The sequence below is a fragment of the Taudactylus pleione genome, unplaced genomic scaffold, assembly GCF_031769625.1.
Source record: "Taudactylus pleione unplaced genomic scaffold, aTauple2 ptg000086l, whole genome shotgun sequence".
NCBI classification, from domain to species: Eukaryota; Metazoa; Chordata; class Amphibia; order Anura; family Myobatrachidae; genus Taudactylus; species Taudactylus pleione.
In genome coordinates this window covers 12,242,527-12,386,705 of record NW_028284488.1, presented here as the reverse complement: position 1 = coordinate 12,386,705, position 144,179 = coordinate 12,242,527, and the positions used below count along the sequence as shown (strand labels likewise).

The 144,179-nt window shown below is 44.5% G+C and overlaps 1 protein-coding gene across 2 annotated transcripts; it reads right to left on the bottom strand.

The window, feature by feature from the left end:
* Positions 1 to 61,398: 61,398 nt before the first annotated feature.
* Positions 61,399 to 122,376, bottom strand: LOC148529166 (uncharacterized). Of its 2 annotated transcripts, XM_088468897.1 has the most exons (4): positions 122,215 to 122,376; positions 105,110 to 105,253; positions 63,396 to 63,806; positions 61,399 to 63,070 (listed from the first exon to the last, which is right to left on the bottom strand). In XM_088468897.1, the coding sequence occupies exons 3-4, from the start codon at positions 63,642 to 63,644 to the stop codon at positions 62,900 to 62,902; spliced, it is 420 nt and encodes a 139-aa protein (XP_088325023.1). In that variant the 5' UTR covers positions 63,645 to 63,806; positions 105,110 to 105,253; positions 122,215 to 122,376; the 3' UTR covers positions 61,399 to 62,899. The 2 variants fall into 2 exon arrangements, with proteins under 2 accessions (XP_088325023.1, XP_088325024.1); XM_088468898.1 differs by lacking the exons at positions 105,110 to 105,253; positions 122,215 to 122,376 and adding an exon at positions 90,657 to 90,765.
* Positions 122,377 to 144,179: the final 21,803 nt, after the last annotated feature.

The following is a 144,179-nucleotide window of genomic DNA, read 5'->3' as shown; positions in this document are numbered from 1 at the left end:
ACCATACTAGCATTGTGACTCCAATAACGTTTGGTTATCCCAGTACATACAGTTTCCTCATCATTTATACATCTCAGTATATCATTCACATCTGTGTATCAAACTAAATTGAACATATTATCTGTGATAGTGATATATAACACACTATCACTCAAAACATATATTCTTTCACTTCATTGTGAGCACCACTAACACCTATAGCCTAATACCACATTACTGGCTTCCTGATCTGTGTGCTCTGCTGCTTTCATAAGTCTCATTAGATGTAAGAAGGGAGTCTTACAGTGATGTAGTGTAGGGCATAGAGGGGTCAGTGGTGTAGGATATGGAGGGATCAGTGATATAGTGTAGAGGGGTCAGTAATGTAGTGGCAGCTATGGAGGGGCCAGTGGTGTAGTGTAGAGTATTGAGAGGTCAGTAATGTAGTTGCAGGTATGGAGGGGTCAGTGGTGTAGAGTATAGCAGGATCACTGATATAGTGTATGGCATAGAGGGGTCAGTAATGTAGTGGTGGGTATGGAGGGGTCAGTAATGTAGTGGCGGGTATAGAGGGGTCAGTGATGTAGTGGCGGGTATGGAGGGGTCAGGGGTGTAGGATATGGAGGGATCAGTGATATAATGTATGGCATAGAGGGGTCAGTAATGTAGTGGCGGGTATAGAGGGGTCAGTGATGTAGTGGTGGGTATGGAGGGGTCAGTGATATAGTGTATAGTATAGAGGGGTCAGTAATGTAGTAGAGGGTATGGAGGGGCCAATCAGCTCCTAACTTATTTTTCAAACAGCCTGTGACATGGCAGTTAAGAGCTGATTGGCTGGTACTTTATCTCCGCTCACTTTATCTCTATCCAAGGCTTAGTAAATAGAACCCACAGTCACTGAGTGTGTATTGTGGCACCTGCTGCGGCTGCTGGCTATGCGCCTCCAGTGTTCCACAAGCTGTGTGTCCTGACTCTTGGTGCCAGTGTAGGCTGAGCACAGCTCCCTTATCTGCTGTGCTGTTTTCAGTAACTTTATAATTCTATTTAACCATTCTTATTAAAATAGGGTTTTTTTACACTTTCATTTTATTTAACATTTGTTTCTTTTTATAAGTACAAATAGCTTGTACTATTACAGAAATTTATATAATATAATACTATAAACACATTTTAGTACTCTATACTTATAATAATAGAATGTGTCTTGTCAGTCACATGTCTCTCTATTACTGTATATGTGTAAAACAGAATAAATTTCCTTTTTAAAGAGAAATTCTGATGGATCTACGTGGGGTATTTGGAGCTGTTGGGGCACCTATGAGCCATGATCTGCGGGCCTGGACTTCTTTAGCACTATGGACGAGAGGACATTGGGGACCATGTTTCATTGTCTATCCCTTGTGTGTCACCCCAAACCTCTGCTGAATTGTGTACAGTTACTGTATCTATTGTGTGTTGATTCATTTCATAAAATAAAACACACAACAATTTGCACATGTGAACTGGGGGCACTACAGTGTTGCATAATGTGAACGGGGGCACTACAGTGTGGTATAATATGAACTGGATGCACTACAATTTAGTATAGTATGAACTGGGTGCACTTCAGTGTGTTATAATGTGAACTAGGAACACTTCAATATATTATAATGTGAACTGGGTGCACTATAGTGTGGTATAATATGAACTGGGTGCTACAGAATGGCATAATATGAACTGGGTACGCTACAGTGTGGCATAATGTGAACTGGGTGCACTACAGTGTGATATAATGTGAACTTTGGGCACTACAGTGTGGCATAATGTAAACTGGGGGCATTACAGTGTGGTATAATGTGAACTGGGGGCACTACAGCGTGTTTATCACATTTGTGGTGCTGGAAGTAATTACACATTATACATTTTATTAACATCACCAGTAAAATATTTTGCCAATTTTATTGATAGGGGCCCCACAGGTTAGTTACCCTGGTGCCCCCTCAAACTTGAATCCACCCTTGCTACAATATAGTCAACAAATAACTAAATTACTTCTTTTTTTATGCAATACAAAGCTGATTTGAAGTTAGCTGACCAGCTTCTCGGATCTGCTATTGGACCACATATGAAGCTTTGTTACGTGATTGTGTATCTAGCATTATACAGTGCTCTTTGGACTTGATCAAGAGAAAGCCGTCTTTGAAATATGTATTAATATATAAAAGCAATTTAAGAATATATAGCACCACACAGTATAATGGTTTGATAAAACACTGCAATACCGAAAGGAAAATATAACACTGCTTTATTACAAATCATATTGTAGAACACACCATTAATTGCTAACATCTAGATATACACATAGCCATGGCCGAGGAGAGGGTTATAAGGAATGAAGACCCCAGCAGGATCGAAATTATGAATACAGCAAATCTCCTGTTAAAGCAAATCAATAAAATCCATTTGTACTTTGGCCCTTATTCACTACCGATCGCAACTGCGATTACGCACGCAATCGGCCGATTGTTTCAGTCTGCGCTTGCGTATGCACACCAGTGCGTGTGACGAACCGGCCAATGCAATTGGAACTGCAATCACAGTGAATACGCAGACCCATTGCAGAGTGATTGAGAGGAAATGCCGTTTGTGGGTGGTGGCGGGGAGGTGGTCGGCGAAAAGCAGGCGTGCCAGTGCGTTCAAATGCCGTTACAGGGGTGTGCATAAATTATCCACTGCAATGCCTTACGCAGCATGAGCACACACAGTTTGCGATGAAGTTAGCAATTCCTGAGTAAGGTCAGAGCTTGTGCAAGTGTGCCTGAGGCTGCGATGGTACTCAATGTTACCGATGGTTTTGCATTCTTGCTAAGGATTACGAATGTGTGTAAGGTAAAGTGGGCGTACTTATGTAGTGCTGCAGCGGCTTAACATACTATCGCAGTTGAACTTCGTGCATAATCGCTATTGCAATCCATAGTGAATCAGGCCCTTTGTACACACTCGAAAAGTCACCCTACCCTGTAATATGCTGGGCCGAGTGCATAACGGTGGGTTTCGTTCTGATCGAAATGAATAGTACACACACGTGACCATTTGAATGAGCACAAATGAACACACTTTATTTACAAGTAACAAATAAACAATTAACATATAACATACAAAGTATACAGAATACTCAACTTTTGTCTATGTAGTCAGATGACACCGGTAATTCATCATCTTCGACATAAGATGTACTTCATCTTCTCTGGGGAGCCCTCGTTTCAATAACGCCCAGGCAGTTCAATATACATTGCAGGCACCATATACTGCAGTCTCAGGTCCATGCACGTGGCTTTCCGGATATTAATCCCATATTAGTTACATACTAGGTATCCACTGATTGGTACAACGTAGCATTGACCAAACTTATCTCTCTTGCACATGCTCCGTAAGCACTAAGATATATTCAGACAAAGAAATACAGCAATGACATATCCTAGTATGTCTGGAGATAAACTCTCTCAAAGCTCCTTTGTGTCGAGTCTCCCATAATACTTAGCATCTATACACATCTTACAATGGAATGTGGCTAACTGTCTGCTGACAACACCATGTAAGCTAATAATGTCTCATTATACTTCTAGTAATAGTAATGACAGGTACAAGCTAGGCCTCAATTTATGTCTTGTTTGACCTCAAGGTGATCTAACCAGTCTATGTTATATTATATTTAACAGTATATTTACTGTTTTTTATTCAATGTGTCTCATAAACTCGCATCATTATATATTATATATACAATCTCTTTTCAAACCTCAATGGGGCCTAGCAAGGGTATATGTGTGTGTTACAACTTATATACCTATGTAGAAATTTATTATTTAACCCACTGGTTACACCGAGTTATAGATATCCTATTTATAATCACAGCACAAAAACGTTTACAACTGACAAAAGTTTCTCATACCATTAAACAAAGTTGGCCATGTGAAGATTATCCTCAGAAAGGCAACTGTGGCTTCCTCTCTGGGCTCTCAGCGGGTTTATTGAAAGAGACAATAATGGGCTGCATAAGACAATGGACCTCATTCAGAGTCAGTCGTAAGCAGCCGCTCGGTCGTACACATCCGATGTTTCCAAACCACGCATTGCCACGGTTAGTTATGCGCATATGAGTATGAGGTTTTGCGATCCAAAATGCTGTAGATCGTACGGCTTATGAGCAGGAAGTGGCTTCCGAGAGTTGAGTTGACATGAAAGGGCGTTTGTGGGTGTTGACGGGGGTGATGGTCTGAAAACGCTGGCGTGCCTCAGCGTTTTGAGGGCGTTTTAGGGGCGTATATAATTTACCTGCTAGGACCGACATAGAAGGCCGGAAGTAGTAAAACGTCACTCTGCAAGCAAGTTCAAGGCCTGGCTGATCGTACAGCTTGAGGTTGGGTACGTGCTCTCTCAAGCCCCACAGTACAATCGATACTATCGCATGTTATTGATGTTAGGATTGATGTTTCTATTTTGAGCCACACAATGCAAGCAGCTGATAATCGTTTGTTGAAGCTAATAACACTTCTAATTGGCTTGTAATTGATTCAGCTGCATTACCATTAGCGAATAATAAGAATAAATAAATTTCATGGGGATGGCGTATTCTATGTGTTTTTTTGTTAATTTTAACATGCATTTAACAACACAACATTATTATTCCAAAATCCGGGTTTAAAATCTTTTTTATTTACAAACGCACTACCAGTAAAACATCAGCATGAACTAAATGACATTTGAACAATGCAACACAAGCGGCCGCAACCATCAGAAGAAAATTAACATACAGCGACTGACAATGACTGACAACGATTGACTCGATCGCTAGCTGCTATCACTCACTAGGTATAGGAGGTGTATTGTTCACGTATGGGCGTCACTTTGGTTGCAACCGACCGGCCGTGCAATTGCTTCCTTTTTCAGTTTCTCGGTCGGTAGGCGTACGACCGAGGCGTACGACCGAGCGGCCGCTTACGACCGACTCTGAATGAGGTCCAATGTTTTTAAAAAAGCAAAGATGTAAAAGAGCTAATTATCTAATAATATGATATAAAGGGGAAGCAGATGAATCTTGGGCCTGATTGAGATCCGTACGCAAATGCCATCACAGTGCTTAGAGACGCCCACTGGCAGCATCTCACATCAGCAGCTCATGCACAAAACAGGAAGCATTGGAATGCAGATCAGGTGGTCATCAGCCTTGTGAGTAATTCTAGACATAGTGGCTCTCCAGATATGGAGGGGGCTTTGCTGCTGCGAGCCAGGACACAGTGGCTAATTAATGGGCGCCCAGAAAATACTGTTTAAGCGGTTCAACACGCCTGTGTTTCTCTAACAGCCACCCCCTTACCACCCCCACAAACTGACTACCTGTCACTCACTTTGCGAGTGTAATCGCAATTCAATTGCTGCACGTGCCCAGTACAATGGCTGACAATCGCTCAATCTGCGTAAATATTGGCATTGTGTGCGGATCTGAATCAGACCCGTTGTCTGAAACTGCTGCAGTAGCTTCAGAGGGGTAAGAATAAAGGAAGGAATAAAACATGTGGCAAACTAGTATAGGATGAGGGTAATATATGATTTATTTATTATTACCAATTATTTATATAGCGCATACTTACAGTATTCTGCAGCACTTTACAGAGAATATTTGACCATTTACTGTACATCAGTCCCTGCCCCAGTGGAGCTTACAATGCATATTCCCTACCATGGGGTGGCCAGACTTTTGGACTTGGTGATCTACTTTTAACCTAAAAACCTTTTGTGATCTACCGAGCCCGAAAAAGGGGACGTGATAATGCAAAAAACGGGACGTGGGGTCTGTCCTGCCGAAATCACACATAGTATGCTCAATTTAAAGTACTCCACACAGCAGCACAAGCTTATTCACATTACACCACATAGTGGTGTCCTTTATTCATGTTACTACACACAGTAGTACCCCTTATACACAATGCCCACAGTAGTGACCCTTATACAGTGACCACTGTAGTAGTGACCCTTATGCAATGCCCACTGTAGTAGTACCCCTTATTCAATGCCCCCATTAGTAGTGCCCCTTATGCGATGCCCCCAGTAGTAGTGCGCTTATGCGATGCCCCCAGTAGTAGTGCCCCTTTATGCAAAGCCCCCTGTAGTTGTGCCCATAATGCAGTTCTCTCTATAGTAGAGCCCCTTAAGCAATGCCCCATGTAGTAGTGTCCCCTGTAGTTGTGCCCATTATACAATGCTCCCTGTATTAGAGCCCCGTACGGCATTCCCCAGTAGATGTGCCCCTTATGCAGTGCCACCTGTATTAGAGCCCCTTATGCAATGCCCCCTGTATTAGAGCCCCTAATGCAATGCCCCTGTAGTTGTGCCCATTATGCAATGCCCCCTGTATTCGGGCCTCTTATGCAATGCCCCTGTAGTTGTGCCCCTTATGCAATGCCCCTGTATTATAGCCCCTTATGCAATGCTTCCTGTATTATAGCCCCTAATGCAATGCCCCCTGTATTAGAGCCTTTTATGCCATGCCCCCTGTATTATAGCCCCTTATGCAATGCCCTCTGTATTAGAGCCCTTTATGCAATGCCCCTGTAGTTGTGCCCATTATGCAATGCCACCTGTATTAGAGCCCCTTATGCAGTGCCCCCAGTAGTGCCTCTTATGGTGTGTCCCCAGTACTGGTGCCCTCTCCCAGAGTAGAACAGGCCCCACTCCCCTGTGCAGTACTTACCCGCTCCATGCCATCAGCGCTTCCATTTCACTCACGCTGCCGCTGACTGGATCTAACTAGATCCAGCAGGTGCGCAGGCTTCTCACATCGTGGGTGACATGGAAGATGCCATGACCCGCACACTGCATCACTGGGAATACTGGTCTCTGAAGCGATCACTCACATACCCTTTCAATAAATGAATTTCAATTTAGGTATTTGACAAAAGTTAAATAACTGCTGGGGACCCTCACTCATCTGAAAGATTACCAGTGACACTAAGGGTCTGTTTCAGAGGTGGACGTTGTGTGGATCGGTGCCGGAGCCAGGGAAACTCCAAGACACTGTCACAGGCTTCGGCACTGCTAGAAAGCAGGGTTGACCCGACACTGTTTTCTACAACGCTCCCCACTGCCGTCCTGCAATGCCTGCAGCCTTTCATTCAGGCTGCGGCTAATAGGGCACTGTGACCAATGATGCAGCTATATCAGTGCAAATGCACAGGACCATAAATAGGGGTGTGCGACCAGTGTCGTCGCACAGAGTGCAGGGCTCTCAAGGCAGCATCGTCGCCGCCCCACTTGTTTCTGGCTAGCAGGGTGCCTGGAATGACACCCTGCAGGCAGGATCACTGCAACAGTGCCGCCAGAACATCCTTTAGATACTCCAGGCAGGCATCCTGCAGCCTTTATAGCCTATCAGAGAATCTTTGGGACACTCCGGTAAACGCTTACCGGTGCGGGCTGGCACAAGGCGCATTTGAGCCCCGTTTCAGCACAGCACATGCACACTGCGATCCCAATGATGCGTACAGTAGTCCTCAAGACATCGTCCATCTGCTTTATAATCAGTGTCCCCCTCTAAATCAGCAGCTAAGTTCTCTAGGTTTGTAAACTGGAGCCAGGTGCTACATATTGCAGATACTGTAGCTTTCTGTAAGTATTTCATGTTCCTACGGTATAATGTATCACTAGAAGAGCTGACTCTCCTTGGGGTGGGCTGTTTTGACCACAAACTGACAAGACTACACTCGATTACAATTGGTAACCAGTAAATGGAACTGTAAGTCAAGATGGCCGGATAAACAGCTGGGAAGGGTCAAAGCCTCTAAAATCCACAAAGGTTATTTCAGGGATGGCTCTGTGTGTTTAGAAATGTTAGGGGTACTGTAGATGTACTAAGCTTTGGAGAGAGATATAGTGGAGAGAGATAAAGTACCAACCAATCAGCTACTAACTGTCAAACACAGCCTGTAAAGTGACAGTTAGGAGGTGATTGGTTGGCACTTTATCGCTTTCCACTTTATCTCCAAGGCTTAAGTACATCAAGACTCTTTGTTAAAGATCTTTGGGAACAATAGTCAGGTCACAGTATGTCCAGCCAGCAGGGAGGACAAGAAGAGCATAGGGACAGAGCCTTAATGCCAACTCTGCCTAACATAATAAGTGACTCCATTCAGGCAAAAGGGAAAGTGGGTTCCCTTCTACCACCAACTATCTGACAGGTTGGGAGTCAGGGAGGGGATAAAAGGTGACACCGAGTGCCAAGGGGTGATTCATAGGACAGAGCTGCCTGAGGATTATGGTAACTGCTGGATTGTTGGACATCAGATTGCCAAGAACTAACCATCAAAGGAAGACCTGGTCTGATCTGGGTGGAAAGTTGCCAATCTGCACAGTATTGCTGAATGTGGGTGTACATGAGGCTACATCTAAGCTGGCAGAGTAGAGGTTTAAAGTGATTCAGAGATCCTGCCCCAGGAAAAAACTAGCTACTACAGGTACAGTATTACTGTTGGTTCTTTTCCTATACATGGGGAGGTAACACAGGTGCCCTAAGAGCCAGCCAGGGCCTGGGTAAAGGTGGAGTGGCAATGCCCCATTCGGAAAAAAAACTAGCGCGCTCGGGGGATAGCTCTGTGAGCCCATCAGCCCAGCACACATCTAGGGGGGGTTGCGCGATTAGTGTGATCGCTTCCCCCCACAGACAAGGGAGACTGCTGCTTCCCACTGCAGCCCTTCACACAGCAGCATGTGCTGGGCTGCTGACAGGTAGGACGGAGGGGGCGGTGTCAGACCCGGGTCCCTCCAACAAGCCCGGGCCCAGGTAATTGGTACTCTCCACCCCCCCCTTGACACCCCGGGCCCTAAGGAGAGCTCCAGGGGGATGGATACAAACAGGATATGAGCAGAAAGAGTACATGTACTGTATGTTTTGTGATAGTAAATTGATCCTACAGTTTAAAGGACTATCACTAGTTTGTGAGTTAATTAACTCTTTTTATTGTCACCAGATATTTGCCTGGGTGTGAAAATATATTACCACACCCACTGTACTGGAGCCGGGTAGTAGGCAAATAGTGCCCTGTGACTTAGTGCAGGAATAACTCTCCACCAGTTGGTGTTACAAGGGGCTTCTCTGATTTAAGGCAATATGGCTCTCTTCTCACATACCCCTCATGTAGTAGACTGCATATAGGGTTGACCAACAACCGTCGATGGTCTGATACAGACGTGAGTGTTTTCACTACTGATAGCCAGCAGTGATGGTAAACTAGTGATGGCTGAGCCCGATGGTGAATCACAGCCACAGTTTGTCTATGAGCAGGCACCAACTGTGCTCATTGTTGGTTTCTACCCTATGCTTCAAAACCATTGACTATTGATGGTGGAGCTGACGATGGTCAACTATACCTGCATAGCGATGACAGTGGATTATTTTTTAAACAATCTATAAATTCAGAACCCAAAATAGATATTGCATCTCATGTAGCTTTATGCAATTCTAGGCATGGTTTAGTCCTAATTTTCCATTCAAGAATGCTGTCGGGCAAGAAATTACATGGGTTCCTCTCTGGAAATAATGACATAATTAAATTTATGGGGCAAAGCACATTACACTGCATATCGCCTGCTGATTTCAGAAAATGTCACTGGGCCTGATTCCCTCGGATGGTGTCAGTTTTTTTGCTTATTGCTGAGCAGTGCACGTGATGTCATGACGTTACACGCACCGCACCACTCATAGACCAAGGAGTGGAAACATGGCACACAGCCAGAAGACATAGAATAAGGTAAGTAAGTATGGGTGCTGGAGGGACAGAAGGGGTTTAGAGATGGAGAAACAGAAGGGGGGCTAAGGCTGGAGAGACATAGCGCGACTGGACAGACACAAGGAGGATGAGGCTTGTGGACCTGTACTTGCCAGGGACCCGGGGATGGGGGGTCCCTAAAAAAAAGGGTGTACAGGGCCCGATGATTTCTGTTGCAGGGCCTTTGATAAGGTACACAGTGATTTGCTAATTCTTACTATGTTCCCAGCACTGAATCAGGCCCTGAGTACGTTGCATTGAGGAACTGGATAATCAAACTCTGAGGCTTTTTTCCATTTGACACTACACAAGGTCATCGGCGAAGTATTTAACGAGTGCTATAATAATAAACATATATAGCAAGGACTATTGTCACCCTTCTCCCCGGTTGCACTTTAATATCTGACAAAAACAAATTTGCCCCCTTAGCTCTGTTAGATATAAAAAAGAGAGTAATTAAATTCTACAATAAATAGAATTTCTTTCTGGGTTTACCTGATTAGTTATGTAGTACATGGTTGCTGCATGTTTTAGAAAATACTGAATGGATTTTGCTTAGAAAAATTAAAAACACTGATTAATTTAATAGAATTATTTTTTTTAAATTTGTCTTATTATTATGTCTGTAATTCTACAAAACAACAAAAGAAAGTCCCAAAACATGACATGGGATGTAGCAAACTGTACTTGGCCTGCGCTAACACCCCCTCCATACCCCTTCCGCCTTTCCAAGTATAAAGTGCAAGATGCACCTGAATCTGAATAATATGGAAGCATAATATTTTACTTTGTATATTGCAATAATGCATATATTCACACAAAGAAAAAATAATTACATTTAACTCAGTGTCGTAGCCAGGAGGAGCGATATAGGGATGAGATTTAAGTGGATTTTATTATGAGGGTTATAGGGTTCATGGATTAATGTTTTAATAGAGTTAATTAAGATGAATGGAGTAATGTATTTAATGGGGTAAATTAAGGCGAAGATTTTTTTATGAGGTATGAGATAATGAGGGTGTTAATGAATATTGCTGAAATTAATTGATGATATGGGGAGTAATTAATGATTAGGATAAGGTAGTTAATGATGTAGAGCAGTGGTGACAGGGTGCTCTGGCCCAACCCCCCCTTGCACGCACGTGGGACCAGCAACTCATGTGCGGGGCAACAGGACAGTATCCGAAATGTGTACTGTCCCCCGCCAAAATCTGGTCTGTTGGGGCACATGGTGCTGTAGGTTGCATGGTCTTTTACAATCCTCAAAAAGGATTTGTATTTTGCAAAGTACACATTTTGTGCCTTCCAGTTGCACCTCAGCAGAGATCTTTTCTACATTCATTTTGTCCACTGTAACACAATTCTTCAAACACACAAAATTCCAGCTGCAATAAAGGTCCAGGGGGGGAAAGCATTAAGCCTTGGAGAGTGATCAAAGTACCAACCAATCAGCTTCTAACTGTCAGCTTACAGGCTACGATTGAAAAATTACAGTTAGGAGCTAATTGGTTGGTACTTTATCGCTCTCTACTTTATCACTTTCCAAAGCTTAGTGTCCCCCCCTGATATGTCCCTTTACTCTCATTATTCATTTAAGCCATGAATGATGCTAAACTGAGCAGTATTTCAGAATTTTTTTTTTAAAGATTGACAAAAAGATGGTGCTAAAGTGGTAACAATTTGGGTTGTTAATGTGGCATTGACACTGGTGCACAGTGCCCCTTGAGGTGTGCTTGGCCAAAGCATAGTTTTTGCACTGTGCATCCAGCATTTTATACATAAGGTTTTGCGGATACAATCTGCACTGTTTCCAGGCACCAACTATGAGTCACCAGTGAAGATATCAGACGCCATGTGTAAGATAACGTAAAGTAAAAACCCTCTTATGACCTTTTGAAGTGATCTATTTCTATACACCAATGATGTCATGATTGGCATGTATACATAGATACACTTTTTTTTCTTAGCATGGCTTGTAGTACGTTGACCCTGTACTATGTTGTAGTGTGCATATAGTATTACCTACACAGTTAAGTCAGAGAGCTGGGAGATGATTTGGGTGATGTAATGGAGTTATTCTTAGCTTGGAATTGTTGTGATGACTGGTACATAAGTCCTTCAGCTCTTTTCCTGCTAATACAGTAAATATGTTAAGCTCTAATGAAAATAAATCTATAGCTAAGACAAGTTTATGAGGTGGCTTCTGCAGCCGCCTCTGGGAACCAATTCTTACATCAGTTACCACAAGAACTAAACTTTATGTCTGGCCAATGCATAATATAGTAGAAAGTGAAACCCAGCTGGAAAGTATATTTAGCAAGACAATATTTTAGTCATTCTTTTAAAAGTCCTGGAGAAATAATCTACAAGAGTCTGGGAATAGTGCTGATGTGTTTGTTGGAACAGCTTGGGTAGAATGCTGGAACATGGTGACATTTAAACAGAATATCATGGACTTTCATTGAACAAAACAATTACTGGATCATTTGAATAACTCACAAATGGATTTTTAGCTAAAGTGGTCATTTAAGGACACTTGAAGTACTTTTCCTCAATAAGTTTTGTGACTAGATATACAGTATATTTGTGTAACCAATACACAATGCAAATGTATCTTTAAGTGTAGACCTCCAAATGACTTGTAGCTATGCAAACCCCCATGTCTCTGGTGGTGAGAGTAGACCCCCAAATCTGACAGCAAGGGGTTCATGCCAAGCTGAGTGTATTCCCATTTGCTTAGTTCAAAAAACAAATATGTACTGCTCATGTAAACCAAGAGAGATGTATGACTAGTATTTACATATGCAGATTTAGCACTGCCCCTGGAGAAGCGGAGTGGTGGAAATAAGTGGTGTGCAAATGCAGATCAAGTATAGTAAGGGAATGCTTGCACGATTGTGAACTGAGCCATACCTGCATCGATATGCAGATATGCCTGTCAGTAGCTTGATCACTACTGGGTGTCTGAAGGCTGGTGCAAATACATGAAGATGAGGTTGACAGTACCATCACCAACTAGTATCTGCTGCATGGCTTGTTGCAGATTCACATCTCTTCTCATTGCTCATATATATATATATATATATATATATATATATATATATATATATATATATATATTATATATATATACAGTCAGGTGCATAACTATTGGGACATTGACATAATTTTCATATTTTGGCCTCTATTCACTACCACAATGGCTTTGAAATGAAACAAACAAGATGTGCTTTAACTGCAGACTTTCAGATTTAATTTGAGGGTAATTACATCCAAATCAGGTGAACGGTGTAGGAATTACAATTGTTTCTATATGTGCTTCCCACTTTTTAATACCAAAAGTAATGGGACAAACTAAACAATCCTAAATCAAACTTTCACTTTTTAATACTTTGTTGCAAATCCTTTGCAGGCAATTACAGCCTGAAGTTTGGAACGCATAGACATCACCAGACGCTGGGTTTCATCCCTGGTGATGCTCTGCCAGGCCTCTACTGCAAATGTCTTCAGTTCCTGCTTGTTCTTGGGACATTTTCCCTTCAGTTTTGTCTTCATCAAGTGAAATGCATGCTCAATCGGATTCAGGTCAGGGGATTGACTTGGCCATTGCATACCATTCCACTTTTTAGCCTTAAAAAACTCTTTGGTTGCTTTTGCAGTATGCTTTGGGTCATTGTCCATCTGCACTGTGAAGCGCCGTCCAATGAGTTCTGAAGCATTTGACTGAATATGACCATATAACATTGCTCGAAACACTTCAGAATTAATTCTGCTGCTTTTGTAAATACAAGGGAACCAGTTCCATTGGCAGCCATACATGCCCACGGCATGACACTACCACCACCATGCTTCACTGATGAGGTAGTATATTTTGGATCATGAGCAGTTCCTTTCCTTCTCCATACTCTTCTCTTCCCATCACTCTGGTACAAGTTGATCTTTGTCTCAACTGTCCATAGGATGTTGTTCCAGAATTGTAATGGCTTTCTTAGATGTTGTTTGGCAAACTCTAATCTGGTCTTCCTGTTTTTGAGGCTCACCAATGGTTTACATCTTGTGGTGAGCCCTCTATATTCACTCTTGTGAAGTCTTCTCTTGATTGTTGACTTAGACACATATACACCTACCTCCTGGAGAGTGTTCTTGATTTGGCCAACTGTTGTGAAGGGTTTTTCTTCACCAGGGAAATAATTCTTTTGTCATCCACCACAGTTGTTTTCCGTGGTCTTCTGGGTCTTTTGGTGTTGCTGAGCTCTCCGGTGCGTTCTTTCTTTTTAGGAATGTTCCAAACAGTTGATTTGGCCACACCAAAGTTATGTTATTGGTATCTCTCTGATGGGTTTGTTTTGATTTTTCAGCCTAATGATGGCTTGCTTCACTGCTAGTGATAGTTCTTTGGACCTCATATTGAGAGTCGACAGCAACTGATTCCAAATGCAAATGTCACACCTAGAATCAACTCCAGACCTTTTACCTGCTTAATTGATAATGAAATAATGAGAGAATAGCCCACACCTGTCCATGATATAACTTTTGAGTTGATAGTCCCATTACTTTTGGCCCCTTAAAAAGTGGGAGGCACATATAGAAACCATTGTAATTCCTACACCGTTCACCTGATTTGGATGTAATTACCCTCAAATTAAATCTGAAAGTCTGCAGTTAAAGCACATCTTGTTTGTTTCATTTCAAAGCCATTGTGGTGGTGAATAGAGGCCAAAATATGAAAATTCTGTCAATGTCCCAATATTTATGCACCTAACTGTATATATACTATACTTGACAAATGCACCTACCAAAACTAGATGTAATATATGAGCAGGAATATTATATCTGCTGTATCATAAAGGTTTTATTTAATTATTACTATTTGAACCAAAACTAATAGTAAATTAGTTTAATGTAAGGGTCACTACTCCATGTGTATCCTTCTGGACCTCTAATCCACTTTAAACACAATTGATCCCCTCTATTCCTACACAATCTCCACTCCATTGGCTTTGTAGTACTGCTCTCCTGGTTCACTTCCTAACTCTCCATCGTTGGTCTCCTCCCATTCTCTCTGTACATTTTCTATATGAAAGAATGATGAACTAATCAACTGTTCAGTCTCCAGTACTATCTCTAAGATGATGACACCCAAATCTCTTCCTCTTACCCCATCCTCACCAATTCTTTCCTTTCTTGTGTGTCCAGATGCTGTAATGCTATCTCTTTATGGATGTCCAACCACTACCTAAAGCTCAAGATATCTAAAACTGAGATTTTCATCTTTCCTCTTTCAAGAGCATATGAACTCCTCCTCTGTCACTGGGGGTAACACTCCACTCTCATTTATTCCTCATGCCTGCTGCCTGAGTGTCACACCTAACTTCATCCCCTCAATCACTTCATCCCGTCAATCACAGTCTACTTCAAAAGCACTTATCTTCCACATTTGACACATTGCCAATGATAAGAATATTTCTTACCCTTGGTGCTACAAAAAGCTCTCATCCACGAACTCATCATCTGCCTTCTTCATTAATCCATCCTCAACACAGCAGTGAGATTGATTTTCCTCTCCAACCACTCCACTTCTGTCTATGAGGGCTAAAATAAATATCGGGCCCCGGTACATAGGATTGTGTAGCCATGTGTGTAAATTTTGTGTAGCTACTGGAGGGAATATTGTCACAACATGGGAGTGACTGCACCTACAGTACTGTACAAAGGTTCTAGGCAGGTGTGGAAAAATGCTGCAAAGTAAGAATGCATTCAAAAATAGTGTTAATAGTTTATTTTTTATCAATTAACAAAATGCAAAGTGAATGAACAGAAGAGAAATCTAAATAAAATCAATATTTGGTGTGATCACCCTTTGCCTTCAAAACAGCATCAATTCTTCTAGGTACACTTGCACACAGTTTTGAAGGAACTCGGCAGGGAGGTTGTTCCAAACATCTTGGAGAACTAACCACAGATCTTCTGTGGATGTAGGCTTGCTCAAATCCTTCTGTCTCTTCATGTAATCCCAGACAGACTTGATGATGTTGAGATCAGGGCTCTGTGGGGGCCATATCATCATTTCCAGGACTCCTTGTTCTTCTTTACACTGAAGATAATTCTTAAAGACATTGGCTGTATGTTTGGGGTCGTTGACCTGGTGCAAAATAAATTTGGAGCCAATCAGATGCCTCCCTGATGGTATTGCATGATGGATAAGTACCTGTCTGTATTTTTTAGCATCGAGGACACCATTAATCCTGACCAAATCCCCAACTCCATTGGCTGAAATGCAGCACCAAACTTGCAAGGAGCCTCCACCATGCTTCACTGTTGTCTGCAGAAACTCATTATTCTACCACTCTCCAGCCCTTCCGCTCAGAACTGGCAGAAACCTATAGGACCCAGATAGACCCAGCTACTGTTTGGACAAGTCTGGCCAGAAGTGGTCTTCATGGAATAATTGCTGCCAAAGCCCATGCTTTCAACGTGGAAATGAGGCCAAGCAACTAAACTATGCACAAAAACATAGGAACTGGTTTGCAGAAAACTGGCAGCAGGTGCTCTGGACTGATGAGTCAAAATGTAAAATATTTGGCTGTAACAGAAGTCAGTTTGTTTGCCGAAGGGCTGGAGATCGGTACAATAATGAGTGTCTGCAGGCAACAGTGAAGCATAGTGGAGGTTCCTTGCAAGTTTGGGACTGCATTTCAGCAAATGGAGTTGAGGATTTGGTCTGGGTTACTGGTGTCCTCAATGCTGAGAAATACAGGACAATGACCCCAAACATACAGCCAATGTCAATAAGAACTATCTTCAGCGTAAAGAAGAACAAAGAGTCCTGATTATATGGTCAAAGAGTGATTATATGGTCTCCACAGAGTCCTAATCTCAACATCATCAAATCTGTCTGGGATTACATAAAGAAAAAGAAAGATGTGAGCAAGCCTACATCCACAGAAGATCTTTGGCTAGTTTTACAAGATGTTTGGAACAACCACCCTGCTGAGTTTCTTCAAAAACTGTGTTCAAGTGCACCTAGAAGAATTGAAGAATTTAGCGCTGTTTTGAAGGCAGAGTGGTCACACCAAATATTGATTTGATTTAGATTTCTCTAACTATTAACAATTCTATTTTTGAACGCATTCTTACTTTGCAGCATTTTTTCCACACCTGTCTAAAACATTTGCACAGTACTTTACATGACCTCTTGACACCACTGTTTCTGCCTCCCTGCTCTTTTATCTATACACTGGTTCCGCTTCCTGTCTCCTACAACCACTTCCCCTCATCTCCATCTTCATTTTGCTCCATATTCCCTCCTGTTCTCTCCACTCCACCACTGACTGGTGCCTTAACATCCCACTCTAACCTCCAATAGCCCTCCATTACCACTTATTGCATACACTTCTATGCTCAAGCAGAATGGTCCACAAGCCTCCAAAGTTTGAAATGCTACTTAAAATCATAGTCTACCAGTCACTCGCATATTTGCACTGTTGCGGACCCAGGCCGGTCCTGCCCACTTTCCCCACGACCCCACCCCTTCCTCTTTTCTCAGCGTCACCATTAATCATTACACTGTAAGCTCTCAGTAGCAGGGCCCTCTCCCAATCTTCTTGTAACCTCCCACCTCATTCCCTGTATGTTCTTGTATCATGCTTTTGCATGTTCAATATGGCAGTTGTTTGTTATATACCATAAATATAATATCTAATGAATAGTATTACGCTTAATGTTTACATTTTATTGTACTTATGCTTCTTGAATTTCTGTTATTATGCCTGTCGGCCCTCTATGTCTATGTCCACTATTTCTCCACCAGTAGTTCTGCAGCTTTATGGTGATAGCACTCTTGATGTATTTCTGTCTTTTGTGGGTTTATCTCGCTTTATGCATGTACTGAATATTGTAAATATTGTAAATATTCATATATATATTCTCTCTCTCTCTCTCTCTCTCTCTTTCTCTCTCTCTCTCTCTCTCTCTCTCTCTCTCTCTCTCTCTCTCTCTCTCTCTCTCTCTCTCTCTCCCCCCCCCTCCCCCTCCCCCTTTGGAAAGAATGATGCAGTAAGTACTAATAATATAGATACAAAAACAAAATGTTCCATTTTAATAAGTTTGCTAGTGTTCTTGAAGTTTGAACACGTAAATAGAGGTACCAATGTTCAGTGCTCCTTATTTATAACTCTACCCTATGTATCACACTTACAAGTAACACCAGGTGTGTTCTGTACACAAAAATGCATGAATATTTAAAAATTACATTATATGTCATCTTTTCTATAAGACCACTCTTGGTATTATGGAAGTGTGTTCCTGAAAGCAGTGAGTAGGGGTTCTGAGTAGCGTGAAAACTGGGTGTAGATACGGATAGCCGGAGTAGCCTAATTTACTCCTATTTGCTAATAAGAGTATTGGATCAACTAATGTGGGGGTTTGTGCGTGTGCAATAGGCAACCAGTGCCACCCATTGATTTTACACTGGCCGCCACATGGTCAGACACGCCTGCGTTCTTCTAACCAACCCCCCTCGTTACCACCCCCAAACGCTGACTACCTGTCACCCACTTTGTGAGCAGTTCCTCTATACGACCATAATCACAGTGTGGTAACTGCCAGTGCTCAGCGCTGCGTCTGTGCATGCACAACAGCAAACAATCGCTCTTTCTGCAAAAATATCGGCATTGTATCCATCTCTGAATCAAGCCCACAGTGCGCAAAACCAAGTTGTTTTGTAGTGCACATCAAGTGTGCTTTAGAAATATCCTCTAATGTCTAACTTGTACTAGATGGAAAAAGAAGATCATTTCTGATTGATTGTTGTGGTTTAAGTGCAGAACTTCAGCTTTCCACAATGTTAATTACCCTCAATGTCAGATTAATTCATACTCTCCAAGACCACTGGGGAAACTTCTAAATTCTAGGGAGACCCATGGACTCCCAGGAGAGCAGGTCACCCTCCTGTATCCCACCCACTTCCTAGTGAAATAGGCGTGATTACACGATTCGTGACCAAGCCCCCTCTGCATGATGCTGCTATTTGTTACTGCGCCGCAGGGAATGGGGCCATAATGTCGCAATTGGTCTGTGAATAGAGCTGCATTAGCAGAGTTTCAATCATTCTGCTTTGTGGTGTTTTTGAGGCTGCACTGGGAACACTAAAGGCAAAATTCTCAGTCAAATGCAGAATATGATAAGACAAATATTTTGTAGAACAGTTTTGAAAATGTAACTAATCTATTCATGTAACCATGGGCTAATTTTGGCTGAATTAATTGCATGGGATGCAGTAGAGGCTGGAACTAGAGCTACAGATTCTACTTAACATTTAACTAGAAGATAATAGCTAGAATCTGATTGGTTGCTATGGGCAACATCACTTTTAAAACTCTCTTCTAAAAACTCTCACTTTAGTAAATTATCCCCAGGTCTCAGTGGTGCTAGCAGCAAATCGGGAGCATATGGAGTAGCACAGGAAAATATGTAATTCCTCCACTTACCTGACCTCATCAGTTGTCCAAGGTACATGTTGTGTAATGTTCTTTTTAAATGTCGTGCATTTTTTTCTCTTTAGGTATATTGCTTTTGAACAGCTGCATTGTAAAATGTCCACAAATAAATTGTTAAGTCACTTAAAGGGTTACATTCAGAGTGAGCAGCCATACCTAGAATTCCTATGCTATGATGAGATCCGGAACAGATAAACCTGTGTTCTTAGGCCGTGTATAAACCTGTGTTCTTAGGCCGTGTAATCTGATTATTTGATGTACCATTAAAGGAAAAAGGAAATGTTGGGATTTTTATTACTAATGAAGCGTGTAGATTTTTTCTACAATAAAAGTTAATGTTTTATAGAATTGCTTTAGTCACTTACGTTATTTTTTTACAAGTTTGCAAGACTGTTGCCACAAGGTGGTGCTTTAGAACATACATTTAGTAAAAATGATAGTGTTACAACAAAATATTACATGGGGCCACACTTGCTGCGAGGTCAGCTCACACAACTCATTCACAGATGGAGTGGCATATTCAGTGGTTAACCATTAGCAATTTTTGTTGCTACAGCAAAGATAAAGTCAGGCTGGTTATAAAAATGTAACAGTATAATCTGCTGTACTGTACGTGCTGTTAGACAACAACACCAATGGCAATAAACAACACCAATGGCAATAAACAATACCATAAACATTGATGTTCAGGAGTAAATTTGTAAAGCTGAACCTACTGTAGGATAAACAACAGCATTTTACTGGCCTGCTCAGTAAAACTTGGATCTAGTTAAAATGTTATGATTTAGCAACAAGGCTGGCTCATGGGGCGGTCGAGCATAGCGGGCACATAGGCATACATACCTACTCTCCGTAAAGTTGCGGGAGGCTCCTGATTATTCAGGTAACCCCCGGCACCCCTGGAAGATTAGGCATATCTCCCGCATCCCGCCCAATTTCTACTGAAGTGGGCAGGATGGGGATATTTTAAGGGGAATTTTTGGGTTTGCGAGTAGAGGGCGAGGCTACAATGACGCAAATCAAATGACGTATACAGTCTGGCCCCGCCCCCCGAAAATGTCAACAGAATCTCCTCCCCGGGCTTCTTCCGGGGAGGAGATTTATAAAGTCGGCAAGTATTCGAATACGGGTTCCACCCTAGAGGAGGTGCAGTGCGGCAGCCGCCATCACGACCACTGACTGGTGCTGACTGCACTGCACCTATTAAACATTGGTAGCTGATAGATCCTCTTTAGTAAATGTACCCCTGATGTCACTCATATTACACACTGGGCCTTAGTCAGCAAGGGACGCAGTTGCTAATACGCACGCACGCAATCGATCAATGTTTGTGATCTGTGCATGCATATGTATCGCAGTGTGCGTGTGCGAACTAGCAGTAACAATAGGAACTGCAATTGCAGAGGCTACGCAGGTCCCCAGAGCAGAGTGATTGACAGGAAGTGCCGTTTGTGGGTGGTGAGGGGGGTGGTTAGCCGAACACAGACGTGCCAGTCCATTTCAACGCTGTTACAGGGGCGTGCGTAAATTATCCACTGCGTGGCCATAAGCAGCCATAGCACTGATAGCATGCATGGCTGGTAGCAATTTCTGAGTAAGTTCAGGGCTTGTGCAAGTGTGCATATGGGTCCGATGTTACTCGCTAATATTAGCAACTGCAGTGCGTGCGTATAAGCATAATTGTGATCCGTAGTGAATCAGGCCCTGAATCCCCACAGCTGCAGCATAGTTTTTGCATGCTCAGGCTGCTGGCACCACAATGGTAGATACTAAGGTAAGAAGCTGGGGGGCCATGTCAGGGAGATGCTGGGGCATATGGGGCACACAGAGAGGCATGTGATGGTGACACCGGGGGGCATGTGGGGAACATGCTGCTTTCAAATGGGGGGAGAGGTGGAAGGTGGGTATCCCACAGGGTGAGAGCAGCATGTCCAGCAGGCAGGTATTAATAAGCTGCTTTGGTATTTAATATTCACTTTGATATACTCAATGATAGTTTTCTGTCGGTTGTATTAAACAATAATTTGGTAGGCTTTTGTGGACTGGGGCACTACTATAAAGGAGTATTAAGGACTATGGGCCTGATTCATCCTGGAATGCAACTGCTAATACGCACACAATCAGCCGATTGTTGCATACTGCGCATGCACCACAGTGCGCAAACTGGCCACTGTGATTGAGACTGAGTTTGCAGTGTACACGCAGACCCATCGCAGAGTGATTGACAGGAAGTGCCTTTTGTGGGTGGTGACGGGGGGCAAGTCGGCAAAATGCAGGCGTGCCAATGTGTTTGAATGCCGTTGCAGGGGCGTGCATAAATTATCCACTGCAATGCCATACGCATACGCTGAAGTTAGCAATTTCTGAGTAAGGTCTGACCTTGTGTAATTGTGTGTGAGGCTGCGATGGTACTCGATTGTACCGATGGTTTTGCAGTCCTGCTAAACATTACGGATGTGTGTAAGGTTAAGTGGGCATTCTTATGTTGTACTGAGGCGGCATAGCGATCGCAGAGGATTATCATACTATCGCAGTTGAACTGCGTGTGCAATTGCTATTGCAATCGCAGTTGCAATCAGTAGAGAATCAGGCCCTATGTCACTACCTTGGAGTCATATTGTGGTCTGGGGCACTACTGTGGGGGCATATTGTGAATTGTTTTCTTTGTTTTTCTTTGTTTCTGTGCTGCTCTGGGTTGAGCCAAGTGTCTCCAAATCTCAAGCCCTCTGCCAGCTACCATGCAGAGCCTGGTCCATTACGTGGTATCAGGAGGGCTCAGCCAACACCAATCAGGAGGTGTGGCCTCCAGCTAGTTGACGCATCAGCAGTGGTTCCAGGTACAGGAGGTAGGAGCCTGATTGTATGTAAGATGCGGTTTCCTAACGCCGATGGTAGAGTTTGGTGGTAGCAGCATCGTTACCCGCCCACTGCGCAGTGGGTGGAGTCAGTGACAGGCAGTCACTAACGGTAAGTGGGAAACCCTGATACCCCAAGACCCAGTGGAGATTGAAACCCAACCTGTGATTGGGAGTGGAGGCTGAGGCCGTTCGGTCACAGCTGGTATTTTTCTTCCTTGAAAAAAGGTGGCAAATGGCAATACTATGTGAACTGGAAATATGATGGGTATAGTCATATCTGTGGGAGAAGGCAGCTGCCCAGTGTGCAAATCTGAAGGGGAGTAAAAGAAATTAATATTTTAAGTTATATGGGGTGTCAAATTTCCATCTTGGTCCATGATCCAAAATTTCTAGTTACCGTTCTGTTTATTTCTAAGTATAGGCTATGATCACTCTTAGGGGGGGTATTCAATTGTTTCAGATCGTCAAACAAAATTTAACATAAGACAAAGACAACCTGAGTAAGCACAAAATAGGATTTTTAAATGAGCATCTCATTTATTGAAGGAAAACATCAACTGGCATTGTGTGACATAGTAATTGTCCCCTGAGTTACTCATTCAACCAATGAACCAAATTGAATTGATAAATGGGTTCAATTAGACATGATTGCTTCCAGGCCTGTTGAATCTAAATATCACTTAAACAGAACCTTTCCAGCAATGTAAAGTTGGCTTTAAGGTCATAGCAAGCAGCACAATATGTCACAATTTAAAGAAATTTCAGAAGAGATGAGAAAGAAAATTATTGAAATATATCAGTCTGGAAATGGTTACAAAGCCATTTCTAAGGCTCTGGGACTCCAGCAAAACACAATGAGGGGTATTCAATAAGGGAGCGAAAAGTCCGTGCTGGACTTTTGGCTCCACATTGGAGATTTCCCTGGGATAAAGTATCGGGCGCGCGCCCGATTCCCAGTATTCAATATAAAAGCTACGAAAACGGCAAACTGCGAAGTGGGATCTGCGTTTTCCTTGAATAAATTGTAGGACCCCCCTAAAGTTGTAAAAACATGGGGGATCACTATGGGTACCCCCGTTTTAGCCTGCAAATGAAAGTCGGGGATTTAAATAGCCGCAGCAGGTGTTTTTTCCCGACATTGAAGAAGTGTTGCAGAAAAGCACTTAGGTTATTTTTTTCATTTTTTTAAGTGGTCCCATCAAATTTGGGGTACATGAAAACGGGTACTAGCATATTTTTATGTCCGTAAAGTAAGTTTGAAAAATTCTGCAACTATGCACCTGCCGCTAATAGCCTATTCTAGAATACACCTGCCGCATATTTGCAGAATAGCCCTGAACCTATTTCTCTATTTTTAAACACTTTTTTCCCTTTTTTTTTTTACCCCAATTTTTAAATTAATTTTTTGGGGTGTCCCTATTTTTTTCTAAAACTTTTTTTGACACAGTTATTTTTAAAATGTCATTCCCAGGGGTGCAGGCTATTTTTTTAAGCCTGCACCCCTAAACCCCAATTCTGCACTTTTTTTCGCCACCTATTCAATGGTGAAAAGTTATCCCCTTTTTTTTCAAAGACTTTTCGAACCTGCGAAAAGTCTTTGAAATTGAATACAGTGTAAAACCAAAACCAGCGAAAAAATTGCGTAATTTTTTGCGAAATTATCGCAAAAAATGACTTTTCGCTCCATATTGAATACTCCTCAATGAGAGCTATTATCTCCAAATGGAGAAAACTTGTAAAAGTGGTGAATCTTCCCAGGTGTGGAAAGCCTAACAAAAATCCTCCAAGGGCACATCGACAACTCCAGGAAAGTGCTAAAGAATCCAGACAAACATCTAAAGCTGGGCATACACGGCCAGATAAAATGCCTGTCAGACCGGCAGACATTTTATCTGGCAGCCTGCCAGCCGCAGATTTCTCACAGTGTATTTGTCCCGACATCTGCGCTCCTCCCCGGGGGAGGAGACATTTCACTGTTCCATCCATGGGAAGGAACACAGGAAATGTCTTTCTGTTGGCCGCGGCTGGGCATACACTGCCCAATGCAACCGACAGTTTACTTCATAAATATCGCATTGGACATGCATGCTGTACAATCCGGCATGCCCGACCGAGCAATATTTAACACTCGGTCACCCGCACACACGCTGCAATTATCGGGCGATCCTGGATTGAACTGCAGTTCAATCCAGGTGCCAGCCAATCAGCTCCTGACTGCCATCTCACTGGCTGTGTTTGAAAAATGACAGGTGGGAGCTGATTGGCTGGCACTTTATCACTTTTCACTCTGTCTCCTAACACTGCTTAGTAAATAAACCCCTTGATGTTTTATATTTTGTACAGAGAATAACTAGTAGTGGACTCTCGGTAGATGACACAGTTGGGCCCAGGACAGGTTTCCTGCATTGTCCAAACTTGGCTGTATGGGCAATAGGCAATCATAAGGGCTAGTTGCTGGGTTTCACAATTGAAGCCCACATTTTACTTTCTTGCTGCCCTATTCTGCCAATCTCTTCTCTTCTCCTACCATCAACTTAATTTATCACCTTCCTTTACCCAACTTCCTTTATGTAAAATCTGTATCAAATCATAATTGCCTACTAACCAGGACAGTACTATTGACTCTCAAATTATTGGGAGCCCTCTTGGGTTCCTGGGCAACAATTCTTTCTAAAGGGCGCTAGCATGCTTACCTAACAATGTATAGGGATGTAGTTGAAATACCAACGACCGGGAAGCCGTCTGTCTAAACCCTGGCATCTAAATCCCGACTCAGGACTAAAGATAGGCATCAAAATCCTGACACCAATCTAGATCCCAATGCAGGAATCCTGACAGGTGGCTTCCCGAACTAAGGTAATTCGGCCCCTCTTAGCTCTTAGCCGCCAGGGTTAGGCACCCCCCCAGGGGGTTAGGCTGTGGGGAGGGGGGGTTAGGGTTAGGTGCCACCGAGGGAGGTTAGGGTTAGGCACCCCCCCCCCGGGGATGGTTAGGTTTAGGGTGCGGAGAGAATGGGTTAGGGTTAAGCAGAAGAAAACACAGGACAAAACATCTGCATTGGTCAGTTGGCTTCTCAGCCTATGCTCTACTGATAACTTAAAATTTTGCAATGCCAAGAACCATCTAGTTATTCGCTCATTTGTCTCCTTATTCTCAGCCATCCACTCTATGCAGCATGGCCGGTAAATTTTCACCGCAAAAATTGGTATGTTAGTGTTTCCAATTCCCACTTAATTGTCAATGCTTCTTTTTCAATAGTGGCATATTTTATCTCATGTGTATTCAATGTCCTACTTAAACAAATAATAGGTTTCTCTTCACCCTCTTTGTTTTGAGACACCATAGCACCTATCTGATGCATCTGTCTGTATGACAAATTAATTTCTAAAGTCAGGTGTCATCAAAACTGGTTGGGTGCACAACACAGCGTTCAATGCCTGAAAAGCCTTTTCTGCCTCAGGATTTCACTTAACTACCCTTGTAAGGTCAGTCAGAGGGACGACAATGGTGACAAAATTGAGTATAAATCTTCTGTAATACTTTGTGATTCCTAAGGAGGCTCTCACCTGCTTCTTATTAAGGGGTTGTGGCCAATTTTGCATCGCCTCATTTTTATGAAGCTGGGGCTTTATCAAACCTCTGCCTATGGTGTATCCAAGATACTTAACCACATCCATCCCTAAGCAACAATTTTTTGGGTTGGCTGTCAGTCTCTCTTCACTGATGGAGTCCAACACTGCTTGGACCCTGGGTAAATGAGACTGCCAATCAGGACTACAGATGACTACATCATTGAGATAAGCAGCAGTATACTGTCTATGAGGTCTTCGAATTTTATCCATCATACTCTGAAAGGTGGCCGGTGCCCCACGTAACCCAAATGGCAACATCTTATATTAGAACAGACTCTCTTATCTGTCTACGGCACTTGCCAGTACCCTTTAGTCTAGAGTGGTTAAGTACTGTGCTGTTTCCAGTCTCTCAATACGAGGCATTGGGTAGGCATCAAACATAGACACACTATTCAATTTACGGAAATCATTGCAGAAGTGTAAGCCCCACCGCATTTCGGATTGAGTACAATGGGACTTGATCACTTACTATATGACTATTAAATTATACCTAATTCCAATTTTTTTTTTAGATTTCTTTAGGCACCGATTCATGTTGGGCTTCTGGAATTCTTCTAGAGATTTAGACTAACCTTAACGCTTGGTTCAGTGATTATGTAATGTTTAATGACCATTGTATTTCTATTTCTTAGCGTCATGTTGTTGAATAGTTGAGAGGATTATGGCTATTGTTACTTCAGGAACCAAAAGGTACTGCGGTTACTAGAGGGACTGAGTGGCAGACAGAGCTATTCTATCTTTCCGAAGGTTTTATAAGAAATACATGGAAGGTAGGTTCTGGCTTTCTTTTTCCAGGCTAGTACACCTTATAATTAATCTCACCCACTTTTTCTATGATTTCAAATGGTTCTTACCACTTTGCCAAGAATTTACTTTCTACTGTGGAAACCAAAATAAGCATTCTGTCCTCAGGAACAATGGTGTGTAATTAGGCTTTTCGATTATACTCCCCTTGTTGTGCCTGTTGGGCCTATTTGCAAGGGCTCTCTCACTATAGGTACCAATGCAGCTATTTTTTCCTGCCTTTGGGAAACATGCTCAATAATCAACTTATAAGGACTGATTTTCCCCTGCCATGTTTCTTTTTGTTATGCACACCTAGATTACCACATGACTCCTGAAGACTAATAATGGTTTTCACCCATAACAGCCACCTTTTGGAGGTGAAGTTCACACGGTACCAGGATGCCACCAGGACTTTAGACAGGTACAAAGGAGTCTATTTATCAAGCAACCAATCAGCTCCTACCTATTATTTTATAGACTGTACTTGATAAATGCTACTTGAAAGCTGACTGGTTGCTATGGGCAACTTCTCCACTGGTTCACTTTTCCACACTTTTCACTGCTTGACCCCAATGACTCAATGTGCAAGCTAGGCAGCACAAGGAATGGGCTGAGGTGGGAACAGAAATAAAGCAGGAGAGAATCTAAGTCCAGAAATAGGTAGATTATCAGGCAGGTGTAGGACTGACAAAGACAGAGTGCAGACATGGATTCCTACAGCAGGTACAAGTAGAAATGCAACAAATGGATTGCAAACGCTAACAGGAAACTACTAGAATACTGCAGCAAGGCAGGAAACCTTAAGCATGACAGAAGCTATAACCGGCAATGCAGCAAAGCCCTGACTGCTTTAACTATTCAGGGAGCTAATCAGAACCCTAGCACTTCACAATAAGTTAATAAGTGTCAGAATTACCCTGCCTTGGTGCCCTCCTAGGGTCACAAAATTCAATATTCATTTACAGGAGGCAGAGTTTTGCACCAACAACTCTGTGGCCTTCCCACAGATCTGGATCTGTCACTGTTGTGGCCTGAAGCATAGTTTCCAATTGTCCTTAATTTCCAGATACAAGTTTTAAATATTTGGTAGTCTATCTCTAAATTTCAGCATTGACCAATTGTAAACTCTTTGGGTGCAATTCAATTCTTTTATCTTCAATTGTTGGTAGACACATTTCTGCTTGCAACCTCCTGAGGTGACGAGATGAAATGCATGAGAAGTCAGCACTTTGGGCGCCCAAAAGACGAGTTTAGCTGCTTTATGTGGCTAAACCTAGTGCTGTCGAACACGCATATGCGGCGCAGTTGGCCGAATGGAGCAATAATTGAATTGCATCCTAAGAAGCCAATTAGTTAAGGCACCTGATAAAAGTATCTTTATCTTTTTTAGCAATCTAGATGTAATTATTTTTTATATTTTGCACACACCTTTTCAATTAAGAAATGTTACCCACTCAGTCAAAACACAGACATTCTGAACCGTCTGTTATACAACTGTACAAATTATTATTCACTTGTTCTTTCTTGCCAATGTTTCAGACACTTTAAACTTGACAGTGGGTGCAACCATGTCATGATGGGAGAGTGGCTGCATCATCAGTTGCGTAGCCATTGGCCACTCATGAAGTCACTCATTGGCAACATTCCATCGTCTTCGAACACTCATGTATTGTGGGACACACATCACCTGTTCAGTGCTGATCTACGCGGCGGTGAACAAAACATACATTCCAACCTTCAACAGGGACACACTTATCCACAGGTAAGACTCCTGACCATACATCTCAAATTGGGACTGTCCCACCTAAATCAGGACAGATTGTAAGTTTGCATTTGGAAATTTTGTATATCATTATACTTATATTATGTAAGGACTACATGATTTACAGCTATAAGAAAAGGTGATGTGTCCAACTACTACTGTGGTGAAGTCGTTTTGTGAGTAAGTGCCGCACTTACGTTACAGCCGGACTTGCAGATTTTTGAACACAGCCCCGTAAGGAATCGCCAACTGCTCCACGCTGAGGACGGGGAGCATCGCACCTGGCGCCCCAGCTCCAAAGGGCGGCAAGGAGATGCTGCATCCGGGAAACTTATCCAGGACTGCAGGGCAGAATAGCCGCACACTGGGGGACGGCTAGCCCAATCACCCTGTGTGTGGCACTCAGCAAGGCTGTCTTTTAATGCTGGGTGATGGGAGCTAAGCTCCCAGGCCCCAGCGGTTGCCCCACACAGCCCTGTACTGATGGAGCTGGCCCGGGCTGTGCTGCACATGGCCCTTCTTCTTCACACTGGGGTATTGGGAGCTGGCGCTCCTGACCCCTAGCATGTGGCTACTCTGCACTGCACACCAGGGGTTAACATCCTTTGTTGCGGCAGCCGGATGGTCAGGCCTGCCTATCAAATCCTTTCTAACACCAGCCCCACATGCCTCAGGTGATCTTCCCAAGTTCGGCTAAAGATGGAGATGTCATTCAAGTAGGCCACTGTACCCCTTCAGCATGTCATCGACAACACTCTGGAAGGTGACTGGTGCATTCTTAATCCAAAATGGCATGATCTTGAACTCAAACAAGCTAAATGAGGCGATGAAGGCAGATCATTCTTCAGCCTTGGGGGTCATTGTTATCTGCCAATACCTCTTGCTCAAGTCAAAAGTGGAGATGTATTTTGCTCCTACAAACTTGTCTAACAACGCATCAATGCGGGGTAAGGGATAGGCATCAGATTCGGTTACCTCATTCAACTGGTGGTAAACTATGCAAAACCATGTTGTCCAGTCCTTCTTGGAAACCAATACAACAGTGGCGGTCCAGGGACTGCTGGAGCACATAATTACGCCTAGCGCTAACATCTCCTGCAATTCATTGTAGATACTCACCTGCACTTCTGGTAAGACCTGATACACAGGTTGCCGAATCGGCCCATGCTCACCAGTGTCTAGGTGATATACACGCAAGGAAGTTAGACTGTGCTTCCTACTGAACTGGGCCTCAAAGGACCACAGCACTGACTCTCTTGAGGTTACCAAGTTCCTTGCTCCAGCTTACTTCCTCTATACCACCCTCACCTCTGGCATCCACGAGGAGGTCAGCAATTGGATCATTTCCTGGTTTCTCCATTTGTAAGCAGCATACAGCAGCTACCAACTCCACACGCTCGTGGTATGCCTTCAGCATATTTAAATGGTAGATACGCTTCTTCTGTCCATCGCTGTAAAATGACACCACATAGGTGATGTCACTTAGGTGTTTTGAGACTGTGTACGGTCCCACCCAGGCAGCCTGGAGCTTGTTTTGGTTTGTGGTCACCAAAACCAGCACCTTCTGCCCTACTAAATAAGACCCTGGCTCATGTGCCTTGGTCATACCAAGCTTTCTGCTTGGTCTGCGCTTTCGCAAGATTCACTTGCGCAAGCTCCTTAGATTCTCTAACCAATATCTGAGCTTTAACATATACTCCACCATGGGCGCATCTTCTTTCCAAGACTCATGGAACAGGTCAAGGGGTCCATGGACTCTGTGGCCATTGTAACTCAAATAGCGAGAAACCGGTGGACTCATGCAGCACCCCCAATACGCAAACATGAAGTGCGGCAGGTATCGCTCCCAGTTTCCCCCCTCCAAAGTCACAAATGCCCGTAGCATCTGCTTCAGAGTTCTGTTAAACCTCTTTCCTCTTGCACAGGCCATTCGTTTGGGGTGATAGGTGGTGGTACGGCGTTGTCTCTGAACCTTGCCCATAGACTCTGGACCAGATCACTCATGAACTGCTTCCGTTGATCAGTTAGAATCTTCCTGGGGAAACCTACTCTGCTAAATACGCTTACCAGTGCATCCGCTACCTTTTCCACAGTGAAGGCGGTCAGAGCTACAGCTTCAGGATACTGGGTGACGTAATCCACAACTGTGAGGATGTATCTCTTCCCCTATCTACTGGGCACAGGTAGTGGACCTATTATGTCCACAGCCACTTGTTGGAAAGGGTCCCCGACAATTGGCAAGGACCTAAGGGAAGCCCGAGCACTAGAGCATCTAAGCTGCTGCCACACATCACAGGACTTACAGTAGACCCAGAAATCATCTGACATTCTATGCCAGACGCTTCAATGTTCGGTCCCTTTCCTGTTGTACAGCCAAAGGGATTTCATGTGCCCTGACACAGGAGCACTCAAAATCTTCTGGGAACCACCAGTTGACCTTGTTTCCTAACTAGCCTATATCCTTCTACCTTGTCTACTTGGTACAGTAACCCTTTCCACCAGGTCACACTCCCTGCCCCCATCCCAGAAAGGCCACTGCCTGCTTGGTGCCACATGCCTTCCAGGGATGGGTCAGAGAGTTGACCCTCCCTAAACTCCTGCCTGTGGCCCTCAACTTCTTCTAAATTGGAACATTCTCCAGGGGGGTCTAGTTTGGGATTACTAGGGTCAGTCTGGTCAGGGTCAAAGGGAGGTCAGTGTGTTCACTCATAATCACCGCTGGAGTTGGCAAACCACTATCGACAGGAGCATCACTGGGCACCACTATAGGTTCCAACAAGCCGGAACCAACATCCTCTGCATTGCTAGGGGATGTGGGTATACCAGAGGAAAAAGGCATGCTTGGTAAATTTGATGATCTAACCACTGTGGTCTTTTTTCTGGGCTGGTTGATGCTGTGGTTAGCAGTTTTCTAGCTTCTGTGGTCTTTTCCTCTGCACTGGGCTGTGTTGGGATATATGAGGACTGCAGTTGGGCAGCTTGACTCCGGGTGATGGTGTTAGCAAAGGCAGTAACGATTCCACCACAAAGATCATTCCAAAGGACTGCATCAGTTGGGAGGCCATGCATGATGGCAACATCTCGCAACTCTTGGCCAGTTCCCCAGTCCAGGTAGACTCTTGTCATAGGTACCTCTTGCGCCAGTCTATCTGCCATGGTCACCGTGGCAGTTAATAAGGTGGGAGCTCACTATAGTGATCGGGGTCCCAGAGTCTCTCAGGCCGTCTCCCTGCAGGGACCTCACTTGGACCAGCTGCAGGTGCTGCCACATATTTTGTGGTGTTCCTTGGCCATGCAGGTGAATCTCTCTGCAGAGTCTGCCTGCTCCTCGCCACATCTCATAGAACTGACTGGAGTGGGCACAGTCTCTTTGGGCTCACCTCCCAAGCAAGCCAGGCTCCAGCACTCTGATTATGGGCATGAGTCTGGGGTTCTTGAGGTGTGGAACAGTTCATCCTTAGATGGACGAATTTCCATCAACCTTAGCACTTCTTGTCCGGTCACAGTTCGGTGGTCTCTGATTGCTGGCAGGGACAGGAAAGAGCAGTTGCTGGCCAAAAGAACCCTGATTGGAATAATTTTGCTTTGGGGGGTGGTGAGCAGAAGAGGGGTGTCCCCCTACTTCTCGTGGTTGCTGGTAGGGTTCTTGAGCAGGTCCGGAACTTTTTCCTGTAGGAATAAGGAGTGATGAAATATTGCTGTAGGAGGGCTCTTATAACTTCGTCATAGTCACCACAGTCTTCGATGGCCACTCCATGATAGGCCTCCAGTGCCTCTCCATGCAGAGTGTGTACTAGGTGTTTGACCCACTCCTGCTTAGGTAAATCGTGGAGTTTGCAAGTCCTTTCAAAAACTTGCAAGTGTCCATCAATGTCCCCATCACTGTTTGTAAATTTGGCAAACTTTATGTGTTCTAATCAGGGTACAACAGTTGGCAACGGTTCTAGGGGTACCACGGCCAGTGCCACATCCAGATGATGAGCATGCGTTCCTTTTCTGTTGCCCTTTCTCCCAATTCTGCTAGCCGTAATCTGCCACCCGATCTGCTAGGGTATCCGTTCCTCCCCCCCCCCCGGGATGTTGGGATTCCTGCCATGCAGGGAAATGTTGGGAACCATTACTGCTATTAGAGGGGGCGGAGCATTCACTGTTAGGTCATCCTTGTGGATGCTGTCGCCGTTAGCGCTTACCACCTCCGTCTGGTTCATCCCCTTCTAATTCATGAGTGCCTCCTTCATGTCACTTCGGGTTGCATTGTAAGGGACTTCAATATCCTTTCCTTGCCACACCATTTCCAGATCACCCTTGGACGTTCCGCTGTAGTCAGCCATCTTTTGCATTCTTCTGAACTGAAGTTACTTCTCCAATTGGGTGACTGAAAAGCCACCTGGATTTATCCCACCGCTAGGCCACCAATATCTGTGACCAGATGACCTTGCTCCTGCCAAGCAGCACCACCAGTCCCTGGTGGTCACTGTGCCTTATGATTTCCAGTCCCTGGTGGCCACTGCAGAGCCCATTCCCTTGTGGATAGTGGTACTACTAACTACCATATAACCCGTTGTGTCTAGTCTGCAAGTTGCCTAGCACAGCAGAGCAGCAGTAAATGGGTGCCATGTACTGATTTCATTTAAAAAATGGAAAATATTTGCTAACAAGTTTTTATGCTTGGAAAAAATTGGAATTCTAATTGTAACCTCAAAATAAGTATTTTCTGTTGAGAACAATGCACACTATTGTGTTTAATTATGTTAATGAGATAAAGGATATGGCACATACAGTATATAATACTTTTTTTCTTTCAAATAAATAATTTAACATAAGTCTGATGGCTATGGCACCGATATAAAATCATAACCTTTTTAAATGGTTTTTCTTTTTTTAAATATAAATAGGCTCTTTATAAATGTAATTCCATAAGTTTCCTTAGAAAGAATCCAGTGATGACTGCAAATGTAGCATTTAGGGTTATGAGCTTTATGTGTCGCTAGCCCTTCCTGTCAATGAATGAGAGCATTGATTACAGAAATTAATTGAGAGACAAATAAATTAAGATACCGTTATAGAATGAGAAAGTTGACGGCTGACTGCTTTATATACAGTATGCAATAAATATATAACTAACCTTGATTAGAGCATAAATGTGATTACAGTGTTTTCTTCCCATAATTAAGAGGAATACGTTCAAAATGTCAACACTTTTGATTTTTGTCAAAATGCTTTTGATTTTTGTCAAAGGCAGAGCAGTAACTACTCTGCTGAATATGCTTCCGTGGACCTTTGTGGAAAAAGGTGCATCCGCTACCTTTTCCACAGTGATGGCGGTCAGAGCTACAGCCTCAGGATCCCGGGTGACTTAATACACAACTGTGAGGATGTATCTCTTCCCCGATCAACTGGGCACAGATAGTGGACCTATTATGGAGCAGAGCACGGTGGGTGGCACCACTGCTCACCCACAGCCCCTGCATCTGGCTAGCAGGGTGCCTGGAACGTTACCCTGCAGCAAGAATCTCTGCTGCACTGCCACCCAAAGCATGTTTTGGTCACTGCAGAGGTGTATACTGCAGCTCTTACAGACCCCAGAGTATCCTGAGTATGCCCCAGGCAGTGGTGTGATTCATGCCACTGCTGGCCATCGTCCCCTCCACATAAAATCCCTGTTATGGCGCTGGTCAAAAGATGTACTATCTTTAATTCATTATTGCTACAAATTTCTAATAAAATGTGTAACAAATCGGAAGCAAAATATAATCAAAAATAGTACAGGATATCTGCATGATATTACACATTGCATTCCTTCATGGTCCTTGCACAATGTAGCCATCAATCAAGATTCATAGACTATGCCTAGGAGCTCATTTACTGAGCACAAAATCTATTCTGAAGTGCAAAGCAGCATTGGACCTATCATCAACCTCAATTTGTGATTGGGTTTACTGAGAAAGATGCCGCAGCAGAAGTTTGTAGATGCAGAGGGGAACAGTTCGGTGGAGTGGGAGTATTTCTTTTAAACTACAAAGGTTTCATTTTGTGGAGCAAGTTTATTGCTACTGACTAACGGGTTGTAGAAGGCACATTCTACAGAACCCTCTGGGCAGTGCTCTGCTTCCCAGAGCCATCAGCCCCATCCCCTAGGCATGACATCACATGTTTATGGGGCGGGGGCCGTCACAGGGCACACTATCATCGTCCTGTTATGGAGCTGGATGTACATCTCGCAACTACTTCATCCGTCAGAATTCAATAAAAACCTTTGAGGCAATCTGGAACAGGGAACCTTCACCTTTACAATTTGCCTAGGAGACCCAATACCTCTTCATTGGTTTTTGAGTACTTCAAGCTAGTCTTTAATAGAAAATACATTTACTCAGGCAAATGAGCCCCTCAATACTCTTGGCGATATATCAATACAAAACTCTTTTTCCTATGGAAGCTGATTTTGTTCCTCCACTTTCCTTTCCATGGAAAGATCACTACTTTCAATACACACAGCAACATCTGGTTAAGTAGCTCCACAATGTATAGTTACACCTCCAAATGAAACACATTATCCAGGTTGTTTTGAAAGTATAGGTCAGTTCAGTATAGAAAAAAGGAGGAGTGGGGAGGTATTCTTCAGTGCAGGTTAGTTTGACAGTTTAAGTGACAGTTACAGTGTGTCTCCAGCATCTGAGCCTACTATGAAATGCTGTAGGAGCGATCAATTGAAAACTGAATTTCTGTGATTTTGAAAAAAAGAACTAATGACATAGAGGTCTTAAAGTTTCAGAAACTAAGAAGAGTCTAGAACAGGGGTAGGCAATCTGAGGCACTCCAGCAGCTGTGGAACTACATATCAAAGCATGCCTTGTCACAGTTTTAGCATGCCCTACCGTCAAAACTGTGGCAGGGAATGCTGGGATTTGCAGTTACACAGCAGTGACAACTGGTCTAGAACAAAGTTCCAAAAAAAGCTCAGACTCAGAGAAGTGCTCGACTCCTATGTGAGAGAAAGTAATAAAGAAGTTGTGTTGTAATAGCACATTAGTACTATCTGTTCTACAGTATGTTAATGATTTAAACATTTGATAGTGAAGTTGGCCAAGACCTGCATGATTGTGGTGCTCCAGCGTGTATGGAAATGTGTGTGAGAAGAGCTTACTGTATGCATCATTGCTGGGCAAATCAAGACAGCCATGTTAGTTTGTCTGTATTTACTTTCAGCAACAAGTTAAATGTTTTGTCCATAAAGCGAGTTGGCTAAAACTTGTAATAATCCCCTGTTCACTTCTTAGCCAATTCACTGTTTCTGCCTCATTGGGCAAGCACAGCTACAGTTGGCTGTTGTACTGTTGTACTGTTTTCTTACTACCAAACAAAATACTTGTCTATGGAGTCTATTTACTAAGCAGTGTTAGGAGACAGAGTGAAAAGTGATAAGGAACCAGCCAATCAGCTCCCAACTGTCATTTTTCAAACACAGCCTGTGAGATGGCAGTTAGGAGCTGATTGGCTGGCACCTTATCAGTTTTCATTCTGTCTCCTACCACTGCTTAGTAAATAGAGCCCTATGTCTTCTGTGTGCTCTCCAGTAAGCTGCACTACTCATTGACAATCTACATGTGCTCTAAATGATATAGCTGCACTGCAAGTCTCTCTGCACATGTAATTCAAAATATTTTTTATGAACACATTTCAAATAAGCATTACTACATAATGTGCATATAAAATTAAAATTAATAGGTTGGGTGTATCATTTTAGGAAGGAAATATTTTTTATTTACCATCCTACTGATTTTATGTTATTACTGTTTAAATAATAGTATTTACTGTAGGATCAGGGCCGGTGCAAGGTTTCTTGGCACCCTAGGCATGCCTTCAGCAGTGCCCCCAGTAGTAGTAGTCCCCCCAGCAGTGCCCCCAGTAGCAGTCCCCCCCAGCAGTGCCCCTAGTAGTAGCCCCCCAGCAGTGCCCCCAGCAGTAATCCCCTTATGTAGTATCCCCAGTAGTAGTCCCCCCAGAAGTGCCCCCAGTAGCAGTCCCCTCAGTAGTAATCCCCCTCTATGCAGTGTCCCCCAGTAGTGGTCCCACCAGTGTGCAGTGCCCCCAGTAGTACCCCCAGCAGTACCCCAAGCAGTGCCCCTAGTAGTAATCCCCCTCTATGCAGTGTCCCCCAGTAGTGGTCCCACCAGCAGTGCCCCCAATAGTACCCCCAGCAGTGCTGATCAAAGTAGTCCCCCCCAGCAGTGCCCTTAGTAGTAGTCCCCCCCAACAGCAGTGCCCTTAGTAGTAGTAGTAGTCCCCCCCCAGCAGTGCCCTTAGTAGTAGTAGTCCGACCCCCCCCAGCAGTGCCCTTAGTAGTGGTAGTAGTTCATCCCCCCCACAGCTGTGCCCTTAGTAGTAGAAGCCCATCCCCCCCAGCAGTGCCCTTAGTAGTAGTAATCCGTCCCCCCCCCCCCAGCCAGACACACACACACGAAGAAAAAAAACACTCCACTTACCCTAATCCACGCTCCGGCATCTACTCCTCCGTCCGGCGCCCTCCCGGGCCAGCCCGCTCTGCACGATGGGAGAGACGTCATGACGTCTCTCCCATCAGCCACTGCTCATGAGTGAGCACCAGCCCGGCTTCGGCAGTGGGCACAGCAGCCGATGGGAGTCTGTCTGACTCTCATCGGCTGCTAAAACAAACACACAGCTGCCGGCGCCGCCGGCTGTGTGTTTGTTATAATAGTAGTGTAGTTGCAGACTGCACTTATGTGCGATCCACACTACCGCCCTGCAGGGTCGGTGCTCTTAGGCAGTTGCCTACATTTGCCTAGTGGTAGCGCCGGCCCTGTGTAGAATGATGCATACTTGAGGGAAAGTACTCATATTTAATGCACCTCATTTACAGGTCTTTCTACTTGTGTGTTTCAGTTGACAGTTTGGAGCTGATTGGCTGGAGCACCATTTATCATACACAGTGACATTTATCACTCATTTTGGTGATCAAACTTGTTAGTAAGTGAGGCCCTATATCTGGGTTATTGGTCATATTGTTCTTCATTTTCAGGGACCTGACCTGTGACCCATGAGAAGCACAGTTCTTTATTACAGCTCATAGTGTTAATCTCTTGACTTCTTCAAAAATATCAATCTGACATACTGTACAGCTCAGTGGCATAACTTCATCCCAGGTGCCCGGAGGCAAGATAAATGTTGGTGCCCCCCCCAAACTAAAATGTACCACCCCCAGCACCTATGCCAGCCCCAGCTGCCGCCGCCCCCCTTATGCAGTTCCTTTTATATAATGCCCACAGTAATGGTGCCCCTATGCAGTGCCCGCCTATGTAGTGCTCCCCAGTAATGGTCCCCCTATGCAGTACCTCCAGTAGTGAGCCCCCTGTAGTTGCCCCCAGTAGTGAGCCCCCTGTAGTTGCCCCTGTAGTTGCCCCCAGTAGTGAGGCCCCTGTAGTTGCCCCCAGTAGTGAGCCCCTGTAGTTGCCCCCAGTAGTTGCCCCCAGTAGTGAGACCCCTGTAGTTGCCCCCAGTAGTGAGCCCATTGTAGTTGCCCCCACTAGTGAGGCCCCTGTAGTTGCCCCCATTAGTGAGACCCCTGTATTTACCCCCTGAAGTGAGCCCCCAGTAGTGAGCCCCCAGTAGTTGTCCCCAGTAGTGAGACCCCTGTAGTTGCCCGCTGTAGTGAGCCCCCAGTAGTGAGGCCCCTGTAGTTGCCCCAGTAGTGAGCACCCTGTAGTTGCCCCCTGTAGTGAGCCTCCAGTAGTGAGGCCCCTGTAGTTGCCCCAGTAGTGAGCACCCTGTAGTTGCTCCCAGTAGTGAGCCCCTGTAGTTGCCCCCAGTAGTTGCCCCCAGTAGTGAGACCCCTGTAGTTGCCCCCAGTAGTGAGCCCCTTGTAGTTGCCCCCAGTTTTGAGCCCCCAGTAGTTGTCCCCAGTAGTGAGACCCCTGTAGTTGCCCCCTGAAGTGAGCCCCCAGTAGTGAGCCCCCAGTAGTTGTCCCCAGTAGTGAGACCCCTGTAGCTGCCCCCTGTAGTGAGCCCCCAGTAGTGAGGCCCCAGTAGTTGCCTCAGTAGTGAGCACCCTGTAGTTGCCCCCTGTATTGAGCCCTCAGTAGTGAGGCCCCTGTAGTTGCCCCAGTAGTGAGCACCCTGTAGTTGCCCCCAGTAGTGAGCCCCTGTAGTTGCCCCCAGTAGTGAAGCCCCTGTAGTTGCCCCCAGTAGTGAGACCCCTGTAGTTGCCCCCTGAAGTGAGCCCCCAGTAGTGAGCCCCCAGTAGTTGTCCCCAGTAGTGAGACCCCTGTAGTTGCCCCCTGTAGTGAGCCCCCAGTAGTGAGGCCCCTGTAGTCGCCCCAGTAGTGAGCACCCTGTAGTTGCCCCCTGTAGTGAGCCCCCGGTAGTGAGGCCCCTGTAGTTGCCCCAGTAGTGAGCACCCTGTAGTTGCCCCCAGTAGTGAGCCCCTGTAGTTGCCCCCAGTAGTGAGCCCCTGTAGTTGCCCCCAGTAGTGAAGCCCCTGTAGTTGCCCCCAGTAGTGAGCAGCCTGTAGTTGCCCCCAGTAGTGATGGCCCCCACCACGCGCGCGCACACACACAAAACAAACAAACGCTTACCTTTATTCCCGCTCCAGTGCTGCTGCCGTCCATCCCCGGCGTCCGCTCCTCGGCACTATGGGAGTGACATCATTACATCACTCCCATAGTGCACTGTGGGACCCAGAAGACGGAGCTCACTCCTGAGCTCCGTCCCCGGCGTCCGCTCCTCGGCACTATGGGAGTGACGTTATGACGTCACTCCCATAGTACACTGCGGGACCCGGAAGACAGAGGCCGCACCCCTTGCACCCTCCGTAGTTACGCCAATGGAGGTGGAGCGCCAATCAGCGGCGCTCCTTCTCCATGCAGCTCCCGGGGACAATGCAGCCAGGTGCCCCCTTCAGGGCTGACGCCCGGCGGCAAATGACTCCATTGTCTCCGGGAGTTCCGCCACTGGTACAGCTGTTGCATAGATTACATCGGGACACTAACATTTAGGGGTAAAGTGAGAGTTTTTGGAAGTGGAGATGTTGCAGATAGCAACCAATCAGATTCTACTTATCATTTATTTATCTAGAAGATAATAGCTAGAATCTGATTGGTTGCTATGGGCAACATCTCCACTTCTAAAAACTCTCCCTTTAGTAAATATACCCCTTAGTAATAATAAATATTAATTGTTTTACAGAGAGAGGACAATCACAGTGACACAAAACATAGTTTGTTGGTTGAAAAGCATAAATACACAGAAATGAATACCCAATTTCCTATGTCATGGATAAACTGTGTGGGAGAGCAGAGTGCCAGTGTGTGCATACCACTTGTAAGGATCTAATTACATCAGGAGGAGACAGAGCAAAATCATATCTGGAACTGATCATAGTTTGAGAAGAAATATAATCTGCATCCTAGACTGGTTGGAAAAGATTGTTTGGCCACTGACACTGTAAAGCAGAGTCTTATGTGTTCATAACACATACCATGCAGTTAAAGGACTAGCCTGCTGAATAATTAATTCCGGTCTAATATCCTGGAGAGAGCTGGGCCAATTAGCTTCTCAGACTGGGAAATGGCAAGTAAAATAGAAACGTATTTGTTCGCTGCAGCCTTGAACTCCTTAGCAGACCGCCTGTCAGAAATCTCTTTAATTTATTCGCCATGGCCAGACTTCGAGATTGAATTTCACACCGCAAAGCAGGCTGGCTGGGGTGACAACTATTTTGGTAATTTTAACCTGAGAAACTTCCCGTCTCTTGATCCCATGCAGACAAAGTCCTCTGAAAGGCAGGTTTGTATAGCCAGAGGAAGTCAGTGGGAATGTGGCTGTTTGTAGCTACTATAACTTTTAATATGGGAGTTCTCATTCTCTCAAAATAACACACGTGCAATACTCATACAGAATTTTTGAAGCCCTCCACTACTTTTTTCTTCAAAGGGACATTATACTGTAGAGCAGGGGTGGCCAACCAGTCATAGGCAAAGAGCCCCAAAATTTCTGTAGGTATGTTAAAGGGGCAAGATCATGCACGTGCCGAAGTCGCACATACAAAAAGGGGTGTGGGCTTTTGCCAGCTAGGCCACGCCCCTGGTATGATGTTTGTAGGAGCATATAAAAGCGCATAGACACAATCACCATGGAGGTAAGGGAAAGAAAAAGCCAGACCAATATAAAAAACATTGAAAAAAACAGATCCACATAAAATACACTGAAAAAGCCGCATCAACAAGACAACAAATAATACATTGAAAAAGCCACATCCACATAAAATACACTGAAAAAGCCAAATCCACAAAAATGGATCCACCTTCCCCCACACTCCCTCCCACTCCAGCCCCCCCACGTGTCAAAAATAAAATGAAAAAAAACAAATGAATAAAAACGACAGCTCGTAACTTGCGGATTGTCTGTGTCACATAGGTAGGCTCTGGCGTCTGGGACTGTGTCCTCTTTGTGGCTGCAGGATCAGTCACAAGTTGAGCTCCGTCTCCTGATTGCGGCGTAACGTCACCACATCACCTCCGAAGCGCATTAGACTGCTGCAACAAAGGACGAGCCTCCTCTGAACAGCTGTGTACCTATCAGAGGAGGCAGTCAGTGTCAGTCTGGGAAGCCGGCAGGGGAGCCGCATCAGAACAACGGAAGAGCCACATGTGGTTCAAGAGCCACAGGTTGGCCACCGCTGCTGTAGAGGAAAAGCATCTTTTCTTTTGAAGTGGTAATGTAGCTAGAGAAGGTTTTAATTTTCTCAATCCATGGATATTTGTCATTACTTTTATAAAGGAAGCGATACATAAGCTATGACTTATATATTTATTTTAAACAGCACATTGTGTATGGAAACTATATGGTGACAATTTTGTGTGTGAAGTATGTTATTATATTTGTTGGACTATGCATGACATCTGCTTCACTGCCAAATTGCAATATGCAGCAGCCAAACGAGTCCCATTACAAGTAAGGAACAATAACTGATCTCTACCAGCTCAGAGCTGGTACAAAATTCAACCCTTCTGCAGAATATCTATGACTATGAATATTCAACTTCCCCATTCATTTATCTAATTTCAATAATCTTACTCTGCAAAATGAAATCTGATTTTTGTACTGCTCCTAGGGTCATCACCTTTTTATTTTCATACTCCCAGACAAGGGACATGGCCAGTATCATGTCCAAACTGCACAAGGGTTGCAACCATATACTGGTAGGTTAATTGGCTCCCAACAAAATTGACCATAGTGTGTATGTTTGTGAGCATGTGGTAGGGAATATAGAGTGTAAGCTCCACTGGGGCAGGGATGTGAATGGTAAGATATTCTCTGTAAAGCGCTGCGGAATATGTGTGCGCTATATAAATAACTGGTAATAATAATAATAACCATTTATATGCTATCAGACCCACCACATGCTCCTTTATATGCCATATGATACACATATGCCTTCAGACCGCTCTACATTCCCATTTATGTGCTGTCAGAATGTCAACATGCACCTTATATACCATCCGAGCCTCCACATGCCATCTGCTCCACATACCATGCCATCAAACTCCTTCTCCACATGCCACTGTATATGTTATCAGAGAGCCCTTACATGCTTCTTTATATGCCATCAGCCCCCCTCATGCTCTATATTTGAGAGCTACTTCATTCCTCTATATATGCCATTGCCAACAAAGCTCCCGCATGAGTCACCCTTTTTATGCCAGTCAGAGCCTCCTCATGCCATCTTATGTCATCAGAGCCCCCTCATGCCTCTGTATATTCCATCAGAGCCCCTTCATACCCTATATATGACAGAGCTACATCATGCCTCTCTATATATGCCATTATCAACAAAGCTCTCACATGAGTCACCCTTTTTATACCAGTCAGTGCCTTATCATGCCCTCCTATGCTATCAGAGCCCCCACATGCCTCTGTATATACCATCAGACCCCCCTCATGCCCAACATATGACAGAGCTACATCATGCCTCTCTATATATGCTATTGCCAAAAAAGCTCCCACATGAGTCACCATTTTTATGCCAGAGCCTCTGCATGCCTCCCTATGCCATCAGAGCCCTTCAGTCATGCCCCTATATATACAAGAGCCCTTTTTACCTATTTGTATGCCAGAGATCCATCTCATGACCCTTTATATGCCATCAGAGTGCCCTCATGTCCCTATATATGTAATAGTCCCCTCATACACTTTTGTATGGCATTGTCAACAAATATCCCTCAATAGTCATGCCCCTTTACGTGCCAGAATTACCCTTTATATGCCATCAGAGGCCGGAGTCATGTCCTTTAAATGGCAAAGTCTCATCATGCCCCTTTATATGACATTGTCATCAGAGTCCCCTCATGTGTCATGTCCCTTTATATGCCAGACAGAGCCCCCTTATAACATCATGGCCCCCTCCGTCATGCCCCTATATATATATATCAGAGCACCCTCCTGTCCCTTTATATGCTATTGCTGTCAGAGCTGCCTCATAAATCATGCCCCTTTATTTGACAGAGAGAGCCCCCTCGTGCCATTTTATGCAGTCAGAGCCCCAGACCTTAGATGCCTTTGGCTTACCATGTTGTCAACCGAAACTCATTCCAGAGCTACTGCAGAAGTGGATGGCACTAAGTACTGTCTGTGACTGCAACCTCTTCCAGTAAGTAGAAGTCAGGACTTTGGTGGGAGAAGAGAGGGCTGTGCACATGAGACTGTGACCATGGTGTGAGCATGAATCGTGTCATGGCTAGTACAGTGAGTATGAACTATGAAGAGATGAATAATGCACAAATATTATACAGTGTTTTATAGAGTATATTACATGCACGCACACCTACCATTTTGTTTATGAATGGTATATATACACTTGTTTTTTGCCATATATACAGTTTGGGTATAACTCTGCAGCTGGCATATTTTCACCACTAATGATCTGGCATGTACCAGGGAGACCCAGTGAACTGATTTCCATCATATAGATGATATACATTGCATAGTAACAGAAACTGCTTAGTAAATAATGTAATATCAAACATCTGTCCCACATATCTTGTGATATTAGATCCTTTCAAAAAATGTAGTGCTTTTTACATTTTGCTTATAAAACTTAAAAAGTTGTTTTTTGAAAAGAGGAGTGTGATTAAAAACTTTTTGCAGATTTTTGTCTTTAGTTGTTCATTTTGGGTGCTGTTGTTCTCAAATAGGACTTGGAGTTAATTTAGCAGCATTTTAAACATGTTTTTACTTTGACCTTTTGAACTGCAGTACATTTCACAGATTAAAACTATTATTTTCTGTGATAGAACTGAAAAGACGCCTTTATCATAATTTAATTTATCAAAGTAATGTGATGTCTCATGTGTGCAATCTATCCAGATTTGGAAGGTAATATGAGTGCAAAGAATGTAATTATCACATGAGCAGTGTGAATTCCTGGATCAGATACAGCTTAAAATACTGAAACTGGTATAAGAGGAGACCAGAAGGGAGAAAAGCTGCAGACTCCCTGTCGCACCTAACTTGTTCTGTGCAACACATTTTGCAGTACTGAGCCAGTGTCACATTTCATGACCAGTCTTGTGTACTGTAAATATGTAAGTTTAGCACCATTGGGTTAGGTGGTTTGTAGACAAAAAATAACCCTTTTGCTGCTTATTATAACAGTAGTTTTTTTTCAAAATGGGCGATCTAAGACTTTCAATAAATGAAACAAAATAAAAACTCAAAGAAACCCAAATAAACTAGCTGTAATCAGAGTCTGAACTCTACATCTCTTCATGTTAGACATTAGCATTAACTAGAGATGCTTGATGTATTATAATTTGTTCTAAATTAAGGGGGCTATTTATCAAGCACTTGGGCATTGGTACAGTGATTATAATTTTTTTGGTAAATAGCCCCCAAACCAGTTTGTAAATCACAGCAAATAGGAAAATTAGTTTTCGTTGCTTTAATCACTGTTTTGATGAATAGGCCCTTAAAAGAGTTTGTCCAGTTTGATTGTTTCTATGTTGTTCACAGTATTATTGGGATTTGTGGCTGGTTACAACATCAGACTGGCCCAGTAGTGAGCCATTGATTTCTTCAGCTCGCCCCACTGACTGAGGTTCCCGCCTCCTGTCTACTGGGCTGACCAGATCAGGGCTAAGGGGGAGGGGGTACCAGGGGAAGTCTTGTGATACCTCGCATTGCTGTGAGGTGTCACTTTAAGATTTGTCACTGCAGCCGCAGAGGATTGGGACACAGGAGTCAAGGCTTAAATGAACTACAGCCCCCACAATCTGTATGGCAGCTGGAATGTGGGTTTTTTAATGACACTCCCCATTACCACCCTTAAGTGCTCCCTGACTGACAATCACACTGCAAATAAATACTCGCTGCGAGCCACTACGGTAATGTACACTGACGCATGCACAGAGGGACGATAATTGCTTGGCTGTGGCATAGTGTACAACTCTGAATGAGACCCTCAGTTACATAGTTACAATAATATGAGTACATACATTGTACTAGTGTGATTTATGAAAATACATTGTTTATTCTCTTGCAGTTACGTAAGTACCTGTAAGCAATGTATTGAGTCACCTGCCTGCTCAGTGTACTTTGTATCTGTCCCTGTTAATGGACATATGATTGCAGCAATGTACTTATTTTCAGACATGCCCTCTAGTATCTGCGTGAGATACCTAAGAGTACTGTATGTATTTCCTGAATACTTTCACACTTTTCATAAACATTCTTCAGGGACATGTTGTCCAGACAAATTTCCTTGTTCAGTTTGTGTCGTCTGCATATATGTCCGACATTACTATGTGAACCAGACATTTAATAAATTCCATTTCAGAAAAGTAGTTTCACTGGCTGAAACTATTCAAGATGGGAATAGGCAAACTAGAAGCAGCTGAAATTTCATTTAGTGATTAATGATGTTTCTCATTTAGGGGTTTATTCATGAAGGGAAAGGCATAGTGATAATTAAGGATTGAACTCACTGAAAATTCAATACTTGTATAGGAGGCATTCATCATGCCTCACATTCTTAATTATCACTTCCGAAAAGCTGCTCCTTTTGGGAAGACAGCTTTTTGGAAAAAGGGCACATTTTCCCTGTTTCACTGTCTCTTTGCAGCTTGCCTTGAAACTGATCATGCGCAGCTTGAAGACAGGCTGCAAAGAGACAGTAAAGCAGTAGGGGAGAAGCCGGAGGACTCCAGCCCCCCTCCTCGGCCCACCCCCTCCCCCACTAACTGTGGGGCACCTCCCGGGCAACTCCGCTGATGGTGTCCCCTGACCCCCTGCATCACTGAGACAGTGCAGCCCTGCAGCATAACTCCCCCGCTGCCCCTGCTGTGTCCTCTCCCACCCCGACTCACTGGAGGAGAGCTCGGGGTACCGGAAGCAGCTCAAGAAAGGTAAGAGGACACAGCAAGGAGGGATCCTTTTAGATCGCTCTGCTGTATTGGATGCTGTACTCCATCTCAGGCATACTTTATGACTGTCAAGTTCTGAAAAAACTAATTATCGGGGGACAATTGTAACCAGGAGATATCAGTGATATTTCCTGTGTTATAAGAATGATGAATTACCTTGGCACTTAATTTCTACAAAAATAGGTGAAAATCTTAATTTTCCCTTAGGGGCCTATTTATCAAGCTTATTTTTCATAAAATTATGTACAGAAGAAACTGCAGTTTCTGCACAATTTTATGTATTGTACCTTTGTAGTAATTGCACAGTGCAGGGAATTTCACAGAAATCTTCGACAGAGTGCTAATTAGCAATGCAGATCACAGTCCCCATTATTATCAATGAGGACTACGCCCTATGTAGCAAACTCTGAGTTTGGCTCGGGTAGTTTACACTATCTTCTACAAAATGGCAGGAATATAACTTGCAGGGACAGCAGTTACTTCAATTAAAAATGAAAATATCACCCGCGATATGGAACCATAAAATTTGCGGCAGTTCCGCAATTATTAATACATAGGCCCCTTAGGGCCATATTTATCAATATTATTCTTATTAAAATAATGGGAAAAGTTTTTTTCACACCCTTTTCATATTATTTTAGTATCACCTAAATGTATGAAAGGGCTTTTGATGGAAAATTCACACAATTCTCCTCCAAGACCTTAAATTTGCATTTTGTTTAGTAAGCAGATCGCATTTCCCATACTTGTAAAGGGAAATGTGATCTGCCCAAATTGACTAAAATTAAATTGTAAAAAAGAAGTGGAGGGAGCCCTGTGATAATAACGCTATCAGATGATGTTATTATGGCTTCCCTCCCATTTCCACTCCTGCTCTCTTATCACAGCCAGAACAGAGTGTAGAGCTGGCAACTGTGATCAGCCATGTGTGTCGCGGGTTGAGTGGGGGGAGTGGGATGCCAGTGGTGCATGTGCTGTCACCTCTCAGGGTATTTTTTTGCCAAAAATACCTTTAGAAGTACAGAGATTGGATTCGCAGGGACAGAGCTTCCTCACAAGCTCTGTCCCTGCATGCGTCATTTCAAACACCCTTGCGATGTATTCAAATATTGCAATGCAAATTTTAATGAATTTATCACATCCCATCTGCATCTGAGATGAAAATTGTGATAAATATGCCTCTTACTGAATAAGGAATGAAAAAAACACTGTCCACTCGTACTGTGACTTTCCACTAGCTTTGGTATAAAGGAGGCTGAATAATGGAAATTAAATTGAGTATTTCCACCCCTCCTCCATCAGAGAACAGGCAGCATCCACCTCACAATTCTTGAAAGTGCCTAAAGGGACACTTTCATACCACAAAAAGTAAAACAAATTACAATGTACTGTTGCAGTTCTCGCACGGTTGTGTAAGACCTCTAGGGCCAATGAGAGGTTCTTCCACCAATAACAGCCACCCGTTGTTCCCTTAGTGATTGATATTAACATTGATAGTTAGGTGGCTGTCTGGATTTAAGCCTCCAGCAGTAGAGGCTTACAAAACCGACGAGAGACCGCAGGACTGCTGACTGGAAACAAGGCAAATCTGAGAAGTGGCAGTCCTTCCACTACTAGAACTAGTTGCAGTTAGGCTGCAGGCAGATGGATACTTGCATAGGAGTAATGGACAAGGTACACTATCAGCGGCAGATGATGTAGGTCTTAGGTACATCTTGGGATTATGGTGCAGCTGGGTCACCAGGCATGAAGCGGCTAGACAACAAGCTGTGGAGCAGGAGTGATGTGGACTGTGGTATTGAGGGTTTACAAGCTATGACAAGACAGAAAAGATATCCGGTGCGTCAGGGCCATGTTTTAGGCAAAGAGAGGGCAGACAAGAAATTCGATGTGGCAGAGCCGTGAGCTGTGGAGTGGCTGGATCGTGGCATGGAGTGACCAGGCTGCAGGATGACTGGACTGAAGACTGTGATGCAACTTTACCATGGCTGTGGTATCACAGGTAGATGGACGTTGATGTGTCTTTAACCGCAGGCTGCAGCGACAGGTCTGCGGATAGTGGTGCGGCCTAAGCCCCGGACTAAGGTTCAACTGAGCAAGCACCACTATAATGTGGCTGGCCACTGGCCGAAGCAGCAGACTTAGGTTCAAGGTGTGGCCTTGAGGGCCAAGGTGCGACAAGAACAACACGGTGCTGCCTTGAGCGCCGAGGTGCGACAAGATCAGCATGGTGCGGTCTTGAGAGCCGAGGTGCAGCCTTGAGGGCTGAGGTGCAACAAGGACAACACCATGTGGCCTAGAGAACACTGCTAGCTTGAAGTAGCTGAACACTGACTGACATGGCTTAGACTAGGTCACAGGTCTCAAACTCGGTGCTCAGGACCCCAAACAGTGCATGTTTTGCAGGTCTCCTGACAGAATCACAATTGAAATAATTAGCTTCACCTGTGGATCTTTTAAAATGTGTCAGTGAGTAATAAGTACACCTGTGCAGCTGCTGGGTGACCTGCAAAACATGAACTGTGTGGGGTCCTGAGGACCGAGTTTGAGAACCACTGGACTAGGTTGTGGTGTGGAAAGGCCGCGGCTGCAGAAGTCGCTGCTCTGGATGGTACCAGCAGCAAGGACATGAGTAGGTAGAACAACAGCAGAACCAGGACAACTTCTGATCAGACAGACAGGTGCAGGAAACTAGTGACAATAATTACTGAACACAGGAACTGCAGAACGTGGTAAGGCCAGCTAAAGGTTTCTGAGCACAGGGACCAGAGCCGTAACTAGACTTTTTGGTGCCTTGTGCCAGAAAGAGCATTGGCGCCCCCTCATTTTTCAAAGGGACATAATGCACCCAAAAAAGGGCCATGGCTTCATGGGGAAGGGCCAGGGAAGAGATAGGAGAGGCCAGGAGATGCTGGGGATGAAATAAGAGGAAGCTATAAGCAAGAATGATAATAAACAAATTTGACAGGCCCAAACAGCGCCCCCTGACCTGTGGTGCTCTGTGCGATGGCACCGGCTGCACTACCCTAGATACAGCCAAGACAGGGACAAACACATACTCTGGAAGTCAGGCAATATCACTGGTAGGAAGTGTAGGGCTGACTGTAACTTATCAGAAGCAGGGACCAATGAGAGCAATCCCTAATCAATGAATGGTTTGCATCTGAGCTGCACACAGAATGACAGGCAAGAATGCAGCTATGAGCTGCAAAGACACAGACAGAGTTTCAGCTGCCTGCAACAGCTGGAACTGGAATTAAAGCATGATGCAGCATCCCAGTTGCCTAATACGGCCGAGACCTGCCACCAAGATGATCCACGGTTATCTAGGAGACTGTAGGTCAATTGCTACTACCTTTACCTCTATATCTATGTCAGATTAATGCAAGAGGTCAAAGCTCTAGGCTTTTAAGCATTTATATCAGTTTTCTACTGTGGACATGCCAAGTCAAGAATTACAACTACATGCAATTACAAAGTGTGAGTCGTTGTCCACATATACCTTATTGCTGTGGATGACAGGTCCCACTAGTCAGCTGTAGAGAAACGCCCCAATTTAAAAAAAAAATCACATACCAACTAATCACTGGCGGGGAGTCACTAGCAGCCTGGGGGCAGTCTTCCAGCAGTAATGTTGGTGCAACAGTTTAAATGAAATAAAAAAGGAATGCCATGGAGTGGGAGCTTTCTCACTGTGACACCTAGAGGGATGGGGGCACCCTAGTTTGAATGGTATGATGTGACACTACACTAAGGATAACATACATTTTCCATAGATGTAGAATGGCATGAAATCTCCACCATACAGGCAAAAAATTAGTGATAGTTATATAGGGGTCTGTTTATCAAGCAGTGAAAAGTGTGGAGAAGTGAACCAGTGGAGAAGTTGCCCATAGCATCCAATCAGCTTTATTTGAATAATATATTTAGGTAATCAGCAATTATTATCGCAAATCTGCTGCAGAACATTACACCTGATGTGCTGCTTTATTTGAATAATATATTTAGGTAATCAGCAATTATTATCGCAAGTCTGCTGCAGTCTTATAATATTTTATTGTATATAAATTGCCATAAGTACTATCTCCAGTCATTAAATTGTGTGTAGGCATGATTGAACTTAAGTCCTAAATGTTTGGTATGTGCTACATGTTTGTTTAAGCCATTTTATTGCTGGGTCTGTATAGGCTGGCTACTGGGGGGTTGTCAGTAATTAGGATGCACACTTGGCTACATCTCTACTTAAATATAATTCACTAGGCTGTTTTAGCCTTGGCTGGAGTTAGCAGACTCCTAAGTGCAGAATCACAAGTGCAATATAGATTTTAGGGAAAATGTCAGCGTTACACCGGCGTTAAACAGAAGTAGAACATTTCACCAAACACAACTAAACTGCTATCAATACTGCATATGGACACCTATGGAGCATCAAGTATGAGTTCACTACCTCTTCACAACAAACACCTGCTGCCTGCATAACCAGGACATGCAACACTGAACTCCTTGTTTGATCATTGTAAAGACATTATCTCACTTGCTACTATTTGTGCTGCCTCTTTTTTTCACAAAAATCTAAATTCTTATTTGTACCAATGCAAAGTAATCTCTAAACCTTGCATATATGGTCTGAATTACCATTGCTTTTGCCTAACCTCACAACTTTGAACTTCTTTTTTATTACTCATTTTCAAAACACTTTAAATCACATATATTCCCCTCAATAAAAAAAAACCCTACTTTGCTCATCAAGCATACGCATTCACCAACAGTTGTCTTTCACCAGCATTTGAAAAACCTTCAACACTGTCGTTCTCATACATACACTATTCTTACCTCATCCACACCGTGACCATGTTTTCTTCAATTCTCACTTTACTCAGTGCCTACCTAATACTTTATTCTGCCCCCTGTTCCCACCTCTATCCTCGCCCCCTAGTCTCCTCCACTTCTTCCTCCCCTTCTCTCCCCTCCTCTGTATACCTCCCCTCTGCTTCCTTCCTACTCTCCCGTTACTCCTCTTTCATTCTTTTCTCCTCCACAATGGTCCTACTACCCAACCTCTAAAGTGAGCACCCACCCTCATTTCTCCCTCTCCCCTCTCTCTCTCCCTTCACCACACCTTCATCTACATCACGCTAATCTCCCTCCCTCTCCGACAAATGCATCCCACCTCTCTTGCCTATTGATCACTTCCTTCCACTCCTGCCTCCAAGATCTCACCCGTGCTGCTCCCTACCTCTGGTACTCTCTCCCTCTCCGACTCTCCACCTCTCTACAAATCTTCAAACGGGCTCTCAAGACTCACTACTTCAAAGCCTTCCAGCTCTCATCCTAACCTGCTGCTCACATGCTTCTTCCTGACTGTCTACCCTATCTGTGTCACCCCTGTCTGTCTCCCCACCTATAGAATGTAAGCTCTTTCAAGCAGGGCCCTCTTCCCTTATGTGCTTTTCCTTCCCTCACTCATACGATCATCTACTCAAAACTCTCCACAAGGGCACTTAACACTTGGTAGCTGACGCCCTACTGCTTTTTTGAGTGTTATGATCGCTGCAGCAAAGTTTATATACCATGTTCTTATTCTGTATTGTCTTGTACTGTAAGTCGCTGTTTTACGAGTATGCTCATTTGTTAATGTACTTTGGGAGGCGCTGCGGAACCCTTGGTGCACCATATAAATAAAGGATAATAATGATAATAATATAAGCTACGCAGTTGGCTCTTCACATGTGGATTCAGAACTCCCCTCCAACACTGGATTTATTTCAAGACAAACTTTTCTTTGTCATACTGATAACTGGCTTGAATCCTCCCTTCAAAAAGAGAATACCCAGATGCTTTTTGAAACTTGGGAAAGCTTTACAGATGTGTATTCACACTGCACAAGGCAGCAGATTTGGAGTTGCTTTTGTCCCACATTGTGGCATGAAACCCATGCTTTCCTACAGGTTCCATTTATAGCAGTCTGCTCTGTTCTCTCCCGGATCTCTCCCTGCCTCTTCAGCATTTATCTCAGTCTACCTCAAATTTGGGAGGTCTTCCTCCTATCATGAATGTTTTGATTACACTGTGCAAATTTATGCTTCGTTCCCGAGCCTATTTTTCGTAGAAGTGTCTCTATGCTGTCTTCATAAGATACGTGGCACCCATATTCACTAGGGAAATGTAACGTATAAATGCAGAGCATTTGCAGGTATTAGTTTATATATAATTATATAGCCATGCAAGAATTAGAGTTTAATGCTGTATACGTTAGTGCTAAGAATAATTATAAAGTAGAAACCCTTAGGCAGTACTCACAACCACTAGATCATAGGGCAGTGTGTGGTAGAGCCTATATTTTGCTGTCTCTGGAATACTAATTAATGACAGATGAAAGAAATGTGATTTCCTGTATGCCAGGAGCACAAAGTAAACTCTTCTTTTGTCCCTGAATAAGAATGGAAATATATATCTATTAAAGAAAATTATAGTAACCTTTTGTAAAAGCAGGTCTTTGACAGGCTCTTGATTTTCATCTCTAACCCTTTTATGCCTCATGTTTACTAGACTTTTGTTAACTCTAATTATATTAAAAAGATATATATATTTTTTTACATCAAGACACGTAAGCTGGTCATTCACTGAAAAGTGCTTCCTGTATGGGCCCAATATGACTCCCATTATCATTCAGTATCAGGACTATGGCTGCAAAATGCCAGTGATCTGAGAGTATGGACAATCATCACCCAACAGTGTTACCTGCACCGCACAGAGGCCCTGATTCAGAGCCGGACGCTCTGACAGAGTGCTCGCTCTGAATCAGGGCCATCCCTTCTCCGTTTTGGAGCGGCCTCCTGACCGCTCGCATGGCTGTGGGTGACCACCCACAGCTATAGCGAGCGGCCAAAATTATGGTCGCGATGGTCAAGACCATAGCGACCAACGGGCTTGCAACGAGACCCTGCGGTAGGGTCTCGCTGCCGCAAGCCCTGGAGTGCTTTTGGCTCTATCAGAGCCAAAAGCACTCCCACTGACATCACTAGTGATGTCAGTCGGGCCGGCCCCAGACGGTAGGCGTTCCCATGGGAACGCCTCCGTCTGGGCAGCCACGCCCCCGGCGCGCCCACCAAAGGGGGCGTGCTGTCAATCAACATCGACAGCACGCCCCCTTTGGTGTGAAACCCATAACGACGGCTTGGCCGTCGTTATTCGGGTCTCGTGCATGCATACGACGGAGCTGCCTTCGTCGTGGGCATGCGCATTTGGGCAAAATCGACCCGCTTGTGAGCGCTCACGAGTGGGTCTGAATCAGGCCCAGTATGTATTCATTTGGTGCAGGTGCTAAAAGACTGGATCACCCAAATTTGGCTGCACAAGCTTCTCCAGTCACATAGCACTTTGCCGAGTGACTGGATATTCCCATATATCAGTAAAGAAGGACTACTACAAGCTCAAAAAAAGAGAACGTTTTTTTATCCCTTGATGACAAAACCATTTCACATTTATGTTACACACATTTTATAGTGAAATTAATTTATTTTTACTAGGGATGTGCAGGTTTGGAATAGTTCAGATTTTCCTGCCAAGTTCTGATTTTTTCTGCCAAAAATCGGGTCTCAGAAAGAGGCAAAACGGCATCTTTCATGGACAAACATCATCTTTCATGGACTTTTGTCCAGAAATGACGATGTTTGTCCATGAAAGATACAGGCCCGGAAGAAGAGGCTGCACCAGTGGCTGTACCAGTGGAGAACCCAGAGGATGAGCCGGCGTCTACTATGAATGTGGTAAGTACATACAAGTTCATTATCTGATACTGTCCTCCTGCCATGGTACAGTGGGGGATTGATTCAGAGCCGGACGCTCTGAATGAGCGCTCGCTCTGAATCAGGGCTCTTTTTTTTTTGTGCGGCCTCCTGGCCGCTCGCTTAGCTGTGGGTGGTCACCCACAGCTGTTGCGAGCGGCCAGGTGATGGTCGCGATGGTCTCGACCATCGCGGTTTACGACGAGACCCTTGTGGTAGGGTCTCGTTCCTGCAAGCCCCAGTGAGCTTTCGGCTCTATGAGAGCCGGAAGCTCACCCACTGACACCACTCGTGATGTCAGCGTGGCCGCCCCAAATGGCAGGCATTCCTTCAGGAGCGCCTCCGATTGGCCAGCCAGCCCCCTGCCTGCCTCCAAAACGGGGCAAGCTGTCAATCAAAATCGACAGCTACCCCACTTTGGTGCAAGACCCGTAGCGACGGAGCGCCTATCTCTAGGCGCATGTCGGAGCCGGCTCTGGCATGCGCATGTGTAGTGGCCAAACATCGACCTGCTCGTGAGCGCATAGCGCTTGTGAGCGGGTCTGAATCAGGCCCAGTGCCCACTCCATTAAAGTAGGCCAGGTATTGCTCCCTGACCTCTTTTGCCTGCACACTTGCTACTGTCTCCCTCACTGTGGGTGTGGTGACAGAGGGCATTTGTGATGGAGGAAGAGCAACAGCTTCATGCTGAAAGAATAATTTACCAGGTCATTATGCAGGGTAAATTAAAAAAGCTGACAGGCACCTCTACACTTCACCTAGACCTGGTAACCCATTCCCATCCATTCCTACACCCCCTCCCACTTACAATAGGCCCGAGAGGACCTACCCCTCCACATCCACCTCTAAGGAGATTTTATATAGTGCCATGTTGGCTGAGGGAGCTGAGAACCCCGAATTTTATAATATTGGGTGATGTTGGAAAAAGTTTTTCTCTTTTTTTCTACTCTATGAGCCATTTTGTTCTCTCCCAATACCTGCTGCATGGTATGGGGTGTGGATGATGCGGATTGAGCAGGGTCACTAAAACGCATGGTGCAAGGGCAGATTGAGGTTTGCCGGGGCCTCAATCTGCACTCAGAGGGTAGTAAGGGGTATTTAAGGACTGACTAACCACCAACTAAACACACCTTGAAAAAGGCTCCAAATAGGAGTTGAAACGCATTGGTGAAAGGAACACAGCACCAGTGGATTTTTTAACATCAAGGCGAGGAGTGCACATCCAAGAGCTGCCATTCCAGGTTGAACCCGGGAGACTTTGGATCTTATGGCTTATTCCACACTCTTATTGTTTAATTTATCGTAATGGTTATGTGCACAACTGATCAATCGTTTACGATTTATTTGTAATCGTGAAACGAAGCATCGGATCGTATGATCGTACTAAAAATCGTATCTAAAATTTCAAGGGAAATCTTATAAGACAGGTTGTACGTCTTTTTATCACACCGTGTATGGGCCGCAAAACAGTGGTAATCTTAGATTACACCTGTTTCTTAAGTATTGAAAGGAGGACATAACCCCCTTAGCGAGTGCTAAAGGGGTTACAGTATGTCTCATTCAATAATGGGGCCCTAAGTCTCTTAACAAAATATAATTTTTGGCAAATAAGTTTTATTGCATTCAAGCTCCTGCCCTATTTCCTGATAATGCTCCCTAGGTAAGTATGATGATAACTGAGGTAACTACAATGGGTGCTCCATAATAGTCCCTTTCTCTACAAAGTAGGTCCACTGTTGGTTATTCGTAGTGTATCCCTAGTATCAGTCTGTTTAAAGTAGTCTGACCACATTACACATTACTGTTTTGTGATGGTAGCTCAGTAGCTAATTGCTCTGCAATAATTTCCACTATAGGCCTTTGGAAGTAGGCTGCTAACAAAACAGTTCTTACAGTGTCCTTCAGAACAAATACTGGTTGTACAAATACTCAAATAATCAAATAATATACTTTGCAAACTCTCTGCTACTCACAGCCTTGGTTCAGACACTTATCATGTTAGCTCTCTCTCTCTCTCTCTCTCTCTCTCTCTCTCTCTCTCTCTCTCGCACTCTCTTTCTCTGGGAACCCTATTCTGCTGGCTGCAGCTCTATAGGTCACTGATGTTTCCTGCCCTCAATCAACCTCACTTGCCCCTCTCTGTGTTGCTTCTATCTAGAGATGTGCGCTGGGCAATTTTTGCTGGTTTTGGTTTTGGATTTGTATCTCCTTCATGTTTTGGATCTGGATTTGGTTTTACAAAACCACCCTTGCGTGTTTGGTTTTGGGCCTGTTGTTGTTCATACAGTGTTATTAACCTCAATAACATTTATTTCCAGTCATTTTCAGACAATTTTAACCACCTCACAGCTCGCAATATTTATTTCATCCAGTTTAAGCCAAAAGGTTGCATCGAGCTAGCTGGCTGACTAAGCTAAGCGACAGCAGTGAACGTCACAAACATCTAGCAGTACAGCTTCCAACATGGCACATCTAGAAAACAGAGTGGCAATGCAGTGGCAGACAGGGTAGCAGTTTAATAAACTATAAATTTAAAAATGTCAGTCAGCAATGCCCCATACTGCACATAATGCAAAGAAAAGAGGTAGAAGATGGAATTGTTCTTGGGCCCTTCCACCCACCCTTAGGTTATATACTGTATATTAAAAAGGACATGCACAGTTTAACAAACCAAGCACTTTAGCGACAAGGATTGACACTTTTGTGGCTTAAGTCCTTGGTTTGTTTGAGCCCCCACAAATTTATTTTTTGGAAGGACTACCTCCAATCATTAAGGACGAGGTTTATGATGAGAGTGTTGGCGGTGGAGATTGCATGTGCTGGTCCAAACTGCTGGTAGCTGATACTGGACTGCTTTTTATTAGTTCACAAATTATTATAATTTTGTTAAATACATTGCATGAACTTGCTGCAAATGACGTAACAGGGAGGAGGTGCCTAGATGTATTTTGACTGAAACTCTGTCCTCAAAGCCACTACATCAGGTGGTTTTCCCCTCCATCAGGGATATCAGGAGGGCTCCCCTCCCCACATCAGGTGGCTTTCTCCTCCATCAGGAGACCTCATACTAATTGCACCATACAGGTCACTATCTTATCTGTGACTAATGCATACAGATGCAGGGGCAGAACTATGGGAGACAATGGAGGTGCCTGCTGCCGGGCTCCAGCACTGAAGTGGTACTGTACCTCCTCCATTGCTCACAATATATTCACAACACTTAGGGCTGTAGTGTACCATTACCGCCGCCCAATACATGGCACCTCTTCCTGGCAACTGAGAAGCCACTATACACTAGTGGAGAGCTCCGTGTCAGACCATCAGCTGTCGCCTCTATCTATAGCCTGTCCCTACTAATTGGTGTTTGTCAGTGTAACACGTCCGGCACCCCCTCGCCAACAATTCTCTGTCTCACTCAGGGGCGCCGAGAGGGGGGGAAAGTGGGTACTAATTACCCGGGTCCGGCACCGCCTCCCCTACCCCACATGCTACTGTGTGCTGGGCTGCACTGGGAGATTGCTGGCGGCTGCTATGTAGCAGCCACCGCAGTCTCCTATGCCTGTGGGGAGAGCAATCACACTGCGCTCACATCGCCCCCCTCCCCAGCGTGCAAAAATGTTTTTGTTCCCTAAGGGGACATGGCCACGTCTCCCGCACTTAGGCCATGCCCCTTCTCCCCCCGGGCACTGTGTGGCTGTCGGCCATAGGCAAGCCCATGGGTGGATTTCCGATTGCCTGGAAACCCCCTCCCCAGCCCACACCATGACCACAATATAAATAGTAATATAATAGAATTTTACTAGTGCTGCATGTTATTCTCAGTATCACAAATGAAATAATTAGCACCACTTTTAACATGTGTCAGTCAGTAATAAATAAACCTATGCACCAACTAGGAGATCTGGAAAACATGCACTGTTAGGGGTGCACTGCTATGGACCATCTATAGGCTTAATTATTAATACTGCATAATAATACACTATCCAGTGCATATGAGACTAATTGGTACATATATATCCAGGGCAGTGCAAGATTCTTCTGCTGCTCCCAGACTTGCGCCCATGCTCTGGAATGGTGCCCACATCTGAAATAAAAACATTCAGCTCAGGCAGGATGGCCCTACTGCTGCATTTTATGGCTAATTACTGTGGTCGCTGGTCCTGTATATGCTGGAATTATGACACACAATACACTTTGCAAAGCTGGATAAGTGCTAATTATACCCTCTTCATGGACTGGCCACACTCACTCTAAAATCCAGCATTTGGAAACCCCCCTCAAGAAATCCTGCGTTTGCCACTGACGGTCGTCCCTGGTCTCACTCCTCCATACAGTGTCAGCGGCTATGACGGAGGGGCACCAAATAAGAACTTGCCTCCGGGCATCTGGGATAAATTTACACTACTGTACAGATGTGTCCATACACATTTATCCTCTGTGCAACACATAACGCGTGAGCGCAGAGTGACTTGATAGCGCCAAGCATCTTTTTGTGCTAATTTTTCCAGAAAAATGCATCTTATTTGCACAACGATGTGAATAGGATGCACAAGCAGCTTCTGCTGATTAAAATGATATGCGGCATGCCTATATTCTGTGTGTGACTGCGGGTGTATCTGCATGCGAAATGCTACATTACAGCGGCTGTGATGAGGGGGAGGGGCCACCAAATTATAACTTGCCTCCAGGCATCTAGAATGAACCTATGCCACTGTGCCCAGGCATGACAATATCTATCTTTTTATCACAAGCAAGAACTGCCGCAACTGGTGGCTAATTTACACAAGCAACATACTCATCATCAACATCCTCGTTAGCGTCATATAGGACACAAATATCCCCCTAATCCTCCTTTTGCACTTCCTCCATAATATCATCCTCCATTTCTATTATTTCACCATGTAATACTAGCACAGCCATCATGGCGTCAGTAATCCGCTGTGCAACTGGGTGACAGCTGTTATACTTGTTTCCTCTATCAAAGGATTGTTTAACAGTCAATTGTTTTTTTTAAAACTACTACTAGTAGTCTTCTTTGTCCCTTCCTGGAATGAAGATCCACCCCCAGCAGCAGCAGCAGGCCTAGCAATCAAAGATTCTTCTGAGGAATACTGGATAAGGGAGGAGTCACCTAGCCTTATCCTTATCAATAGTGAGGATATTGATGATGAAGGTGTTGGTGGTGGAGATTGCAGGTGCTGGGATCTAGCTGAGGGAAGGGAGCTAACTGATGCTGGACTGTCTTGTTTTTTTAGCACCAGTTCTGATTTTCCAAAAAATGTTCCATGAACTCGTTGAAAATGATGTAACAGGGAGGAGGTTTCTAGATGGTTAAGGTCCCTACCTCTAAATATTCTGGCTTTACAATGGGTACAGATGGCTTGACAATTGTTGTCTGGATTTTGGTAGAAATAATTCCACACATAAGAAGTTAATTTTTTTGTCTTATGCTGAGGAATGACAATGGTCTTTTCTTTATCATGGGCAACAACTATTTCCACTGGTGCCTGATTTACACAAACAACATCCTCATCATCAACATCCTTATTGGCGTCAGCTACACAAATATCCTCCTCATCCTAGTGCTCTTCTACAGCAGCATTGTCTATTACTATGTCAGCATGTTGACTTGTGCTGCTAATCCCCACATTTGCAGAGGACGCACAAGTTATGGAAGGAGGCTCCTCTTCGAATACAGTTTTGGAAAGGTCAGGCTCACACATGGCACCCGCCAACACACTTAGACTCTCCTCAGGGATTTGTGACATTTCTGAGCACAGAGTTGGTTCCTGTACCTTAACGATTTTAATTTTTTTGAAATGTCTACAGGGAGAAGGGCTAACAGTACATCATCATAAGAGGCAGAACCACCAGTCATAAATAAAGGCCAAGGCCTTAGCCTTTTCTTGTCACTTCATATGGTGAAAGGCATATTGCCAATTTTATGTCCTTCTGCAGCTAACTTTCCCTTTGATGTTTCTTTCTTTACCACTGTAAAAGATTGCTTCTTTGACTTTAGATGCCCTGACTTAAGCCCTGTATGCCCTAGGGCATCTGCTTTAGTAGATCACGTAAACTGACTAGTATCATTATGACTGGTGGCACTGGCAGCAACTCCTGCATGTATGTGGTTCCTGCTCTCCTCTCAACTGATCATTCTCCATATCAACAAACATGAACGAAGTGGGGTACAGCACACACATCAATTTTTACCAATTTTAAATATTACACTGCAGAATTACTGACCAACAGTGTCACAATACTTGTATGAATAATATTACACTGCAGTATTACTGACCGACAGCGTCACTCACAATACTTGATGAATTTTACCATCCTCTATGTGTCTCTCCAGCACCACTCCCGTCTCTCCAGTGCCATCATCCTGTGTCTCGCCAGTGCGATCATCCTGCGTTCCCCAGCACCATCCTCGTGCCCTAGCACAGAATAGCCCCCTCTCATACATACAGTTCATATCCCCTTACCACAGAATAGCCCTCCTCCTTGCAGATCATCATCTCCCCTTAGCACAGAAAAGCCCACCTCCCCCACACACAGATCATATTCCCTTAGCACAGAATAGCCCCCATCCCCACAGATCATCTCCCCTTAGCACAGAATAGCCCCCCACATACAGATCATCTCCCTTAGCACAGAATAGCCCTCCTCCCCACAGATCATCTCCCCTTAGCACAGAATAGCCCCCACACACAGATCATCTCCCTTAGCACAGAATATCCCCTCTCCCCACAAACAGATCATCTCCCCCTGGTACAGGAGAACCCCGCTCACCCTCAGACAGATCACCATCCCCCTTAGTCCAAAATTGTCCCCTTCCTAACAGACAGCTTATCTTCACTTAGTACAAAATGACCCCCCCCAGACAGACAGATCATCATTCCTCCCTCACCCCACCTCAGACTAGTACAGAATAACCCCCCATCCCCCAGAGAGAGATCTTCATCTCCCTAACAGCCAGTCTGTCTTTTAAAAAAAAAAGACTCTTCCAGCAGGTGCCAATGGAAGTTTCAACCAGTCTTGTTTGTCTGTCTCCCAGGTAGCCAGCCCCGATTGTCTCCTCTCCACTCTGCCCCCTCTCCAGGCTGTTAAGTTAAAGTTTAACTTCACAGCCTGGGGAGGGGACAGAGTGGAGAGGAGACAATCGGGCTGGCTGCCTAAGCGACCCCGTTACTTAACCCACCTGCTGCCGCTGACCCGTGGCTCTCTTCATCCGGGTGCTGGCAGCCTATTAGACAACTCTCTTCCTGGTGCAGTTTTAAGCAGTAAGTAAAGCCTCTTCTCGTGAGAAGAGGCGGGCTGCGGGCAGCTGAGAGCTAGATTAACTGACAGGCAGCCGGGCTGCCCATCATGCTAAAAACAAGGGACAGCCAGATGACGCAATTCGGGGGACAGGGCCACAATTGACAAGTTGCCCCACGGACCATTCGGCCCATTGGGATTCTTCCCACTTAAGGTAAGGGCCAATCCGCCCTGGCCTGCCGTGCCCTGCATAATTTCCTGAGGAGTAAGAAGAAGACGCAACAAAGGCCTCACTGCCAGAACCTACAGACTGCATAGAGGACATTGATAGGCAGACTTCTGGGGCTAGAGCAGGGTTTCCAGAAGTGGCCTCTGCATGTGCTAAACAGGTCAGGGAGGAGTACCTGGCCTATTTCAATGTAGAGGGGGCAGTGTCATGGCAGTAAGAATGCATAAACTAAATGTTTTTTTTTAAACTGCACTACAAAAGAATAAACCTTCACATATCACACGCTATTTACCAATGTTTTGTGTGCAAACTGTTTTATTATTTTATTTAAAAAAAAATAAAAAATTAGTTGATTAATTTAAAATTATATAGTGTCAATACATTATAATGGAGCATGGAATACTATGTGCCATATACTGGGTGTCATGTGTTCACTTTATATGTGTTTACATATGATGAAAATTACATTACCCATACGCGCTCCCTATACCTTTCCTCTTTAAACCCCCCTATCCTCCCTATACCCCCCTATCTCACCTATAGGTGTCCCATAATATGTTGCTGCCCACAGTGCAAGTATCAACACAACATAGGTTTTTTTTTTAACCACTGTTATCTATAGAAAATGGCAAAGAACAAAGAATTCTGGACTGGATACATTGATTCATACCAGGCCACTGAGTGCCTCTAGAGCAGGGACATAACTAGGGTAGTGCGACCAGTGCCATGGCACAGGGCACCGCAGGGCAGGGGGCGCTGTTTGGGCCTGTCAATTTTCCTATTTATTATCATTCTCATTTCTAGCTTCCTCTTCTTTTATCCCCAGCAACTCCTGGCCTCCCCTACATCATCCTTGCCCTTCCCCATGAGGCCATGGCCCATTTTCAGGTGCACTACTTTATGTTCCTATTTAAAAAAATGGGGGAGGGGGGGGTGCCAGTGCTCTCTCTGGTACAGGGCACCAAAAAGTCTAGCTACAGCTCTGCTCCAGAGCAAAGATTACTCCAACAAAGTGAATTTAATCAGGCACTTCAAAAATTGGTAATGCACAGTAGAGACTAAAATAGTGATGCTGACATAGCTAGGGTAAAGAATAAGCTCAAGATTTTGTAACTGTATTCAGGAAAGAGCACAATCAACATAATGAGTCACATTCAGTAACATAAAAATATCACAAATTATAAAAATGAGGCTCGCCATGGAGAGTGGACTGTGCACTCAACCATGCTGAGTGCATGCCACTTGGAGGTGCCAGGAAAGGTGGGTGGTGGCGTAGTGCTTCGTGGTGAAGGATAGGTGTGTGGTTGTGGAGGAGGAATTGGCATTGTGGGATACAATGGTGGGTGAGATGGGAAGGAGAAAACGCTGGAGGCCGGTGGAGTGGGCTGCTGCCTAGTATTTGACGCTAGAATAGTGTGCTCATCCAATTGACAATGAAGCCCACTTATCATAGCGTCATATACCAGATGCTTGAAATGCAGTTGCTGGCTTGGCTGCATGCCCTGCTTTTCATTGGCGAGATTCAAGCCAAAAATCATATATTTGTCTGGGGGCTTTTGAACAACCTCCTCCGCATGTTTCAAAAATTGGTCATACTTAAGGTGCCCACACACATACTGATGTACTCATGATCCGACGATGTGTCCAATTTCCCTTGAAACTCTCCCTGGCAGCTCTGAACACGATATGCACACGATATGCATACAATATGCTGTCCAATCTTCATCCGATCTCCTGCGGCCAGACTTTTCAACAGTGCATTTGTGTCTAGATTGTCAGATGTGCCGTACTGCACGGCAGATCTGAAGATGCGATGTGCGAATTGCGGGGGCGCGCATCACATCGTGATCGTGAGTGGGGACTCACGATTTGGGCATTTTTTACCTGATCTGTTGTTCCAATGTGTTGGAATCGGCCAGATCGGGAAAAAAATCGCTATGTGTGTGGGCACCTTTAGACGGTCCAGAACTGGGAGCCTTGGAACCATCGGTCTCCTCAAGTGCTGTGGGTTCACTGGTGCAAGGGTCAAGATCGACGTCCAAAGTGACGAACTGAAAAAAAAATTGTTTAGTCCATATAATTAATTAATAAAAGGTCATTCTAGTTACCTTTATTAAGTGTGGAGGAAAGGAAAAGCAAAACCATTGGCAAGAGTGGAGAAGTGAACCAGTAGAGAATTTGTTAAAGTTAACCAAGCAGCTTAGAGGTAACATTTATCAAGTGCATTATAGAAAATTAGATGTAGCAGCTGAATGGTTAACACGTACAAATTATCCACTCGCACACTTCTCTACTCTTGTCAGTGCTTCCCAAATTTACTAGTGTGAACTTTAAAAAAAAAAAAGAAAAGTGTGTTTGCACTGTGGGTGTACTTACCAGATCCTGACTCTCCGTTTCCTCCTCTTCCAAGAAGTCAGGCATGTCTGGATCCAGTGATCTCCTTGACTGCCTCTTGGGCTCTTTCTCTAGGGTAAACAGGAGTAGGTCATAATACCATAAAGATGGTTTACGGAATTCATCGGCCCCAGCTCCTGAACATTGTGCATCAATATAGTTCTTGTGCTCTTTCATGAAGACAGTTATGGAAATCCTGGATATTAGCCTAGATCCAGGGTATGTCAGCATCACTCTTCTGGCCTCTACTGTACAAAACCAATTTCTCCAGAGCCTGATTTTTCTTCTCTCTGTTGGAGTAGTCTTTGCTCTTGACTCTCCAGAGGCACTTGTTGGCCTGGTACAAATCAATTAATCCTGTCCAGAATTCTCAGTTGTTGTTTCCAGGCATGTCTGTAATAAAATGTAGGAGAAAAAAACATTACTATAAAAATATAATCCAGGAAACATATCATCGTATAAACGTTACACAAAAATAGTTTTATCAAAAAATGAACAGTGGTCTTAATTACTGGACAGTGTTGTTGGTAGATACATGTGGCCTGTACACATTGGTAGTCACCGATGGTGGGTAGCATAACAAAAACACCCAGGGGTCCTTTGTTACCGGGGATTCCAAGAGGAAGTTCAAAAGACGATGAACCAAATGCAGAAGGGCATAATATTCGGGCATGTCCAGCAGATATGTAGCATAGTGCCCCCAGCCTTGCCAACAGTCAGGCGACGAGGAGGGGAATATTATGTGGAGTCTCACCGGGGTATAGTACCATCGATAATAAAATTTATATGAGGTCTCTATAATTTTAGTAGAGATGGAGCATTTAGCAATCCCCTATCTCACTTCTTGACATGTCTCCTCATCCGGATGGGAACCCAGGATCTTTTTCCCATTCAGCCTCATGAAGTCTCGGGGAGGGGAGGGCTACATCCAGGGGCAGGATGGTCCAGGGGGGGCAGGGTGCCAGATGCCCCCTCGGCCGGTCCCATTTTTAGTGCCTTGGGCCAGCCACTAGCACCTGGAGAGCAGAGACAGTGTTACATCATGTGCCGTCATTGTCAATCGCAAGAGACAGAGGCAGGGCTGGATGCACCAGCATGCACTCACAGTACAGTAGCTCTGCCCCTGTGTATGCCCCTTTCCTCCCTATAGATGAAACTGCAGACTAGGAGAGTCGATGTGAAGAGCCGGCCGCCATGAGAAGAGGAGCAGCTGCAGGACAGCCCACCCAGTGTATATGCAGGCACCAGCCTTATCCTGCCAGCTATGCATCATGATGAGCATGAGCACAGAGAGCAGCAGAGGCTCAGGTAAGTGCTGCCTCTGCCACAGAAAAAACGGGGAAGAGGAGGGGGCATGTTATAACAATGGGTGCAGGGTGCACCCAAGCTGGGGAGCATCCACTTTCAGTAGTTCCGGCAGGTAACAGGAGCCGCTGAGGTGGATGGTGGATGACAGCTGAGCAGCTGCCTGTCGGCTCTCTGCTGTGTAATCCGATCTCTCTCTGTCTATGAGAGATCATGCTGAGAACAAGGGAGAGTCTTCAAACGATTTGCCACTTTACAAGTGTATTCAAACACAGTTGAATACTTGTATAGTGGTAAGTAGTTTACAGACTCTCCCTATCTCCCAGCACGAGGGACACAGGTGGGAACAGTAGTGATATATGGGGGGGGCTATAGTGTTTTTGTGGAACTTAAGTGACACATAGGGGGAGCTGGAAAAGCATGGTGGAGCTGGAGTGACAATGGGGGGCTGTAGTCATACAGAGGGGAGCTGGAGTGGGATACGTTTAGCATCCCGGGAATCGGGATGCCGACGCTTACATTACCAACAACAGTCACAATCCCGGCACTGGCATCCTGACTGCTGGGATACTGGAGGTAAGTACCAGGGCTGGTGTTAGGCACTAGAGGGAGGGTTAGGTTTAGGGTGCGGGGAGGGGGGGGGCAGGTTAGGTTTATGCACTAGGGGGGAGGTTAGGGTCAGGCACCAGGGAGGGAGGGTTAGGGTAGGGAGTGGAGGAAGATTAGCATACCGACCAACAAGTGTCAGTATGCTAACCCTGTCTGGATGCCGGCATCGGGATTCTGACCACTGGGATTCCGAGCGCTGGCATCCCATACCCAACACGCTGGAGTAAGACATGGGGAGCTGGAGCCAGAGAGACATAGGGAGGGGGATGAGGCCTGCTCTAGAAATGAGTCTGCTGGAGAGTCACAATAGGGATGAGGCCACTGTTGTTACACAGGAAGAGTGAGGAGGCTGCTGGAGAGAGACGGTGATGAGGCAGATGGAGAGACATGGGGAAGGAGGTGGCTGGAGAGAAACATGGGGGATGAGGCTATTGAAGAGACACTGGGGGAGAATGCAGATGGAAATACACAAAGAGCAGGAGCCTGGTGACATAGGGGGCATGTGGCTAATAGGACACACGGGGCAGAAGGTGACACAAGAAGCACGAGGCTTAAAGTAACACAGGGCGCACAAGGCTGGAGAGGACATGGTGGGTACAAGTCTTGTTGAACCTCTGTTGTATGATGATGACATTGGTTATATTCTTACACAAACTTCCGGACTATGGAATTTCCTACATGAATAGTGAACACTGACTGAAGACATGATCTGCCCCAGGAGGATAATTTTTTCAGAGGTTGCCCATTGCAGAGAAACCACCATATAGGTAAGGTGTATTTTTATTTAGTACACACAAAAAACTGTATAGATATATTTTTTTAAGGGGGGCGGCAAAGGAACTTTTGCCCAGGACTCTACATGGTCTAGAACCGGCCCTGTATGGAGGGCACTGAAGGTAGCTGCATTATATGGTGGTCACTGCAATGCTTTTTGTATTATATGGTGATGACTGATGGTTTCTGCATTATATGGCAGGCACTGCAACACTAGAAAAAGATATCCAAGCGCTTAAAAAGACACTGTTATTAAATATATATGCAGCAGTACATAAGAAAAAGGGGAAAATTGCAACCCCACAAAAACCACAAAACAGGAAAAACCGCGCTAATATATAAAGATGGAAATCATTTAATATAAATAATCAATAGAGTCATAAATATAATAAAATAAATGACACAATATATAAAATGACAATGAAATGCAATAAAGAGACAATAGTATAAAAGAGAAAAATAATAAATAAATGGTTGGAATATAGCAATGAAAAAGAAACACTGCGCATTGAATGTGTTTCCAATAGAATGATTTTCACTGTCAATAAGAGCAGGTAATGGTACCAGCAACCTCCGCCATTCTTGTGTACCTGTCCGGCCATTGTTGCCGCTGCTGCCAGCTATCTCCGGTACCTTTGTGTACTTGCTGCTTTCCTCCACGTGTACCTGGTGGAGCACCTACAAGTCGCGGCCGCGCCTTGTACACTTTGGATACTATCTGCAGTGTTCCTCCAGGCATCCCATTACGAACGGCTCTCTCACATACCAGTGAGTATATTAGCGCTATTGAGCCGGTCAACCGGATTTATGTGGGCCTGTTATTACACGTCGACTTATGACTGTATCTATTACTGACTGGGGATTCAGGTAAACGGACTGTCCTGGTGTCAGACAGCTATAGCGGCTTCACCTATAACGGACAGAGGGGGTCATTCAGACCCGCTCGCGAGCAAATTTCGCTCGCTAGCGGGTCGATGTTGTGATACTGCACATGCGCACGATGGAGGGAGCTCCGTCGTGCGCATGCGCGAGACCCGGCGAGCGACGAGATATACGTCGCACGGGGTCTCGCACCAAAAGGGGGCGTGCTGTCGATGGTGACTGACAGCACGCCCCCTTTGGTGAGCGTGCCGGCCAGACGGAGGCATACCCTTGGGAAAGCCTACCGTCTGAGTCTGGCCCCACTGACATCAGTAATGATGTCAGTGGGAGTGACTTTGGCTCTGATAGAGCCAAAATCACTCCTGGGCTTGCGGCAGCGAGTTCCTACCGCAGGGTCTCGTCGCAAGCCCGATGGTCGCGATAGTCTTTGACCATCGCGACCATCATCATGGACGCTCGCTATAGCTGTGGGTGGTGACCCACAGCTATATGAACGTCCAGGAGGACGCTCCATTTTCATGGAGGAGGACCCTGATTCAGAGCGAGCGCTCTGGTCAGAGCGTCTGGCTCTGAATCAGGCCCAGAGTCCTATGCCACGTCACTTTCAGAAGTTAAACGGATACAAATGACTAAATATAGGTATCACTGTTATTAATGGACATTCCCATTACAATTGTGACATTTTAACATCTATTTTCTACAGAGCTCTGGTTCCAATTGTCCACTGCTACTATATAGTGTACACTATACACCTACCTAAGATTTGGGACATTACCTGCTCTTATTGACAGTGAAAATCATTCTATTGGAAACATATTCAATGCACAGTGTTTCTTTTTCATTGCTATATTCCAACCATTTATTTATTATTTTTCTCTTTTATACTAATGTCTCTTTATTGCATTTAATTGTAATTTTATATATTGTGTCATTTATTTTATTATATTTATGACTATTGATTATTTATATTAAATGATTTCCATCTTTATATATTAGCGCGGTTTTTCCTGTTTTGAGGCACTGCAACACTCCCTACATTATATGGCAGTCTCTACTACACTTTCTGCATGATATGGCGGTCACTGCAATGCTCTCTGCATTATATGTGGTCCCTGTTATGCACTCTACATTATGTGATGGTCACTGCAATGCTCTTTGCATTATATGGAGGTCATTGCTATACTCTCTGTATTATATGGTGGGCATTGATGGTTTCTTCATTATATGGCAGTGCGACGCTTTCTGTATTATCTGGTGGTCACTGCATTGCTCTCTGCATTATATGGCTGTCATAAAGACACTTTCTGCATTATATGGCTGGCAATGCGATGTTCTCTACATTATTTGTCGGTCATTGATGGTCTCTGTATTATATGGCGATCATTGCGATACTCTCTGTACAGTATGACGGTCACTGTAATGCTCTGTGATGTGTGAGATAGTGTAATACAGGTAGCAATAGTCCAGGGATGTATCTAGGGATCCGAGCGCCCCTGGCAGTGTAATGGACTGGTGCCCCCCTCCCCTCATAATTTCCGGCAGTGCCCCCAGTAGTAGTCCCGCGATGCAGTGCCCCCTGTAGTAGTCCCCCCTATGCAGTGCCCCCAGTAGTAGTCCCCCCTATGCTGCATTGCCCCCAGTAGTAATCCCCCCTATGCTGCATTGCCCCCAGTAGTAATCCCTCTATGCTGCATTGCCCCCAGTAGTAGTCCCCCCTATAGAGTGCCCCCAGTAGTAATCTACCATATGCTGCAGTGCCCCCAGTAGTAGTCCCCCCTATACAGTGCCCCCAGTAGTCAGTAGTAGTCCCCCTTATGCTGCAGTGCCCCCAGTAGTAGTCCCCCCTATACAGTGCCCCCAGTAGTAATCTCCCCTATGCTGCAGTGCCCCTAGTAGTAATCCCTCCTATACTGCATTGCCCCCAATAGTAGTCCCACCTATGCAGTGCCCCCAGTAGTAATCCCTCCATTACTGCATTGCCCCAAATAGTAGTCCCCCCAGCAGTAGTCCCCCCCTATACAGTGCCCCCAGTAGTAGTCTCCCATATACAGTGCCCCCAGTAGTGGCCACACCCCCCCATAAAGTGGCCACAGTAGCGGACCCTCTATATAGTGCCCCCAGTAGTAGTCCCCCCTCTACAGTTTCCCCAGTAGTGACCAACCCCCCCACAATAAAGTGCACCCAGTACCGGCCAGCCCCTATACAGTGCCCCCCCCGTGCCAGGCTTACACACACATAGAAAAAAACAACTTACCCGATCCCTGCTCCTGCCGATGACCACCGCTGTCCACTCCTCCAGGCCTGCTCTTGCTCTGCACTATGGGATGGGAGAGACGTCATGACATCTCTCCCATCACCCGCTGCGGGGGGAGCCGGAAGACGGAGCTCATGAGTGAGCTCCAGCCGGCTCCCTCCGTGGACGACGTAGCAGCCAATGAGAGTCTGTCTGACTCTCATTGGCTGGCTGCTATAACAAACACACAGCTGCCATTGGCGGCTGTGTGTTTGTAACTGTGAAGGGCAGACCGCTCTCACTACGGTCTGCCCTACAATTGTGGGGCCTGCGGCACTAGCAGTGGGTTTGGTGCAAGGCACTGGCTGCACCACCGCTACTCCCGGCCTGATTCTACCCCTTGGCTGCTGGTGGCACTGCCGGATGGCGCCCCCCTTTGGCTGGTGCCCCTGGCGAGTGCCATCCTGGCCAATTGGTAGATACGCCCCTGAGCAATACTTAGCCATTGAGTCTAAAGATAGTGGAATCTGCATGCTACATTGGAAAGTATAGAAACCCCAGAGCCGTAGAACAAAATGCAGCAGTCCCTGGCATCTTAATGTAACAGAGCTAAAATGGGTTTTTCCCTAATCCTACATACTTTTATTTATTTACAATGTTGACAGCTGCATCCAAGCTAGCCAAGGCTGACTATTATCTACAAGGAAGGGGCGCACCAAGCCGAGTTTTTGCCCTGGGTGACAGAAAGCCTAGCTTCACCCCTGCCTGGACCATGGTATCCGGTCCGCTCCCACGCTACCTGCTTTTTGAGAGGTCTCCTGTCATGGATTAGAAATTAATAACACTGCTTACTGGCTGTTGGAGTTGAGTGACTTCCACTAACTCCATGTATACTGATTACTAGAATAGTCCCTGTATTGTATAACAGTCACTAGAATAGTCCCTGTATTATATACCCATTACTAGAACAGTGCCTGTTTTATATATCAGTCATTAGAATGGTCCCTGTATTATATATTGGTCACAGGAATGGTCCCTGCATTCTACACTGGTCATTAGAATGTCTCCTATATTGCATATCAGTAACTAGAATGGGCCCGGATTTGTATATTGGCAATGGGAATAGTCCCTGTATTGAATATTAGTAATGAGAATGGTCCCTATATTGTATATTGGTCACTAGAATTGACCCTGCATTGTATGTTTGTCACTAGAAAGCTGTGCATTTTGTAGGGGTCACTAGAATGGTTTGGGCTTGTAGGTGTATTTGTTTATAGCCTACCTTAGACCATGAATACGCTCTCTTGGTGGAAGACCCAGGGGGAGACATGGGATTGAACCAAATGAAAGTCAAGGGGTAGATTGGGGAGGTAAGGTTCAATTTAAGTGAAAGATGATCCCAGAGAGAGATATTTAGAGATATTAAATGTGAGGGTAGGAAGCAGTTTAGAGGTGAAAGGGTGTTTTGTGGGAGGTAAGCTCCATATGGGGGTCAGGTCGGGAAGGGTAATATAGGCAGCTTCAAAGGATCAGCATCATCAGGCTTCTGATTTTGAGTAGTTATTCTAGTAATTAGAAACAGCGCTGTAGGACCACAGATCAGCAAAAAGGTTGGGGAGGGAAATCAGCGGCTAAGTTAGGGAGAGCAGGATATCATCTGCAAAGAGAAGAGACCTGCACCCCGCAAATATCCGGATGGGATCTGATCTGAGAGGCAAGTGGATTTATTACAAGGGCAAAAATCAGAGGGGACAGGGGGCAGCCCTACCGGGTACCATTGCTAATAAAAAATGGGTCAGAGGGGGCTACCATTGATAAGATCTTTAGCAGTGAGAGCAGAATAGAAAGCTAGGACCCCTGTTGTCACGGCTTGGCGTGCACCTGGACCCGGAGTGGAGTCGGATGGCAAGTGAGGGTTCGTTTGCTGGTACTTGAAAGCAGCCGGCCTTAGGGGGGTATGACTCATGAAGGAATGGTTTACATGAAGGGGTGAGACAGGCTGGGAGACACTGGTGGCACTTGGAGAACCGGGGTTGGCTGGGTAAACAACAGGTAGCCGGTATCAGGAGACAGGTAGTAACAGGAGCAGAACTGCACCAAGGCTGAGAGGTGAATCTGCAGGAACACACTGGAGCAATGTCACTTTTAAGGAGCAAGGGAGCACAGAGAACTAGCTCACAGCATACGCTGTGATAGACGTTGCACGGGCAACTAAAGAGCCTCTTGACAGCCCTTTAGTACCCTCAGGTAGTGCAGGATTGGCTGCTAGCCTCCCTAGCCCAGGCTGTTATCTGATTGGCCCAAATCATCATGTGACCCAAATCCAAGATGGCCACGCCCAGTGGTCAGTGTGCAGAAGCACTGTCAGACTCAACCTCTCTCACCTTCCTCCAGATGGAAGCCCTTAGTCTGCAGAAGCTCACAGTACCCAGCGCTGCTCTCCAGGTCCCTGCACCCCCGCCGGAGACGCCATGCCAGAGCGCCCGGAGCGGTAAGGACTGTGATCTCGGCAGCCTGTCAGCCCTGATCGTGACAGTACCCCCTCCTTTAGGGGTGACTTCTGGACACTTCTTGGGTTTACCAGGATTTTCAGAATGAAACTTAAGCACCAGGTGAGGAGCATGGATATCCTCAGCTTTCACCCAACAACGCTCTTCAGGACCATAACCTTTCCAATCCAGCAAATATTGAAGCTGACCATAACGAAAACGAAAGTGCAGGATTTGTTTGACCTCAAACTCTACACCCCTCTCAGTTAGGACTTTGGGAGAGTGTGGCAAGACTTTGCGACAGCAATTCAGGATGAGAGGTTTCAGCAGGGAGATGTGGAAGGAGTTTGGTATTTTGAGATAGGACGGGAGTTTCAATTTGTAGGCCACTGGATTGATCACTTGAGTGATGGGAAATGGACCAATGAAGCGGGGAGCAAACTTCATTGACGGGACTTTAAGGCGAAGATTACGAGTAGACAGCCACACTAAATCACCCGGTTTTAGGTTGGGCACCGCTCTCCTTTTTTTGTCAGCTGCTAATTTATGTCGAACAGAGGCTTTTGTAAGGCGGAATGAACCTGAGTCCAAATCTGAGAGAATTTCTGTATTGTGGAGGTTACCGCTGGTACTTCGAAGACTGGCAATTCTTGAAACTCTGGGACTCTGGGATGCAGACCAAAAACTACAAAAAATGGGGTTTGCCCCGTAGAAGAATGATAACAGCTGTTATGGGCAAATTCGGCCCAGGGCAGAGTGTCTGCCCAGTTGTCTTGTGATGAAGACATGTGGTTTCGCAGAAAGGTCTCGAGGTCCTGATTGACCCTCTCTGTAGATCCATTAGACTGAGGGTGATAAGCTGTTGAAAATTTTAGTTTAATTTGGAAGACAGAACACAGAGCTCTCCAAAATCTTGCTACAAACTGCACCCCTCTATCGGAGACAATTTCAATTGGGAGTCCATGGAGATGGAAGATATTGTCGACGTACAGCTGGGCCAACTCTGGAGCAGATGGCAATTTCTTGAGGGGAACGTAATGAACCATTTTGGAGAAACGATCCACCACAACCAGATGGTGGTAAACCCATTGGAAACGGGTAGGTCCGTTACAAAGTCCATGGATAGGTGTGTCCAAAGACAGGTTGGTATCGACAGGGGTAGCAATGTATCGGCAGGAGCTTGTCTGGATGTTTTATGCTGAGCGCACTGTGGACAGGAGGAAATAAAAGCTTCAATTTCAGATTTCATAGCAGGCCACCAATATGAACGTTGCAGGAATTCCAAGGTCTTGCGTATGCCCAGGTGTCCGGCAAAACGAGAAGTATGTGCCCACTTCAAAAGCTGTTTGCGCATATCTGAGGTCACAAAGGTTTTCCCAGGAGGGGGTTGAATGCGAGTGACACCACATACTCTGGAGTCCAGAACTGGAGTCTCCTTATGACCTTCGGAAGATGCATCGGAGGAGAGAGAACGAAAGAGAGCATCTGCTTTTTGATTCAGTGAGCCTGGGCGAAAAGTCAAAGTAAAATTGAAACGGGAGAAGAATATTGCCAACCGGGCCAGATGACAACTGAGGCACTGGATATTCTTTAGATATAGGAGGTTCCGATGATCCGTATAAACAGTGATGGGAAACGTAGCACCTTCGAGAAGATACCGCCACTCTTCAAAGGCTAACTTCACAGCCAACAATTCCTGCTCTCCAATGGGATAATTCCTTTCCACTAGGGAAAATTTCTTTGAGAAGAACCCGCAAGGTTGAAACTTGTTATCCTCAAGTTTCTGGGATAGTACTACCCTACTGCTTCGGAAGAGGCATCCACTTCTAGAAAAAATGGGTAATTAATGTTAGGTTGTCTCAGTACAGGAGCGGAAATGAAGGCTTGTTTTAAAAGTTGAAAGGTGGTTTCAGCCTCGGGAGGCCACTGAGATGGGTTTACCCCCTTGCGAGTCAGAGCCGAAATGGGTGCCATGAGGGTGGAGAATCCTTTGATGAATCTTCGATTATAGTTAGCGTAGCCTAGAAATCTTTGTACCGCCTTCAAAGAGTTCGGACGAGACCAGTCCAAGATTGCCTGTACTTTCTGGGGATCCATTTCAAGCCCAGAACCTGAGACGATGTAACCTAGAAAGGGAACCGAGTAAACTTCGAACACACATTTTTCAGCTTTACAGTACAGGTGGTTCTTTCGTAAACGAGTTAGCACTTCCTTGACTTGGGACCGATGTTTGTCAATATTGGAGGAGAATATCAGAATATCGTCTAGGTAAACCACTACAGAAATATATAGTAAGTCCCGGAAGATCTCATTCACAAAGTTCTGAAAAAACAGCAGGGGCGTTACAGAGGCCAAAGGGCATTACAAGATATTCAAAATGACCATCCCGGGTATTGAATGCTGTTTTCCACTCATATCCGGCTCGTATCCTAATGAGATTATAGGCCCCTCTTAAGTCCAGTTTGGTAAAAATAGTAGCACCTTTTACTCGATCGAAAAGCTCGGTAATGAGGGGTATCGGGTAGCGTTTTTTGACAGTTATGTCGTTTAAGCCCCTATAATTGATGCAAGGGCACAGACCTCTGTCCTTCTTTGATACAAAAAAGAATCCCGCCCCTGCCGGTGAGGAGGATGGTCGAATGAACCCTTTTTGCAGGTTCTCCTGGATGTACGCTGACATGGCCTTGGTCTCGGGCAAGGAGAGTGGGTAAGTACAACCACGTGGAGGAGTTTTGCAAGGGATCAACTCAATGGGACAATCCCACTCCCGATGAGGAGGCAGAATATCGGCCCCGGTTTTGCAGAAGACATCAGAGAAGGAGCGGTACTGGCAGGGAATTGGAGTAGTGGTTGCAATGTGAATTTCTATGATGGGCTTGATTTGAGGCAGACAGGACGCTCGGCAAGTTTCTCCCCAGGACAAGATTTGCATGGTACCCCAGTCAATGTTGGGAGAATGCTTGCGTAACCAGGGATGTCCAAGGATGACTTCATGGGAGGCTTTGGGAATTACCAAGAATTGGATAGTTTCTGTGTGAAGAGCCCCGACACGAACTGGCACAGGTAGAGTACATAGAGAGATGACTCCGTTGATAATCTGGGTGCCATCCACTGCAGATAGGGTGACGGTATGGTCGAAAGAGGAGATGGGAATCCGAAGTTCGGCGGTGATGAAATTTTCGGCAGCCCCTGAATCAAGGAGAGAAAGAACAACTTTAGAACCATGGGAAATCTCTAAAGTAATGGTCAAGGTAGATTCAGTTTTTGACGGAGATGAGGACATCACTCCCAACCTGGTGTCTCCAGCACCGGTTAGGATCGGGAGTTTCCCGGACGAAGTGGACAGGCAGCGACCAGATGACCGGTCTCCCCACAGTACTTGCACAGGTTCTCCCGTCGGCGCCTTTGCCGCTCCTCTACCGTGAGGCGAGCCCGATTAATCTGCATGGGTTCGTCTCCCACAGGTTCAGATAGAGGGGTGGTCAGAGTAATGGTCGGCCGGAAACCTAAAGTGATCTCCCCTATTTTTATCACTCTGCCGTTCTCGGCACCGCAGGTCCACTTTATTACAGTGAGAGCTAAGCTCGTTGAGGGTAGCCATCAGATCTCGAGTGGCGAGGTCATTCTTTAAACGATCTGACAACCCACTCCAGAAGGCGGAAATCAGAGCCTCTTCATTCCACTTTAGCTCCGAGGCCAGCGTTTGAAATTGGATGATGTACTGGCTGACCGGTCGATTCCCCTGGCGAAGTCGCAGGATCTTCGCTGCAGCTGAGGTTGTTCTCCTGGGCTCGTCGAAGATCCTTTGGAAGGACGTGAGAAATTTGAAGTAGTTTTCTATTAAGGGGTCTGACTTCTCCCAGAGGGGCGAAACCCAATCTAGGGTATAACAGCAGAGACACAATATATGCCACTTTGGATTTAGGAGATGGAATGTTCGCAGGCTGTAATGTGAAGTGGACGTCACACTGGTTAAGAAACCCTCGGCACAATTTGGGGTTGCTGTCAAATTTATTGGGAGTCGGAAGGTGCAGATGGGATGGAGCAGATGGAACAGGAATGACTGGAGCTGCTGGCTGGCTTGTGGCGGCAGGCATATTAACGGTAACCAGGGAGGCTTGTAACGTGTCCTGACGAAGAGACATTTCCTGCAGGAACTGAGCCATTTGTCGCTGTGATGCCTCTAAACCCTCTAGGCAACTGGCGATACCCTGGAGCAGGTCAGCCCTCAAATCCTGTCCACTAGCCGAATCCATTTGGCCAGTGCAAACTGTCATGGCTTGGCGTGCACCTGGACCCGGAGTGGAGTCGGATGGCGAGTGAGGGTTTGTTTGCTGGTACTTGAAAGCAGCCGGCCTTAGGGGGGTATGACTCATGAAGGAATGGTTTACACGAAGGGATGAGACAGGCTGGGAGACACTGGCGGCACTCGGAGAACATGGGTTGGCTGGTTAAACAATGGGTAGCCGGTGTCAGGAGACAGGTAGTAACAGGAGCAGAACTGCACCAAGGCTGAGAGGTGAATCTGCAGGAACACACTGGAGCAATGGCACTTTTAAGGAGCAAGGGAGCACAGAGAACTAGCTCACAGCATACGCTGTGATAGACGTTGCACTGGCAACTAAGGAGCCTCTTGACAGCCCTTTAGTACCCTCAGGTAGTGCAGGATTGGCTGCTAACCTCCCTAGCCCAGGCTGTTACCTGATTGGCCCAAATCAACATGTGACCCAAATCCAAGATGGCCGCGCCCAGTGGTCAGTGTGCAGAAGCACTGTCAGATTCAAAATCTCTCACCTTCCTCCAGATGGAAGCCCTTAGTCTGCGGAGGCTCACAGTACCCAGCGCTGCTCTCCAGGTCCTCCAGGTCCCTGCACCCCTGCCAGAGACGCCATGCCAGAGCGCCCGGAGCGGTAAGTACCGCGATCTCGGCAGCCTGTCAGCCCTGATCATGAAATCACCTGTGAAGCCAAATGCTTAGAGGATGGCCTTCATGAAACCTCAGGAGATCCTATCGAATGCTTTTTCAGCATCAAGGTAGAGCATGATAGGGGATCTCTTGGAGTTCAAGCATGGATAATGGGCTTGATTTGAGGAAGGCAGGACACTCGACAAGTTTCTCCCCAGGACAAGATTTGCATGGTACCCCAGTCAATATTGGGAGAATGCTTGCGTAACCAGGGATGTCCAAGGATGACTTCATGGGAGGCTTTGGGAATTACCAAGAATTGGATAGAGCCCCAACACGAACTGGCACAGGTAGAGTACATAGAGAGACGACTCCGCTTTACAACTTTACAACCAGGGACAAAACTGACCTGGTTGTAGTGGATCGGGAGGGAGGGGGGGAGGACATTCATTCGGTTCACAAGTATCTTAGCATAGATCTTTAGATCTTTAGATCTAGGCTAAGGAGGGAGATTGGTCTACAGCTGGAGCAATTAAGTAGGTCTTTACCCTCCTTAGGGATCACAACAATCCTGGCCTCCAACATTTCAGGGGGGAAACAGGTTCCTTGGAAAGCTTTATTAAATAGGGTGTGCAGGTGGGGGACAAGCAGATTCAAGAACTTCTTATAGTATGCAGCTGTAAACCCATCCTGGTTGGGGGACTTACAAGATTTCTGAGATCGTATAGCTTGTTCAATTTCATCAGTTGAAATTTCAGCATTGAGGTGTTCGAGAGCGCTAGTGGATAAGCATGGTAGTTGGGACTTAGCAAGAAAGTCATAAATTAGTTGGGAAGTAGGCATGGATGGTGGGGTAGCGGAGGGAGCTGTGAGGTTATAGAGGTTAGAGTAGTAGGATTAAAAGGCATTCAGGTCAAAGTAATCTTTAATGCAGAGCTTACCTCTGGGTTATGGAGAGAGTCATTAAGGTGTCAAGTCATAGGATAAGAGTGGGGTACTAGGCTAGAAATGTCAATAGAGATGGGAGCGTGGTCAGGCCAAATCAGAGGGTGAACCTGGGCTGAGTGGAGATGAAGAGTAAGGTCGTGGCTGAGCAGGATCATATTGATGCGAGAATACGAATTGTGTGGGGGGGGGGAGTAGAATGTATACTCATGAGGGGATGATTCTTAGCTCTCCAAGAATCATAAAGGAGCTGGGATGTAATGAAGCTGAGAAGGATCGCAAATGCTGGGAGTCCGGAGAAGGAGGAGATGCGGCCACAGGAGCAGAATAATCTAGGATATTATTTAGAACTGTGTTGAAAATGAAATCCCTAGCAACAATGAGTTCTCACTGGTGGAAATGACAGATAATGGGGTCTAACTTTGAAAAAAACATGTTTTGACATTGGTTAGAGGCATAAACATTAACTAGAGTACATAGTCTATTGTTAAGCTTACCCACTAAGATAAGAAAGCATGCTTCCTTCACTACAAATGAATAGGAGAGTTCAAAAGTGTGATGGTGACCAAATAAGAATGAGACCCCACATTTTTTAGCATTATGACTACAAGCATGGTAGGTGTTAGGGTTGGGGTAGGCTTTGGAATGTAATTCTGGGTGGGAGCTATGCAAAAAATTAGTTTCCTGTAGGAGGATCAAGTCACCCCGGTAGAACTTACAGAGACAAAAAGCTTTCCACATTTATGGGGGCTATTAAGCCCCTTCACATTAAAAGATAAGACACAGAAACCCATGGGCAGCGGACTGGAGGGTTGGGGCTAGTAAGAGTGCAGGAGAATGTACAAAAGGTTAAAGGGCATGATAAAAGGTCATCAGAAGAACAGGAGAAAATGCAGGAGATTGATGTAGGAGAGAATGTGACGTGGTCAATTAAGAAGTGGAGTGGGGGCTGGTGGGACCGGGAGGGGGAGGGTAAATGGTCACTCGGGAAGGTAGGCCAGGACCAACAGTGCTGACAATGGAAAGGTGTGTTATGTGACAACAAAGCACATAGGTCAGCTAGAGGGCTAAGAGCCCTAATGAGGCATGGCAGGGCAGCAGGAGGGTATGGGAGATAGTAGGGGGAAAAGAAGAAACATAATGAACACAATAACAGTACAGGGGACCAAATAATATGGTGGGTTGCTCATACATAGCAAACTCAAAATAAGACTAAGAGAGGTAAGTAAATGTAGGTAGGATGAAGGAGAGCCATAAAGACAACCCAAGGGGCCATTACAACAATAGAGCGTGATATATCGAGCCACCAAATATAATAATAATACAGTGTGATTAATTAAACAACTAAAAGTGATCCCTCAATAGAGGGAGGATGACTTCACTGAGTCAATTGCAAAAAGGTGAAGGAACACAAAATAAAACTGGTGCAGAAAGTTAAAGGAGGGTGGTGCCAGTGATGAGGATGAAACAGGGATGGTCAACCTATCAGACCATGGGGGTTGATGGGGGTATGCTCTTGAGGACCTCTGTGGTAGTGGAGGTAAAGCAGCAGTCACGGCTCCATCAGTGGCTAGACCCAATGTAGAAAGTATGTATTGAACTTCAGGAAGGGATCTGGCTGTGAGCATTTTTCCTTGATGCCAGACCATTACATGATATTTATATTTAATATCCTTCTGACAAAGCATAGTAGTGATAGGCTTGAAGTCCCTGCGTTAGCTAGGGTAATCGGTGAAAGGTCCTGGAAAACTTGTAGGGAGGAATTAGCATAGGTTATTGTATGGAGTTTACAGACTTCTTTCATGATGACTTCTTTGGTGATAAAATAATGCTGAGGTTGGTATTGGTCTTGTTGATGAGGATGTTCAAGGTGAGTAGGCTCAACCTCTTTAGGGATTCTCTGAATTCTCAGATTGTTCCTCCATGCTCTGTTGTCCTGATCCTCTTGAGCATCTTGTAATCGGATAATGTCCTGGCGTATATGACGAAAGTCAGATTCTATGGATTGTTCGAACTACACAACGTCTTCCATGCGACGTTCCAGCTGATCAGTCCTACCCCCAATTTACGCAACATCAGACTTCAGAGAATGGAGGGCTTGAACAGAGCCTTTCACGTCCTTTAGTTTTTTGAGAAGGGAAAGAAAGTCCCAGCGTGTAAGAGGCCGGAGGTCGTCGTCTTCTGAGTCAGAATCGGAGCGTTTGTGAGAAGATTTAGGTTTGTCGAGTTTGGATTTGAATGGGAGTTTTCTGCCGAGAGAGATAGGAGGAAGGTCACCTCCCCAAGATCTCTTCTCACCTTTGGCATGTTGGGGAGAGGACGTGGAGGGAATTCGGAAAACACAGAAGAGAGGGGCTAATATTCCACAGGCGTATCTCACGGTCAAGTGGGGAAGATAGGCTAAGTTAGAGGAGAGTCGTCGGAGCTACAATGTCCGCCATCAGAGAAACCTAAAGCACTGGAAGTATGATATCAGCAGCAGGGATAGCACCAAATGCACCAGTCCAGAGTTGTAGGAATGGGTCCAAGGGTGCACGCAGGGTTGGGGTGCATTCAGAGATAGATAGAATGAGGATCTGGTAGATAAATGCAGGAGGGTACATTGCAGCAGGAGAGGTCAGTTTCTATGCCAGACCAGCTGTCACAGCAACAGGACCTCCAGAGCAGGGCAGGTGCAGAAGGGGGGACAGCATGAAGGAACAGGCAGACAGGTTTGGTGTGCATGTAGTAAGGTCAGCTCTGGAGATCACAGCAGGGAGTCAGGGATAGGCCGAATGAGGGATCCCACTAGAGCATGGGCAGAGCGACTGCTTAGAAACCTGAAGAGACCCCGAGATGCTGGCCGGCTGAGATAGATGCGCTAGTGGGAGGCCCCACAGCAGGCAGTGTCAGTGGTGTCCAGAGTAGGCTCTTCAGGTAAGGAAGGGCTGGGGCTGGCTCACCGGAGGTCCCATGCAGCGGCTGGTGCAAGTCTGGTGGCGAGTAAAGAGGCGCCGGGCACTAATTGGTGTAGAGTTGGCCAAGAATCCAGTCTGCAGTTCAGGCTGGAACTAGGCCCCGAGGGATGCGAGCCACCAGCAGCGCCATGGACGATGCAGACTGGGGTAAGGGAGAAGCTGAGGGGGCAGTAGGAAGGCACAATGGCCGGGTAAAGCTGCCCCAAACATCTGGGAGTCACTCCAGCAGGGAGAGCCCACAAAGGTATTGTAGTGACTAGAGATGCTTGCCTAGGTCTTGTCTTTCAATGGCCTCTCATGTACCCCTTTAACACTATGGGATGTATATGTTGTGTTTGAGCTTAAACAGTAATTCTAAGGGCCATATTGAAACATCTTTACCAAGTCATTACACTGAAGGCATATTTTAACCAATGATTGGTTGGTTATAGCATACTAGTCACAAGCCATTCATTATTTAAGTCTGTTGTGTAGACAGTGTGTAATGCATACTTTAATGTAAAATAATATGTTATAGGATATATTATTACTAGAAAGCAGGAATAGGTGTACCCTACATTAGGGCCACATGATGTACTGTGTAACCTGTTACTACCACTGAACAGTGGCGTCACTAGATGGGCGTCTCTCTGAGTGGATGACACCAAAATGTCGGCTCCTCTTCAGTGACCAGGAGCCGGGTACTGTACTGTGATGTTATTGTGCAGTGTGTGGAGAGACTCAGGGGCAGCCCAGCATCTTCAGGTGTGCTGGGCATGAAGGGGGTCTATAGACGCACTGGGTGTCACCGACCCCAGTGATGCCACTGCCATTGAAGTAAACAATTTGTCCCAGTATCAGTCTGGGAATTTCAGAAGACTTGAATATTGACGGAATTTGCTCAACAAGATTTCCTGAATAAGCAAAACTGCTCAATTTTTTTTTTTTTATTTCTTAGAAGGTAAAGAATATGGGTTCACAGTATGAACTTTCCTTAACCTACAGATATTTTTCACACTCAAGGTGCATACACACATAAGGATTTTCTGTCCAACCATCCAACTAGTTGATTGGTTGGAATGAAAATCTGGTAAGGTATGAAAGCAAATGACAATCAGCAATTTGATCCCAAACACCGGAAAATGGACAAAAACTGTTGTTTGAAGAAATTGTTTTGATAAAAAATTTAACAATCTTGTCTGACGACCATTTTCATCTGTTTTCTGGCATTTAGGAGCAAATTGCGTTACCAGATTTTCATTCCAACCAATCAACTAGTTGGATGGTTGGACAGAAAATTTTTACATGTGTACCCAGCTTAAGACTATCCTGTTTATAAGGATTTATTTTTTTTTACATTTTCCAGTACCCTTGAAGAGCAGCCTTTTGGCATCTGTGCAATTGCTTTGTGCCATAGACAGTCATATAAAGGTGAATAGGGGGTAGTGTCTAGACTCAGCTGGGGGGAAAATGGAAGATCTTGGCTTGATTGTAAGCCTAATAATGAGACTGTGATGGAAATCAAGACAAGACGTATGACAGCTGCACACCATTCTTAAAAAGTAAACAACAACAAATTGTTCACATTTAGGGCCTGAATGAAATTGTCACGCCTGAGGTTTGGTTTTAGACTGCAGCAGACGTGGGAGACTGAAAAGGTGCACACAAATGTGGGTGGTTTTAACCAGGACTTCCTCATATAGGAATATGACAATGCTGTGATTACTGTGATGCCCGAAGGCGATGAATGGAAGGATAAAGTCTATTATATGAGAACTTGGTAATTGCAGGCAGAAGATCAATGATGGTTGAAATAACTTGATATAGATAAAAGTCCAATGTAATATTAGAACAAACTTGATAAGAGTTGATTAATGTCCATAAATGAAGAATGACATTTAATTTGTTGTTGATCCGATGTTTGAAGAATGATGATTGATGAGAATCCAATGTTTCAAGATTGATGATAATTGACTTAATGAGGATCCGATGTCTGAAGATTGATAATTGATTTGATGAAGATTCGATGTTTGAGGAATGATAATGGATTAGAGGAGGATTCGATGTTTGGGGAATGATAATGGATGCGATGTTAGTTAATAGTAGGAACCGATGATGAGGTTTTTTTTAGAGATGATCGGTGGGTACCGTTGATGACACTTGGTAGGAACCAATGGTGATACTTTATTAGAGGTGATCGGTAGGAACCGATGATGACAATTGGAAGGAACCGATGGTGATACTTTATTAGAGATGATAGGTAGGAACCGATGATGTCACTTGGTAGGAACTGATGGTGATACTGTATTAGAGATGATCGGTAGGAACTGATGAAGATTTGAGAGATAATTCCCAATGATAATTTCTAGACTTCAGCAGATGATAACTGAGAGATAATTCCCAATAGCAAATCCAGACTGCGGCAAATGATATGAGAGGAATTCCCAATGGCAAGTCCAGACTGTAGCAAATGATGAAGGAGTCTTGATAGAAGATGGAGACAATTGCATAGGATGGACAGCGCCGTACAGAAACAGCAATTGAGGGAGCTCAGCACTAGAGCTGTTACTTCAGTACGAAGAGACGTCGTACTGGCAACAGAGGCCAGTCAGTGAAAGCAATTTATAGGACTGGATCCTAGATGATTGGTCAGTGCAGTCATCAGTTCAGAAGGCCGTGCACTGAGTGGAAGCTGAGTCCAAGATTGTCGTGCCCATGTCTCCGCTCCGGAGGGAGACCCGGCGTGCAGCCTATATGTTAATAACCTGAAGAAGCCTGCCTGTAGTAGAAGGCCGCGGAGCACCAAGTGTATATCCTGACACCATCCGTGTGCGGCGCGCGACTCTGATGCAATGAAGTCCAAAGTTTTGACCCAGACCACCAATAGTTTGGTGAACTGAATCGTAGGAGATTCATTGAGCCCCAAACTTCCTTTCCATTGTAATGAAAATTGCATGTACATGTGATTTAAAATACATAATTAAATCATATATTTAACAGTGTTTGGAATTAAAGAGGGAGGGTTTTAATTACACACAAGAAATAAAAAAATAAAGGTGATGTAAAATAAGTACAGTGTATATAAACAGTATTTCCTTCAATTGATTTAGAAAATAAAAATCTAGATTTTCTTGTAGTCTACTTTGTGGCATGTATAATGAGGCCCTGTTTGTACACATAATAAACACATTTCCTAGATATTAACGAGTAACAGTATATAATCATAGTCACTGCTACATGATCAAACAGTCATCCAATATGTTAGCTGCTGAAACGTTTCTGCAGAACACTAGAGGAGCGTGCACGTTAAGATCTGACGTCCGATTCCATGGAACATATTGTACTGGAACTGCTTGTTTCTGCATTTTTAGACCTCCACACCAGCTAACTATTTTTATATGTCTTCTCATCAATCAGTCTGCAGTCCTTATTGCTGCAATCATTGGTTCCCACTGGACAGAATATTTACAGTAAGGCAACAAATGTAGGAGACTGACAGACCGCCTGACAGCACAGCTTGGACTCTTAACAGGTGCTGTCTGCCAAACCAAACAATGTTTACCAGCAAGCTGCCATGATCTGAAAATATTTTCTGCTTACTTGGCATAGTCTCTAGAATTAGGACAGTATGCACCATAAAACTAATCTGAATATCCTAGAGATGTTATAGTTGAATATAGGATCATCTAAAGACAGTTGAGTTTGTGGGTTCATATATGCAGCATGCTTCATTATTACACGCTGATGCAATGTATCTCATTTTAAAAAATATCCTTTTTTAAATCTTACAAATGTAAAATTAAACCTTTTTGCATTTAGTTTCTATTTTGAGGGGATTATTTAATGCAACATACATTAGTAAAAAGGTGTTACAATGCAGTGGGAAACAAGGAAACAGATGATACCATGTCAAAAGAAATATATTCATTTATAAATCATATAAGAGAGGATCTTGTCAACAAGGTGTGAAATACCTAGGATCATTAATTATTATTTATTACCAAAAGAGCTGCATTTTCCTAGCTAATACACAACTGGGGAATGCCTTATATAGAGTAATATAATTACGAGGGACCTATTTATTAAATCATTTTTGCAGCATATTCACCGAAAAACACCAATTTTAAGTATATTAAGTATCCGCCAAATATTTGAAGATATCTGCCACAGTCCCTTCAAATCCGACAGCAGCTGTCAGATTTACCAAGCCCGGAGTTTGGCCCCAGCATCTAACATCGTCTGAAGATGATGCTAGCCACTGTAGCCTATGGGATGCATTTCAGAAAAAATTACCCTCTCTGGCAATGGCCACTACACATGCATGGTCAGCAGATCACACATGCGCAGAACGACCCTTGCTGCTGAAGAAGTGAAATGATCATTTGCTATCACTTCTTACACTTTCGGAGCCCCTGTCCCTGGTTGTGATTAATAGTACATCCGAACGACCTATGAATTCTTATGGCCATGAATAGCTATAACAAAGTATAATTATCGGGTCTAAAACCTGATAATTAGCAAATATGCCCCAGTGTATGTTGACAAGTATTTTGCAATAGAAAAACTAGAAATGTATCCTCCCTTAGCAGACAGTGGGGGAGATGTATTATAGCAGCACGTGCAACCCTGGAGCCGGCAGCCCCCCCAACAGCAGGGACAGTGCTGTCCCTGCTGTGGGGATAGGGCATTGCAAGGCTGTAGCTGTCGATAGCGACAGCTGCAACAGGCGGAATGGTCAGACGAACTGACCATTCATACATTGCCCAGGCTATCAGCGCTGCTATCTTGTAGATAGCAATGCTGATAATGACAGGGGTGCATAAACCCGCCAAACCCCCCGATCATACATCGGGGAGAAGTGGTATCAGCGCTCATAATGTACGCTGATACCGCTTCAATGCTTCATACATCTCCCCAAGTGTCTTCAGCTGCTATTCAATATTCATGTCAAATGGTCCGGAAGATGGCTGTTTGTGTAGGAATATAACCAAATCATCTTACAACAGAGTTTCAACCAGACTTGTGCCCCCTGTGTCACCACCTGCACCGTGCCCCCACCAGCTTCTTACCACCTGTCTCTACAGCCTCCTGTCTCGTCACTTCAGCTTCCTGCCCACCATCAATTCAGCCTCCTGCCATATCACTCCACCCTCCATCACTCCAGCCTCCTGCGCCCCTTGTCACTCCAGCCTCCTGCCTCATGTTTTTCCAGCCTCCTGCCTATCACTCAGGAGCTTTTTCTCAGTCTAAGGCTGTTTCTGTTTTTCAACACTGGCCTGGGACATACAAGATAGGTCATTCTAGAGGTTGATGGTCACAAAAAACTGGCCAAATAAATAAAACCTATATATCCTTCCACCCCCCATCTCTATGTGCTGTGTTGTGCTACCTAACAGAAAACTACCTGTACCGTGCTCCCCCATCCCCAACAGTCTTGTACTGTGATACCCTAACAGTCCTGTTCTGTGCAACCCCAACAGTCCTGTTCTGTGCTCCTCAAGCTTCAACTGCCCTGTACTATGCTCCCTTAACTGTCCTTCTGTGCTCCCCCAACTGTACTGTACTGTGCCCCCCCACCCACAACTGTCCTGTTCTGTGCTCCTCCACCAGTCTTACACTATGCTCCCTAACTCCCAACTGTCCTGGACTGTGTTCCCCAACCCCCAATTGTCCTGTCCCATGTGTCCTGTACTGTGCTCCCCCACCCCCATTTGTCCTGTACTATGCTCCCCCACCACCAACTGTCCTGTACTGTGTTCACCCAATTTGCTCTCCCAAATGTCATGTATGTTGCACCCCCACCCCCAACTGTTCTGTATTATTCTGCCCAACTGTCCTGTACTGTGCTCCCCCACCCCAACTGTCATGTACTGTGCTTCCTCACCACCAACTGTCCTGTACTGTGCTTCCTCACCACCAACTGTCCTGTACTGTGCTCCTCCACCCCCAACTGTCCTGTACTATGATCCCTCAACACAGAGCCGTAACTAGACTTTTTGGTGCCTTGTGCCATAGAGAACATTGGCACCCCCTCCCCATTTTTTAAATAGGGACATAAGGTAATGCACCTGAAAAAGGGTCATGGCCTAATGGGGAAGAGCCAGGGAAGAGATAAGGGAAGCCAGGAGATACTGGAGATAAAAGAAGAGGATGCTACAAGTGAGAATGATAATAAACAAAAAAATTGACAGGCCCAAACAGTGCCGCCTGCTATGCGGTGCCCTGTGCCATTACACTGGTCGCACTACCCTAGTTACGGCCCTGCCCCAACAGTCCTATACTGTCCTCCCTCCACCCCAAATTGTCCTGTACTGGGTTTCCCAAACTGTCCTGTACTGTGCTCCCCAACCCCAACATTCTTGTTCTGTCCTCGAACACCAGACTCCAGTAGTTAACTACATGGCTGAGTCCTTGCTTTGACAGAAAGTATCCAATTAACTTCTTATTGTGTGTCCCTCAGTCTTGGGCATCGGCATTGTAGGCTCTTTCTCTTCAGCTGGTCTCTCTCCCACTCCGATAACTGATATGCATTGTTGCAAGTTTATTGCAACATTGCCGAGAATAAGTAATTATGTGGTGAGCACGGGTTCTGCAGTGGCATCTTTCCAGTCCAGGCAAGCATGGATGAGCTCCAAGGGGCAATGGCAGCACCCACATGGGCCTTTGCGCCCTGTGCACTGTCCAAGTTCCGACAGCAGCGCCGCCCACATGATCATTTGTGCTGGGAGGAGTACTGCAGGAATTTTTCTTGCAGTGTGCGGGCTGGTGAGGACTGCGGCTGCGCCCCCAATGCTTCAGTGGTCCGGGAGATGGCCCTATCAGTGGCAGGCTGGGCCGGGGGGCAGGGTGCCATGTGCCCCCCGGGCCACAGCGCCATGCGGGCCGCTGACTGCGGGCAGTCTGTGTCTCTGTGACACAGGCTGCAACGGGTGTGTAGCGCTGACCGGACGGAGTTCAGTCAGCGCTACACTGACTAACACACAGCCGCCAGCTCCGGCAGCTGTGTGTTTGTTTTGATCAACAGCCAATGAGAGTCTGACAGACTCTCATTAGTTGCTGCTGCGCCCACTGCAGGAGCCGCTCCATCTTCCGGCTCCTGCAGTGAGTAATGGGAGAGGCGTCATGACATCATGACGTCTCTCCCATAATGCACAGCGGCCCGGCCTGGGAGGACAGATGGAGGAGCGGATGGCGTGGCAGGAGCGGGGATTCAGGTAAGTGGGTTTTTCTTATTTTTTTTATTACGTGTGTCTTCTGGGGGGGCTGGCACTACAAGGGGGAGACCACTACTGGGGGCACTACAAGGGGGGGACTACTACTACTGGGGACTACTACTACTGGGGGCACTACAAGGGGGGCTACTACTACTGGGGGCACTACAAGGGGGGGACTACTACTACTGGGGGCACTACAAATGGGGGCTACTATTAGGGGCACTACAAGCAGTGGGGACTACTACTAGGGGCACTGCATAGGGGGGAGGGGACTACTATTAGGGGCACTACATAGGGGGGAGGGGACTACCACTGGGGGCACTGCATCGAGGGACCACTGCTGGGGGCTCTATATAAAAGGCAATACTGGGGGTACTGCATAGGGGGAGTCTACAACTGTGGCCACTATTTAAGGGGCACTGCATAAGGGTTACCACTATTTTGGGCACTGCATGGGGGTGGACTGCTACTGGGGGCACTACATAAGGGGCACTGCATAGGGGGTACCACTATTGGGGGCACTATATAAAGGGCTTACTACTGGGGGCACAAGGGGCACTGCACAGGGGGGACCACTACTGGGGGCACTATATAAGGGGCTTACTACTGGGGGCACAGGAGGGACCACTACTGGGGGCACTATATAAGGGGCTTACTACTGGGGGCACAGGGGGACCACTACTGGGGGCACTGTATAAGGGGCACTGCATAGGGGGGATCACTACTGGGGGCACTACTGGAGGCCTGCATAAGGGGGACCTCTCCTGGGGCACAGGGGGGCACTGCATATAGGCACTATGACGGGGCTGCCCCTAATCTTTATTATTACTTTACATTAATCCCATATGGACCCGCCTCCTCTCTGGAACACTTGAGGGGGGGGGCGCCGTAGCACGCACGCTCTTCGAGCACCATGGCTACACGCTACTCCTCTGCCAGGGCTGCCTGCATGCATTTGCCCCCCAGGCTAAAAGTTGCCAGCCAGCTCCTGGGCCCTATCAACTCTCTCCTCGAGCTACCCCCGCCTCTGTTCAGAGAATTGTTAAGAGAAGTGAGAGTTCAATGAAGTTGAGAAAGCTGTGTGGTGCAAAAGTTTTGTGGAATCACAAAGCCAAAAACCATTCTGAAATAGTGGGTGACCATCTTATGTCTTAAAAAATGACAGGGTGCAATATGTCATTAAAAGTAATTTTTTTGATCTCTCACATACTTTTTTTCTGGAAAACATGGGTGCAGTGTGGGACAAACATAGTGACCATTTTCATCATGTCATTTCTAACAAGAAAAAAGTGTTACCAAAGCAAGTAGAGCCCCTTGAGACATTCCTAGGCAAAGTACAGCAGGAAATTAAATAGAGCTACTTTTCAAAATGCAAATTTGTGATTATTTTTTATCAGATTTTGATTAGCATGATTGAAAAATTTCACAAACTTATTTGATTTAACTCATAAAAAAATACTGTAAGAATAAAGTATTTTCATTATTGGGAAAGGATCTTTTTTTGTTTCCCAATTTTAATTTGTGATATTTATGTTGCCAAATGACCTGCCCAAAAATTGCCAAAATATGCTCAGCAAAGAATGGGTTAAAAATGTCATAATAAATTAATAATTATGTATCTAGAACATTTCTTCTACTCTTTTCAGATGAAGAGTTGGCTCATAGTTCTTCCCTTTTAGTCCCAGAACAGTGGGTGCTAGACTAATGACGCACACTCCTATAAAGGTAGTTTTAAAGCAATTAACAATGGAGCTTAGAACTATAACTTGCTTAAATATCGTTGGTGCCCCATTTTCACCAATTTATCTATTTTTACTTACATACTAGCTCGTTTTCAAATATAGTTCCCTTATATTTATTGTAACACCCCTGTTTGTTGTCATAATTATACAGTATCTCTTGTTTCAGTTATTGAAAGGGGTGTTTTAGAAAAACTAGTTAACAGGAATAATATTCATTGCCTTATCATTTTTCCATTTAGTTCCAGTGCATAAATGTTAATATCCCATGGGAGCTTTCATGGGAAATGAGAACCAGCCATACCCATCATCACTGCGTCTAATTTGTAGCCATTTAAATATAGCTATGTTTACCATACAGATATAGAATTTTGTTACATTTGAACCACTTTTTTATTTTTATCTGGAAAAGGCAGATATAATCTCCTGGAAACAAATTATAAATATAACATGTTGCCATAAAATAATACAGAACTGGAGTTTCCCAGAAAACATTCTCTCACTTTTCCTAGCTATTCATATTGATGTTGCTTCTTTATGCAAACATTTGTGTTATAATATAGGAAATATACTCTGCCTATATAACATATATTTACTAAAATTGACCAGACTAGAACTATGTGTGAAATTATTTGCATAATCCTTTACAATACAGTTTAACCTTGAAGCAAAATAAATACTACAATCGAAGCAGAACTCTACTTTAAATATGAATGCTGATCATAGTCATGAAAAACAGAAAATTATTTATATACTGTGTATATAGAGGCATGTATATATATATATATATAGGTAATCCAGAAATCTAGAAAGTAAAGACCTTTTGCGCATAGGCGAAACTAGAGATCTGGTAATAGGTGGTCCCAGTTTCAGCATGTCAGATATTGTGTTACTGTTTCTTGGGAAAGAAAACAGTATCACACACCAGTGGTGTCTGTCCCCATGGTGTTACTCTGTGTGAGGAGGGTCTTTGTGTGCATGGCGTTGCCGCGCGCCGCTGGCAAAGGGGCGTGGCCTCATTGACAGGGGCATGGTCACTTGGGAAGGGGTGTGGCCTTGACACCCGAACCCCAGTGGTCCAGTGTGGTGGTGGGTGCCAGAAGTACGGGTGAGCACTGTGCAGTGCCAGCTCCCTCATGCTGTCAGAGCCAAGTGCTGCACTTAATGCTACAGTTTTTGGGGCCCCAGTCAGTTTGAAAGTCTTTTCTTACCTATATGGTAGAACCTCTGAGGAATTTGAGGGGAACGGGGAACCTCTGAGGAATTTGAGCCTCACTGGGCAGTGTCTTCAGCCGGTATTCACTATTCATGCAGGAGATCACATTGTCTGGAAGATGCCTGTTTATGTAGAAATATAACCCATGTCATCATCATAACCAGATAATATATACTGTAGTAACAGAAGTTTTTGTGCAGGAAAAATTTGAATTTCCCTGATCAAACTTCTTTGTCTCTCCAGGCTCCCCAGTGTTACTCCAGACCACCCAATGTCTCCATCCCTAGGCCCCCCTGTGGATCTCCAGGCTGTGTCTCTTTATCTCCAGGCACCCATGTCTCTCCTTCTCCAGGCCCCTTTGTCTCCCACCAGGACCCCCTGGGCCTCACCATCCCCATGACCCCCTGGGCCTCCCCATCTCCAGGACCTCCTGCATCTTTCCATCCTTAGGCCCACCTGTGGCTCTCAGCCTCATTCCTCCAGCCCCAGCGTGCATCTCTCAGCTCCATTCTCCCGGCCCCAGTGTACATCTCTCAGCCCCATTCCCCCCGACTCCAGTGTGCATCTCTCTGCCCCAGTGCATCTCTCATCCCCATTTCCCCAGCCCGTGTGCATCTCTCTGCCCCATTCCCCCAGCCCCAGTGTTCGTCAGAATCATTCCCCAGCCCATGTCACCCCAGCCCTGTGCAGTCAGCTCCAGCCTTCCCCCCCAGCCCCCTGTGCAGTCAGCTCTAACCCTCACCAGGCCCCTGTGCAGTCAGCTCCAACCCAGCCCCCTGTGCAGTCAGCTCCAACCTTCCCCCCCCAGCCCCCTGTGCAGTCAGCTCCAACCCCCCTCAGCCCCCTGTGCAGTCAGCTCCAATCCCCCCTAGCCCCCTGTGCAATCAGCTCCAACCTTCCCCCTATCAGCCCCCTGTGCAATCAGCTCCAACCTTCCCCCTATCAGCCCCCCTGTGCAGTCAGCTCCAATCTTCCTCCTCCCAGCCCCCTGTGCAGTCAGCTCAACCTTCCCCCTCCCAGCCCCCTGTGCAGTCAGCTCCCCCACTCCAGCCCCCTGTGCAGTCAGCTCCAATCCCCCCTTCCCCCTGCAGTCACTGCCGCTGCTAGCACTTACCTGCTCAGTGCTGCACCATCCTCTGCTCTATCTGCGCCGCTGCTTGTGGGAAGAGCTGCTGCTGGGCATGCACAGCATCTCCCCCGGCAGCCATTTTTTTCTTTTTAAGGTAAGCTTCTGCCCGTGCGCATTGCGCAGAAGCCGTAGACTGTAGAGCTGCCCGATCGGAGCTCAGCTCCGATTGTGGCAGCAGGTGTGGGAGGGTGCAGGGCGGCTACCAGCCACTGCCCTGGACGGTGGTGGGCGGGCAGTGGCGGTTCGGCGAACTGGGCTAATGGGTGATCCTGTCCACCCCCGGACCACCCCCCAGTTTCGCCTGTGCTTTTGCGAATTCCCACTATGCATTTCACTCACTGTAACCAATTCATGGTCGAACGGTCTCCCTAACCTGTTTTCTAAGTGCTCTGTGAGTGGAGTGCTGTTATGGTTGTTTTTGGCGATGTTGTGCATTGTTAAAAATAAACCCTATAAAGCTAAATCCCTCCAGCTGTGAAGTGAGGAATTTTATTTGGTTCTTGAATGCGCAGAAAGTGAGACCTGATGAAATTTATCTGTAAGCAGGTATATGGTGATGTGAAAAAATGGTATGAAATGTTCAATAATGGTTGAACAAATGTGCATTGCATGTTGACGATCAACTGGGGCGCCCGTCACAGTTTTGGTGGGAAGTTTGCGATCATCCACCCTATAGTCTGCACCTTGCTCTAAGCGATGTTTACCTTTTTTTGGACTAAGGGCCTGAGTCAGAGTTGGGAATAGAGAGAGATATCTCTCTCAACTGATCATCTTGGTGAAACCATGCTGCACTGCAGGTGGGGCAGATTTAAAATGTGCAGAGAGATTTAGATTTGGGAGGGAGGTGTCCAAACTGACATCTAAATTGTAGAGTAATAATAAAGCTGTGCAGTATTTGTGGGCTACATGTAAAAGCAGCTAGTATTTACCCTACATGCAAAAAAAAAATTATGTATTTACACCCCTTGCATTGCAAAATGGTTTTTCCAGGTACACAGTTAAGTGCTATCTCTCTCTCTATTCCCAACTCTGAATCAGGCCCTAAGCTCAAAGAGTTCCTGGACAGAAAATGTTTTGGAAGTGGTGATGAGTTGAAGTTTGCAGTCAACAACTGGTTCAATGGACTGGAAGCAGCTGAGTACAATAAGGGGACTCTAAAGCTCATGGACAGATATGATCAATGCTTACATACAGGAGGTGACTTTGTTTTGTTTTTTTACTGCCAACCGGGTTTTACTTTCTGGATTGCATATTATATATAACAATATATAACAACAGGCGACACTCCAGGTCTTTGCAAATAATTACAGCTTGAATTTATTTGCAAAGACCTGTAATGCCACCTGTTATATTTCTATATACATACAGTAACTGTTGAGGAGGGCACACATGCAGCTGACATTTATTGAAGATTGATTGCCAGTCCGATTGGATACACACACACATATATATATATATATATATATATATATATATATATATATATATATTTATATAGGCACTCCAGTGTTGTCCATGTTTTACCAAGGGTGCCAGGATATAGTTGCTGCAGTGTGAGCAATGGTAAATAGCACTAAAACTTCAAGCATTTAGAAAGGGCACTTGGCTGTAAGTAACACTTTGGTGTTTGAATCACTAACTTGCAGTGCCATTTTCCATCTAATGTTATATAAAGGCATAACTTGTCCTAAAATTACCAAAAATATGTCCTGTATGTTTGTGTCCAACAGCCAGTGGGAGACTCTGTACCTCATACATTTCCATCCATGAGTCAGGAGGGCTGATAGGCTTAAATGAAGAGATAAGCTCTGAAGACTTGGAGACTATTAGTTTCACAATCTATCGGACCCTGGACCTCACATACTGGGTCCAGACTGTGATTGGTTAAGCTCCCCAGTTCTTTCCTGCAGAGTTCGCCAAGCTATGGTTTCCTATGGCCAGGCTCAAGCCACAGGAGTGTTCCATGCAGCAGTGGCATCCATGAATGCCACCGCCTTGGATATCCCTCCATCTCCAGTCAGCCAATCTAGATTCAGGATTCCTGGTCTATGTAGCATTGCCTGATCTTCATCTCTTCCTCTGAGGACTGCTGGTGAAGGCTTCTGGTGATCAGCTTCTCTGTTAGCTACTGTAGTATCATCCAGTTCCTTCATTCATTGCTCCTTTAGTGAATCTCCTATTACTGCTCACTTGGGCTGCAGTATTCCTCCAGTCATTTCTCCTGCATTGAATCTCCTGTTAACGCTCACTTGGACTACAGCATTCCTCCAATCGTTGCTCCTGCAATGAATCTCCTGTTAAAGCTCACTTGGACTGCAGCATTCCTCCCGTCATTTCTCCTGCAGTGATTCTCCTGTTGCTGCTTATTCAGTCTGCAGCATTCCACCTGTTCCTGAATTAACTGCTTCAGCAAGTTCATTTCAAGTTTCTGCTTAATTAGACTCCAGCATTTCACCTAGTACCTGCATTTACTGCTTTAACAAATTCATCAGACTGTAACATTCCACTAATTCTTGCATTTAATGCTTCTTCAAGTTCATCTGAAATTGCTGCTTAATCAGACTGCGGCAATCTACCTACTCCTGCTATTACTGCTTCTACAGGCACAAATCCAATCACTACAAACTCAGGGCCTGATTCAGAGATGTATGCAGTGCCGATATTTATGCAGATCGAGTGATTGTTTGCCACACGTGCAGTGATTGGTCTGTGATTAAGCTCGCACAGAGGATCCGCTTGCAAAGTGAGTGGCAGGTAGTCAGCATTTGGAGGAGGTAATGGGGGTGGCTAGAGAAACTCAGGCGCGTCGGACTGTTTATGCACTTTTTTCTGAGCATCCATAAATTAGCTACTGCATTCTTACTCACAGCAGAACAGCCCTCTGCGTGTCTGGAGATCAGCTATGTCTTCTATCGCTTAGATTTACTAAGAAGGCTGAGGGCCGCCTGATCTGCATTCAATGTTTCTGGTTATGTGCGTGAGTGGCAGATGTGTAATGCTTTTAGTGGATGTCGCTAAGCACTGGACGGCGAGTGAGTCATTAACATATTTTCGCAGCTGCATTTTGTGCAAGATCGAAGCTGCGATTGCGTTAGCGTAAATCTCTGAATCAGGCCCACAGACTGCGGTACTACTTCAGTTACTGCCTAGTCTGTCCTGTAGTGTCTCTCCTCCTATGGTATATGCTGTTCCTGCACCTTCCATTTTCCTCATCTTTCTCACTCTGTGCTACCTTAGGGGTCTGCGACTTGCGAGTTCTCTGTAAGTTCTTGACAGCAAAGTTCTGTCATCTCACAGGCTGTGTTTGAAAAATGACAGTTGGGAGCTGATTGGCTGGCACCTTATCACTTTTCACTCTGTCTCCTAACACTACTTAGTAAATAGACCCCCAAATTTGAAAAGTGTGTACTGAATGTAGATGTGCTGATTATTGTCACCTACCTGCCATTTTAGAACTGATGCAATGCAATATTTATATATAGCTTTCTCCTGGCTCCCTGCAGACTAGCACCTAACATGTTGGCAGGTCCCCATTTCAAAATATCTTGGTGTTTATTTACTAAACACCGTGTTTGAAATCCACTGGTTTTTAACAGTTTTGGCAGTAAAGATCTCCCCTATCCTCTCTTTCTCCTGCCCTGAACAAGCTGCCTCCCTATACAATGCCTCCCTTACTTCTGCTCTTGACTTTGTTGCTCCAGCAATCACTACTCACCCTTGCAGATCCACACCTCAACCATGACATTCTAAATGTACCAGATACCTGCAAAAGTGTTCACGAACCACCGAGCGACAGGGGAGAAGATCACACTCTAAGGCAGATTTTCTCCATTTCAAATTTATGCTCTCATCCTACAGTGCTGCCCTTTCCCTCTCTAAACAGTCATATTTCAAGAACCTCATCTCCACTCAATCCTCAAATCCCCAGCGTCTCTTCACCACCTTCAACTCCCTCCTCTGCCCCCTTCTCGCTCTCTGCCCTTGACTTTGCTACCTACTTTACATCTATAATTGATTCCATACATCAGGACATCATATCCAACCAGTCCCCCAGCTCTCCACCTCCTCTCCCGTATCACCCCTCTCCATCCATTTTACCGGCTCTGACATCCTTCTCCTCTGTATCTGGAGAGGAAGTCATGGCCCTCATCAGGTCCTCCCGCCCTTCCACCTCCCCCCTTGACCTTATCCCCTCCCGCCTCCTCTGCTATCTCTCTCCTTCTGCCTGCTCCCATCTTGCCCACCTCCTTAATCTCTCCCCCTCGTCAGACACTTTTCCTTCTGCATTTAAGCAAGCCCTTGTCTCCCCCATTCTTAAAAAACGTACCTTTGATCCTAACATTCTCTCTAACTACCGACCCATCTCTCTCCTCCCTTTTGCCTCCAAACTCCTTGACCATATTGTTTACAACCGCCTTACCACCTTTCTTTCCTCTCACTCCCTCCTTGACCCTTTTCAGTCTGGCTTCCGTTCTCTCCACTCCACTGAAACTGCCCTCATGAAAGTCAGCAATGACCTCCTTGCTGCCAAATCCAAGGGCCACTACTCTCTGCTCATTCTCCTTGACCTCTCTGCTGCTTTTGATACTGTGGACCACCCTCTCCTGCTGCAAAACCTTCACTCCTTGGTCTACGTGACACTGCCCTCTCCTGGCTGTCCTACTACCTCTCTGGCCAATCCTTCTGTTTCCTCTCATGACTCCTCTTCCCCCCTGCAGCCTCTTACAGTAGGTGTTCCCCAAGGCTCTGTTCTTGGACCTCTCCTATTTTCCCTCGATACATCCTCTCTAGGTGAACTCATCAGCTCTTTCGACCTCCATTATCATCTCTATGCTGATGATACTCAGATCTACCTTTCCTCCCCTGATCTCTCCCCCTTGCTACTGACTCGTATCTCCAACTGTCTCACTGCTATCACTTCCTGGATGTCCCAGCGATTTCTTAAACCTAACATGTCCAAGACTGAGCTGATCGTCTTCCCACCCTCCCACATAACTTCACTTCCCACTATTTCTTTATCAATTGATGGCACAGCTATCTTATCTAGCCCCATAGTGCGCTGTCTTGGAGTTATCCTGGACTCATCCCTCTCCTTCAAACCACATATCCAGAACCTCTTGCAGTCCTGTCATTTCCATCTCAAAAATATATTCAAGATCAGACTCAATCTCACCCAGGATGCTACTAAAACTCTCACTCGCTGGTCATCTCCAGATTGGACTACTGTAACCTCCTCCTATCTGGCCTCCCCAAATCCTATCTCTCTCCTCTCCAGTCTGTCCTCAATGTTGCTGCTCGGCTCATCTTTCTCTCCAAATGCTCTACATCTGCCTTCCCTCTCCTACAAGCCCTCCACTGGCTCCCCTTCCCTTTCAGAACCCAATTCAACGTTCTCACACTCGCTTACAAAGACCTCACTTGTTCCTCTCCCATTTACATCTCTGATCTCATCTTCCTTCACTCTCCTGTCCGCCCTGTTTGTTCAACTAATGCATGCCACCTTTCATGCCAACTGATTACTCCTGCCTCCAAGATTTTGCCCGTGGTGCTCTCCTCCTTTGGAACTCTCTCCCTCTCCCCATCAGACTCTCCAGCTCTATACAATCATTCAAATGGGCTCTCAAGATCCACTACTTCATTAAAGCCTTCCAGCTCTCATCCTAACTTGCTACTACACGTTCCTTCCTCCCAGTCTACCCCATCTGTGTCACACCTGTTTGTCTGCCTCTCCCATTTAGAATGTAAGCTCTTACGAGCAGGGCCCTCTACCCTCTTCTTTCTACTTTATTTCATCTATGTTCTTACTCCCCACTAGGACACCTAATACTTGGTTGTTTATGCTCTGCTGCTTATGTGGGTGTTATGGTCTCTAATGTAGCAATGTATATTATCCATGTCCTTGTCCTGCATTGTATTGTATTGTACTGTAAGTCACTGGCAGTGGCGGTTCTAGGGGTGGGCTAACAGGGCAGTCGCCCGGGGCGCCGGCCCCTAGAGGGCGCCACTGAGTCCCCAGAAGGTAAAAAAATAAAATTCCCATAATAATAAAAAAAAAACAGCGCTGGTCCCCCCCGCGTTGCCAGGCACCAGCTGATATTTGTTATCAGTGGGCACCCGGCTCCCTCCCTGCAGAGGCAGCCGAAGCTCACTCCAGAGCTCCGGCTCCCGCATAGAGCACTATGGGAGGGACGTCATGATGTCTCTCCCATAGATCCGTGGTGGAGCCGTGGTCGGACCGGACGGAAGCGGATGCAGGAGCGGGGCCTAAGGTAAGTATTGTGTTTGTATTTTTTATTTTTCAGAAGGGAGGCATGGGGACATTACTACTGGGGGCATGTCTATAAGGGGGCATTACTACTGGGGGCATGTCTATAAGGGGGCATTACTACTGGGGGCATTACTACTGGGGACATGTCTATAGGGGGGCATTACTACTGGGAGCATGTTTATAAGGGGCATTACTACTGGGGGCATGTCTATAAGGGGCATTACTACAAGGGGCATGTCTATAAGGGGCATTACTACTGAGGGCATGTCTATAGGTGGCATTACTGCTGGGGGCATGTCTATAGGGGGGCATTTTCTACTGGGGGCATGTCTATAAGGGGGCATTACTACTGGGAGCATGTCTATAAGGGGGCATTAACACTGGGGACATGTCTAAGGGGGCATTCCTACTGGGGGCACTACTATAGGGGGCACTAATGGGGGCATTCCAACTTTGGGAACTACTATAGGGGGCATTATTACTGGGGCACTGCTAATGTGGGCACTACTATACGGGGCACTACTACTGTGGGCATTGTATTAGGGGCACTACTACTCAGTACTGTGGGCCTTGTGTATAAGGGGCACTAATTTGGGCATTGTGTAAAAGGGGCACCACTGTGTGTCATAACATGCATAAGGGACTAATGTGTGACGTAATTTGAATTGGGGATACTGTATTATAAAGGGAATTACTGCATGTGGCATAATGTGTTAATACAGGGCATTACTGCATGTGGCATAATGTGTTATAAAAGCCATTACTGAATGTGGCATAATGTGTTATAATTTATAAAAGCCATTACTGCATGTGGCATAATGTGTTATACAGGGCATTAATGCATGTGGCATAATGTGTTATACAGGGCATTACTGCATGTGGCATAATGTGTTATAAAGGCCATTACTGCGTGTGGCATAATGTGTTATCACGGGCATTACTGCGTGTGGCATAATGTGTTTATAAGGGGCATTACTGCATGTGGCATAATGTATTTATAAAGGGCATTACTGTGTAAGGTGCATTACTGCACATCGCAATTATTCGCCACGAGGGGAGAGCTTGGGGGAAGCCCAGCACCTTCATAAGTGCTGGGTACGCCCCACAGTGTGATGAATTGGGGATGTTCAGCAAGGACACGCCCCCTTTCCGGAAACGCGTGTGCTTTCAGCGCGTGCAGAGGTACGTCATCTACAAAAAGTTGTTTTTTGGGGGGAGGGGGGGGCGCAACTGTGAACTTTCGCCCTGAGCTCCACAATGTCTAGAACCGGCCCTGGTCACTGGTCACCTACAGTACCAGCCAAAAGTTTGGACACACCTTCTCATTCAATGGTTTTTGTTTCTTTTATTACTGAAGACATCAAAACTATAAAAGAACACACATGGAATTATGTTGTAAACAAAATAGTGTTAAACAAATCAAAATATGTTTTATATTTTAGATTCCTCAAAGTAGCCCCCTATTGCTTGGATGACAGCTTTGCACACTATTGGCATTCTCTCAATCAGCTTCATGAGGTAGTCTCCTGGAATGGTTTTCCAACAGTCTTGAAGGAGTTCCCAGAAGTGCTGAGCATTTGTTGGCTGCTTTTCCTTCACTCTGAGGTCCAACTCATCCCAAACCAGCTCAATTGGGTCGGGTGATTTGTGGAGGCCAGGTCATCTGATGCAGCACTCCATCACTTTCCTTCTTGACCAAGTAGTCCTTACATAGCCTGGAGGTGTGTTTGAGGTCATTGTCTTGTTGACAAACAAATGATGGTCCCAGTGAGCGCAAACCAGATGGGATGACATGGCGCTGCAGAATGCTGTGGTAGCCATGCTGGTTAAGTGTGCCTTGAATTTTGAATAAATCACCAACAGTGTCACCAGCAAAGCACCCCCACACCATCACACCTCCTCCTCCATGCTTCACAGTGGGAACCACACATGCAGAAACCATCCGCTCACCTTCTCTGCATCTCACAAAGACACGGTGCTTGGAACCAAAAATCTCAAATTTGGACTCATCAGACCAAAGTACAGATTTCCACTGGTCTAATGTCCATTCCTTGTGTTTCTTGGCCCAAACAATTCTCTTCTTCTTGTTGTTCACCCTCAGTAGTGGCTTCTTCGCAGCAATACGACCATGAAGGCATGATTTACGCAGTCTCCTCTGAACACTTGATGTTGAGATTTGTCCACTACTTGAACTCTGTGAAGACTTTATGTGGTCTCTAATCTGAGGTGCTGTTAAGTAGTGGTTTCTGAAGCTGGTAACTCTAATGAACTTATCCTCTGTAACAGAGGTAACTCTTGGTCTTCCTTTCCTGGGGCGGTCCTCATGAGAGCCAGTTTCATAATAGCGTTTGATGGTTTTTGCAAATGCACTTGAGGATACATTCAAAGTTCTTGAAATTTTCTGTATCGACTGACCTTCATGTCTTAAAGTAATGATGGACTGTCGGTTCTCATTACTGAGTTGAGTGGTTGGTGCCATAATATGGATTACAACAGTAGTCAAATAGTGGTGTCCACTGTGTACTAACCCTACCTCTGCACAATACAACTGATGGTCTCAAACACATTAAGAAGGTAAGTAATTCCACAGATTGACTCTTGACAAGGCACACCTGTTAATTCAAAACCATTCCAGGAGACTACCTCATGAAGCTGATTGAGAGAATGCCAAGAGTGTGCAAGGCTGTCATCAAAGCAAAAGGGGGCTACTTTGAGGAATCTAAAATATAAAACATTTTGATTTGTTTAACACTTTTTTGTTTACAACATAATTCCATGTGTTCTTTCATAGTTTTGATGTCTTCAGTATTAATCTACTATGTTGAAAATAATTTAAATAAACAAAAAACATTGAATGAGAAGGTGTGTCCAAACTTTTGACTGGTACTGTATTTGTTTATGTACTTTGTAAGGCGCTGTGGAAAACTTGTGGCGCCATATAAATAAATAATAATAATTATAAATAATAATAAAGTTTAAATTGGCAATAATATTAAATACAAACCACACATAGCTTTGTATGTAATATTATTGCTGATTTAAATCCCCCAAAATTGGCAGGTTTAAAATAATCATCCTAGCCTTTCTTGTCTGCTCCGCCATAATCGCATATAGCGGGGGCCTATAGGGAAGGCTGGACCATCATCTTACTCTACTATTAGTATCTGCATGAGGTATATACTGATTGGTCAGCTTATTATTAGTTATAATTTTCAGTTTTGTGTTTATTATACTTGCTCTGTAAATTTCTTAAAATGAATTTCATAGCAGCACTTTGAGCACTATATCTACAATCAAGGTAAAGATCAGATCATTGACCTTAATCTTAGGACAAATGCTAATCTTTATCTAAATTATTATATATTTCTTTTTTACATTTGCATATAATAAGGGTTATTCCATGTAAATACTAAAACTAAACATTTTTTAAAAGAAGCAGTGTAATAATTGTGTGTGTACTGGCAGTTTTGTCTGTGGATGTAGAGAAAGACATTTAATCCAGTGTTTTGTATCCTTCATGGTACCTAGCAGGCAAAGATAGCACTACACAATAGACATACCAGTAGCCCATGGTGTGTCTGTCTGCTGTCAGTACATGTGAGGATATGCTCAGGTGAACTTGGGCATTGAATTCTTTGAAGTTATCAATCACCTATCATCCTGTGAACATCCTTTCTCATGAAGGTAATGGTCTAGAGCGAAGTACACCCACAGATGTTTCCATTGGGTGCAGTACTCACTGTTGTTGGCATGCATCAGCGCAAGCTTCTCAGCACTGTGGTAATAAAGCTATTGTTTGCCCTTATAATCTGAATATACCTATATATAATAGGATGCACAAAGGAAGGTCATTTTATTATATATGCTTGTACTCTCATGAGGCCGTTCATGCATGGATGATTACAGTAGTTGGGGCATTGCTAATGAATGGCATTGTGTGCATTCAGGTGATCACATTGACTGCAATTCATCCATCCTTGTTTTCACAAAGGGCTATTATGTAAGAGCAGCACATTTCATATTGGAGATTATACACCACATTGCAAGCTCTCATGGGCAGGCGCCATCTTTCTTTCTTATGTGACTCTGTGCAGGTATATTATATGTTGATGAGTGGTAATAATATTCATAATTATATACAATTAATAATGAAGGACTCTCTTTAGGTAGTAGATTGAAATAAACATATTTTTATTTTATGGGCTTTATGTTGAGATAAATTCCCATAAGCTACTTTCAGGCAATTAGTGCAACCATGGAAATAAATGTCCCCAAACCAGCTAGATGGACTGAGCATATAAAACAATTGTTTACTTTATACAAGGTCTGTTATAGTTATGTTGCTCTAAAACAAAGATACTCATTTTCGTATGGTCACATACCTGAAAGTTTGGGCCCATCGGGTTCTTTGTGATACTTGTGGTGCAGAATGTGTCCATGTCATAGAGATTGGGCAACATTATTTTATTTATTTATATTATATTTTACGTTTTTACTTTACTATTTTGAGTGACCAGATCTGTGCTGAGTAGACCGGATCCATACCTTCCCTAAATCTCTTTAGTAATAGATAACTTGTACTATTTATCTAATTCTAGGTGACATGCTTTTTATCATCATATCTTTGTTATCTATGATCTCATAACATCAAGATATGTGGAAGACTTGAAAGTGCTTCCTCTGTCCTGGCATGGCCTGTGGCTGGAGGAAGTTCTTGCTGTGTTCTGCAGCAACCCCAGTGTGGAAGATCTGCTTCTGCAATAAGGGCCTGATTCAGAGATTGATGCAGTAGCACAGTACTGTGCTAAAATAAGCAAAAGCTGCAGGTTGTGTCTCAAGTAAAAAAAAGTCCAGTGTTGACTCCTCTGATCCTATGCTGTATCTGTAGACGCAGCCATTGGAACAACTGCATGACCATTGAACATCTGAGTAGTCCTCAGAGTTACTGAGGATGTCTTGAAAAATTATGCTGCCGGGGCACTGTAAGCGACATTGCAGCCCCAGATCTGCACATGCACAGTGCGGCAGACAGGTGCTGGAAAGTAAATTAAAAGCTGGAATCACAGGCTGCCAATGACAACTTAGTTCCATAATTAGCAGAATTGGGCCCTGAACTGCCTCAATTTTGCCTCTCCAATTACAGAATGACATTGCAGGCTTTAATGAATTGCTATCCATCATTTTATTATGGTGAGTGGTAGGAAATAGTTAAGAGGAGAACATTCTCTATTTATACTATGGGTTTGTTTATGTTTGTAATATATCCTGTCTATTCACATATGTTGCCGTTGTTGAATAAACCACACAAACACTATATTCAACATTGATTTGTTCGCTCATGTTCTTCCATTAATGTCTATGAATTTTATTTAGTTTTACCATGGGAGAACAAGCAGTGGAAGCTTTCAATTATATTATGGGCCAAAATTTAGAATGAACATGTGTAGATGTGGAGGATATCTATATACCCGTTTGACACTAAAATCTCTGGTTTAAAACGGGATTTGGAACACGGTTCCAACACGGGACAGACCTGGGAAATACCCCGTTCACATTGCGCCTCCAACCTGGGTTATTTTTGAGCCGGCCCATTTACACTGTACATGGTTGCGGTGTTACATTTTGTGCCGGTGCTTGGAGATGACATCATCTACAAGCGCCGATGAGCCAGTTGTTCCTATGTTGTAAACGGGACCCGGGTTATTGTTTTACACTGCCCCGTAACCCTGGTCCTTCCCGTATCCAACCTTGCTCGCTACTTGAGTTGGATTGCCAAGTCACTGGGCTGGGGATTTTTTTCAGGGACTCATTTACACTGAGCTGTGATCTGGGTTGACATGGCAATAACCCGGGTTATTTGACCAGTGTAAAAGGGGTATTAGATGCAAATGTGCAATTAAAAATGTTTTTTATGATTTTATGATTAGCGGTAAGTAATCTTTAGAATCTGTCATGTATGCAATTTAAAAAATCTTAGCGTTGTCACTTTAAGTGGGTGCGTTTCTTATAGGGGGTATCCACTTAGCAATTTAGCCAAGCGATTGCACGATAACGACATCGTTATCGTGCAATCGCTTGCAAATCACGCATGCATCGTGCATGCATCAGGCATGTTTTGGTCAGAAGCGACCAGCGATGTGCGTGCCCGCTGGTCACTTCTGACATCCGACATCGCCCGTACATGCAGGTCAACCTGACGATCTCGTCAGGTTCAGCATGTGTGGGGATGAGGGATGTGCTGGGACTGAACAAGTGAACGTTCAGTCTAGGCACATCACTAGCTATACAAACGATAGCACTATTGCAATGTCATAATCGTGCTGTTGTTTGTATATCTACAAGTGGATACCCCCCTTTAGACAGAAAATAAAGTACTTGGGAATAAATCAGTACATCTTACAACAATGTTTTTATCAGGAAATTACCAATGTGGTATAAAGATATTTTCTTTGAGCTACTGCTAGTTTAATTTCTCTTTACTCTACCATGTATTAATTACATGCACTTAATGATATATGTTCCCTGTTCCTCTCATGTCCTTTTCCCTGGTCTTCCGAGAACTAAATTCCTGCTCAGGAAAGACAGTGGCAATGATAACAAGCCAAGTTCGGGAAGCTGCAGTCTACACGTCCGCATTGTCATTTTGTCTGTCATATGTTCTAAAAGACAATAACATTTTTTTTCTTATCTCACATATATTTTGGCATCAAATTTCCGAATGGAGCCAGATTTCCCATTTCATTTAAAACTTGTTATCACTGTGAAAAGAAAACGAAACCTGAAAGTATATGTACAAGTACAGTTTCCAGTTAGGGTATGTACAAGTACAGTTTCCAGTTAGGGTATGTACAAGTACAGTTTCCAGTTAGGGGCTTTCTTGGATTATCTGCAACATGGCATTGTAGCAAACTTTGATAAATAAATCAGGATAACTATATTGTAATGGTAAGTGCCCTTGCTGACTCTTGTATGCATAAGGAGTTTTGTTGTAACCAAATGCCCTATCAGAGATATTCTCAGCAACACATCCTCCTATCTTCTCCTTACTTACCAATCACATAACCACTGTTCTCCCTAAGCTCACACAGCAGTAGAAGTGTAAATGATCCCCGAGAATCGGGCTGCTAGAGCAGAGTGTCACTCCAAATCTGGCTTCCACTATATGGCACAGTGCTTCTGCCATGAGACAGGCTGCCTGGGAAATAACAAAACAGGGATTGATATCAAAAGGGGGCCATGGACTATTGACACTGTAAGCATGTAACCATTGCATGTTTACCATTTGATCTACAGTACAATACAATGCAATACAATTGTGTAGTGCTATCTTTGCCTGCTAGGTACCATGAAGGATACAAAACACTGGATTAAATGTCTTTCTCTACATCCACAGACAAAACTGCCAGTACACACACAATTATTACACTGCTTCTTTTTTTAAATGTTTAGTATTTACATGGAACAACATAGAAAAATACCCTTTATTATATGCAAATGTAAAAAAGAAATATATAATAATTTAGATAAAGATTAGCATTTGTCCTAAGATTAAGGATAATGATCGGATCTTTACCTTGATTGTAGTGCTGAAAGTGCTGCTATGAAATTAATTTTAAGACATTTACAATGCAAGTATAATAAACACAAAACTCAAAATTATAACTAATAATAAGTTGACCAATCAGTATATACCTCATGCAGATACTAAAAGTAGAGTAAGATGATGGTCCAAGCTTCCCTAGGCTAGGATGATTATTTTAAAACTGTCAATTTTGGTGGATTTAAATCAGCAATAATATTACATACAAAGCCATGTGTGGTTTGTATTTAATATTATTGCCATTTTAAATTTTATTATTATTTATTATTATTATTATTATTATTATTATTATTATTATTATTTATTTATATGGCGCCACAAGTTTTCCACAGTGCCTTACAAAGTACATAAACAAATAGGTGACCAGTGACTTACAGTACAATACAATACAATGCAGGGCAAGCACATGGATAACATACATTGCTACATTAGCAACCATAACACCCACATAAGCAGCAGAGCATAAACAACCAAGTGTAAGGTGCCCTAGTAGGGAGTAAGAAGTAGATGAGTAAAGTAGGGAGAGGCACAAGAGGGTAGAGGGCCCTGCTCTTAAGAGCTTACATTCTAAAAGGGAAGGGCAGACAAACAGGTGTGACACAGATGGGGTAGACGGGGAGGAAGGAGCATACAGCAGCAAGTTAGGATGAGAGCTGGAAGGCTTTGATGAAGTAGTGGGTCTTGAGAGCCCGTTTGAATGATTGAAGAGAGGTGGAGTGTCTGATGGGGAGAGGGAGATAGTTCCAAAGGAGCAGAACTGCAAAATCTTGGAGGCGAGAGTGAGAGGAAGTAATCAGTTGGCATGAAAGGCGGTGTGCATTAGTTGAACGAAGAGGGCGGACAAGAGAGTGAAGGGAGATTAGACCAGAGATATAAATGGGAGAAGATTGGGAGAGGGCTTTGTAAGCGAGGGTGAGAACCTTGAATTGGGTTCTGAAAGGGAAGGGGAGCCAGCGGAGGGATTGTAGGAGAAAGGAGGCACATGTAGAGCATTTGGAGAGAAAGATGAGCCGAGCAGCAGCATTGAGGACAGACTGTAGAGCAGAGAGATGGGATTTGGGGAGGCCACATAGGAGGAGGTTACAGTAGTCCAATCTTGAGATGACCAGTGAGTTTATGAGGGTTTTAGTAGCATCCTGGGTGAGATAGGGTCTGATCTTGGAAATTTTTTTGAGATAAAAACAACAGGACTGTGAGAGGTTCTGGATATGTGGTTTGAAGGAGAGGGATGAGTCCAGGATAACTCCAAGACAGCGCACTTTGGGCTTAGATGAGATAGTTGTGCCATCAATAGATAAAGAAATAGTGGGAAGTGAGGTTATGGTGGAGGGTGGGAAGACGATCAGCTCTGTCTTAGACATACTAAGTTTAAGAAATCGCTGGGACATCCAGGAAGAGATAGCAGAGAGACAGTTAGAGATATGAGTCAGTAGAGAGAGGGAGAGATCAGGGGAGGAAAGGTAGGTCAGAGTATCATCAGCATAGAGATGATAATTGAGGTCAAAAGAGCTGATGAGTTCATCTAGAGAGGATGTATAGAAGGAGAATAGGAGAGGTCCAAGAACATGACCTTGGGGAACACCTACTGGAAAAGGCTGTGGGGGGGAAGAGGAGTCATGAGAGGAAACAGAGGACCTATACCGAGGACCTTTCCTTCCTGTATGTGTACATGTTAAGGCCCTATTGCTGAGATGGGCTCTGGTCTGATCTCTTTTCCTGACTGGTATAAAAGGTCGCAGACTCTCTGATGACAATTACTGAGATACCACCATTTGCTATTTAATCTGTCTATGTTAGTAGTCTCTGACAGGGATAAATGTAGTTGTGACTTGTATTTGGGCACAGCTGTACGAATAACTCTCCTGCACTACTCTGGACAGACTTTTGGGAGGGTACTTACGTTTTTTCCCCCCTCCCACTTAAAATACCCGTTCTCCCTGCTGTTCTGGTTATACTCTGTCAGCACACAGCAGTTCCTTGGTATTGCTAGTATTCCTTTTGGAAACAGCCGCCCTCACATCATTGCTCTGCTCTCCAAATCCGTTACCGCAGGTCTCACCAACTTTTCCTTCCCCTCTCACTACCCTTACCCCCTGACACCAGTCATGTGACAAGCACCTGACCTCTTCAGCAGCTGCATAGGCTGTTGGGAATTGCGGTCTGCACATTGTCACATGTAGTACATCACATAGCGAGGTATTAGACATTTTATAGGGAAAAACCTGTAGAAAACATATCTGTAAGTGATATTATCTGTCTTTAATATTTTGTAACAGTTTGTGCTTCAATATTAATAGCCCCTATATAATATATATGTAACACAATTACCACTCTAATGCTCACATGTTATTGTTGAAGTACTGTATGTACATTCATCCCATTATATGACTTTAAAGAACAACTGACTCATCTGTAGATAACATTTCTTCCTTATCAGTACTTCATGTTCAAGTGTATCATAAATGTAAGAGGATGTCCTGGAATATTTTACAAGTGTATTTACCACTCTCATTTATGGCCAATAATCACCCTGATTATATATGTTGTACAGTAGCTAATTTTGAGCCTCTCTTCATTGCTTTGTATCATTGCTTTAGAGATAAAAATGTAATGCTTAAAGGATTGTATTTCTATCACTGGTGTCACACAAGATAATTTTGTTGCATTAAAATGAATAGGTTTTGGATAGAGGGTGTCACACAGTACAATACCTGCATTGGCAAGCTGCAAACAGTGTTTAGGCAAGCCAGCAAAACAGCTCCTAACGCAAAGAAAGTGTACAATAAATGTCCACATTATTTCTCCTGCACCCATCACCTTAGTGATTAAATAGCTGCTGAAAATTCTTGGAGGAGGAGGGGGTTTATGGAAAGTGTAATCCTGGCTGGGTTAGGGGTAGTGTAGGGGTGCAGGGTTAGCGGCAATAGTGTAGGGCAGTGTAGTGTAATGTGTGCGGGTAGGGGGTGCAGAGTTTTGGACAATGCTGCAGAAGGTGAGTAATTAAGGACTAATTGAGCTAATTGAAAAATGCCATTTGCTTAATTAGTCATTAGGGGGTGTCCAAAGAGGTCCCGAGCAGGTGCAGAAATTTTTTCCTTAAAATATGGATTTTAGGAAAAATTGGATTTGCTCTGAAGGGGCTCAAAAAAAAAATTGAGCACTCAAATAAAAAACGTGTACCATATTGAATACCAAAAATCTTGCACCTGCGGGGAAAACCCTGCAGATGTGAGATTTTTGGTAAACTCGTACCTAATTGGATATTCCCCTAAGGCAGGTCTGGCCCTCTGAGCTTTTTTATGCAAGTCTCATCTGGCTAGCAGGATGCCTAGAATGGCACCCTGCAGCCAGAATCTATGCAGCAGTGCCGCCTGGAGCGTCCTTAGCTGCCCTTACAGATCCCCAGAGCATCCTCAGGATGCTCCAGGCATTGCTGTAATCACCGGCGATTGTGGCCTGGCCCCCCTTGTTACATCACGAATGCTATATATATATCAAAATGGCCCTCGGCAGAAAAAAGGTTCCCCACCCCTGCCCTAAGGGGTAGATGTACTAAGGCTTGGAGAGAGATAAACTGCCAACCAATCAGCTCCTACAGTAACTGTCATTTTGTAAACACAGCCTGTAAACTAATAATTAGGAGCTGATTGGTTGGTACTTTATCCACTTTATCTCTCTCCAAGGCTTAGTGAATATAACCCATTATCTCTCTCCAAGGTTTAATACATTTATAGGCCCCCATACATCTGCGACGGATCGCCACCATGTAGCGATCCTGCAACCCGGCATCGCAGGGTCGGTGAAATCCAACATGTTGGATTTCACAGACATGCCGATCACGATCAAAAAATGATCGTGATTGGCACATTTTTGAAATGTAACATGTAAAATTTCACCGATCCTGCGACGGATCGCTGGAACATCGAAGGCCGCTGGTCGGTGTTTCTGACTGGCGCATCAGCGTTTCCGATCCAATCGCAAACATCGGCCCTCATTCAGAGCCGTACGCTCTGAGCAGAGCGCACGCTCTGAATGAGGGCCGGCCTCCATGAAAATGGAGCGTCCTTCTGGACGCTCGTATAGCTGTGGGTCACCACCCACAGGCTATACGAGCGTGCATTTTGATGGCCGCGATGGTCGAGACCATCGCGACCATCGAAATTGCGAGCCGGAGCCTGCGGTTGAGGTTTTCAACCGCAAGCTCCGGAGTGATTTTGGCTCTATCAGAGCCAAAATCACTCCCACTGACATCACTAGTGATGTCAGTGGGCCGGCTTTTGACGGGAGGCGTTCCCGTGGGAACGCCCCCGTCAGGGAGGCACGCCCCCGGCACGCCTACCAAAGGGGGCGTGCTGTCAATCAACATTGACAGCACGCCCCCTTTGATCGGACACAACGAGCGAAGGACTTTCCTTCGCTCGTCGTGTCTGGCGCATGCGCACGACGGAGCTCCCTCCATGCTCAGTCCAGAACATCGACCCACTTGCGAGCGGGCAGCCGCTCGCGAGTGGGTCTGAATCAGGCCCATCGTGGCCATCCATCACAGATGTATGGGGACCTTAACCCTATGTACTAGGGTAGATATGAAGGAAGCAGTGGAATTTTATGTGTGGCAAAATGCAGAACGAGTCAAGTTTTAATTGGATGATGGTTGGACTTTGTCAATGAGGTAAGAGCTGTTCCTCACTGCTGCCAGATATGTGCAGTGATTAGTTGGACTATGTGCCAGATGGGGATAAAATAAGTTTTGGATTTAACGAATAATGCATTTAAATAAGAGTATAAGGTTATAGCATTGGTTTGATGATGTTTCAGTATTTCCTACTTCAAACCTAGAATATGTCATAAGTTTCAGAAATTAGAAGTTTTCCAATAGTCTTGAGTCATTTTCCCCATTTTAGTGCAAATATGATGCAATTTAAGCACAATGTGCATAAATAACCAATATTTTTAAATAATTTAGTAAATAGTAAAAAATATTTGACAATTGATATCGGGGCCTGATTCAGACCCGCTCGCAAGCGCTATGCACTCACGAGCGGGTCGATGTTTGGCCATTGTGCATGCGTATGCCAGAGCCGGCTCCGACGTACGCATGCGCGAGACCCGGCTAGCGACGGGCGCTCCGTTGCTGCGGGGCTCGCACCAAAGCGGGGCAGCTGACGATTTTGGTTGACAGCTTGCCCCGTTTTGGAGGCGGGCAGGGGGGGGGGGGTGGCTGGCCAAACGGAGAGGCGTTCTGGAACAAGTGCCTGCCGTTTGGGGGCGGCCCCACTGACATCACGAGTGATGTCAGTGGGTGAGCTTCCAGCTCTAATAGAGCCGAAAGCTCACTGGGGCTTGCGGAAATGAGACCCTGGGGCTTGCGGAAATGAGTCTTGTCGCAAGCCCCGATGGTCGCGATGGTCGAGACCATCGCGACCATCACCTGGCCGCTCGCAATAGCTGTGGGTGGTCACCAAAGCTAAGCGAGCGGCCAGGAGGCCACAAAAAAAAAAAACGCCCTGATGCAGAGCGTCCGGCTCTGAATCAGGCCCACAGTGCAGACCGAATGACCCCATCATTTCACGAGTTATATGAAAAATAACACTGGGTCTAACAAATATATTGATGGAAAAGTAAAAGAATGAGGGGGTGGTCATTCCAAATAGCCATAGGCTTACTCAGAACTGCAATAATTGAATGATCTGCAACTGATGCTGCATCTTTGTATTCAGATGCCTGGACTTACAAAGCTGCAGGCATACGCGCATGCATGGGGGGTTTCCGAGTACCTAGAAACCCCCCCTGCCCATTACTTAATCTACCCCACTGCAAGGAGGCTCCATTTGCCGGGTGCCCGCTGAGATTCTGTTACCAGCGTGTGCCCGGCTCCTTCCCCGGAGCAGCTGCCGGAGGCTGGAGCTCACTCATGAGCTCCGGCTCCCGCTGTGAGCACTATGCGAGGGACGTCATGATGTCTCTCCCTTAGATCCGAGAAGCGGTCGGACCGGACGGCAGCGGACGCAGGAGCGGGGCTTAAGGTAAGTATTTTGTTTGTATTTTATTTGTATTTTTTTTTAGAGGCATTACTACCGGAGGCATTACTAATGGGGGCACTACTAGAGGGGGCATTACCAATGGGGGCATTACTACTGGGGGCACTACTAATGGGGGCATTACCATTCAGGGCACTACTAATGGAGGCATTACTACGGGGGGCACAACTATTGGCGGCACTACTACAGAGTGCATTACTACAGAGTGCATTACTACTGCGGGCGTCACTACTGGGGGCACTACTATTAGGTTCATTACTAATTGGTGCATTACCACTGGGGGCATTACTACTGAGGGCACAACTACTGGGGGCACAACTGCAATGGGCACTATACTACAGGGGGCACTACTAATGGGGGCATTGCATATGGGTACTGCATAAGGAGCACCACTACTGGGGGCACCACTACCGGGGCATTGTGTAAGTGGCACTACTGCTGTGGGCGTTGTATAGGGGGCACTACTGCTGTGGGCATTGCATAAGAGGCACTACTACTGTGGGCATTGTGTAAGGGGCACTACTACCGTGGGCATTGTGTATAAGGGGCACTACTGTGTGTCATAACATGAATAAGGGACTACTGTGTGGTGTAAATTGCACTGGCATATAACTAGACAAGCATAGAGCTTAAGACCAACAAGCGCTCACAATCAATGTACTAAATGTCGTTGTATGAATTTAGTACATTGATTGTGAGCGCTTGTTGGTCTTAAGCTCTATGCTTGTCTAGTTATATGTTGATTTTGGGGTTGAGTGGTGACCCGACCATTTAGCTGCTCCTATCCATATTTCCCAGCTCTGATGATTAGAGCGCACATACCCTTATCTTTTTATAAATTGCACTGGCAGTTTAAATGTTCTTCATACATACTGTTACACATTGTGCATTAGCAAGTTTTATGCCCAGATGCCTTGTTATTTATATTATTTATTGTTATTTATATTAAAACATTTGAAGTACACAATAAAGTGTATGTTGCAGGCTTATTCTTGTTAGACTTTTTTGTCATAGGTTCTGTAAAGAATTATTTGGAAACCCCCCTTTCAAAATCCTGCGTTTGCCAATGGCAGGTTAGCATCTCAATACAAATCCCGGCGGCTGCGACGTTTGAATATTTTTGCACAACAGCAGCTGCATTCACAGATGCAGCAGCAGCAGCATTACAATTCTGACCCCAAAATGACCCCAATTGACACCTAATTTACATTATTCTAATGTTGCATATATAAAAAAAATGAAAATATATAAACCGGCACAGGGATATTTATACCTGGTGAAGAGTTCAAACATGAATATAGGAAAAGCATAAAGCTGACATCCATATAGTATTTCATACAAGCAAATGTTTTGCTAATAAGCAGCCATATGTTTTACACAAGGCAGCTGTCCTGTGCTGTATCAGTTATCAGAGAAGGATCCTGATAGGATTATATACTGTGATTCCAAACATGCTCTGCATTTACAATTTTAATATAAATTTTCCAGTTTATTCTTCTTCTTTTTTTTTATTTATTTCCTGTGAATTAATCATGAAGATTATTATGCAGCATTACAGTACATATTTATTCAGGAGCTTAATGAATATGCCCCTTAGATGAAAAAAAAATCATGATATAATTATTATTATTTTTTTTTTTATTATTGTCCATAGCAGTGGAGTGACTTGGCTTCAGCTCTTGCATGCCCCCTCCATCCTCTACTTGGTGCACTGTTGGCAGAGTCCCCTCGTATGCCTAAACTAATTGATGAGAAGCTCACAGTATTGTCACCATATAGAAATACCTCCCAACAGCCCCTCTCCAGGAGGGACACAATGCTCTGTTCCTGGACTTCCCTGGTAATTTATGATAGGGATGAGCGGGTTCGGTTCCCTGAGAACCGAACCCACCCGAACTTAGGGGATTCAAGTCAGATCTAAGTCGACTCGGATTTTTCCCCCTGACTCGGATCTGAAAACGAGGCAAAACGTCATCATCCCGCTGTCGGATTCTAGCAGCTGCTTCCTCCGTGAACAAGACTCTGGCGAAACGTGCGTCGGCGGGAGGCGGGAGGGTGTCTGCGCTGGCGCCACGCAGGACACCCCATCCACTAGTCAGTATTCCTTGCTGTTTATGTTTGCTGTTGCTCCCTCTAGGTGACCCGCATCCCATGTGTCTTGACATGGTGAGTCGCTGTGCTGCGATCGCTCCGTTTAGGTATGGGGGATGTTAGTGCACACCATAGGTGGAGTATTTATTGGTAACTACTTGGACTATACATATACCAACTGGTATTATGTCTTTGTACAGTTTAAAGTGTGACATTACTCGGGTAGTGGGTTAGGATTGGGACACTGCTCCACATATGATTTCACCACCTTCTACAGGGTGTAGGTGTGTCACACTGTTTACACGCACATATTTATACTGGAATAATGATATTCTCTCGATTTTTCTGCTGTAATTGATGCAATATTGGTTTAGGACGTTGGCTACACTATTTAGTCAGGGCACCCAATCACTGGGAAACTGCCCTATTTAAGGCATTTTCTTTTCACATTTGGCATTTCATGTGGCATCATTATTTATTTTATTACTTGATTGTCCTCATGAAGGTCAAACGTTGTTACTAACCAAGTCCTCAATTAGAAGGCAGTAAATGCTATTCCATTGTAGTATTGTATGTGTGAATATTATATGATTAACATCTACATATGATGAAATGTTTGTACCTTTTTTATGAGTCCAAGTGTACTAAAAACAGATAATTATGTGTATCTGAATGTCAGTATTTTCTCGGTATCGACTACCCTTATTTATAGATTATCAGTCCGGGTGTATAATCAACAACAAGGCTTGTCATTTTTGTACCCATACCTCCAATATATTCTGCTTGTGTAAGGCCTTGTTATTAAAGGATGCAATATACCAATTCATTATCCTTTTAACTACTCGAGACCATACTATACTAGCTAATACAGGACGAGACCTTTTTATGTTATTTTGTTTAAACAACTGAGGTTATGTTCCAATAGTATTCAACTATGATAGGTTACTCACCTTTTTAACTATCTACTCTATTAACTGATGACAATCTCATTTAGAGTAACTCTCTCATTAAGGGTCCTATGCACAATGTAAGACCCTTAACAGCAGAAGCGAAATAGTGAGTAACGTTGCGGTTACGCTGTTGTTTCCAGGGGTAACATTGCCACCAGATGATCTCTCACCCCTCATTGATGGCCTCTGCTAAGTGAGGGGAAGTAGAATTATAGGTGGATTAATCTTGACCCTGACCGTCCTGATACTTCATCTTCTTTAGGTAGTATGTTATACATACTGGTGTGATTCCATAAATATCATTGTAGTATTATGTTTATTATGTTGCTTTAAATGTTCGCCGCTTGTTCGATGAACAATATTTTTGAAGTTTATGATACGCTTTCTATTTTTCCACCCATTGTATTAAATGTCGATTAGAGGGGTCATTTATGAGACAGGATGCTTTACTAAATTAGCATATACCTTCAGACCTCCCTACTGACCTAATTTTCTGGGTGCTTTCATGTTAAATGTTGTTGGTCTAATCTTTCGTCCTTGTCATAGATATATTAGTTTGTATTATTAAAGGTTATGTTTTAATTAATTCATATTTCATAAGAGTGCTCAATAAATAGAGTTTCTTTTCTTCTTTTTCTTTCAACCTAGTTTTTACTCTAGTGAGCACCTCCACTACCCGATATGTTATATTTTCAGTTTGAATAGGGAACAGTGGTTATATGTCTGATTAGTCATACCTACACTACTACTGGTCAGTGCGTCGATTCTCCCTTTCCCCTTTTCCTTTCACTTGTTGTCCATAGGGGTTGGCTGTTCTGCTGTGTTGTCCAGGGGGTGCTCTGTCCATAAGGGGTGCTCTTCACCCCCAGTGTGAAAAAAAACAAAAAAAACATTTTTTTCTGTGCGTGTTAGCCACACTTGTCAACAACGTAGGTGTGCTGTGCTGCTGTCTGTCAAGGGGCTACTGCCTCTTTCAGGGGTGCTCTTCACCCCCAGTGTGAGAAAAAAACAAAAAACAATTTTTTCTGTGTGTGTTAGCCAAACTTGTCAGCAATGAAGGTGCGCAGGGGTGCTGTGCTGCTGTCTGTCATGGGGCTGCTGCCTCTTTCAGGGGTGCTCTTTACCCCCAGTGTGAAAAAACAAAACAAAACTATTTTTTCTATGCATGTTAGCTACACTTGTCAACAACGTAGGCGTGCAAGGGTGCTGTGCTGCTGTTTGTCAAGGGGCTGCTGCCTCTTTCAGGGGTGCTCTTCACCCCCAGTGTGAAAAAGCAAACAAACAAGTTTTTCTGTGTGTGATTGTGTGCGTTAGCCCCAACTTAGTTGCGCTATAATTGCTTGATGACACTGCTGTAAGACCGCAGTGAGTATGGAGGACAGTCACATGACCGGAGAGCAGGATCCACATACCAATCTTGTAGCTGCCGGTAGCAGTCATGATGACGATGCAAGGCCGTCAATGTCATCTATGAAGGCCGATGTGCCAGGGCTTAAGTCAGGCCAAAACGTCAGGCTAAAAAATTAAACTTTTACGCTGTTAAAGCAAAAAAAATATAAATCTAAGTCAGCTTTCGATAAACAAAAAATTGGCAATATGCCATTCACTACACGAAGTGACAAGAAAAGGATTAGGCCTTGGCCTTTATTTATGACTGGTGGTTCTAGTTGTGATGAATTAAGCCCTTCAGCTTGTAGAAGAGGTACAAAAAAAATGTAAATTGTCTCCCAAAACTCACAGATCCCCGAGGAAAGTCCAAGTGTGTCCGCAGTTGCCATGTGTGAGCCTGACCTTTCTAATACTGTACTTGAAGAGGATCATACTTACACCATTTGTGTGCCCTCTGCAAATGTGGGGATGAGCAGCACAAGTCAACATGTACAAATCGAAGATGCTTCTGTGGAATTGCACCAGGAGGATGAGGAGGATATTTATGTAACTTATTAATGTCCTCCGAAATGCCATTGTGCCCACTGTCCACTTAACCACAGATATGTGGATAAGTGGGACAGGGCAAACTAAAGATTACGACTGTGACAGCCCACTGGGTAGGTGTATTGCCTCCAACAGTGCAAACAGCAGCAGCATCTAACAAATACCAGCTCATTCAGAGGCAGGCTACTCTGCGTATCACCAGTTTCACTAAGAGGCATACCGCTGAGAACCTCTTAGAAACACTCAGGGAAATCATTGCAAAATGATTACCCCACTTGGACTCTCTTCGGGATTTGCGATTTCTGTCAATGCCAACAATATTGTGCGAGCACTACATGTGGGTGAATTCGAACACATCCCATGTTTTGCTGACACAATGAATTTGGTGGTGCAACATTTTTAAAAAAATGACAGGTGCGTGCAGAAGATGCTCTCAGTGGCCCGAAAGATTTCTGGACATTTTCGACATTGAGCAACTGCGTGTCAAAGATTGCAGCACCAGCAAGAACTGTTGAATTTGCCCTGCCATCAGCTGAAGCAAGAGGTAGTAACTAGGTGGAATTCTACCCTCTATATGCTTCAGCAGATGGATGAGCAGAAAAAAGCCATCCAAGGCTACACTACGGCCTATGACATAGGGAGAGGAGCGGGAATTCACCTTAGTCAAATGCAGTGGAGAATAATTTCTGTGTTGTGCAAGGTTCTCAAACCCTTTGAACTTGCCACATGTGAAGTTAGTTCAGACACTGCCAGCTTGAGGCAGGTCATTCCCCTAATCAGACTTTTGCAAAAGCATCTGGAGAAACTGAAGGAGGAACTGAAGCGGAGTGATTCCACTAAGTATGTGGGACTTGTAGATCAAGCCCTTCATTCGCTTTGACAGGATCCAAGGGTCATCAATCTCTTGAAATCAGATCACTATATTTTGGCGACCATACTTGATCCTAGGATTAAGTCATACCTTGTGTCTTTCTTTCTGACAGACATAAATCTGAAAAGATGCAAAGAGCTGGTGGTGAAAAAATTATCAACTCAAGCAGAACATGACATAGCTGCATCTCCTCCTTCATTTTCTACAGCTGCCAGGAAAAAACTAAATTTTCCTAAGAAACCCACTGCTGGTAGTGATGCAGATCAGTCAGCAAAACCTAATGACATCTGGTTGGGTCTGAAAGAACTGGCTACAATAAGTGTCATGTCTACCGTGACTTTGTCTGATATGGTCACCATTCAGAGAATGATGGATGATTATTTTAGGGATAGCATCCATATAGGCATGTCATTCAGTCCCTTTCACTACTGGGAGGAAAAGAGGCAATTTGGAGTCCCTTACACAAACTGGCTTTGCTGTACTTAAGATGCCCACCATCCAGTGTGTACTCTGAAAGAGTTTTCAGCGCAGCCGGGAACCTTGTCAGTGATTGTCGTAGGAGGTTACTTCCCTAAAATTTGGAAAAGATGATGTTCATCAAAATGAATTACAAATTCCACGAGGAAGACCTTTACCAGCACTTAAGTCCAAAAAATACAGAAGCGTCTGTAATGGTGGATTCCAGTGGGGACGAATTCATATTGTGTGAAGAAGAGGAGGATGCCCACACTGATGGGGATGACGATGACGACATCTAATCTAATGTATTGTAAAGCCAGTTTGTGTATGGGATCATTCCCACCAATGTCCGCTGCGCATTGGCAGTTTGTTTTGTGGTGGGTCCAAACAAACAATCATTTCAGTCACAAGTGGCAGTACCTGTCGCTGAAGTGATTGGTTTGTTAAACTGTGAATGTCCTGTTTCATATATGCAACATAAGGGTGGGTTGGATGGCCCAAGGACAAATCCAACTTGCACCTTTTTACTTTCCTTTATGTGCTTTGGGGCATTGCTGCCTGACATTTTTAATGTCAAGGTTTATGAATGTCCAGAAATTGTAATGGCCATAGACAGCATCCCTGCATGCCCCTTTAATTTTTTTTAAAGAAAATTCTGAACCAACTGCTGCTTGTTGTGTCGACCCGGCGGCACAAGTCGCACAACAGTGACATTCAGCCAAGGGTTCTCAGCCCTCAAAGCTGCTACACCTCCCAAAGGCCACATCCTGCTTCACAGCCCAAAGACCACCTATCGTCACTCCTCACCAGCCCTCAAGGCTGTAACGGCCGCAACTTTCCAAGAGTTCCAGCCCTCAAGGCTGTTGCAGGACTGGTTCCTTCCTAATCATAGCTCTGCATTCCACTACTACTCAGCCCGGATGCTGCATCAACAATTAACTATCAACTATCAATTCTTCAGCCAGTGGCAGCACCAATTATCAAGTATCAACTCTTCTTACTTCAGCCAGTGACTGTGTCAACTATCAACTATCAATTCTTACTTCAGCCAGTGGCTGCACCAATTATCACGTATAAACTCTTCTTAGTTCAGCCAGTGGCTGCACCAATTATCAAGTATCAACTCTTCTTACTTCAGCCAGTGTCTGCGTCAATTATCAATTCTTCTGCCAGTGGCTGCACTAATTATCAAGTATCAACTCTTCTTACTTCAGCCAGTGGCTGCACCAACTATCAACTATCAATTCTTCATTCCTCAAGGGGTACCAAAGCCATCATCTTTGCACAGTCCTCAACTCTATTTATCACTCAGTTTTGAGGCAGCTAGCTGGATGCAACCTTTTGGCCTTTAAGTAGATTAAAAAAAAATCAATATTGTGAGCTGTGAGGTGGTCAAAATTGACCGGAAATGAGTGGAAATAAATGTTATTGAGGTTAATGATACTGTAGGAACAAAAACTGGCCAATTGTATGTGATTTTAGCTGTTTTTATGATTTTTAAAGAAAAAATCCAGATCCAAAACCAAAACCGAAAAACAACACACTTAGCGATATTGTACACGATTTGCCTGATTCTGACGCATCGTGATGACAAATCGTGTAAATATGCCCGATCATGATTCCGCAGGTCGTACATTGCATCTTCAGATCTGCCGTGCTGTAGGGCAGATCTGACAATCTCAGTCACGATGCACTGGAATAATTAGGAGGCACGATAGATCTTTTGTCACATTGGACAGTTTTTAACACAAAATCATGCCCACGACTGCCGGGGAGCTGCTGGGGAGAGTTCAAGGGGAAATCGGACACAATGTCGGATCGTGAGCACATCGCCAAGTGTGTAGGCACCTTAACAGTGTCCCTGCCTAGTGGAAGTCTGAATATTTTAGAGGTATATGTAACTCGAATTGCAGGGAAGTTAGAAACAGAAAATAATAATACACTGCTTAAATCCCATTTTAGCAAACATGTAGTGAGGAAATCTATTTCTCCAGTGTCAGTTTATTAGTATGTTGGCTGCGAATGAATAGCAACCTGGAAGAAATTAAGGTGGAATTCCACTCCTTCCATATAAGGATTATGTGCTTGCGCCTATCAGACCTCAGGAGGGAACACTGCATGCGCTTCTGGCAGTAGAAACTATGGGACTGTAGTCTCTCTAGTCCAGTGGTTCTCAAAGTTGGCCCTCAGAACCCCAACACAGGTCACATTTTCATTTCACCCAGCAGGAGCACATGTGTATTCATTACTCACTGACACATTTTGAAAGATCCACAGGTGGAGCCAATTATTTCACTTGTGATTCTGTGAGGAGGCCTGGAAAACATGCACTGTTTGGGGTCCTGAGGATCGAGTTTGAGAACCTGTTCTTTAGTCTAAACTAGCAAATGTGTGAAAATTGGTGTTCCTGCAGTTGGATTCTAGAAAAGTGATCATAGATTATTGCCGCTTAAGACAAAAGGGTACACAATCTGATAATACCAGGCTACATCTTGATTAGTCCTCACCCCTTTATTGTGGATTAAATAGGAGTATTATATTCACATTGTCATCTTAGTGATTGATTATTAAAGGGTTAACATCATTAAAATATGATATTTATTTTAACACAAAACAATGCATATTTTTGGCAAAATATATTTGCTCTTCCTCCAAAGGATTTGTAAATTGAAATAAGTATCTTACATATTTAGCCTGCATATGTCACTGTTTAAATGACTCCCTTCAGAGAGTATTTAGCCAATGGCTAGATTTGATCCTTGTACTGCAGTGGAAACCATTACACATGAAGGCTATAAAATATACATTTTTACCAATCTGTTTATTTATTATTAATATAAAACAAACCATTGTAATGTAATATCAATACAATAACAGTAAGATGTTAAATAACATGTGGAGGGTTAGTATGGTAAGGAAAATAAAGTAGATTAAATCAATGAAATATATAGCAGCATCCTGTGCGATTGGAGAGGACAGAAGTTTGATCAGAAAACATTGTGAATTTCCTCATTCGTCTTTGCAAATGGCCAATGAACTGTTTCAAATAGTACACAAAGCTGACCCTGTTTGCAGAGGACTCTGGATTTCACCCTACTTGCTGAATCTGGTAATGGAACAGTTTTCATTAAGTTCACATAATGGTAGAGCGGAAATATAAGATTCATATTCTGTACATGAGGGGCAGTTGTTTCAGAAAGGAGAGAACCCTGCACCAGTGAGCAGTTTACACAATTTCTGATCATTTCTAGATGATACATAGCACAGTGATGGTAGTATAAACATTAAAATATTACTAAAGCAAGTGTAAAACAAATCCATAGATACAACCCTTAACTGGGGATTCCTGATTAATAAATTCATATGATCAGCATCAGATCTTCAGTACTTGTGGATAGTACTAATCAGTAATTCAAAGACCCTTACTCTAAAGGTGCGTATCCACTACACGAGAGTGGAATGTCTGTACGATTACAACATTGTAATCGTGCAATGGTTCTTCATCCTGTGCAGTGGATAATGTGCCCACACTGAACGATATGCTGTTCAGTGCAGGTACCCTCCCTCATCCCTGAACATGCACAACCTACCGATATTGACAAGTTGGCCTGCATGTTCGGGCGATGACAAATGCCGACAATGACCAGCAGGAACGTGCATCGCTGGTCATTGCTGACATTTTTCTGCACGATTAATGAGCGATTGAACGATAATGATGTTGTAATTGTTCAATCGCTCATTTTTCTCGTCTAGTGGATACGCGCCTTTAAGCATGCTGTTAATGATACTGACATTCTGCTCACGTCTTTCCTCTTGTTTTCTTCTAGAAGAAAACACGCGTATGCACACATACAGTATATAATATGAAGTTAATATTATATCAAGAGTTGAACTCTCCCTGTCTTATCTCAAACTACAATCATACTTGAATCAGAGTCACAGTATTATTACTATTAGTCAAATAATAACCTGTATAACAGTCATATAGCACTTTTATATCATTGCTGAGCTGGCTAGCACATGAATTTGTTAAGGACAGAAAAACAGAAGAACCTTATTAAATTAGGTTTAATATGAGAATATACTATAGCCATAATGATTAATGTATTTACCAAACAATATAAATTGACTTACAGTAATTTTATGCAAATCAGATTCTTTCATAAAATAAAAGGGATAAAATACAGAAACAGAAGAACTTCAATTTCTTACGTGAGTTGTGTGAGTCGGGAGAACGCAGATTGGTGTCCAGGTAAAATGGAGAAAAATGTTTTGCTGTCATGGTGGTTGCCACTCAATCTGAGACCACTCCAAGACGCAGTGCTATATATTTGGTGATAGAAGCAAAACGTCACATCTGCATGTGAAATATAGTCTACTGTATTAAAGAATAGTCAAAAATTGTTATGTACTGTAGGTCTTAAGTCCTCTCTCTAACATGACAGAATCATATTTTTGCCTTTCCTGAACAGAATCATGCATTTACCTTTGTGTACACATGAAGTCTCACTATAAAATATCGATAATGAGGGACAATATTCTTTTTCCATACATTTGCTATGAAGCAGATCTCTAAACTGATTTAGAGTGTGTATCAAAAGCCGCACTTCACAGATTAGAAAGATGTACAAATCTCTAGACATGCAAATATTATGAAAGACATCCTTCTAATGTTTTTTTTTCCTCTCTGTGTATATATATGACTATACCCTTTTACCCACAGCAGCTGGCCGGCCATAAACGTTCTTTCACTTTGCCCACCCTGAGGTAAATATACTAAGCACTGCTTTTCAAAGCCTCCATGTCTTTGGTGGTTTTGACTGCTGGATTTAAAGGGGCAATAACATTATATTAAAAACAAAGCATACCTTAAATTTACTATTATTACATCTTTAAATCCCAAACCGCAGAAGATGCGTCAGCTTTGAAAAGTGTCTCTTAGTAAATTTAACCCCAGTATAAAATATCTTAATATTATTGGAGATTGGTAACAGCAGGGCACTAGGAATGGGTAATTGGTCAGGTGAGACTATCAGCATAGCTAAATTATCTTCAGAGTCTTCACAGCTACTCCTCTATTGGGGAGTACTCATTTGTATTTTTATTTTATTTGATTATGGCTAAGCCCCAAACACAATATTAACATTAAAGTAAAAATGTGTATTACTTATGGTCACGATGAGGCCTGGATTAGTGAAAAGGCGGCAGAGGTCCAAATCTAGGGCAGCAGATAGTCATGGGTGACAGCCAGTGTGGGTAAGATCATATTTTTACTTCTAGTTATTTCTTTTATACAGATGATACCTGAGAGCGCTTGGGGTCATGGACACCTACAACAGTCATTAGGAAGAGGGAAAACTAAGCGGTGTGAAGGCAAAATAATATGTATTTGATATGGAATTTGTATGTTATAACATTGTACAAATAGTCATAATGAAAATCCTGCCAGTAATAACTAAGCAGAATAAAAGTGCCCACACATTCACAAATGATTAACTTATTCAGCTATTCTTTGTTTGGAATAGTCTAAGAGTCACAGTGCACACAGGTGTAGGCACGTACAGGATCACGTGTGTACATGCTCACAGAACACATCTACAAGTATAAAAGTGTACTTTGGCCCTTTCACTTGCGGTGGTTGCATGCCAGAATGTAATCATTTAGTTAAGGAAAACTTTCACCTCCTTCACTCAGAATATTGTAAATTACAGTGACTTAAGTGTTGCTATAAAACTATAAAGTACTGTATGTCTGATAATGTTTACATGAATTTACAGAGCAACAATGATATGGAGACTCGTATACTGGATCTCATGTGAAAGCACAGTAGTGTTGCACCTATGCCCCTCCTCAAACAAGAGCTGTGCCTACGTGTGTAAAGATTTAGCCATTGTGATAAACTGTAAATGTAAACTGTCCAACCTTCATCCCTTTAGAATTGCTGTTAGAATGCAGTGCGCTCCATCACTGTCTCCTCTCTCTACTATACATGCTGGGCACTAGGACTCAGAGTAGGAGGGAGGTGCGCCATCTGACCTGATGACATCACCGCTGTGCTCATGTGAAGCTGGCACCATCTTTACTTTGTAAAGTGTCACAGTACTATGCGGAGGCAAAGGGCTTTGCTCCTGAGGTGAGACACCTAAATACCTCTGTTAACCCTGCAATACCGCTCTTCTGTTTACCGCTTTGTGTTACCTTGTTGATATCAATAAACCCAACATCCTGGTTAAGGACTCTGTGTGGCCTAACAGTCACTTTCACATTCCGCCTGATACTTATTGTGACCACCACACAAATAGGCTATATCAAAAAGTTATGGGCCCAGGCACCAGAGTGTGAAGTAAACAGAAAGTTCTTGTATTTGAATCAGCATATACAGAAAGATGCACAACCTCCTAATCTGAGAAAGAGCCCAGAAGTAAGCATGCTCTAAAAACATGTACTTTGCCAGGCTCTAATGGACCCTTGTGCTCCTACTCTCAGCTAAGTTACACCATGCAAACTGCTACACAAATCCACCTACCAATTAACCTATGCTATACCAGGAGCAGAGACGTGTGTTGAGGACAAAAACTTTTCTTTTTACCTAAGGGCGCGTGGTCATGCCACCCGTGATTAGGTCACGCCTCCTTTTGGCCGGGCCCGGCGCGGCTCTTGGCGGGCCTGGCTCTGCGAGCAGTGTCTGACTATGCAGAAGTGAGAATGAGCTGTTCCTGCCTCATCTCTCATCTTCTTACAGTCCCAGGGAGCTCCACAAAGCTGGTGAGTGTTAACTATACTAATTATTACGGTAAACAAAGCCTCCCCTGCCTAACCTGACTGCACGGCCCTGACCCAGAGTTGCAAACAGGTTTGAGGCCCTCTTCTCAGGCTTGCCTACCCTCCCGATTTGGTCGGGAGTCTCCCGAATATCGAGTGCCACTCCCGGCACACCCCGGAAAGGCAGGCAAGCCTCCCGGCTGCTGCCTGACCCCCCCGACTACAGCTAGAAACCCCCCGCAGCAGGGGGCCCGATGACGCGATTCGCGCTAAATCGCTTCATCATGGCTCCGCCCCCTGCTTCACAATGCCTTTTTAAAAAACAAAAAAATGGGGAACACTGTTTAAAAATAGCGAAATAGGTTCAGGGCTATTCTGTAAGTAAACAACAAAATAACTGAGGTACTAATTAAGTCACCTGTGCTCAAGTATGGCTATCCTTAAAACCTGGACTGTTAGTGTGCCTTGAGGACCGTGGTTGGGAACCCCTGGTTTAGGGACTTAAAAATATGCTAGTACCCATTTTCATGTACCCAAAATTTGATGTGACCGCTTAAAAAAAACTAAAAAATAAACCTAAGTGCTCTTCTGCATCACTTGTTCTAATGTCGGGAAAAAACACCTGCCATGGCTATTTAAAAATGCAGAACACATTCTGCAGGGCTAAACGGGAGTACCCAGAGTGAACCCCCATGTCTGAACATCTTTAGGGGGGTCCCTAGATTATTTCCCGAAAATTGCCATTTTTTTTTCACTGATCTTAATTCCCCGGGTCCCGTTTTCGTTAGTTTTAAATTGAATACGGGGATAAAGCGGGTGTGCGCCCGATACTTTATCCCCAAAAAATCTCCGATGTGGAGTGAAAAGTCCAGCATGGACTTTTCACTCCCCTATTGAATACGGCTCTAAACCACATTGTCAAAAATGCCCCACTTTGTCTTAAACATACATCTTTATTTTGCAAGGACAATGGCCATCATTCAGAGGCGGTCGCAAGAAGCGATCGCTCTCTCTGAATGAGGGCGGCCGCTTGATTTTTTAAGTGCAGCCTCCTGGTCTTTAGCTAAGCTGTGGGTTACCACCCACAGCTTAGCGACCAATCACCATCGACCATCGACCAAGACCATCGCGACCATCGGGGCTTGCGACGAGACCTAAGGTTGGGTCTCGGCAGCCGCAAGCCCCAGGGAGCTTCCTGCTCTGATCGAGCAGGAAGCTCCCCACTGACATCACTGCTGATGTCAGTGTGGCCGCCCACAAAACGGCAGGTGTTCCTTAAGGAACGCCTCCGTTTGTGAAACCACCCCCCGCCCCGCCTACAAAACGGGCCCAGCTGTTGATCAACATCGACAGCCGGCCCTTTTGTAGTGAGCTCCGGAGCGAGAGAGTTTCTCTCTCGCTCCAGGGCTTGCGCACGTGCAGTGCGGCTGCTGCGCGTGCGCAAGACCTTAACATCGACCTGGTTGCGAGCGCTCAGCGCTTGCGACCGGGTCTGAATGAGACCTTATGTCCTGAATTATCTGCTGCTAACTCTAACCACACTCTATGTCCACTATAATGGGGTGGGGTCAATGGATCATGAGTCAGCAAGTGTTATACATACACACGGACAGATCTGTCAGATGAACGATTTTACAAAAGATTGAACGATTTCAGACAGTTTTAAAATGAATGAAATCGTCCAAATCTGACGGCAAACACATCAGATGTCAGATATCGTGATCTTCTTTCAGATATGAACTATTGAACGATTTTTAAAATCGTTACCGTTCAGATCTGACACAAAATCTACTTTACTTCAATGATTGCTGGGTTACTGTTGATGGGTAACACAAATAATTGCGCTTGGAACTATTTGACTGTGACAACATTCCTTATTTTAAATATTGACATATTGTATTGTATTACTTCTGCAGCATGTCTTAAGCATGCACATATTACCTATCAGGGGTATTTTTCTGGGAAAACAGGTTCAGGAACTGTGGGTGGAGCTACTAGGGGTGGAGCAATACAAAAACATATATATATGTGCCAGGTGACGCGTTATACTGGAGGACTGCTAAAGAGACTATTGTTTGAGAAAAACCTGGAAAGGGTGAGACAAGGAGCCGGCACTTGATTCTTGTCCTAGAGGGATTGGAATTAGCCCAGCTGTTACCTCTGAAGCGAATCCTACCAGGAGGACCCCAATTTTTGGGTGGATATATGCTTTTATGAGATGATTTATGTGAGTGCAATATAATAAAATTGTTACAGATTTTAAAGCAATACTGCACTATATGTGTTTTGCAATCTCATTTGCTTATGTTTAAGATCATCATCTAACAAACAGAAATTCTGAGATGAACAACCTTAGAAGCAAGTTCGTATCAGGAAAGATCTTCAATGTGTTGGACATATGTTTGATATTTTTTACTTTTGTGAGTGCACTTTATTAATAAATTGAGAAATTTTAAAATGCGTTATTGCACTATTTGTTGCGATCATTTGTGTTTAATTTTAAGTTTAGCCATTTGTGGACAGAAGAGATGTTATGAGAAGAAGAGAGAACTTTCAGCAATTACTCTGAAGAGTAAGACTCTTGATTATATCACTTTTGGGTGATTGAAATTTAAACAAGGACACACTATAAGCGCCATTGTGACTATTAATTTTCCTTGGTTTTTCTTTGGAATAAATTTCTATTCTGTAATGATGGAAAATCAAGATGGCAATGTCTCTGATGGTGGTTTCCAAACTTTCATGTTTCTGGCAGTTTTTCTGAGGCTTTGCCTTCAATAAATCTGGTGGACTGAAAGCCTCCAAGAACCACCGGAAAGCTAGCAGTTTTAAAAAACAGCCCTTTAATAAATTTACTTCACTATGGGGGGAATTCAGTTGTATTCTGTACCGCGATAATTAATGGCCACCTAACGGAGCAATTCAATTGTTCTGGGCTCCCATGAATTATCGTGCTTGACACGCCAAAATAGACCAGGTTTAGCCGGTTAAAATGGCTTAACCCATACAAAGTTCTGGTGAGCGTGCCCAATAGCTGTTTGGACACCCAAAACCAGGACTTTTCACATATTTCTGATTGCCAGGAGGGTGCAAGTAGAAATGTGTCCGCCCACAGCATTCACGCCAGAACGTAGCAACAATTGAATTGCTTTGTCGGGTGCCCATTAATAATCACGGCGCAAAAAACTTTTTCATTCCCCACAAGGGTGTATCTAGGGGTCTGAGCACCCCTGGCAAAGTAAGGGACTGGTGCCCCCCTGCTGGCAGTTAGTAAACAGACGTGGATGCTTTTGACAGAGATCATCAGCAGCACAGACTTTTGACAGACAGAACTGGCTGCGGTTGGCACTGCTGGGAGGCACCGGGCCCGCCCCGTCGGTCAGCGCCCCTGGCGAGTGCCATCCTGGCCAATAGGAAGATACGCTCCTGTTCCCCCATATGAGTATTACTGCTTATGGGCAATTTGTTTGCATGTATCTGTATTGTAAACCAGATTCATTCCCACTTACCTGTCAAGTACAGCCTTATACTAAGGATTCTAGAATAAATATTAGTTGCTCCTTAAAAATTATTTTTGCATAAGTAATAGAAAATTATTAATCAACTGATTAACTTGTAATTAGGTTTTACTTATAATTGTTGACAATAATTGTTATCAGTATTATGCATCATAGGGTTATTATTATTAATTATTATTGCCGTTTTTGCTCACAGATTTTAAAACAACAATACTATTAAATGCAAAATACATCTGGACAATGGACTAGGCTTTATGATAAAGCAATAGCAAAGTTAATAAATGGCAAAATATGAACTGTAGGACAAAGTGGTTTTCACTACTTTCCTTAGCACTGTAAATAGCACAGGAAAGAAAACAATTAGAACATTGTACACTTATTATTCTAAATATAATTTGGTGCCACTAAGTTCATGCATAATGGATTTGAATGTGTTAATGGTATAATGTTTCTTGCAAAATAAATACAACTTGGCATGTTCAGCAGGCCAGTTAGCAAACATGACCACAGAGAATAGAATTACTTTGGATATTTATTATCTAGCAGAATTTTTTTTGCCTGTGGATTCAGGAAAATGCAATTAGGACTCTATTTGTAAATTTAGTGTGCAAAGCTTTGTACTGTTCTGTTGAGGCAGGAAAGGCAGCTGCCTTAGGCACAGTGTCAATTTACATGTTAAATATAGGCAACATCTGAAATATAATATAGTTTAAATAACAATTGCAAAGGCAGCTCTCTAATAATTCCCTATTTATATTATTTGGAATTTCCCATGGTAGAGAAATCAGGAAGATCACTGTGTGTTTTTATAAAGGATAGGAGGACAGCTCTGAACCAAAGGAGCCTTCCGATTAGCCCACTCAAGGGCCCATTTATCAACGAGTTTAATCATATGCCGCGGTCGGTTCTGGAGGGGGCATTTTATGAACTGCTTAAAAATGTAGATGCCCAAACTCCCAATCCCATAGAAAATAGTACAAGCTGAGCTAATAGTAGCTCAGTGTGCACAGGGTGCACTGAAAAGATAATTGCTCCAAGGATAGGAGCGTTAAACTGATCTACAGAATGATCTGTACAGTTTGTACCCAGCGTAAGACATCATTTGATAAATATGACAAGCAAATACAGATGCGCCCTCACTCGTCTTTGCTACAGTCGCGCTAAAAAGCCAGCGACCGTGAGACTATGCTAGCGCCGGCATCTTTTTTCCGAAAATGCGTATGTCACAATTCGATGCAACTAGGACACACCAGCAGACTGTGCTGATTAGTTTGATATGCAACACTTGTATATCTGTGTGCGACTGCATCTCTGTGGCATATTCAATTGTCTGCAGGGATTTAACCAAAAAAACCTTGCAGACATTGCGCCCAAGTTTGTATTAACGCGGGTATGAGAACTCCCGATACCGGCAGTATCCAATTAAAAAAATAAAAGATACTTACTTTTCCGGTGATCTTCATGGCTCCTGGTCATCTCCCCTCCATCTTTGCACTGGGGAGAGGGCTGCTGGGAGATGTAGTTCGCCCTGCTGCTGCCTCCTTGGAGGCTCACATAGATGGGGAAGAGGGTCACATATGCACTCACACATACACGCTCACAGATACTTACACACACTGTTGATACAGAAGACCGGATCCCAACGCTGGAGGAAGAAGATACGGCTTCGAAAGTTAATTACTGACTAATTGAGTTAATTGGAAACTACCACTAATTAGTCATTGAGAGGGTGCTGCAGGACTCATAGAGCAATTCCCAACCATTTTTCCTAAAAATAATGATTTTCATGTATCCACACATTTTATAATTTTACCCTTATAAAAGAGAAAATAAATCCTCTGTTCAATTTAATTTATTCAATGTAATCAATCCTCACAGACTTCAAAGTATTTAGAAGGCTGGAACAAATTGACAAGGGAAATCTACAGAACGTTACAGGTTACCCTGGGAGGTACAGTACAGTAAAGGTGCGTACACACTAGACAATATTTTACAGGTTTTGCCCGATTCCAACGCATTGGAACGACAAATCGTGTAAAATATGTCCAAATTGTGAGGGTCCACTCATGATCACGATGCTGATGCGCATCCCCACGGGTCGTACATCGCATCTTCAGATCTTGCCTTAACTTTGATTTGTGCAGAGGAATCTTTCTAGGGGAGTGGATATACTGAGCCATTCAGATGGCAATACGGAGCCATTAAGATGAAACAGATGGCAATTATGCTGTAGCATGTGTCTCAGGAGAAATAGATTTGTGATTCTTGGTGGCTTTGAGAGTTGGATTTAAAGTGAAATAGTAATACCCAGCAGGGGTGTATCTAGGGGTAAGAACACCACTGGCAAAATAAGGAACTGGTGCCCCCCAACGTTTACTCTAGGCTTCCTTTTGTCACTCCAGACTCTATCTAATATCTCTCTAGGCTCCCCCTGTGTCACTCCAGAAATCATCTGTGTCCATCCAGAGTCCCCGTGTCACTCCTGGCCTCCTCTGTGTCACTCCAGGCATGAAGATGCATTGCTGCACCCAATAGGTTTTTCTTGGTACTGTGGAAAAATCTCCCTTCACCCAATACAGAATCCATAGCTGTAGACAGTGGTGTAGTACAAAACCACAAACTCCAAAACATCATCGCTCCAAATTTATTTTTAATTGAAGACCGAGGAGTATGCTTCAATCATCCAGGAGAGTATGTTGGGGGCATATGTCCTGTTTCTTCCCATCTCCTCATAGCCAGAAGGTCCCCATTGAAGGGAAAAAAGGAATCTTCAGGTCCAGTTTCACCAAAGCTAGGGCGGACCCTTTGACATCACTTAACCCTGGAGCCAAAAAGCTCCTTAGGGTTCAAGTGTCTTCAGGCTACCTTCCACTATCATATTCCATACTAATAGAGCACTGAAAGTATGAGCATGACAAGAGATAAATAGGTTTGTAGAGGAGGAGTTTGTTTTATATTGCAATTAACTTGAGAAGATGATCTTGTTGTTGCAATTAAAGTTTTTCTGTGTAGTTTAAAAAGTTTTAACAATTACATTTGAAACAATTATGGGGTTTATTCAGAGCTACAAACCAGTCCATTTTGCGGGTGGATCTTGTGATTTTTAATGCCTATGCTCCATACTACGAGTGATTCAAGTGCTATGCATGTAGTCAGAATTGTATGCTATGCAGAGATCCTTCTCATTTTAGACAGACCTCCTGCACCAGCAGTTGATGGCAGCTATTTGAACAAACGGATGGGGGCGGTATGCTGGCATAGATTCATGCAATTCAGCATACTGGCAAGTATCTGCATTTAGCTCATGTAGGCAGTGCAAATGCAATTGTAGCCAATTTGCCTGCAACCATGAATTGGCTAATATCTATTTTTTAGTGGGTCGGCAGGCGAACACAACATAGGTAATGGGTAGGCTTGCCATATCATCCCTTTAATTCAAGAAACATATGAATTACACAGGTCCTGTGACTGATTAAAGCCAGATGAAATGGAGACTTGAAGTCAGCCAGGTGCAGAATCTGTGTACTTTATGTGTCCTGAATTAAAGGCATAATATGGCAAGCCTAGTAATGGGACATCCATTGGCATGTGCACCACCCGGGGTCCATGGTGCAATAGATTTTAACTCACTGCTGAGCTCAGTGTTTGTAATATATTTCAATTAAAAAACAGAAGACTTTACTTTTAGAAAAGACTGAACATTGTTGACCTAAAATATACTAGTGCTCCAGCTGGCCCGTATTCAATTAGTTTCGCACCCGCAATGCTTTTCCGCTTGCCGGACTTTTCGCCTACATCGCGTGTTTTGGACGTGAAAAGTGATGTCAGAGATGGGGAAATCAGCCTAACACACCCCAAAAGATGCACTAACATTGGGGATCAATTTTGATGTCGCCGATTAGCCCCCCTGGAGCTATTTGGGGTACTTAAGTGATTTCAATTGCCTCTAATTAGCGTCTTTGCACAAGTGGTGAAGAATAGCATTAAGCAGTTTTTTTTGAGAAAATAAGTAGTCCTGTCAAATTTGGGGTACTTGAAAATGGGTGCAAACATGGTTTAAATTCTCTAAAATGAAGTTTTAAGTGACGTCACAAATGCACCTTCAGCAAGCACCTGCAATAAAAAAAACCCGTACTTGCAGACCCCCCAAAAGTCTGTTTCCCTACTTTTTACGTGTGTACCCCCACTTAGTATTTTTTTGCCACCATTTTCAAAGTAATTTTTTGAGGTGTTACTCTTTTTTTTTTTTTTTTTTTGACGCAGTTATCCTTTGGGGGCCTGTCCTAAGGGTGCAGAGTGGTTTCTGCACCTTTGCACCCCAAAACCGCAATTCTGCACTTTTTTCCGCCTGCTATTAATAGGCGAATCTTTTTCGCCTATTACATTGTATTGACTTTCCGCCAGTGCCAGATTAAGATCCATATGGGCCTGGAGCTGAAATTTATGCAAGGCCTACAGTGTGCTGCCGCAGGGGGTGTGACTAGCGATGTTGGGGGTCATATATATGACTATTATATATAAATATTAGGTTATTGGACCCGGGCAGCAAACGCCAAAACCCAAACTGACTCATTGGCACTGCCAGTCTTTCCACACTACTGTTCCTGACTCCCTAACACTACCAGGGAGACAAGAATTGTAAACAGAGACAAATATTAAGGGGTCTATTTACAAAGCAGTGTTAGGAGACAGAGTGAAAAGTGATAAGAAAGTGATAAGGTGCCAGCCAATCAGCTCCCAACTGTCATCTCACAGGCTGTGTTTGAAAAATTACAGTTGGGAGCTGATTGGCTGGCACCTTATCACTTTCTTATCACTTTTCACTCTGTCTCCTAACACTGGGCCTGATTCAGAGCCGGACGTTCTGAACAAGCGCCCGCTCTGAATCAGGGAGTTTTTTTTTTTGGTGCGTCCTCCTGGACGCTCGCATAGCTGTGGGTTACCACCCATGGGAACGCCTCCATCTGGGCAGCCACGCCCCTGCACGCCCACCAAAGGGGACGTGCTGTCACTCACCATCGACAGCACGCCCCCTTTGGTGCGAGACCCCGAGCGATGGCTTCCCCGTCGCTCGCCGGGTCTCGCGCATGCGCACGATGGAGCAGCCTCCATCGTGCGCATGCACATTTGGGTACCATCAACCCGCTTGCGAGCGTCCTGCGCTCGCGAGCGGGTCTGAATGAGACCCACTGCTTAGTAAATAGACCCCTTAAAGTGCTATTGAGTCTGGGATTGTTGTACATAGAGGACCTCATTCAGAGTCGGTTGTTGCGGCCACATGGTCGTAAGGTAAAAGGGGCCGGATATGCAAATGAAGCGCTCGCAAGTTGCGTCGTTAAGATGGGATCGTTAGCTGGACGAGCGAGGGGAGGATGCAGCCGTAAGACTAAAAATACGCCCCCTTCTCGCTCGCAATACACGTCATCTCCGGGCATATAAGGATTAATCGAGACCATCGGGAACCATCGGAGCTGGTTGTAGAGCTTAAGGTTGACCATACCCTCTCTTAAGCACTACGATCAAGTCAGTGTAACAACCTCCCATGTCACATGTGCCATGACACTACTTAGTTAATTATGCACTCCCATAAAACTCAACTCCCCCTTTCACAAGCACCTTCCCCTGTTACCACCCACAAACGCCTCATCCTGTCACTCAAACTAACGACCTGGCCAAGTTGAAGGATAGAGCAATTTCTGATTGCAATAGCTAGCTTGCGCACGCGCATTGCAAATTTTACGCATGCGCAGTTTAGCGAACATCGGTGGCGTACGACTGTGTGGCCGCAACGACCGACTCTGAATGAGGTCCAGAGTCTGGGAGAGTCCTGGGCATTGACTGGGGAACTGGTCATTGTGTATGATGTCAGTGTCAGAGGGATAGGTATTGGTAGGTGAGTAGGATCAGAGGATCTTTAAAGGACGTGGCGTTTATGGCATAGTGTGACTGGCAATGCCCAGAAGCTAGGGAACATTGTGCCAGGAAGCCATGATAAAATGTTACTTAGTGGCTGGCAGTCCCATTAAAATGGATGGTTAGATTTTGATATAGAACAAGGTGAGTAAAGGAAATTTATATAAAATCAACATCCATTCAATGTTTTCACAGAGACTTAACGTCTAGGTATTGTCCTCTCCCTCCCTATGTTTTGTGTATTGTCTTCTCCCACCCACCATGATTTGTAAAGTCTTCTGCTACTCTTCATATGTTTTGTGTATTGTCCTCTGCCCCCTCCCCATGCTTTGTGTATTGTCCTCTGCCCCCTCCCCATGTTTTGTGTATTGTCCTCTGCCCCCTCCCCATGTTTTGTGTATTGTCCTCTGCCCCCTCCCCATGCTTTGTGTATTGTCCCCTGCCCCCTCCCCATGCTTTGTGTATTGTCCTCTACCCCCTCCCCATGCTTGGTGTATTGTCCTCTGCCCCCTCCCCATGCTTGGTGTATTGTCCTCTGCCCCCTCCCCATGCTCTGTGTATTGTCCTCTGCCCCCTCCCCATGCTCTGTGTATTGTCCTCTGCCCCCACCCCATGCTTTGTGTATTGTCCTCTGCCCCCTCCCCATGCTTTGTGTATTGTCCTCTGCCCCCTCCCCATGCTAGGTGTATTGTCCTCTGCCCCCTCCCCATGCTTTGTGTATTGTCCTCTGCCCCCTCCCCGTGCTTTGTGTATTGTCCTCTGCCCCCTCCCCGTGCTTTGTGTATTGTCCTCTGCCCCCTCCTCGTGCTTTGTGTTTTGTCCTCTGCCCCCTCCCCATGCTTTGTGTATTGTCCTCTGCCCCCTCCCCATGCTTTGTGTATTTTCCTCTGCCCCCTCCCCATGCTTTGTGTATTGTCCTCTGCCCCCTCCCCATGCTAGGTGTATTGTCCTCTGCCCCCTCCCCATGCTTTGTGTATTGTCCTCTGCCCCCTCCCCATGCTTTGTGTATTGTCCTCTGCCCCCTCCCCATGCTTTGTGTATTGTCCTCTGCCCCCGCCCCGTGCTTTGTGTATTGTCCTCTGCCCCCTCCCCATGCTTTGTGTTTTGTCCTCTGCCCCCTCCCCATGCTTTGTGTATTGTCCTCTGCCCCCTCCCCATGCTTTGTGTATTGTCCTCTGCCCCCCTCCCCATGCTTTGTGTATTGCCCTCTGCCCCCTCCCCATGCTTTGTGTATTGTCCTCTGCCCCCTTCCCATGCTTTGTGTATTGTCCTCTGCCCCCTCCCCATGCTTTGTGTATTGTCCTCTGCCCCCTCCCCATGCTAGGTGTATTGTCCTCTGCCCCCTCCCCATGCTTTGTGTATTGTCCTCTGCCCCCTCCCCATGCTTTGTGTATTGTCCTCTGCCCCCTTCCCATGCTTTGTGTATTGTCCTCTGCCCCCCTCCCCATGCTTTGTGTATTGTCCTCTGCCCCCTTCCCATGCTTTGTGTATTGATCTCTGCCCCCTTCCCATGCTTTGTGTATTGTTCTCTGAAACACCCCCTATGTTTTGTATTTTGTGCCCTCTGCCCTGTGGAAAACATACCTTTGCATGCGTCGGTCCGTGGTCTCCTGCCGATCCAGGCTCTGCCACTGCAGAGTCTGTACTGACTGCAACGTCATCAAGTGATGTACACGCCGGTGCATGTGATCCAGGTGCCGGCTGCCGGGCAGTGCTGCTGAGGCACTGACTGTAGGAGGGATAGAAGCAGATCACCCCGTGGGCCCGTGTTACCAGCCGCATACAGTGTTACAATCGCCCTGAAAGCGGCAGGTGCTTAAGTGGCCAGTATGTAAGGTGGAACGGCGTACTGATTCGTACCACCTTTCTTAAACCACTGCTATCCTTTGGGCCTATTTTCCATAAAGGGCCTGGAGCTGTAGCTCCACCCGTCCCATGGTTAATCCGGCCCTGCTTTCCGCGTACGCGAAAAGTGTTTGCAATTGAATACAGCGATACTTTTCCGCCTGGCGAAATTACGTCATCCGTGATACTTTTCCGCGGATTAAGACTTTTCGCCGGCAATTGATAACGGGCCTGAATATCAAAAGAGACTTATTTTTATTCAGATTGAAGTTTTTTACATTGACATTATCATACAGAATGACTATCTCATTTATAGATTGCCATGCATTGTGAAGGATCACAAAGGTCTTTAATGCAAATTTTGGAAAACATTTTTTATATTTTTATTAATTTGATCATACTTACCATACTTTAAAAAAAAAAAGAGGTTTGTGTGTAATCAGGAACAATTAACATTAAGGGCGATATTCAATTAGTTTCGCACCCGAGATAAAGTTTCGCCTGCCGGACTTTTCGACCAACATTGCGTATTTTATCCGCGGAAACTTATCGTGCGCGCCCCCGCTTTTCGCATCTATTTGAATACGCGCCTCTATTTCCTTCAATTATGAACAACTTTAGCTTTCAATAAGCAATGTTGTTCATCCATATCGCAGTACTGTGTGGAAATGCTTATGTATACATAGGGCAAAATTTATTAAGCGGTGGTTTGACGGCGGTTTCTATTCTATTCTTAACCCCAGCGGTTTGGTGGTGGGTTCTATTCTGTTCTAAACCCCGGGGGTTTGGTAGCGGTTTTGCAGTGGTTTCTAAATGACAGCCCTGTTCTATTCTATTCTAAAATATGTTAAATATGTTTTGACTGTGGTTTGGCGGCGGGTTTGCTATCTAAAGAACAGGGCTGTCATTTAGAAACCGCTGCAAAACCGGGCAGGGTGGTGACGGTGGGGTGGTGGTCGGAGAAACGCAGACGTGCCTGGCCGTTTGAATACCGTTGCATAGGCGTGCATAAATTAGTCATTGCGATGGCATACGCAACTTGTGTACTCACTGCATATAACGAGGTTATCAATTTCTGAGTAAGGTCAGGGCTGCTGTAATTCTGCGTGAGGGGCTGATGTTACTCGATGTTACCAATGTATATGCAGGACTGCAAGGTATTACGCATGTGAGATAGCGGTAGTGGGCAGCAGTGGACGTCTCTATGCGGGCTGTACGACGACATTGTGATAGCATTCATTAGCATATTTTCTCAGCGGGGCTGAGTGCGTAATTGCAGCTGCGATCGCAATAGTGATCCGTAGTGAATCAGGCCCTCAGTGCAGCCTCCTTCCTCTCTCGAGCGGTGCCGTGGTGCAAGAATCTACTATGTATGCACGCAGAGGCGTATTTAGAGAGGAGGGGGCCCGTGTGCATTCCCCATCTGGGGCCCCGTCCTCTCTCCCCAGCAGCCGTCTGCATCACCGCAGCAGTAAACTCTGGGCACTGGTCTGTTCCCAGAGTCTACAGCACATGCTCAGGTCACTGGGAAAATGGCACGGCCGCTACTTTCCCGGCGATTTCCCTACTGCGCATGTGCACAACTGCCATTTTCCAAGTGTTTTGTTCAGCACTACAGCCAATGTGGGACTTCGGAGGGGTAAGTATTAAAATATATGAATGTAAGGTGTGTGGCGTGGGCCCTCCTTGTCCCAGGGTCCCGTGTGCCCCGCAAACCCTGCACCCATTATAGATACACCCCTACTCTTATGACAAACCAGATCCAGATGCTGTATGTATTTAGTGAACCATACTTGTGCAGGGATGTTTGGAAAGTTAGAACTGGCTAGTTATTAAATGCTCAGTTATCCCAAGTCTTACAGACTACTTGTTTGAACAGAATACCATTCATTTCCTCATAACCAAAATGATTTCACATCTGTCCAGTTTCCGGATACTAGGCAATTATTGTATGGAATTACAATCAATTGACTGTAATGGGAAATGATCATGAGGGATTTATTCTAAGACTAACAGATTTCTGCTTTAGGGTACAAGCTGAATAGATAACATATTAGTCTAGAGTGGAATAAGCATTTGTTCCAACCTTCTGATTTTTGTTGTTTGCTAAATAGCAGTATGTTGGGGATATTTGTTCACGTTTATTTTATAGCACTGTCTGGTAACTCTCTGCAAGAATGAATAGCTTAAAAACATTATTGTCTAATCTATAGTTTCTCAACCCTCACTGCAAGTAGCCCAAATGTGTCTTGTTTTGAGATTTAGGGCCTCATTCAGAGGCGGTCGGAGGATGCAAGCGGTCGCTCAGAAACTGGGCTGCCGCTTGCATCCTGACCGCCCGCCTCTGTTGCGGTCGTTAGGCTGTGGGTTAACACCCACAGCTCTAATGACCGCTCGGGTGATGGTCGCGATGGTCAGAGACCATCGCGACCATCGGGGGTTACGACGAGACCCTAGGGTAGGGTCTCCCTTGTCGTAAGCCCCGGAGAGCTTCTGGCTCTGTCTGAGCCGGAAGCTCTCCACTGATATCACTAGTGATGTCAGTGGGGCCTCCCCCAAACGGTAGGCGTTCCCATGGGAACGCCTCCGTTTGGGCTGCCACCCCCCCAGCCCGCCTTCCAAACGGGGCGAGTTGTCAATCAACATCGACAGCTCGCCCCCTTTGGATCGAGACCCGCTACGACCGGCGCTGTCGGTCATAGCGGGTCTCACGCATGCGCACGACGGCGCCGTCGTCGTCGTGCGCATGCTCTGTGGGGGGCCATTGACCAGGTCCGAGCGCATCGGCGCTAACGACCGGGTCTGAATGACCCCCTTAATGTAAGAGAATATATGGAAATATTTGGGATGTAACTGACCATATAAGTTATTCATAATTTAGATCAGAGCCGTAACTAGACTTTTTTGGCGCCCCCCCTTCCCAGTCTTTAAATAGTAACACAAAACACGCGCACCCAAAAAATGGCGTGGCCTCATGGGGAAGGGCCATCAAAAATCTGATTTGTCCCGTACAATGATGAAGGGGTACCTCTCCCGTTGTAACCCTCCCCCTGGCAAAGGCCGCCACACATGTGCAGTCACCTGGACTGCGCATGTGCGGCAGCCCCGGCAGCTCCCCGGCACATCGCAGGGACGGGCTCCTTTCGGAGCCCCTCTCCCTGCATGTGCCTGTAATCTCGGCACTGTGTAGCTGGGATGGGGCCAAAATGACGTGATCATGTGGCCACGCCCCCACTCCGCCCCTCCGTTCAGCCACACCCCCTGCTATGCCGATCTGCCTGCCCCTTCTCGGAAGGGGCAGCCAGAATGTCGGCAACCCTGTTGTAAGTTCCATCACATTCTGAAGTATGATTGCATAGGTGTGTACCTTGCTTTATCCAGATGTGAATTTCTGGCTTTGTATTCACAACACAACATAACAAAACTTCTTGGGAAATAGTAAAAGGTAAAAAAAACAGGTCTCTATAGCATGCACAGAATGTTCTCCAAAGAGACAGCTCTAATATGCAGGACAGAGGTTAAAGGAAATTATTCACAAATCATGTTCTCATGGTAACCTTTGTCAATAGATCTGTACACTGCTGTATTTCCATAACTTTTTTCTTGTTTCTCATCTGGGCGATCCCAAAATTGTCGTCTTACACTCCTCTAGAGTTATTTACATACGCATTACTTATGGTGACGAATGTTAGCTAACAGCCAGGTGAGCACTGGAGCAACATGTTAGGACAAAGTAAAAAGAAAAACACCTATCGAAGACAGTATAGTTCTATAAAGTAACACAAAAAATGATTTTAGCATTTATGTTTTTCCACCAGTAGTTTTTTCAGGAAACACTTTAAGAGGAAACAAACTGCAAAGTGCAAACTAGATAAAAAGTGGTGTTTACAATTTATTTTATTTGGTAAAAGGGTTTATGGTGAGAGGTAATGTGGGACATGGATATTATCAAAATATGAAAACTGCCAAGTGAAATAATGCAGACTCCCACAATGCACTATGCTCTTGGTTTGTCATTCCAATATAAATAACATAATGCAGAGTCCCTATCTATAAGAGGCAGCATCAGATTGGCTGTGAGCCAGTCAGTGAGTCTATGAGGATATCTTTCTGAATTCTATCTTCTTTTTTTCCAGAAATTGTTTTCCAGTCTGTAACAAGGTGGTCACTAACTTTTGCTGTTTTTATTTTCCACGTTTCTTAAGGGACATTTTATGAACTGGAACTTTAGTGCTGTAACTAAAGCTAAAATTACCAGTTTATTCTAAAATTCTCAAATATTTCTTCCCCTCATTTTAGAGAGGATTGCAAGAATTAAATGAACTAAGTCTAGGTAAACAATTGGCATTTCCAGTGCCGTGCTATGTGGTTACATTCAGAAGTGTTCATCACTTGGTGAATGTAGAGTGAACAGATGTGAACAAAGAAATTACTGATCTCAATGAAAAATGCTCTGTTGATACATATCTGTAGCTGACTTCACTAAACATAGGAGCATATTCAATTAGGTGGGAGAAAAGCAAAAAACCTGCATCTGCAAGGTTTTCCCTATAGGTGGGGGGTTTTTACTATTCAATTAGGTACTTTTTTTTTTTCTATTTTGCGCGCCGGGAGGTTATTATACTCGCACCTCCAGAGCAAGTTTGATTTTTTCTAAAATCACTAGTTTTAGGAAAAATCAGTGGGACTTGCTCTGGGACCCTGGCGTCACCCCTCCTAATGACTAATTAAGCTTTTGGAAGTTTCCAGTGAGCTTAATTAGTCAGTAATTACTCACCTTCCGAAGTGCTGTCTTTTGCATCCAGCGTCGGGACCTGTACTCCAGCAGCAGCGGTGAGTATATAGTGTGCGTGAGTGCGTATGAGTGAGTATGAGTGAGAGTGTGTGTGCATAAGTGTGTGTGTGTGTGACCCCTGGTGTATGTGTGCCCCCCCCAGTGTCAGTGTGGCCCCCCCAGAATGGGCGTTGGGAGAACTACATCTCCCAGCAGCCCCTGCCCCTCCCACCAGCCCCTGGAGCCTCCCAGCAGCCCCCAGGACTCCCAGCAGCCCTCTCTCCAGTGAGACGATAGAGGGGAGGCCACTGGGAGCCACTGAGACCACCGGAGACCCCTGGGCAGGTAAGTGCAGATTTTTTTTTATGCGGCACAGGGTTTTCAGAGCTGAAAACTTCACGACCACTTTTTCTAAATTGGATACTGCGAGTATCGGGTGCGCGCATACCCGTGGTAATCCAAAATTGGGCGCACAAGGTTTTTTCCTCACTAAACCTTGCGCCGAATTGAATATGCCCCATAGTGTTTCAATTAGGGATCAATGCAGTGATGTGCGGTCAGGTGAGGCAGAGCCTTTCCTGTCATACTTAGGTATACTGCACAGATTTGACTATAAAAATGATAAGAAAAATGTAAAGAAAATATTATAAATCTCTTCTTTGTATTATTCTAATCATTTTTATAGTCAAAACTCTGGAGTAAAAAGTGTATGGCAGGTGAGGCACTGCCTCTCCTGTCTACCTTTTGCGCAAATCCCTGATAAAAACTCACCAAATTTCCAGCACTACTGTATATACTGCTGCACCTTTGTATAATGCCCACATGAACCCTGGAGTTCATATATGTATCTGTAAATCTGGCTCTGATACTAGCCAGTGCCTCCCCCAGCCATTTACCTCACCGCACGTCACTGGATCAATGATCTGTTCCTTCATAGCTATTCACATTATTTTCACTATGCATTTGCAATCTATACAGCAGAACTGTACTTGATGTCACTGCATGGAAATCGCCATTGTGTACATATCCAAAGAGTAACTATACTGGTCCCTAATCTGAAAGTTAAAGTAATATACAGTTAGTGACAAACACTACTGTGAACTAACCACAAAAAGTGTCACACAACAGGAGCTGAAATACATTCCATAGCTAGTCCATATGAAGTCATCATATAACTATCTGCTTACAGATATGGAGCGTCACACTTATCTGCTTTTTGTGTAAACTTATAACTGCTAGAAGATTTGTGTCATTAAATGCTGGAACATTCTGTATCCCTCTAAGTGTTAGTATGCCTTTCCTTTTGCAGGGAATGGACTCACCAGCAAAAGCAACTGAAAAGATCTTATATGCAATACAGAACTCTACTGATTCCTAAATTGGGTCATCTGTTTTTTTTTTTTTTTATAGCAGACATTATTCACCCAGTAGTACATAAATAGCAACGTTTGCATCACAAAGTCATATGTGGTTTAATTTTAATATACTAGGGCTAGGGAGGCACTTGCACAATGGTAGAAACATTATTATCTAGCAAATATATCATAATTAGCCTCCATATTATGCAGCATAAAGCCTTGCATGAAATCCTGCTTCATTTTCAACTAATCTACCAGTATTTTTTTTAGTGTAGAGAAAACTGGAGTAAGCCTACACAAATATAGGGAGAACATAATGACTCCATACAGAGAATGTTCTGCTTGGAAATGTACTAATTGAGAGCTGAGTGACCTACACTCTAGCAGCGAGAGAATGTATGAGGTTTACAACAGTTTGGGTGCTTGGCTTCCATAAATAATTTATCCTGGTTACTGGGACCCAAAATGGTGGCTTTATATAGATTGGAGTACTAGGTTTAAAATTTTGATTTAATATCTGCAGGTTTGTGCAGGGTAATTATCAAAGCTTGGAGAGAGATAAAGTTATGAGAGGTAAAGAACTAACCAATCACCTTCTAACTTACATTTTACCTTCTAATCACCTTCTAACTTACATTTTACAGCTGTTTGAAAAAAATGTCAGTTAGGAGCTGTTTGGTTGGTACTTTATCTCTCATAATTTTACCTTGATCCAAGCTTTGTTAAATACCTCCCCTGTCACATAATGTCATTACTCCTATATATTTCCACTGTTCTGTTCCTTTGGTCATGTGGCCAGAATACTCCCTGTTTTGTTTCCCCATCTAAAATCCCAACATTTTTGGGTAGACTAATTTAATTTGAGTTTGTGAGAGGAAAATGGTTTCCGATAGCACTATATGTTGTTATTGCTTCTTATAGACATTAGTATCATGCTTTATCCTTTTTATTTTAATAGCCATATAATTAATAACATGTCTGTTTAACCTTCGATGACTCTCAAAAGAATGGGGTTAATATTGGTGTTATCAAAGCTGCTCTTGAATGTACAAGTATATGAATTTAAAGGAAATAAAACTGCTAAACAGGACAAATATACTGTAGTGATGAAATTTTTACTTTTTTAATAGTGTTACTTTTAAAATTAGATCTTAACCTGAGTAGACACTAAAAATTTGCTAACGAATAGACTGATTCAGACAGACAAAATCGATCCAGAAAATGGCCGATACACACCGTATACACTACCCACTAATCATTTAGTTCCAATTGATCCTTTTGAATACAAATAGTCTGGTCTCCGTAGGGGAATGCTAATTAATTAGCAGACATTATCTGAGGTCTGTGCACACTACACTGAACGATACCAAAATGACCTGAACGACATAGCATGTGCAGTACTCACCATATCGGGAGACGATCCAACTGGTCTTTGACCTACCGTCGGGCCCTGGTGCTGCATACACACTACACACTTATTGACCTTATCTGTCAGATGTAGCCACATTTTGCTAATAATTACACATAGCTACAATAACTTCAAAGCACAGAAACAATGTCTCACAAAATAATGGTAATGGAGACTTTCTCACACATGCAACTTACTGGAGAAGCTAAGTGTCACTCTGCGTTGCACTGGAAAACGACTGACAGATATACTGCCTTCGCTCGGCATTGGCTCATACACTCCTTTACAAGAACTGAATTTATGCTTATACCCCTTCGTCATTGGGCGCCATCTCTGCAAGTCCTACACTAGTATATAGACCCAAAATACCAATAAACTGCACTTAGTTTTGCTCCACATCTATAATCATAAGACATCACCGTAGTATTAATGTAGTTTTTGAGAAAAAAAAAATCCTCCAAAAACTGCACAGAATACAATTTTTTTGTGATCACTGTAACAACTTGCCATATAACAACAACATAATTATGTGGATAATGTAATCCTATGGGACAAATGTATTATTAATCAAATTTCTCATGTGAAAATTATCACTTTAT

Bases quoted from the DNA above. Each gene is read 5' to 3' on its own strand.
- LOC148529166 (XM_088468897.1), bottom strand. From the start codon at position 63,644: ATGCTGACATACCCTGGATCTAGGCTAATATCCAGGATTTCCATAACT. The intron at 63,071-63,395 runs GTAAGTACACCC...TTTTTTTTTCAG, and splicing joins AAACGGAGAGTCAGGATCTG to TTCGTCACTTTGGACGTCGA.